Source organism: Xenopus laevis, chromosome 5L (assembly GCF_017654675.1).
Source record: "Xenopus laevis strain J_2021 chromosome 5L, Xenopus_laevis_v10.1, whole genome shotgun sequence".
Taxonomy (NCBI): Eukaryota; Metazoa; Chordata; class Amphibia; order Anura; family Pipidae; genus Xenopus; species Xenopus laevis.
In genome coordinates this window covers 109191084-109325378 of record NC_054379.1, presented here as the reverse complement: position 1 = coordinate 109325378, position 134295 = coordinate 109191084, and the positions used below count along the sequence as shown (strand labels likewise).

The following is a 134295-nucleotide window of genomic DNA, read 5'->3' as shown; positions in this document are numbered from 1 at the left end:
AAAAACTTAAAAAAAAATAAAATGAAGACCAAATGAAAAGTTGCTTAGAACACATCATATGTATGTTTCTCTATAACAGGTCAGTTTATTTTAATATCCCACTAGTAACCCTATGTAGATTTGCTGCTGTGTTTAACAGGACAGGTGGTCCTAAAAAGGTTCATTTGTTTCTCTTCTGAGCTGTCAACATAATCTATTGTTATTAACTAAATTTCAGATTACAGATTACAAATTTTGCTTTTATAATCACTACGTGTCAATCTTGCACTTTATTTTATATGAGCCCTAATCCATGCAAAGTACGTAACTCTAATAACAAGCTATACATTTTGTACATTGCGTGAGTGAGATACTGAACTTTGACAAGCTTGTTATCATTGACCATGAAACAGGTTGTGAAATTCTATCATCCAGGTAAAGAAAACTTTGTCAAGGAAACAATAACATTGTATTAAATGAAGCAAACATTGTGCTAAAATAAACTTTGAAGAGTTTCTTTCTCTGAGTTACCTGCGCACATTTAAAGGGGAACTATTGCAAAATGAAAATTAAATATAAGCTTCTTGTAAAAGAATGAGCTCTAAAACAAGGTGCACCCCCAAAGGCTGTAATAGACTTGACTGTCATTCAAAATCAGACTCCCGAGCGCTGCATGAAGACAGAATGAAGAGAAACAGATGCTGAGTGAGGGATAGTGAACATAAACATGATTATTTCAGGAACGGGTCAGAATTTGTAATTGATCATATTTAGAAAAAAAAGGACTAACACCTAAAAATGAGAATTCTTCATTTCACTTTACTGTTTAATTACATGCACATGTCTCTTTCAATCACCTGTTTATTTAGCCTTGTTGTTATAAGCTCTGTCATGTTCAGAGGCTTTTTGCCTGTTCTCTAAACAAGGCACGCCTGTTCTATTGTTTGCAGTGGAGAAGTGGAGCCCTAGATAATACGCAGTGGAGCCCTAGATAGTACGTATTGGGCCAGATTCAGTTCCATGATAAAACCTTAGTGTTTTGCTTAATCTCATAAAAAAACTTAGGGGTGAGCTTCAGTTTGAGGAGAGGAAACTTTTCTCCTAATTTAGGTCCATTTTTTGTCATGCTGTCGACTTGATAGAGACTTAATGCTACACTGGTTCCACCAATTGGGCAAATTCACTAAAGGAGGAATCTTCTTATCGATGATGTGTTTGCGGTGTGGACGGGGCCACAGGAGTCCCTACAGGGGTTTCATGAATATATGAACTCTGTTTCATTTAACATAAAATTTACTATGCATGCGGATTTGCACAAAGTATCCTTTTTGGATACCTTGGTGATCAAAGAGGGGAACCAATTAGTGACGGATCTGTTTGTAAAAACAACTGATAAAAATACCATTTTGCACTATAATTCGTTTCACCCTATTCAAACACGGAAGTCACTACCAAAATCCCAGTTTTTAAGGGTAAAAAGGATTGTGACAGACGATCAGAGACGATCTAAGCAATTAGATATTATGGAGGATAAGGTCTTACAGAGGGGGTATCCAAAACCCCTTCTGGAACAACAAAGAGCAGTGGTGGAGGCACAAGAAGGGAATCTACAAAAAACTCAAAAAGAGAAAACGCATCACCTTCGTGACAAAATTTACTTCTGTAAGTGGAGATGTTGCTAAAATTATAAGGAGACATTGGGGAGTTCTGAAAGATGGGTTACCAGAAATAGAGAGCTTTAGACAACCCCCAGTAATGTCATATAAAAGGAACAAAACACTCGGGTCCCAGCTAGTTAGATCTGACGTGGGTAGCGTATGCAGCAAACAACAATTTTTGAGGCCTAGAAAGAATGGATTATTCCCATGCCTTTCTTGCAATTGTTGTTCCAATTGCCTGAAGGGGGATACCATATATCACCCGAGAAAGGGAAACCCTATAAAAATAAATGGTTACTATACATGTGCATCTACATTTGTAATTTACATTATCAAATGTCCGTGTGGCCTGCTGTATGTGGGCCAGACCACGAGGATGGTTAAAGAAAGAATAAGAGAACATAAATCGGCAATCAAATTAAAAAAACTAGATCAGGCAGTCTCAGCTCATTTTACCGATAAGGCTCATGGGGTTCATCAATTAAAATTCCAAGTGATTGATCAAGTTCCTATGCCCCGTCGGGGAGGGAACAGGATAAAAGAATTATTGAGGAAAGAAGCCAAGTGGATCCGTACACTTGAGACTCTAGAACCCCATGGCCTTAACCGTGAATATGACTTACATCCTATTTTTAGATAATCTCTATACTTCTAAATCCGATGGAAATCACTAATTTTAATACAGTTGTAATTTTAATATTTGTATTTTTATATTTTTCAGAATATGGACTGATCTGTCAGGATCACCAGTATACCCAGATGTATAAAGAAAATTTAAGTCAGACAGATAATTCTAAAAGTTACAGAGAAAGATAAGTGAGACTATGTAAATGGTTAAAATTGTAATTTTTGTTGGAGCACTGAAACATTGTAGCCAAGAGATGGCGCTGTGACAATGAGTATAAATTGTAACCATCCAGTTGTATCAGTAATTTGAAAAATTGCTACAGGTGAGCCCGAAACGTCATGTTGTTGTAGATCTTTAAGCCATGTGTAAATAAAGGCTTTTTAGATTATTATCCTGATTGGAGCTGTGTCATATATTGGAATACTTGGTGAAGTCGGTTGGACAGTGGGCCACTGGACACGTGCACCGCCAGAATCATAAAGAGGTTAATAAGTGGGTGAGTGCTGACTAAACAAACCTATTCAAATTCACTAAAGGAGGAATCTTCGACAGCGACCGCCTCACCCCACGCTGCGTCACTTCGCCAGGCGCAAATTCAAATTCACTATGCCAATTCACTAAAATGCAAAGTTGCATCTCAGCAGCCAAACCCTGGAGAATTTTCACTAGCATTACTTCGGCTGGACGAGCATTTCATAGCGAATAATCATTAGCGCTCATTTCTGCCGAAACTACACTAATACTTAAAAGTCATATGGACGTCTTTACTAGTGATCTTGGTGCAAATGCTTGAAGTGGCCACTTTTTCAAACACATGTCCAATGAGTAACTTCACACTAATGAGTGTAATTAATTTAAACACGTGAATCATCTGCTGGATAATGTTCATTAAAGAACTAATACACTCTACAACCACTAGAGATGCAGGGAAAGTAAGGAACTTTTAAAGAGACCCTGAGACCTCCAAGCTATCCAGTTCAGACAAATTAGTAATTGAAAAGGTGTTTGCAAATAGTTTAAAACGTAACTTTTACTTTGGATAGGGTTAAAAACATACGCACAACCACACAAATCATTCCTAGTCTGACTCCATTAAACATATATGGAAGTCTGGGACCATGTCCCTAAAAACACCCATAAAAACAGGCATGAAATGGCACGGTGGGTAAAAAAGTGTTGCCAGCGTTTGAGTTGCAGCCTGACACCCACAGTCATAAAGCATTAGTCCAGCTTCATTAGCTTATCCCAGAACCCCCCTTCCATTCATTCCCCAGTGTCAAATTCCTGCCTGACTACGTAGGGAACAAGTGGGGGCTAATCACCCACCGTCCACCTATGCCACCAGCCCGACGCGTTTCGCCGTATATAACGGCTTCCTCAGGGGCATAAGTGGCGTGTGCGCGTCCAGAGGAGGTTTAAGTAGGCTTCTGATGTCCCCCGTGTCGGTTAGTGTTTGCGCGTCACTGCCGTCTTAGCATTTCCGGTTGCGCTCAGTAACTTCCGGTAGCGCTTCCGCGATCAATCCGCAGCGGCTTCAAAAAAACCCCTTCTGCAAAGAAAATAAGGGGCAACAATGGAGTGCAGAGGAACAACAAGCACTTTCTGATCTTTATTATCTCTTAGAGGATAATGAAGAGCATAGAACGGATATTACAGGTCCGTTTACCAAATTAAAACCCAAGAGCACTTACACACCTTTGGGCACAGTTGGGGCCAAAATAGATACATTCATTGAATGTTGCACTCAGGATTTCAAAAAGTTGCATACTAAAGCATTGAATAAAGATCGTAGAATGAACAATCTCCCTTTCAAAATCAGACAGGGAATTAAGGAACTAGAGAAAAATAATGACATCATAATCAAGCCCAGTGATAAGGGCGGCAACATTGTAGTCCAGGATAGGGAGAAATATGTACAGGAATGTCTACGACTTTTAAAAGACAAAAACTGCTATACAAGATTAAGCACCGATCCGACGAAAATCTTTCAAACTGAGTTACTGTCTATTTTAAAGAAAGGTAAAGAATCCAATCTCATCAGCAAGGAAGAACAGAGTTATATGACAGTTAGGTCACCTATTATTCCAACATTTTACACAATCCCCAAGATACATAAAAGTGCGTCCGCACCACCGGGACGTCCAATCGTGTCAGGGATAGGGAGTCTAACAGAACCAGCTAGCAACTATTTGGATACAATATTAAAACCTTTTGTTTGTTGTCTCCCGTCCTTCGTATTAGACACTATGGACACTCTAAGACACCTTGAGGGTGTCTCTTTAAGGGATGACCAGTTCCTGGCTAGCCTGGATGTAGAATCATTGTACACGAGTATACTACATGAAATAGGCCTCAAGGCAGTCCAAGAGACTTTGGAACAGAGGGGTCAACAATACAAAAAACATAACGCTTTTGTCTTAGAACTCCTGGAATTTATACTGAAACACAATTTTTTCACATTCAATGACCACTACTATCACCAGGTACGGGGCACAGCAATGGGAAGTACCTGTGCCCCAACATATGCCAACTTATACCTGGGATGGTGGGAACATAATTTTGTGTTTAATGATGATCTGGTAGAATACACTGACAACATCGCGTTATGGTTACGCTACATTGATGATGTAGTACTTATTTGGTCTGGTACTAAAGAAAAATTTGGGGAATTTGTTGAGAAATTAAATTGCAATAACATTAATTTGAAGGTGATGTCAGAAATCAATAAGGATGCAATTAACTTTTTGGATATCCGTATTTATAGAGATATCAATAATGATGTACAAACTACAGTGTTTAGAAAGGACACAGCAACCAATAATTTACTACATGCCAAAAGCCAGCATTCATCCAGTCTGATACAAGGCATACCAACTGGACAATATTTAAGGGTCAAAAGGATCTGTAGCACACAGATTGAATTCAAAAAAGAGGCTGATAAGCTATATCAGAGATTTAAACAGAGAGGATACAGCCACAATTCACTGAAGACAGCCTATAAAAGAGCCCTAGTGGCAGATAGAAATCAGCTCCTTATTCCTAATAAATTGAAGGAGACAAATAAGTCCAACAACATAATAAGATTTATAGGAAACTACAGTTCCGAACAAAAACAAATTCGACAGATATTAACTAAGCACTGGCAGATCCTGGAACAGGATAAAGACCTTTCCAAGGTAATAGGAATGAAACCCACAATCACGTTCAGACGTAGCAGGAATCTGCGTGACCAACTTGTACATAGTCATCTGAGCAAGAATGTCAAATCAACGTGGTTAGAGAATAGAACTAAGGGTTGTTACAAATGTGGCAGCTGCATGGCTTGCCCATTTATAGAAAAAAGCCTTGGCCTATCAAGGCAGAGAAGATAAACCCATCTATATTCTTGAACATTTTATGAACTGTAAAACATCAGGAGTGATATATGTGATGACCTGCAAATGTGGCATACGGTATGTGGGGAAAACAAAACGTGAATTCAGGAGAAGAATTCTCGAACATGTGGGTGATGTTAAACATAAGAGAAATACCTCAGTGGCAAGGCACATTAATGAGGTCCATAATGGTAGCCTTGAAATGTTAAGATTCACAGCAGTTGACTGGATCGAACCCACCATGCGTATAGGGGATATAGATAGAAAACTGTTGCAGCGAGAAGCACAGTGGATTTATTGGCTAAATACGAGAGTTCCGAATGGCCTAAATGAAGGCTTCACCTTCTCCCCCTTCTTATAAAAGAATTGTCTCCCAATAATTGTTGGGTTCAGACTATGATTTGTGATCACTTTCACATAATTAGCAAGGATGATCAAGATTTTGGGTTACATTATCCATAGGGAGGTTTGTTAGTTACACTTGTGCCCATGCGAAATTTGCCCACTAAATCCTCGGATGGGGAGCTATAGAACCTGATAATAACCAGTACCCTTAAACTAAGACATAGAATATAGAAGCACACATGCGCAGTTACTGTTGGCAATCCGAGAGGGTTAATGTTCTTAGCAGGCGTCGTCTTTGCGCACAAGTGAGGGCAGCGCATGCGCAGGGTTTTTTTTGAAGCCGCTGCGGATTGATCGCGGAAGCGCTACCGGAAGTTACTGAGCGCAACCGGAAATGCTAAGACGGCAGTGACGCGCAAACACTAACCGACACGGGGGACATCAGAAGCCTACTTAAACCTCCTCTGGACGCGCACACGCCACTTATGCCCCTGAGGAAGCCGTTATATACGGCGAAACGCGTCGGGCTGGTGGCATAGGTGGACGGTGGGTGATTAGCCCCCACTTGTTCCCTACGTAGTCAGGCAGGAATTTGACACTGGGGAATGAATGGAAGGGGGGTTCTGGGATAAGCTAATGAAGCTGGACTAATGCTTTATGACTGTGGGTGTCAGGCTGCAACTCAAACGCTGGCAACACTTTTTTACCCACCGTGCCATTTCATGCCTGTTTTTATGGGTGTTTTTAGGGACATGGTCCCAGACTTCCATATATGTTTAATGGAGTCAGACTAGGAATGATTTGTGTGGTTGTGCGTATGTTTTTAACCCTATCCAAAGTAAAAGTTACGTTTTAAACTATTTGCAAACACCTTTTCAATTACTAATTTGTCTGAACTGGATAGCTTGGAGGTCTCAGGGTCTCTTTAAAAGTTCCTTACTTTCCCTGCATCTCTAGTGGTTGTAGACATGTCCAATGAGCCAAAATAAAGACAAAAGAGATTCTCTAATGCCCTAGACATGAACCCACCCTTAAACAAATGTGATATGCCCCTGATTTTTTTCTTTCAAATGTTTAAATAAATAAGCTGTCAAATTCTTTTAAAATTAAAGTGTATTTGAAATAGAAAAAACTTCTAACATTACACAAATCTTAAATTTTAATTTAACCCATAAAAATGGTGCTGGCTATATATATATATATATATATATATATATATATATATATATATATATATATATATATATATATATATATATATATATATATATATATATATATATATATATATATATATATATATATATATCTACAGTGAGTATCCGCACTCCAAGGCACACTATTATGGCTTATATAGCCGGGGTGCAAGGTTTAGGATATATATAACATGATAATTGATTCAAGAGAACCAGCACTCCCATATATAAAAAAAATTTCATTTATTTCTGTTGCATCAATATCCAACGTTTCGGTCCCTGCTAGGACCTTTCTCGGCCAGGATTCGGCATTTTTCAGCAGGAAAACGGTCATTATGAACTGCAAAGTTGCTCCAATTACTCATGCACCCACTATCAAAATGTTTCTATATCTGTAGGACAAGCATTGTTTTTAAAGCCGCCTATTTGAAGGAGGAAGCGATACTTTAAAACGGTGATGTCTTAAGCTAAAATTTCCCTTTCATGTTGCAGGATCAGATAAAATCAGAAAGTCATCATGCAGAGCTACGAGAGACATCATCCAGAGAAGAATTCTCCAAAGCACTGTGTAAACAGGTGAACTAATAATGTTTGTCTGTAACTATTTCAGTTTTTCCTATACATATTACAGGGCTCGCTGTGGGATCTTGATTTATGTTTGCCATTATTTCATGTACATTAAGGAGCAGATTTATCAAGGGTCGAATTTCAAAGTAAAATGGTGTGTTCATTTCTGCCTATCGAAACTTCACTAATACCTAAAAGTCATATGGATATCTTTAATAGTGATGTTGGAGCAAATGCTTGAAGTGGCCACTTTTTCAAACACATGTCCAATAAGCCAAAATAAAGACAAAAGAGATTCTCTAATGCCCTAGACACGAACCCACCCTAAAACAAATGTGACATGCCCCTCAAATAAGTGAATAAAAATTGTTCACACATAAATCTTGATTAGTTTGGATTTTTGAAGGCAATCCCGCTTTAAAGAAATAAAAGTCGCCAGCAGTTTTTTACAACTTTAATGCATTTCCGGCATACAGGATATGATGTCACTGACATAAGACTGAGGAATATGTAGCTTCGTTTTATCAGTTCGCCTGGTCTGAGGTGGTGGAGTAAACTCTAGCGATAGAGGTAACGTTCAGCAAAACTTGCATCTTAGTGAATTTGTTCGTACGCGATAGGGTGCGTACCAACTCTAGCAACGGTCTCGTTCAGTAGTGGGTTGTCCTCTACTCCTGTTAGTAAATTGCCGATGTCCCTGCGTATGAGATAATTGTTGCTAGCGACGGCCACTTTGCTCCTTAGTGAATCTGCCTCATTATATAATGCAGAATGCATTTCCTTGAAATGTATCAAAATGTCTGATTTTTCTGATCTTTGTAACTACCAAGCAACCTCAGTAAAAGCAATCATGTAGAAACCTTCATCATTTTCTAACTGCTGCCCTTTTGTTTAATAAAGATCTCAAGTACATTGTGGAATTGCAGCCGGCACATGTCAGCGATAGGTTTACAACTAGAAAATGAAACATTTTTGTTAGTGTTTTGTGTTTTTGTTTGTGATTTTGACTTCAACAACAACAATAGCCCTCTATGTTTTTTAGCTGCTGCTGTATTCATGTGTGTCAGGAGCTCACAGGACATGACCAATGTTTGAGTGTAACATGAAAGCTACTGTATAACTGCAGCCCTTCTCCAATGAAACCTCATAGTTAATCCTGGGTATTGTGCTCTGTCTGCAGCAATAAAAAGCTTTCTGGCAGGCTATTGTTTACCCTACTCAATGTAACTGAAGGGGTTGCATTGAGACATGGATTTTTTTTTATTGAGTGCTGTTGTTATATCTACCAGGGAGCTGTTATCTTGTGCCAGGGAACTGTTATCTGGTTACCTTCCCATCAGTGTCTGACTGGCCCACCAGGATACCAGGAAAACTCCCGGTGGGCCCAGGTGTTAGTGGGGTCCTCTTGTTTCTAAACATTTTGCCTATTTCATGGTCATTCTCTATTTCTTTATGGGGAAAAATGCTTAATAATTGAAGAATATTGTAAGTATATATAAAAGACTAGGAGAATAAAGAGGTTGAGTAGAGGAGGAATAATAGTTGGAAAGGTTTTCTGGTGGGCTCACATTCTTAGGTTTTCTGGTGGGCTCACGGTTTTAGGTTTTCTGGTGGGCCCAAGGTCAAAAGGCTTTCTGGTGGGTCCCTGGTATCCCAGTCCGACACTACTGCTTCCCATTGTTCTGTTGTTAGGCTTGCGGGAGGGAGGGGGTGATATCACTCAAACTTGCAGTGCAGCAGTAAAGATTGACTGAAATTTATCAGAGCACATGTCACATGACTTGGGGCACCTGGAAAACTGACAATATGTCTAGACCCATGTCAGATTTCAAAATTAAATATAAAAAAATCAGTTTGCTCTTTTAAAAAATGGTTTTCAGTGCAGGAGTCTGCTGGAGCAGCACTATTAACTGATGAGTTTTGAAAGAACATGTTTTCCCATGACAGTATCCCTTTAAGGATGTATTTGTGCTAATAAACCAGTGGTACTAGGTGCATAGTTGGCCACATTCAAATTAATGAGAGACTTAGATATCTCTGAACATAACTCCCTTATAAGGTTTAAAACATCTTAGTTTGTTTTGCTATATCTATAGAATTCTATCTGTAGAATGAGGAATGTGATTACCGTATATACTCGAGTATAAGCAGACCCGAGTATAAGCCGAGGTACCTAATTTTACCTACGAAAACTGGGAAAACTTATTGACTCTAGTATAAGCCTAGACACAACTACAGCCCTGTCTCCCAGCAGCACACATTCTGCCAAAGCGACCCCCCCAGCGATCAACCGGACTTCTTTGCAAAGTTGATGGTGACAGAGAATTGCCAAACGGATTACTGTGTGCATTGTCCCACTGTCCCACTACCATGTGCAGAGGGTGCTGTGTGATATTGCCATCACTGTTAATCTTTCGTATAATCAACAGAGGGCGCTGTGTGATATTGCAGTCACTGTTATTCTTTCATATAACCAACAGAGGGTGCTGTGTGATATTGCAGACACTGTTATTCTTTCATATAACCAACAGAGGGCGCTGTGTGATATTGCAGTCACTGTTATTCTTTCATATAACCAATAGAGGGTGCTGTGTGATATTGCAGTCACTGTTATTCTTTCATATAACCAACAGAGGGTGCTGTGTGATATTGCAGTCACTGTTATTCTTTCATATAACCAACAGAGGGCGCACTGTTATTCTTTCATAGAACCAACAGAGGGTGCTGTGTGATATTGCAGTCACTGTTATTCTTTCATATAACCAACAGAGGGCGCACTGTTATTCTTTCATATAACCAACAGAGGGCATTGTGGGATATTGCAGTATCTCCCCAAGTGAACTGTTGGTATAGGAATGATTAAAAGTAACTGCAATCTCAGCTACTGCCCGCTGACCCGAGTATAAGCCGAGGTAGACTCGAGTATATACGGTACTCAGTGTTTGAAGAAATCGTTGGCTAAATGGGGCAAAGTAGAGAAGGTTTGAAGACATCAGGCTATTGAGAAGGTCATACAGCATGACCCTGATTTTACATTTTCCAGGAGACTGTGTAAAAAGTTTGTCAATTCGGGAAAATGTTAAACTCAGTTGGCCTGAATGGGACTGCAACAATACTGCATTAATTCTGGGAAAACCTAATACCCGGAACAAAAAATCATGATTCTATTGTACTTAATTAGGAGTTGTATATAGTGTTAGTAAACATTTGCATGGCTAATTTACTCACCTATAGAAAGATGGACAATTGAGGTGACTGTCTAGCCAGAGCTGCTCCAGGGAAGAATGAGAAGGTGAAAATTTAAACTTCAATATTGGAAAAACATTTAAATTTTGATTTGAGAAAAAACTGTCAAAGACAAAAAATAGAAAGACATTTTTAAAAAGTCTGTATTTTTGGTGCATTCTCTGAAAATACCAGGACTGGAAAAAAGTATTTGGAAAGTGAAAAACCCCTTTAAATGAGCAGAGCTGATAATCTTATTTGTGCCTTGTAATATTATGTACACTCTACTGTATATCCCTCTTAAAGATCATAATGTTCTGGTATGTAGTCATTGTTTCATAAAGAAACAGCCTCAGTCCGCATTTATTTGGATTCAGTCCATGTCCATTTAAAAATGTTTCCTCATTCCACAGAAAAACATGAAAACAAATTATTAGCTCGTAAATGTTGTACAAAGAGGGCAGCTAAAGATCACAAAATAATTATTATCCAATCTGATTCCCTCAATGTACAACCTTCTCAATAGCCTTCAAACCTTCTCTATTTTGCCCCACTTAGCCAACGATTTCTTCAAACAGAGTAATCACGTACCTCATTCTACAGATTTCTATAGATATAGCAAAACCAAACTAAGATATTTTAACCCTTATTAGGTAGTTATGTTCAGAGATATCTAAGATACTCATTTATGTGAATGTGGCCAACTATGCACCAAGTACCACTGGTTTAATAGCACAAATACATCCTTAAAGGGACACTGGAACTACCACCTCTCTGGATGTGATGGTATTACTGCTGCTATGTTTCCCACTACTCTCATAGACTTGACAATGAAAGGTCCCCAGTAATCAATGTTGAGAAGTCCACATTTTTAAAATTCCTTTATTCTCTAGATGCGTCACAGGCTGGTTTAGGAGCATTGTTTGGAGAGTCAGTCTTCAGTCACATGGAGTTAGGGCTTTCATTGCTGAAAGAAGCTGTTTTATTGTATAAACATCCTTGCTGTTTAGCTGAAGGAAAATTCTTTGTGTGATTTCAACTACACCCCTATTTCCGTGTTTATTAATTAATTTATTTTTAAAAGCTGTTATTTTTTTCAATTTTCAAAACAAAAGAATAACAAGGAAAAGGAAAGAAGGGAAAAAAAAGGAAAGGATAGATGAGGTGAACAGAAGAAGATGAGGCAAGGGTACAAATTATAGTGCAGTTAGGAAGGACTCAAATATTATGCAGATCCAGCCAGGTCCCCCATATGGCCTCACATTTCTCTGGACAGCTTCTTGCAAGATAGGTGAGTTTCTGACATGGGAGGGAATCATTAACTCATTTTTGTCAAAATTGTAAGGGAAGGGTTCAAGGGATTTTCGGCACATTAAAATATCATTTTTAGCATAGTACAACAACTGCAAGTATCAAATTCTAGAATAGGACTGTTGCTGTAGGTCTCCTGGGAAATGTAAAAGACAGAGTTCAGAGGAGCAGATATTTGGAAGAGCGAGCTTCTCATTCATGTACAGAGTCAGATTGGGGGGCCCAGGGCCCACCGGGCTTCTGCCTCTGGGCCCCCCTCTAGTTGTGAATCTGTAGTGAATCTGAGTTAAATACATACTGTTTAAAAACTTTTTTATTTATACATATCCCTATACATAAAGTGTTTGTTTGCCTGGGTGCACGATCAATATAATATCTCCATCCATCCAAAGAAGATCAGCACTCTCAGGGCTTAAAAATATGAAAAAGGGTTTATTGAAAATAACACAGCATAGGACTCTGTCCAAGAGAGAGAGAGAGACAGAGACAGAGACAGAGAGAGAGAGATGGATAGCTCTGGGTCTGATTTGAGAGTGTCAGTCTACATTTCCTCATCTATCTCAGGAATATCTCTAGCTCAGGAATATCTCTTTGCCATTTAATCCTACTGTTCTCTAAGGGTGAAGGGCCTGATGCAAATATAGAAGGGGGTTGAATCTCTTGTCGTATTACATCATAACTTTTGCATTCTCCACCAGAAATGTTATCTCCCAGCATTTCCCTACTGGGCCCATTTAGAAATATCTGGTATAGAATTAAAGTGAGCAACATAACTATTGCCCCATTCAGGGAGACCAAGCATTAGAGAAGCCCTGGACTAAAGTTCTCCATAGACGCAAAGACTTTTCTTGCCGAACGACTGATTTTACCGAAGTCTGACCAATCCTTCGAAATGATTGTGAAGTTAGTGGGATTCGAACGATCGTAAATCTTACGATTTTTGGCCGACATCTCAGAAAATTGATCTGCCAGGTTAAAAAATCTTTATCAGTCCCAGTGCAATCTATCTATGTTTGCAGGGCCAAGCAGGCAGCTACCCTTTTGTTTTCCTGGCAAATTGGTCTTTTTTGTTGATTGACAATTCGTACGATCATTCTGAGATAATCGTGGTCTCACGGTGACGATCAGATCTTTTAAAAATCTCAACATCTATGGCCTGCTTTATTTAAAGGGTTTAGGAAAAGCCTGTATCAGAGACCGAGGTCATAGCAGGAGTAGTAATATATTAAGAGGAAGCTCCTTGGTAGGGAAGTTTTGCGAGGGCTTCAAAGGAACCTACTACACCAGCTTCAAGGACCACACCAATGGTCATATACCAATTGAGCAGCAAGAAAGTCTGGGGTTGGGAAAGCCCGACCTCCCCCAGAGGCAGGTGTCTGGAGTACTTTAAGGTTTAACCATGGATGCCCCCCTGCCCACAAAAAAACCCTAACTATTTTTTCTATTCCGGTGAAGCACTGTGCCTGAGGAGTGATGGGGGAGGACATAAAGAAACTTTCGAAGAAAAATAGTTTTAAAAATATTAATCCTGCCTGATAGGTGCCTCACATTAATGCCAGTGACCTGAGACAGAATAAAGCCTGTCTGATCTGGGTGGATCAGCTCAGACATGACCATGAGCCTATTTGCCAGTATTTTAGCAAGTATCTTCACATACATACTAAGTAGATATATGGGACTATAGGGTTCACAATGATTTACACCAGGATTACCCACAATAAACCTTTTGAATAGGATTGCCAATCTTGGGGGCAGAAAATCAGTAAATTTTTTGTACCATTCTAGGAATCCCATCTGGCCAGGCAGTTTGCCAGGGGGGGTGCCTTAATTTCCTCTTCAGTCAAGAGCTGTGTAGCTAGATCTAAAGGTACCTCTGGGAAATCTATAGTGTCCAGGTACTCATTTAATCCCTCTAGCAAGGTGTCTAAGGGTAACTGGCACAGTATGTCAGCAAAAAAAATTTCTAAAGTGTTTGGTTATCTCAGCCTGGTCTGTGATCTCATATATCCATTACGTTACTGAGCAATAATTGTTGCACTCAGCATGTGTCTTTTAAAGCCAATACATGTCAAGAAAACCAGTATGTTTTATTGAGGTTTGGGCCCACAGTCCTTTCACATATACTGTATTGATTGATACCGCTAAAATGGAAAGTATGTCTCTTTAAATGTATTCTATGCCCCAATTAAATAAATTAAATGTTCTCTTTGACACAATATCTTTATGAGGATATCCATGAAATATAAGGCTCTCGTATTTCAGGTTTTTAGACTTTCACAAACAGTAATATGCTTGTCATTGTTATCCTTTAATCTCTTGGCAACAACAGTCTATCGCTATGACTCTAAACATGCCCGATAGGGTTTACAAAGAAGGTTATTTTTAAGCCTTGGCTTTTGTCACATGAAAAAGGGAATTTTCATGTAGGATTGATGGACGTGTATCATGCGTGTCACCGCGCACATAGATGCCAATCTGTTTTTAAACACCACCTGACAATCCCCTACTACAATATCTCTTTTAAAGTGTTATTCATATATAGATGTATAGATATATAGATAGATAGATAGATAGATGATCTCATCTTCAGTTCCTCCCTATACTTGATACTATTCTCACTTACTTTATTTTTTCAGGATCCGAGATAAGCCTATTTTTCAGATCATCAAATCTGGTCCATATTTTACATGTATTTTTCAAGTCACCAAAATTCCTCCTGATTGAGTTCTACTTCTCTTTTGCTTCCTTCTCTTTACCTCTATTTTGTCCCAAAGCTTCCTTTACTTGCTATGCCAGTTTATCCCAAGATTCTCTCCTGACTCACAATTTTTTACTGCTCCTTCTGTCACTCCCAGATGCCTATTTTCTTCAGCTCAGCTTTTCTCTATATCAGTGATCCCCAACCAGTAGCTCGTGACCAAAATGTTGCTCCCCAACCCCTTGGATGTTGCTCTCAGTGGCCTCAAAGCAGGTGCTAATTCCTGGCTTGAAGGCAAGTTTTGGTTGCATAAAAACCAGATGTACTGCCAAACAGAACCTCCTTGTCACGGTCGGCACCCAACACCAGAACAAACACCAGGCACCCTGGTCTCGGCTCGTGCTTCACCAGTAGTGTGACCGCCTTTGGGCCTCGGGAGGAGCCCTCGGCTTACTTGGATGCCACCTGGACTTAAACGAGAGGTGCAAGATGAGGGTTCTGGATAGGCAGAGGGGCACGACAGTAAAGCAAAGTCTTTTGGACAGAAGGTCGTAGTACAAGGCGTTTAGGCAAAAGAGTAGTCAGAACAGGCCGGGTCGAGGCAGGCAGAGAATAAAAGTTATCAGGCAGGCAAGGGTCAAACCAGGAAGTCAATCAGAGGGTTAATCAGAGGAGGTAGTCGGTAATCAGGCAAGGGTCAGAATCCAGAAGTCAGAATAGTCAAAATAGCCAGGCAGGGGTCAAAAACAGGGATCAAACAGGTTCAGAATATAGCACAAAGCTCAAAGCACCAGGAAACAATATCCTATCATGGGCAATGATAACTGTGGGAATGCCCCTTAAATACTTTTGAATTTGGCGCCTCTCCGCGCTGATGTCATTACGTCAGCGCGCATGCGCCTTTAAATCAGAAGTGCGCATGCGCGCGCGCACTAGAGAGCCGGCACAGTAAGAACAGCGCGGCGCGATGGGCGTCCCCGTCGAGGGGGCGGCAGGCGTCCCTGCCGTCCCCCCACTAGACCACCAGGACGAGGTATTTTTATTACACTCCTGTAGGCTGCCAGTCCACATAGGGGCTACCAATAGCCAATCACAGCCCTTATTTGGCACCACCCAGGAACATTTTCATGCTTGTGTTGCTCCCCAACTCTTTTTACATTTGAATGTTGCTCATGGGTGAAAAAGGTTGGGGACCCCTGCTCTATATGAATAGCATAACTATTCCTGAATTGCCCAGATGCAGTTTTTTACAAGTAACCATGATTCCCAGCCCTACCAATTCATTCTTCTAGATGTGGCAGATAAGGAGCTTCACTGCTCATACCATTATATCTAAACCCAATAAATGAATAGATGAAAAGTTTCACTGAGCTCTTTTGCAATTTACATTCATTTTCTGTTTTTAGTTTGCTTTTACTAGACTTTCAGCTTGGCAGCTCTCTTGAAGGTCAGCATTTATAAGTTTTTTAAAGCAAAGTTGTCTTTTACTTTTGTATTGGTTATCAGTTGTATTTGTGTATGTTATCTATACATCTGATGTATATATCCTTCTATTGTACAGTCATACAGAATATATTGTCACATGTACATATGGTTTATTAATACTACAATTAACCCTAACTTTTCCATTCACTTCCTGTACAGTCAATTAACCCTCTCTCTGACTTTATGAAAGATGCTGAACTAAAAGCCTGGTATAAACATGGTAATATCTCAGAAACCCCGATGCTTGGAGAAGCACTCTGAGTAAGTTTACAATTAATTTTTTTAGGTTTAGGTTTAAATTATTCCTTTTGACTTTCAAAATATGCGTACCTCATACAATGTATACATAGTAGTTCCTTGATAAGAATTACTTTCAGTATTACATGACCATCATAATAAATAGTAGCCTCTGGGTAATTGCTCAAAAATGCCTTCTTCCACATATTCGGGCAATTACACAAAATCACTGCATGTTATGTCTTAACATGCACCAGTTCAAATGAAAATAAATGGCTGGTATTGTGTGACAAGGCCCTTAAGTGCAGTTTTAGATCTTTACCTTGTGTAGAAATTGGAGAAATTGGAGATTTAACATTGAAGTGGATGGAGCTGATATACATTCATAAGAAAGTGGATGGAGCGGATATACAGTCATAAGCACACAACAGCTCTGTGCAAAGGAGTTCTTCATACAGAGGTGCTTTCAACATTCATCTATGAGCCCAACAAGCTCAGAAAACTGTTGCATTAAAGGGGTTGTTCACCTTCCAATACTTTTTTCTGTTTCAGATAGTTCACCAGAAGACATTTTTCAATTACTTTCTATTATCTATATTTTGGTTGTTTTTCTAATATTGAACTTTAAAGGGGAACTCCACAAAAAACATAACTTTTGAAAAGTAAACATCATTTCAAGCAACTTTGCAATATACATCAATTAAAAAATAGGCAGACTTTTCATAATTTGTCATGGTTTCTTACCGTTCCCTAAGCCCAGCCCCCTGCATCTTTGTGACTACTTTGCTGAGCTGTCTGACTACTGTTACTTTGTATCAACTGCCATCTGTCCTCAGCCTGCATCCTCCAAACCCCACAATTCATTGCACACTTGATTTCAATAAGGAATGGAACATCATAGGGCAATGCATTGTGGGGTATGTAGTTCCTGCATGCAGTCTGTAAGCTGTGGAGAAGTTGTTACAATTTGTAACATCAGTGTTTAGTTCCTTATTCCCTGCCAGGATTTCAAATGATGCAGAAAGAGAAGAACTGTTAAACAGCTGGATGGCTAACTGGGATGGGTATATTAGGGGTTTCTGTGTTATGTGGGCCTCTTTATCAAATTTTGGTTTGGAAACCGGAGTTCCCCTTTAAAGCTTTTATTTTTGATGTCCTTCTAAAGCAGCTCTGGGAAGGAGGGGTTTGACAACCCTGTAAACTGTTCTAAATTGATACATTTAGTTGATACATTTCTTATCTTTGTCCCTGCTGAGCAGAATCCCTAAGTTTCATTACAGGCAGCTGTTAGAGTTGATACAATAGTTACTAATACTCCAGAGATGCTGCTGAGAAATGTGTCAACTAAATGTAGCAAAATTGTAACAGTTCAGAATCTGCACCTGAATCACTGAGCTGCCAGACTCAACACCAGACACACGAACATTCAACTTTAAACTTAGATTTTACCTCTTTGCATTGTTCTGTGGGTAAATCTTATATTTCAAACAGAGTAGAAAAATGTATTCTCTATTGGCATGTATGGGATATTAGGGATACAGATATCAAAGGGCAAGCTCTTACTTTCACATTGTGATAAATCTGCCCCTATAAAATCCAATAAAACTGAATAGAAAGTGAGAACGTTCTCATCTGGGATGAGTTGTATTTTGATTTTTAAATAAATATACTCCAGTGGCCATGATCCTATCCTGCTGTCCAGAAGTTGTAACCTATTTATCAAAACTTAAAAAGTCTCAAAAATACTTGCACACCTGTTTCATATGTCCAGGTCTTTTGGTGTATTATTTAGGGAACTAGTGCAGTGCCTTTTAACCCTCTGACAATTATGCCCTATATGCCCTATATACTTACAATCTGTAAGTTCTGGCAAATGCCAGAGTGGCTGCTGTAAGATGCCATAAACAGACACTATTTAGTGGGCTTGTAGGGACTGATTGTGCCTCTGTTTACTTGAAATTCAAAGGCCTTTTTAGAATCCCAGTCCAGACCTGAATTGTCTATACAAACTGTAAGAGACGAAACCATCCGATAGATGGCACTAGAGTCTAATCCTCACCTTACTGCATACCCAGTTATTAGTTCATACAATAACAATACAAGGGCATTTGAAAATCCAGGGGCATTGCTTGTAACAAGTTGTTGAGTTGCACTAATTACAAACCTATTTGATGCAAAATTTTGCACTTGAGTGCAGTCCTTCCAGTTGGATTTTCAAGAAGAGTTTTTGTATACGGACTGTTGGGTAATAATTTTAAGCTCTTTAAAACACCCAAAATCACAAGGTGCTTGGCCACTTTAAAATATATTAAAAATGTATCTACAAGTTCTTAACAGCAACTATTCTTTGCCACACGTCACCTGAACCCTTTCCACATTACCCCGATTATGTTTCTTACATTTCAATTGTTTTAATATTGTGTTGTGTTTTTATACAGTATTTTTATACACTGCAAAAGTTAGAGATGAATGAGCTCTGTGTAGCATAGAAAAGTTGGGACCAATGTTCCCTCTAATTCCTTCTTGGCTATGTGCGCAAAAAAATGTATTTTGTGCACACATTGTAAACGTGTGTGCTCAGTTTTTTAAAACCGTGTGCTCAGGTCAGAATGAACGCAACATTTTGTGTTTTCACACAAAATTCTTTGTGCGCACCACAACTTGTTGTATGTGCTAGCTTCAGACATTGGAACATTGGATGGGACCCCCAGTATGTCAGGGGACCGCAAATTAAAGCCTTCTAAAGGTCCTTGAACTGTACAGAACTTTTAAAAAAAAGTACAAATACAGATATGGTATCTATTATTATCTGGAATTGCCCTGATAGGGAAGTACAAGGTTCTGTTTTATCATAACAGAAAAAAAGGAAATCATTTTTAAAATTATTAGCTTTAAATTGACTCTATGAGAGATTGTCTTCTCATAATGCAATTAGTTATGGAACAAATCCAGGGCAGCAAGCTCGACTGCAATATTCTTTATTGGGAAGCAGAGTTACACAACATGAAGACACTTGACAAAGGGCATTGCCTGAAAAATGTTGTGTAACTCTGCTTCCCAATAAAGAATATTGCAGTCGAGCTTGCTGCCCTGGATTTGTTCCACAACTAATTGCATTATTGATACATTGATTTGGGATATCGTACACAAGATAACCCGTGGAATTAAACCAACAAGGACTTTTGGTGAGCCGCACTTATTCCCTTAATTGTCTTCTCATAAATTGGAGCTTTCTGGAAGATACCGGAATACCGACCTTATGAATAAGTAGGGTTCCCACCTGTCTGGTTTTGAACTGGACAGTCTGTTGTTTATATGGGCTGTGTGGTTCAAAACTATCTTTGAAACATGGACAGAACTCAGTCTGGCTGATGCAATATTCAGCTAATCTCTGGATGCTGCAGCATAGCCATATACCTGAAGAAACCTAACAACCCAATGTATAAATTCCATCATTTAAAGCCCTTTACATGTAGTGCTAATTCATTTACTATGGCATCAGTTGCCTCTTTTGATCCTGAAAGGCTGCTGCAGGATTCTTATGACCCTATTGTGGTTTAACTCGATCTCTCTCACTGTAGGGATGTTTATAACTATAGGGCTAGAGTCTATTTTACTATTATTTTATCTAATAAATGCTAGATAAATGGTATAATACTGAACACACCTATTGGAGGCAAATAGACATTTAGATTTCATTATAAGACAATCTATTCATTAGGTGTGTCTAACTCTCATTTGGCTGCGTGTGTTTTTTTATATGAACCAATACAAAACCACTAAATCATGAACAACTATTAAAGAGATACTAATACTTTTTCAATTGATAAGTGCAATAATGTTGGAAATATATATAGCTGTTTAATGCGAATTGTTTTAAAGTGCTTGCAGCTTTGATATTTTTTGCTTTGGGGCAATGTTGCTTAACCTTGTTCTAAGCAATCCAATAAGTGAGAAAGCACAAGGATTTGTTGCCTCTTTGAACGTTTACCTGCCATTGGCTTCCATTATGTGGCCAGCAAATGCTTCAGTGAAATCGGTATGGCTGTTTGTTGGGCAAGATCATGTTTTGAGGAACATAGGTCTCTACCAATGCAGCCTATGCAAGTTAAATCAGTCTCTGGCTTGTATCAACCACTCATTCTTTTGTCACTTGTCATTGCATTGAGACAATTGAATTCCAGATAATGATTAGTTTGACATGTCCTGTGTGCTTAAAACAGGTTTGATAGCTATCACAACCCATGACCTTATGCTGGGGCATAAATTACTCAGAGAATGATCTGCATGGGAAAAATAAATATTTAGGAATGAAAAGAGTTTTCCCCTAGAAAAATGACTGTCTACTTCTGACCTTTTCTGACTTCTTGCCTTTTGCCTCGTTCGTTTTGTATTTGTGGCGTTGTTTCTGTTTCATTTTTTTTTCATCAATTAACTGAATACTATATTATAATTGTTTAGAACGCATCATATATAATACAAATATTTATACTTGACTACCAGAAAACAGCAATTAAACTTTATTACAAAAGCATAGGCTCAGAGGCTATGAGTAAGTGCTGTGTAGCATGAAATGCATAAGGCACAGATGCCAAATGGCCAAAAACTGCACAATTTCCAGTGCTGTCATGCTGGAACATTTGGTATGGTTTTTAATATTCCTGGCAATAAGGGATTAATACTTTCCTTTTTAGTGATCCTTATGGCAATGGCAAAGAAGGGTTTCCCTAGATTCTTTAAAGATGTGCCTCTTGTCAGCTTGCAAATCCTGCCTTGGGCTAAACCTTGGGAATCTCTATGCTTGCACCATTCCACACCTTTCTTGATCACCTTACACAGCTATCTTGTCAGTCCCAAAATCTCCTTACAAGAAAGTACCATAGTCTGGTTCCATCTAATATCTTTGGCCCACTGATTCAGATAGCAGATAAGATGGCAAAGAGCCTTCCTAAACTAATATCTTAGCATGTACAGAGAGACCATGAACCTATGATGGCAGAACTATTTCCTATGTGCTAAGCCAAGTATAGAGTGCTTTTAAAACAAAACTTCAAAGGCCATACCGGTTACTATGGTTTCTGTTTTATTTCTTAAAAAACAGGAACAATATCTGGACTAAATCAACAAGTAACATAACTCATAGACTAGAAAATACAGTATGTGCATGACTGGGTTCTCTTTGCTGCAAAACCAGCGTGTTATTTAGACAGACTTGACCTTTAAAATGGAAAAGAATGCGTTGCAGGGGGGGGGGGATTGTGTAGGGGAACAAAGTGTCCATTCTTGCTTTACAGACCTGTGCCTTTGTGTACCTAACTAAAAAAACAATGTTATTACTAATAGCTTTTCTCTGTGACAAGATTTTCTGGTGCTAGTTAAGGAGGCAAGAAAGAAAGCAAGAAAGAAAAAAGGAAGAAAGAGAAAGCACTTTATTCATTTCAGGTTTTCATTAAGATTAAAAGACAAGCCATCATATGTAATAAAAGGCACTGGGGCTCATTTATCAACACTGGGCAAATTTGCCCATGGGCAAGTTACCTATAGCAACCAATCAGTGGTTGGCTTTTTGAAGCCAGCTGCAAGTAGAACAATGAATGCAGCAATTTGATTGGTTGCCATGGGTTACTGCCCGTGGGCAAGTTTGCCCAGTGTTGATAAATAACCCCCAGTAAGTTTGCCCACGAGCAGTAACAGGTGACCAGTAAATTCTATCAGCTGATTGGTTGCTATAGGTTACTGCTCCTGGGCAAACTTAGGGCCTTTTATTACTTAACCCCCCTAAAGTTGTGGTTCACCTTTAAGTTAACTTTTAGTATGTTATAAAATGGCTAATTCTAAACAACTTTTCAAGTGGTCTTAATTTTTTCTTTTTAAGAGTTTTTGAATTATTTGCCTTCTTCTTTTGACCCTTTGCAGCTTTCAAATAGGGATCACTGACCCAATTGAAAAACAAATGCTCTGTAAGGCTCTGTAATGTATTGTTATAGTGACTTTTTATTACTCACCTTTCTATTCTAAATTACGGCATCCACAACCATAATGACTAAGGAAAAAAATAACCTTACATTTTACCAATGCAGGTGCTTATGTGTAAAATAGTATAAATATAACAAAAATGTGAAACAGCATTATATTCTGCATTTTCATATTAGAAATGTTTCAGGTTTGTGGAGGTAAACTTCACTTGCTTACAGAAGTTTAATGGGTTCACTTACCCAGACAGTCTAAGAGCACTAAGGGGCACAAAACAACACTTGTGTCCCAGGTCTGGCTGCACTACAGACTGCAAAGTACATATTTTGCCTTTTGCCCCCTGCACTGCACTTGATAATTGACCCCTTAAGATAGTAAATTGCTTTCCTATATGTGCTATGGTTGTGTATTTTGATCATACCTTGCTTTGTTTTACATAAAGTATTGGTATCTAAGCATACTGCAGTATTTGGACATCTTAAACAGAGGCAAAGGCAATAATTTTATGTACATTATACCATCAACAAACACCAACTGATTTATTTTATATATGTATTCACATTTATTTCTGTTTAACCATTGGGATGTGCCTAAGCCTGACCCACCCATTTTTAAAGCAGGTGAACAAGTTATTATCTGAGCATCTCATCAATGGTGTTGTCATCCATGAAAGCATTTGTATGGGTGTCCTTTATTTATATAATAAGCTCAGTCTAAACACCCTTTCTGTAGCAATGAAAATGTAGCTTATATTTATTTTATCTGGACATTTCATCTTGGGAATGGTAGGATAATGGTAGAGGTACCTGCAGACAGAGATAGTCACATGGTGGGCTAAAAGACTCCATATTCTGTTGCTGGGGGATAACAAAAAAGGACAAGTGTGGAAATGGTAGCAAGGTCTAATCTGAGAGATAAAGGACAGCAATGAATGTGGAATGTGGCTTTCTACCAAGACCATAGCCCAGGGTAGAATTTGTAAAGGGTTAACTTGATTGAGTCTACATTTGAAAAAAAAAAAAAACACAAATCAAAATACTCAACTTTCATTAGATTTAAAGTCATGAACACTGGTTACATTTTCTCTGTATGCATCCCCATTAAACTTACAACATGCAGGGGCAGATTCAAACTACAAAAACCAGGCTCTTAGCATTCATTTTTGCTGCAGACTTTTTGCAGACTCAAATTTTGAGTACAATAAGTAGTTTCACTACAGTAAGCCAAATGGAGCATTTGTGGGGAAAAAACCACAAACGGCCTGAAGATTTAAAGCAACGGAGATCTAATAGGGCCAGACTTCAGGATCGTGTGAATGGGGCTCTGCACATACTTCCAATATATTTGGCTGAGGTCCATGAATTTTTGGATAGTTTTGGTTTTATGTGAATTACAGTGTGTTGCTCATTGATACCATAGGAGACATCATTATTCTTTTCTTTAGCAATTCATCAACTGTTTGGTCCCACATACAGTATCTTGGGTTCAGTATACAGTATGTGTCATCCAGCAGTAGCATGAATACTATATGAACAAGGATCGGTATTAATTATGGGTATAAGACTATAATATAAACTGAAGATGAAGCAATGAACAATCATCTAAAAAGGTAATGAGACATAACTAATTGTTATTATAGTGGCAATCAGTGTAACAATTTACTTAGAAGAATATGTAGCATTGTTTAAAACAACATGATACATTTCTGCACATCAACGTTGTTTGTTTGTAATCAAACTTTATTATGGGGTATATTTATCAAAGAGGGAAGTTAGAGATCACCACAGTCCGCTAGAGTGAAATAGCGCCACTTTCCATTTCTATGGGATTTTTAGAGGCGTATTTATCACAGGGTGAAAGTGGAAGTTCACCCTTTGATAAAAACACCTTTAAAAATCCCATAGAAATGAATGGAGAGAGGCGCTATTTCACTATAGAAGACTGTGGTGACCTCTAACTTCACTCTCTGATAAATATACCCCAAAATGTCTTTAAGGACTAAAGCTGGCAATACAATGGTCAATATAAGTTGTTGACTCAGCCCCTTCAGACTGACCCTCTGGCGGGCCTGCCGTGCCTGACTGAGGCCTCCCAGGCCCAGTATGTGGATATCCACATTGGTCAGAGATCCACATGTTTGGAGACCATCATGTGAGTAGATCTTAAGGTGGCCATAGACAGGGAGATCCGCTTGTTTGCCGATGTCGCCAAATGAGTGGATCTCTCCCTGATATGCCTACCTTGAGGTGTTCGATATTCGGCTGATCCGATCGTGGGCCCTAGGGCTCAATGATTGGATCAGAATGTGGGCAATAAGGTCGACCGCGGGACCGCGTCAATGAACAGATTTTACCCTGCCTGATTGACATCTGGCCCACTTTCGGACAGATATTGATCGGAGAAGCCCGTCGGAGGGCCCCACACACGGGCCAATAAGCTGCCGACTCGGTCTGTCGGCAGCTTTTATCTGCTAGGGCAGGGATCCCCAACCTTTTGAACCCGTGAGCAACATTTAGAAGTAAAAGGAGTTGGGGAGCAACACAAGCATGAAAAATGTTCTTGTGGTGCCAAATAAGTGCTGTGATTGGCCATTTGGTAGCCCCTATGTGGATTGTCAAACTACATTGAGGCTCTGTTTGGTAGTAAACCTGGTTTTTATGAAACCAAAACTTGCCTCCAAATCAGGAATTCAAAAATAAGCACCTGCTTTGAGGCCACTGGGAGCAACATCCAAGAGGTTGGAGAGCAACATGTTGCTCACGTGCTACTGGTTGGGGATCACTGTGCTAGGGTATGGGGGCCTCTACATGCTATGTCAGACAACTACATTCAGCAACTTGTTATGGCAATCATGACTAGGCTATTTTAGTCTGAAATGCTAAAAGAAAAAATAGTTTATGCAATGCCGACTACTACTATTTCATTGGTATAACACCCACTGGAAAGTAACTAACGTCAATGGAGCAACCTAGTTAAATTTTTAGCACTCAAATATTACAAAATAATATGTTACACTGCCATGTTGCATGAGCCACATTTTGATGTTAATATATATGTATATATATATATATATATATATATATATATATATATATATATATATATATACATACCAAAACGGTCTGCACTCTCTGAATCTTCACAATCAATCTCTGGGTGCTGCATAAGATTGATAATACAATTGTTCACAAATAATGCGCACTCCAATCCTTCATGTTCTTTTATTCCATAGTATATGTCACATTAACGTTTCGGTTGTGGTCTACAACCTTTGTCCCTTTGGGAACATTTTGACAAAGGTTGTAGACCACAACCGAAGCGTTAATATATATATTTTAACGGGGGAATGTAATAAAAGTCGGTAACGGAAAAACTATTCGGAAGGCCGTTTGCAAATTTTATAGTTTGCGGCAACGCACAGTCAATGTAATAAACTTCTTACTGAAAAAGTTGTTATGTTTGCTCCAAAATATTACGACATCTTCAAGTACTTCTTAAGAGTACGCAATTAAATTTCGCAATGTGCAATTAAAATTCGCAATGCAATAACAGTTAAAGGAACAATATTACATTGCGAGATTTGGATTTTTATTCTTATTGGTGCGAATTGTTTTTCTCTTTGCGACTTTTATTACATTCCCCCGTAAGTCTTTAAATTCTCCACTTTTTGTGTTTTTGTCACAAATAAAAATAGAAGTGAAAATACCATAAAACCATATTAATCTTTTCTGGGTAACTTCTCATGTTGCTGAGTTAATTAAGAGGTTTAGTTAGCTGCAGCTGCACTTTTAATTAAGTTTCAAGTTTCTTAAAAGAAAGAAAACTTTAAGTTTACACTTATGGTGGTAACGTAAGCACCATGAGTAATTACATTTCAGTACATAGTCATTATCAGGCGCTACATGGAATAGGTATATATTCCTACACTTCTAGTGCGCAGAGGAGACAAACACCCAAGCAGGGCTGGATCTTTCTTCAGGGCACTCAGAGGCCAGCATCCTCCATTGAGTATCACCTGTCACCATACTGTTAACATGTTCGCCTATACGCTTCTTAATAGGTCTAACAGTCTTGCATTTATATTTCCAACCACAAACACAAGTGGCTTAATAGACCACAGAACTGATACTGCGGTTAGTATAGAATGATATTTAATATTCCTTACCACTGTTATTCCCTATAAACATCTTTACATTGATTTCATCCACATAGGATTCTTTGACAGATAGCCAATTAGTAGACCCCACAGAAACATTTTCCATAAACAGACATATGATCCCACACTTTTGTGTCTCCCTTAATGAAGTAACAAATAGGATCTTGCTAGCAAGTTACTACAGCACTGCCCCTTGTTTCTTAATCACCTTGACAACAGTTTTAGAATCCCAAGACTATGTAGTTATAAAACACCATGGCTGTCTGCTGCCAAAATGCTGTCCTGTTTGGCTCAAACTGCTTTATCATAGGCCACTTTTATTTTGACAGGATTATAGCTATGTTCCAAAATTCTGACCTATTGGGATTCCCGGCCTGAAGGACTTTAGATTTCCACTTTGGCATGGAGTAGAGTATTAGTGTTATTGGTTTCTTGTATAAATCTGATGATGTTACCTTTCGTCCAATCACTGTTCGTCAGTGGCAAAGAATGGGTACACCACATTCTGTATTGTACGTGGGTACAATGCACAAGGTGAAGCCTGCACTTTACAGGGCCTCATAATATGTTGCATTGTGGAAAAAACATCATTGCATCCGGTTTTACAACAAAAAAACTTCATATGTATTTCACCACCAATTAGTGACAATACAACTTTGTGGAAATCTGCCTGGCAATTGGTGTGTTTGGTGTGTGCCTAGTTCCGTAGGCGCAAATGCGCTGTGCCTATTGACAGAAGGATGGAAAGTAGGACGGACTGAGTGGTGCTGAGTACAGAGAGGTAAGTAAAAGAAGGGTAAAGAACACATTTGGTACAGTAAATATTGGGAAATACAATGCAAATGTGAAACCTCTGTCAAGAATATCTGAATATCTTACATAACTCTAACATTTATAGCATATATTTGGCTATATTTTGTCAAACCTATGCAGATTCAGATATACTATCTGAAGGAACTTCACCTAATTTAGTTTATTTTTGTTTGAAATTGTCGACATTTGGGCTACTATCCCATGCCAGGGATAGCATATCAGATATTCTACCAGGCATGAGCAGAAAGGCAGGGTATTGACCCAGAATAAAGCAGGCTTTTGCAAGTAATGCTCAATTATACTTTGGTTAATTTCCAGGGAGCCACCTGGAAATTACTCCTACACTGCATGGTGACATTGTGTGGTGTGAAAAAGCACATGTGGAAACCAAGTTATAGACAGCTGTCCCCCTCCACCACTTGTTTTAAGAATTTTATTCCAAATGAAGCCCATAGACAAGAATAATGAAGGCATTTCTGGGGACTAGGTCATAAGGAATAAGATACATCTGAAATATTTTTGTGTGACTGCTTTCATTGATGTAGTTGCCAGGAACACAAATACTGGACCCCAATCTCCAATGCTTTCCGGGAGTGGCTCTGGCTGCTTCAACCCATAAGGTCTGATTATTACCCACATCTTTATCTCTATCAGGTTCAGAGGAGAAGGAGTTCATAATAGATGTTCCCAAAGGTGTTAGTTACAAGTTTTTCCCTAAAGGTGGCCATACACAGAGAGATCTGCTCATTTGGCGATGTTGCCAAATGAGCCGATATCTCCCCGATATGCCCACCTTGGGGTGGGCGGTATCGGGCTGATCTGATCGTGGGCCCTAGGGAGCTTTTATGGGCGCGTTTATGGCCACCTTTAGACTTCAGTAAAGTTTTTAGATGATAAATAGTGAATTGCATCTGCAGCTGGTGTAGAGCAAAAGGAGCTGGGGCTCTAGGGTACTGTGCCTTACCTTGTTTAGGGAGAAAGAAACCCTGTTTAGACCCCTCAGAAGTGAGGGTCCTATTTTGATTAAATTGACGACGCTACAAAATGGACTCAACCTGCTTTGCAGATAATATAGAGTGGAGAAAATCTTGTTTAAACTGCAATTTGGTGTCTCCTCTTTGCCTTAACTTTATCAATATCAGTTTGAGCAAAGCCCTACAACATATACATATATAATAACAGAATGTGCTTTTGAGTGCATCCTACATTTTGCCTGTAAATAGTAATTATACCACCTATTGTAAAATACAAGGATATTACAAGTTAATTAGGAGTTCCACGATGATATAAAAGCACAAGGTCAAAGGTCAGGTGCTTTTATACAGGTCATGGAACTCTGCGGTGACTTCTAATATCCTCATATTTTACAACAGGGGACACACAAGTTCTGAGTCATATGACAGAACACATGCATGTAGCCCTGCAGAGGCAATTGGATTTTGCTGCCCTGTGTATAGTCAAACATTTGTCCAACACCAAATAACCTGGACCTTTATCATTTAGCAAACAGGTCTCAACAGTATAATTAAAGTTCTGTTTGGCAGTACACCTGGTTTTTATGCAACCAAAACTTGCCTCCAAGCCAGGAATTCAAAAAATAAGCACCAGCTTTGAGGCTTCTGGGAGTAATATCCAAGGAAATGGTGAGCTACATGCTGCTTGTCAGGCATTGGTTGAGGATCACTTCTCTCCATAATATCTGCCACAGAGCAAAACGTCCCGACGTCTCTTCAAAATATACAGCGCCACTGCCATTGTGCATACTCCTGCGATCTTCTGCAGTGATTCACGCTGGCAGAAACTGCAATACAAAATCACCAAAGTTCCGTACTTTGCATCTGAGCTGGCCCAGGGTAACAAATCAGTAATTATAGTCAATGGGGGTTGTCTAATTAATCGACACCCACCCTTCTGCAGTTTTTCCTTTCATTCTCCTTTCATTTTTACATCCATTGCACCTTATCATTTCTTTTCCTTGTTCTTAACCTGAGAAAGCATGCTGCTGCTTCTATTGGTCTTATGTGCTATAACACTACCAAAAAAATGCCTTAACCTTTAAACAAATTTAAACAAACCCTTTATTTGTCCTTCTATTGCAATATATTTAAGCTACGTCAAAGTCAACCCTGGTCTGGCCAGGAAAGGAAAGGAAGCAGCTAAAGACAAAAGAATGTTTATCTGTGGTTATGGTTCCCGCTTCTTGAGGCAGTAGTGGAATAAAGCATAATCTAATAAATAAAATGATCTATGTTGCATGCCTTTTATGATTGGCAGGTGTCACCCATTTATTTCTATCCAGTAAGAAAAATAACATTCTTTTCATATCTTACAGATCCAAAATCCCTTCCAGAGAGCCAAAACAGGAAACTGATTCCAATCAAAGGAAGTCATCTGATATCTGGTGCCCATAATGAGTAAAAAAATATTAAAATGCTTAGCTTTTTCTACTACACTCTAGTGTGAAAAGGAATACGTTAACAGTCTCAGAACTTTGTGAGAAAACCTGCTGTTTGCAATGTCTGAACCTAAAATCAATTAATAAACAATAGTTCCCTCTTTCATTGCATGTCTTTGTTTGCCTTAAAGTGCACCTGGGAAGACTATTTCTTGTAGTCTGCCTACCAAATACACAAATAAAGCACTTACTTGGCATCCCAGGAACTTTTTTTTTTCATGCTTTGCCCCTCAACTCTTTTTACATTGGAAAACTTCTCACAGGTTAATAAGACTGGGACCCCCTGATGCAGAGGGTGCTGTGGATACTTTCCAACTGCATGTGGATGATCACTGTATGTGGATGTCTGATTGCACATTATAAGGAAGCATAAGTTGTACCTGCAGTGTGCAATATGCTGTTACGTATAAACTAGGCAATTACACACACAGCCTGCCAGAAACACACACAGATACTGGATAATAAGAGCTATTTAACAGGTAAACTTGCTCCTGTGTCTCAGTGGAGAAGTCTACAGCCACCCACGGCATAGTCCAAATATCTAGACCGTTGCTCATAAGTGTGATGGAAACACAGACTTAACAAACATCCATTGCACATGCCTAAGCATGTATTTGTGTATACTATTGTGTACCGATACACAAATCCTCAATTGTGTCATGTATATAGTACTAATAAACTCACCCAAAAATGTATTTGTAGTAATAAATCCACATATTCATTGTTTCATGAAAACCTATGAATACTGCAGGTTTCTGCACTCCAAAACAGAGCTCAAGTTAAGGTATGCTAGTGGGCACAGACACAAATAAGCTCTATGGCAGGTGTTAAGGACAAGGCTCCCTCATATCTGCCAGCACAGTATCCTATAACATTAAAACCCCTTTTCTATGCTAATCAATTTTTAATGTCCTAACTCCTTTAAGGTTCTTCTTCAAAATGGAAAGTGAAAAAAAGAGACTAGCAGGAAACCATTAAAAAGGAGCATTTGACTCGTCTTCTGCAAAGAGTTATTTTAAATCGCAGTTAATCCTCTGTTTCACAAAGTCTATTCAACGTACTGGAAAGGATTTCTTCTTTCAAAACAGCCACAAAATTCTTCACAGGTTTTTGATGATCATATGTACACAGTGTATGATTGTTCTGACATTAGTTTATTCTGCAACAAGGTCTTTGGACAACAGCAACATAGCACTTTATTGTTTGCTAAAAAGCCACACATTTGCATTGCTGCCTTTATGTGAAGAACACATATAAATGCCAACACTGTGATGGTTGCCAGCTGTTTTGCATTCATACTAAAGGTAGTTTAACTAGTTGGAAATTTTACAATTTTGCTGCAGGAGCAACAGGTGGCTTTTGATTATGTAATGTACCAATGAATTCTGGGAGAGAAAGTACAGGGACTGCCATCTGGTTTGTAAAAAAATTACAGGACAAATGTCCTAGAGTGAAACTGGAGTTACTGGCAGGGCAGGACTGGGCCTGGTCCAATTCCCCTGCCATTACCCACCTACATTTGCATTTCGTTTTATCTAAGACACATAAGAGGAAAAACTCTACTGTGTTTAAGTGTAAAATTACCTATATCCTTTGAAAAAACATTATGCAGTATTTTCAGCCCCTAATAAAACATTTATGTTTTGATCTAAATTATATTGCTAAGTATAGAGGGCTCATTTACAATTTACGTATTATTGTGCAAAGTTTGACGCAGTCATTGCATGAAACAGTGGTAAAAGCAAACCTGTGCCTGAAGCATGGGGTGCAGATAGGGTTGCCACCTTTTCTGGAAGAAAATACCGGCCTTCCTATATAGTTATCTTTTTTTCCCTATTAATAACATTAACAACCATCATGTTTACCGGCCAGGCTGTTAAAATACCGGCCAGGTGGCAACCCTAGGTGCAGATGTCAGTGTCATGGTGAAAATGATGAAATCCGAACACCGAATATTTTCAGGACAGTTGTGTCAGATTTGTATCGAAGTTGTTTGTGTTTTAGTGCATTGACTACAATTGCAGCCATATTTATGCTGGAATTATGGGCAAAATGCTGCATTATGAGTAAAAATGCATTAAAAACCATATACAGTTATAAGATCCAGAAATACGTTATCCAGAAAGCTCTGAATTACGGGAAGGCCATGTCCCATAGAGTTCATTTTATCTAAATAATCCAAATTTTTAACATTTTCTCTGTAATAATAAAACAGTACCTTATACTAGATCCAAACTAGGTCTGAGTCCTGGAGAAATATCAGCACTCGGAACGTTTCTTTTTCCAAAGTTGCACGAAATTGTCTCACAAGGAAACTTTGGGCGACTTCAGAAAGCCAAAGCAAGAGCTGGCAGGAAGGAATTTAGGGGAGATTAGTCACCCAAAGAAGAGGCGATTTAACACCCCTTTAATAATCATCTTAATCATGTTTGTCATGTAAGTGCTGGTAGTATTTTCCTTAAACCCTGAACCTGACTATATTTGTTCTGTCTTTATCTTGCTCTATCTTCCTCCCTGCTACATTCCTCACACTCCTGCTCGCTCCTATACACTCTATAACTTTCTGAAAAATCTAGCCCCTCCAGCTACAACTTCACAGAAGCATTGCCATTCCTGACCCCTGCCACATACTGTCTACTTTCTTCACCTAACACTTCCTCCCTGCTCAAACTCATACTAGCTTCTGATCCATCTAATCTTATCTGCATTCCCACTCTCTCCTCTTCCTGTCTCCCCTTCCCATGTGCTTGTCTAATACCCACTCTTTAACTAACAAATCCACTTTAATCCATGATCTCTTCTGCTGTCTTTCAATCTCTTAGCCTTAAAGGGATACTGTCATGGGAAAAAATGTTTTTTTTACAAAATGCATCATTTAATAGAATGAAATGATTTGAGATGGCTGTCTACACACCAATATTACAACTTAAAAAAATACACTTGCTGGTTCAGGAATGAAATTTTATATGGTAGGGTGAATTGTTTGCAGTGTAATTTAGAAATACATCACAGAATCCCCTTAACTGAAACCTGGCTCTTTCAGAATGACAGTACCACTGAGGCAGCTCTCTTTCTTGGTGATCTCTCCTTCCCTCATATTCCCCAATCCACTGGTTGTGGGGGAAATTCTGATCTCCCCTCATTGTAACTTTATGGTAATTGCCTCCTTCTTTCTTGTTTCCTTTGTTTGAAGGGCATGCACATGGGGCTATTGTTTATAGACCTCCTTCTGACACATCCCCTGCTTCATTTCTTTCCAGATTCTTGTTCTGACAGCACTACAATTATATTAGGTATTAGGTAATTTCACTTGTCATATTGGTGAACCCTCTCAGATCTAGCAATCTCAATTTCTTCATGTAACATCCTCCTTTGACCCTTAAGAAGGTCATGCCCTTGATCTGTTATTTACCAAAAATGTATCCCTGTCAGCATTCAACATTGATAGTGATGGGCGAATTTGTCCCGAAAACACAAAACACATTGAAATCAATGGGCGTCAAAATTATTTTGACGCAAGTCAATTTCACCGCTTTATACGCGCACCTATTTTGTTCAAATGCATTAAAGTCAATGGGCAACCAAATAATTTTGACTTTCCTTTTCTATCTTCCTAGACTGCTATACCTATAACTAAGTTCTGTCTTCCACTATTAACATTCATGCCCTTCTGCAAGCACAGTGCAGTTGGATCCAGAATCTCCAGCACTTATTTAACTAACAGACACAATTCCTGCTCCCTTGCTCAAACTCCGCAGAGCGCATTTGGAGTAAATCCCATACAAAAGCAGACTTCCTCCATTATACATTTCTTAGGTCATACCTCAAATCTCTTCCAGGCCAAGCAAAGATTACTATAGCACACTTATAAATAATAACAAATCATACCCATAAAGCTTAGTTTTCCATATTCGACACCCTTCTTCATCCCCTCACAGATAAATTGTTTACACTTGTACACACCCCCAGGATTATGCAGACTTTTTCAAAAGCAAAGTAGATGCTTTCCATTTGCCTCCTCTACAGGAAATGAATCTCAACCTTAAAGCTGGCCATAGACGCAAAGATCCGATCATACGAATCATCGTACGATTGGACTTTCCCATCTCCTAACCATTCAGATCAAATAAAGTAGTAAAAGAACAGATCAGCCGATGTTCTGCCCCTGACAGCAATCGTACAAAAGTTATGTCCAACCAAAGCTAGTGACAGTCTCCCTCTGAAAATGCAGAGATATTATCGGCAGCCGAGATATACACGCAGAGATATTATCGGCAGCCGACAGAAATCTTTTAACCTGTCCAATCGACCAAACGACCGATCTCTGCAGGACGAAAAATGTCTGGACTCTACACACACGGTCCGAAAATCGTACGAATCATCGATTCGCACGATCAGATCTTTGCGTCTATGGCGAGCTTAAGTCTCCTCCATCTTTATCTCTTTCGATCTTGTTACCGAGTCTTAAGTTTCTCAGCTTCTTCTGTCCTCTCCACAACTTGCTCACTTGATCATACAGTATGTCTCTGCCCAAACCAGAATGAAAAGGAGATGAAAGAAAATACCCTGGACTGGTGCAGTTTTAAGGGACCAGGAGCAATGGCCCAGGGTATCAGGTAAGGCATTATAATTACTGGGGTGATTTTGGCACCCCCTATTAATTTAAACTTTAGTTATTCTTTAAGAACCATTGCCACCCAACTGGTTTGTTTGCTTTAAAAGTTCTAGTTCAGTAACATCCTTCCTTTACTAACTTAGCGAGGCTCCAACCCTGAGCATGCAAGATTTTCTGTAGGAAGTTTGCTGTGGGTTCAGGGATGCTATTCCAATGAGGAGTGTTGAAAAACAGTTAAATAGGTAAAACCACACACTAGGACACACACCAGCACACAACCTTCAAGGCTTGCACATACAAGTTGTAGAAGGGAGGCTTTGCAGCTTTATTTTGCCTTGTTGCACTGAAGAACACTTTGGTCTTGAATAATTAAATAGGGCTTCTGTAATGTTCAGAGGGAATCATTTTCAACATCAGGACTGTAGGAGGCCCAGGTAAAGTTAATGAGATTCCAACAACAGGTAAAGTTAATGCAACTCCAACAAGATGCTCTGCTAGGCTGTTTCATTATTGTACTATTATTACATGTTGGCACTAATACATTCACTTTCACTTTTATTTATATATGTTTCTATTAATTTGGTAGAATACAGTGTTGGTAATCACATATGCTGGTATAAAAGAGGAAAGCCCCACACTGTTTTGTACATTTTTTATGTGCTGAATATTAAATACAACTGAAATTAGTACAGGTATGAGATCAGTTATCCGCAAAAACCCAATATCCAAAACTCTCCTGATTACAGGAAGGACGTCTCCCAATTTCCTTTTTCCTCTGTAATAATAAAATATTACCTTGTACTTGATCCAAACTAAGTTATATTTAATCCTTATTGGAAGTAAAACCAGCCTGTTGTGTTTATTTAATGCTTCAATGATTTTCTAGTAGACTTAATTTAAATCCAAATTACTGTAAAATCCATTATCCAGATTATTCTGGATAACAGGTCCCGTACCTGCACATGAAATACACCAGCAGTAGTTTACATACAAGAGAGCAAGCAGGTGGCAAAAAAGCCAGATGTCTCAGTTATGAAGGCTTTCTCAAGAAAACACTGCTTTACAGTTGGTTGCTTTTTGCATGGTTGGTATTTCATAAAACAATGTTAATTCTTATTCTGAAGCATATTTGCTATATTGTGCAACAGCAACCTTTTCTCAAATCTGCATTCTGTTTTTGCAAGATAGTTATAATAAGGGACACTTCAGGAACCTGTAGTACAGATTAGTTGTTCTTTCAGTGATCAAATGACACAAATGGCCTTTAAGATGTTTGTACTACATATAATAATCCCTACAGACAGCAGAGGTGCTTCAATGAATACTTCAACCCAATGTAAAGAAAAATATTGCAGATGGAAATAGATACAGTAATAATATAGGACATATCAGATATGAAATACAACACTTATGATGTATGGGCATATTGAAAGGGATACCTATATATCAATTAAGGATGTTCAAAGCCCCTAAAAAGGATTGGTATCCGAAAAATTTGTGATTTCTTGTGTTATAATAGGCTTTTAAAAAAAAATCACAAATTTTTCGGAATTTATTAAGCCCTGAGGGCTAAAAAGCCAGAATATAAAAACACGGCATCTCAAACCTGTCGAGGTTGCATAAAAGTCAATGGGAACAGTCCCATTGATTTTTGGTTGTGTCGGGGGTTTTCGGGCAATTTCATGATGTTTTTGGAGCTTTCGGATGAAAACTCTGAAAAATTCTGAGTTTTGGGGGAAAATTCACAAAACAATTGTGAAAATCTGAGCTTTTCCCGCAGAAGGTAATTTTCGGGAAAATGTAATAATAAATAAGCGTTAAAAACCCGAGCTGCTTAGATCGGAGTTTGTAGCAGCCGATATTGAGATAAATTCGGACCTTGATAAATAACCCCCTTAGAGTTGCCCTCTGAGAACTTTTGCAGTGTATTAATTTTCTATTTTAAATGATTGCTGAGATATTAGCAGTTATAGGCACTGTTATATTTCTAGGCAGGTCAGAGACGTTCTATGTACTTCCTGTATGTGGTTAACACTATAACCTTTGATTCTTACCTGAGCTAAAACCCTGGTATTATATTAGCAAATAGAAATATCTCAGAAACCACTAACAATATAAAATGAATATAGATTGCAAAAGTGCACAGAGAAGCTCCCCAAGTAAGTAAATTTAGATCCCCTTTAATGTAAGAATATATATATACATATGTATTGTGCAACAAGGGAGTTGGCGATTAGAATCTTGAATTATGCAACTAAAATTCAACAACAGCTGTTTATAGAAACATGCCCTATTATAGGGTACAGATCACTAAGAAATGCCACAAATTCATGAGTCTTAATGTTAGACGTCATACAGTTTTGGGGATTTTGAGCAATATAAACAATGTAAACCAAAAGAAAGCTTAAAAGAAAACTAGTACACAGACTGTTGTATGTTGATATTACCTTTTATTTTTAAGAAAACACGATCACATTTAAAGGCATGGGGTGTGAAGGTTTCCTGGACTTTCCTGTATATCCTATTTTCTCAAGCTGTTGTACAAATAACATTCAAGATACCTACAGCAGAGTAATCATAAAAATACATATATATATAGTGAATAAAGTACCCCCTCTTGTAAAATATAAGGATATTATAAGTTACCAAGGAGTTTCATGACCATATAAAAACACGAGGCCGTAGGCCGAGTGTTTTTATACAGGTCATGGAACTCCGAGGTAACTTCTAATATCCTCATATTTTACAACAGGGGGTACTTTATTTATTATAATACACAAGTTTCAGTGAGTCATGTGACAGAAATGACATCAGAACTCACCGTTTATAACTGATGACATCAGAACTCACCGTTTATAAGGATATAATTTACAGGATATTCATGGCTTTTGTGTATTATATACATATATGTATGCAGTACACTTTGAGAAAGGCCTCGGAGGAGGTTGAAACGTCTCGCATTTTACAATAAAACTTTTTATTTTTTATTTAAGACCTGAGAGTACAGATCCTTTTTTGCTTGATATATATTTAAATTTTGATACTGCACCCAGGCAACTTAAACCATTTATAGGAGCTGTGTACACTTGTGTCTCTTCTGTATTGATTCTGTGTAAGGAGGGGGAGGAGCCCCACCCTCTGTGAGCTGACAGGAAGGAAGAGGGAGAGATAAAGTGCTGCTGGGAAAAAGAAAGTGCTGCTGGGAGAGAGAATGAGCAGAATACAAGTAAAGTGTACATACTCCCAGAGTTTGTGTGTGTGGGAAACTTAGTAGGGAACCCCAGTGGCAGAAAAGCTTGCTCTCTTTAGGGTGTGGAAGGAAAAGGGGTCCATGTCAGGGCTCTGAAGAACAAAGAGGGCTCTTCCCAGGGCACGGAAAGCCAAAGGGAGTCCTTCTCAGGACTTTGAAGCAGCTGCCACATAAGTGGAGATTCCCCTCAGCAGTCCAGAGATCATAAGCTGCATTTATTCAGTGAAGTTGCTCCTGGCTTGCAGGCTACCTGTATCACTGTAATTTAAAGGTATAGTGTCCTGCCAAATAAATCCATCAACCGTTCCACTGTGTATGTGTATTGCGCATCAGAGAAGTTCCCAGGGAGGGGTATTACAGTTCCGCCTGTCCTGACCTTGGGTGGAGGCACGCCATTTTAAAGCGTACCTGCTCTCCCATATAGCAGAGACACAGGACTCCTGTAGCGCCACACACAACTAAATGCGTGTGGTATGCTTTGGATCATGAGCTGTTTCACGCCTTCTCTGTACCTTTTTTTTGTCATCATTCTGGTAGAGGTTAATCTTGGTTTGTTTTTGTTTTTTTTTAGCAATGTCCAATCTAGCCTTTCTATTCTTGATGCTTATGAGTGGCTTGTACCTTGCAGTGCACTCTCTGTATTTACTTTCATGCAGTCTTCTCTTTATGGTAGACTTGAATATCGATACACCTACCTCCTGGAGAGTGTTGTTCACTTGTTTGGCTGTTGTGAAGGTGTTTCACCATGGAAATGATTCTGCGATCATCCACCCCTGTTGTCTTCCATGGACGTCCAGGTCTTTTTGCATTGCTGAGTTCAGCAGTGCTTTCTTTCTTTCTCAGGATGTACCAAACTGTAGATTTTGGCACTCCTAATATTGTAGCAATTTCTTTGATGTTTTTTTTTCTGTTTTTGCAGCTTAAGGGTGGCTTGTTTCACCTGCATGGAGAGCTCCTTTGACCGCATGTTGTCTGTTCATAGCAAAATCTTCCACATACAAGCACCCCCCCTCAAATCAACTCCAGGGCTTTTATCTGCTTCATTGATAATGAAATAACAAAGGAATTGCCCACACCCGCCCATGAAATAGCCTTTGAGTCAATTGTCCAATTGCTTTTGAGCCCCTGAAATTAAGTGTTAAAAAAGGCTTTGGTTCCTCACATTTTCCTGCAATCTTTTTGTTCAACCCACTGAATTAAAGCTGAAAGTCTGCAATTCAACTGCATCTGAGTTGTTTCATTTAAAATTCATTGTAGTAATGTACAGAACCAAAATTAGAAAAAAGTTGACTCTGGGCCTAACTGTAGCTCCCACACATCATTAGGTACCAATGTAAAATACCCTAAATATGATTGCCAGGAGTGAACAGTTTAATGCCCAATATGTATAGGTTTACCTAAGCATGTGACATATAGGGGCCAAAAATGTAGACACCCTATTTGAGCTATCAGTTCTGTAATTCCAGATACTGCAAAATCAACACATTTACATAATTTTGGGGTGGGGGTGGGGCAAAGGTTAAAAAAGTACGTTCACCCGAGAAAACCATATATTTTGGAAAGTACACAATCCCCCGAATCCAAATTGGGTATCCATGTCTTTCTACTCCAAACCACCAAGCCGCAGACCTTTTCTAAAGTTGGCAGTTTTGGTGACATTTCCAAAAATCACCTTAAAACTTCCAACCTGTAGCACCGTATTTCCCACATATTATCAGGTATCAAGATAAATCACCCAAAATATGAAAGCCTGGGGTCCTCTGAACAGTTTTATGCCACACTTGAAAAAGGGTATGTAAGACCTGAAACATGTCGTGTAGTAGTATTTAATAAATCACAGCATTTTGCTACTTTGGAGTGCTCTCCTCTTACTATATTAATTGGCTAATTGAAGCTGGGATAGCGGTAACCAAGAAGAGGATTTGATGCATTCACAGTGAATAGGCAGTGTGGAGAACTTTTTTGCTTAATCAGTTTTATGCCCAATATGTATAGGTTTACCTAAGCACGTGGCATGTAGGGCCACCAAAATGAAGATCCCCCATATGGTCTGTCATTTCAAGTACTGCAAAATCAACACATTTACATAGTTTTTGGGGGGCAAAGGTAGAAAAAAGTAAGTTCACCCCGGAAAACCATATATTATTGGAACATACACATTCCCCTGAATCCAAATTGGGTATGTATGTCTCTCTACTCCAAAGCACCAAGCTGCAAACTTTTCCTAAATTTGGCAGCTGTTTTTACATTTCTGAAAATTGGCTAAAAATATTGCAATTGGTCACATTTATCTCACTCAATTTCTTACATACAATTGTAAACCCCCCCAGATATTGTAGCCAAGGGTCTACTGAACAGTTTGATGCCCAATGTGCATAGATAAATCAAAGCAGCTGACATGTGTGAACCCCAAATAAAAATAGTGCATATGAATTTTTATTGGCTGCTGATTCGCCTTCTGTGAACAAAAGCCCCTGACTGGGTATTATGTGCCACATGACCGCCTAACAGCACAAAGATCCCCCAAAACCATATATTTTTGTAAAGTACACATTCTGATGAATCAAAAATAGGTAATTATGCCTTTCTACTTCATACTACCATACTGCAAAGCTATGCTAAAGGTAGCAGTTTATGACATTTCTGAAAATCACCTAAAAATATTGAAATTGGCCACATTTATCTCACCCAATTTCTTACAAACAATTGTAATACACCCTAAATATTGATGCCACAGGTCTACTGAACAATTTGATGTCTGATATGCATAGTTATACCAAAGCAGCTGACATGTGTGGACCCCAAATAAAAATAGTACATATTAATTTTCTTGGCTGCCAATTCACCTTCTGTGAACAAAGACCCTGACTGTGTATTATGTGCCCAAGACCCTCAAAAAGTACCAAAATTCCACCAAAACCATCTATTTCTGGAAAATACACATTCTGACTAATCAAAAATGGGCAATTAGGTCCTTTTACTCCAAACTACCATACTGCAAAGCTACGCTAAAGTCAGTGGTTATTATGACATTTTTGAAAATCGTCTAAAAATATTGAAATTGGCCACATTTTTCTCATCCAATTTCTTACATCCAATTGTAAAACACCCTAGATATTGATGCAAAGGGTTTACTGAACAGTTAGATGCCCAATATACATAGATAAACCAAAACAGCTGGCATGTCCAGACCCCAAGTAAAAATAGTGCATATGAATTTTCTCTGCAGCAGATTCGCCTTCTGTGAACAAAGCCCCCAGACCCCTCAAAACCATATATTTTTGTAAAGTACACATTCTGATGAATCCAAAATTGCTAAATGTTTGTACTCCAAATGATCAAAGTGCAAATGACTATAAAAAATACAATAAAAACAACAATGCAAGCATAAAACCACAATAAAATCATAAAAATCCAATACAATTAGGCAAATCAATATAGATAACAAAATAACTGATCCGACAGCGTGGTTAGGGGTTAGAATGCTTGATCCAATAATCACGCTGGGAAATCAACAGTTTTTAGGGGAATACCAAGAGGGAAACTGCTAAAACTAAGAACTAAATAAAAGTTAAAATATATATATCTATATATATATGTGCTCGTGGATGCATGTGTGTACAGCTCTAAAAAGTGTGTAAATGTCTGTTTATGTGTATGAAAGTGTGTAACTATGTGCAAAAGTATGTGAGTGAACATAAGACAAAAAAACCAACAAAAGCAAAAAAAAAATGTGTTTAAACCATTAAAGAAAGGCCACTTTCCATTTGTGGAAAGGAGGGGGGGAGTCCTTGGCAGCATTGGAGGGCCCAGGATCGCTCACAGGAAGTTAGTGGGCGGTGCTGGATCAGTGTCCTGTGATGTTCCTGCGACGTTCATGCAACATGTGAATAGGGCAGTCGGGTCCTGCGATGACTACGTCGGATGACCGAGGTGGCAGCCTCCTTGGCGGCAAAAGCCAGCAGTGCAGCGAGGGAGCCCTTGACTGTGCAGCAGGTAAGTACTACGTGCTTGGCAGTCAGAGCATTTTCCTGCCAGCACGTAGTACCTACGTGCTTGGCAGTTAAAGGGTTAATGACTCAGGGGAGGGTATTGTAAGTAATGTATCAGTGTTTGCAGATGACACAAAACAATTCAGCCCAATTAAGTCCATCCAGAATGGGGCATCCTTGAAACAGGATCTTGACAAACTGGCAATCTGGGCAGCTAAGTGGCAAATGAGATTCAATGTTGATAAATTTCATGCACCTGGAGTCCTTGTAGATAATAAACTTGGCTGTAGCAAGCAATGTCAGTGAGCAGCATCAAGGGCAAATAAGGTCTTGAGCTGTATTATAAGGAGCATTGATTCACGGCAGGAAGGGGTCATTCTTTCACTGTATAGAGCACTGATAAGGCCCATCAAGAATATGCCGTACAGTTTTGGTCTCCAGTGCTCAAAAAAAACATTATTGTATTAGAGAAGGTACAGAGAAGGGCAACTAAGCTGGTAAAAGGAAAATCATGGGGTTGTTCATGCTGAAGAAGAAACGCTTAAGGATTAAAATGATAACTATGTATAAATATATAAGGGGATCATATAAAAATCTCTCTAATGCTTTATTTACCAGTAGGTCTTTCCAGCTGATGTAAGGTCACCCATTCCGATTAGAAGAAAGGAGAAAGGGTTTTTTTACAGTGAGAGCTGTGAAGATGTGGAATTGTCTCCCTGAATCAGTTGTACTGGCTGATACATTAGATAGCTTTAAGAAGGGGTTGGATGGCTTTTTAGCAAGTGAGGGAATACAGGATTATGGAAGATAGCTCATAGTACAAGTTGATCTAGTCCGATCACCATTTTTTTTCCCCTCTGAGGCTAATTGGAGAGGCTTCAAATGGGTTTTTTTGCCTTCCTCTGGATCAACTAGCAGTTATGTAGGTTAAAATAGTTAAAAGATTGAACTTGATGGATATGTATCTGTTTTTTAATCCTAACTTATGTTACTATGTAAAAGACCCCTTATTTTTATCCAAATTGTTCTCAGGTCCTGAGCAATCTGGATAACAGGTCCCATACCTTTATCTGAAAGATAGAATGTACAAAGCTGTGCATTGTGTTAAATGTTCTTTTCTTGGCAATTTGTGCAACAGTGTCTCAACAGTATCTCAAGTAGAAATATACAAGGACTATTTGTAACAAGAGCTGGTTCATCTTGATATCAGTTCTGCACTACAAGCAGCAAATGTGCTTATTACCACTTCCTGCATTATAAATAAGTGTTTATAGTTCATCAAATCCAACATAAATAAAAATACACAATACCATCAAAAGCTGATTACACCTTTATTGAAAAGCTACAAGTATAGGATCAATTATCTGGAAACCTGCTATCCAGAAAGCTCCAAATTATAGGAATGCCATTTCCCATAGATTCCATTTTAATAAAACGATATTTTTTTTTAAAAATGATTTATTTTTTCTCAGTAATAATAAAACAGTACCTTGTACCTTGATCAATCATCCAAAACATTTTAGATCCCAAGCATTCTGGATAACAGGTCCCATAGTTCTGCATTACATGTTTCAGAGATAACCAGGTAAACCTTAATTCCCTATTTTTAAGTATATCCACTGGTAAAAAATAGGGTTCATTGGACTGTGTCCTTTGTAACGAAGCACACGAAAAGACAATGAGAAATCTAACATAAGCCCTGCAGATTTTGTGCCATTTTTAATGTTACATGTTGCTCAGTGGATAAGGCCAGTATGTGTATATACTATAGCTAACATAACACATAAGTTTTTTTTCATTTTCCTTAATGGTATATTCAGGGGACCAACTGGTTTTTATTAACAACAAGAAAATCCGTCAGCACAGACAAAACAAGACACACTATCTTTCCAGACAGGTTAGTGTTTGAGGTTGAATGCATTGTGCCTCACAGTATATACAACTTCACATTCCAGACATATATTGTTTTTAATACGCTGCTCATCTTTATGAGTGCACTGAAGGATTACAGATCCATATGATGGTGAGCGAATGTCCTGCATATGTACTTGTGGTTTGGGAGTGAAGGGGGCAGGAAAGTAGAATTTGCCCTGCTTCTCCTTTCAACTGTAGCTACTTTGAGACAGACATCATAAGACTTTTGGTTGTGTTTCAACGAGGACATCGTCCTCTAGAATAATGTTCGGACAGATGAACACTTACCATACAACAGAAAGAATGGGAAAAAACATCAGCTGGAATAAGGTTCTTTTCAGATTCTGGATTCTTTCTATAATTTTTAATTTAGGTAAGAGTGTTATTTCAACTTAGAACTTGACACATATGATGTTGGCAAATGCTGTTGATGGAGACCAAATAAATAGATACTGGTAGTAACTGGCAGATTATAGATGTTAAGTAGGGCATGCTATGGATTATTCTAAGCAGACAATACTTTCAGTGCATACCAATATATGCTTAAACATATTTGTAATGTATTTACTGGAGACTTGTTACCTCTTTTTATGGAACCCAGTGTTTATTGGTGGATGGGATTATTTAGAATATTCAGATGTGATCAATGCAAATATGCAGAGAGAATTATTCTTTTTGCTGTAGATAAAAGAAGGGAATAAAATATATTTTACGGATGGGCTAGCTAATTTGGCAAGGTATTGGGGCAGAAAAGCAAAATCCTCATTTATCACTGTAGAATACATCAGCTGAATAGCAATAAACTGGCAGCATTACTCAAAGCAATAAATCAATAAATGTATGATTGTTAGTAACCTAAATGGACCCTTTTATCTTGAAAGACATAAGGGTAGCATTGTAGTTTATAAAAGGGAAAATGATATTCAAATTGTTTTTTTTCACTAATCAGGAAAAGTCCCGCATGTTTACAGTTTGGATGAATACAAAGCTAATGAAATAGTCCCAGAGGCTGAATATTTTATCTAGCAATGTATGCAGGTTGAATTTCGAATTGAAAAAACTTCGAAATTCGAATTCAAAAACCGAAATTAAGTTGAAGTTTTTTTTTGGTCGAATAGGTCAGTTTTTGATCAAGTAGGTCCGTATTCGGCCGAATTTGAATCGTACGAATAGCGCATTCGATCGAATTTGATTCAACGTTTTTCCCCAAAAAAACGTTGATTTTTCTAAGTCCACCAATTGACTCCATATAGGTCAGAGGAGGTCCCCCATAGGCTAAAACAGCAATTCGCCAGGTTTTACATTGCTAATGGTCGAAGTCAAATTTTTTAATTTTTTTTCAAATTTCAATCGAATTTTGGACTAGTCGAAGCACACAAAAAATTAGCTCAAAATTAGATTTTTTTTCATTCGAAAATTCACCTCCACTGTTGATAAATCTGCCCTTAATGTATATTCTTTCACATTTTTGTGCACTGTGTATGAGTCACTAAGCTAATGGTCTTGTTCTTAGTCTTTCACTGTATCTTTTTCCTGGAGCCCAGTAGCATATCACCTAAGTGTCACTTGTTTCATTTATAGCATGAGGTTTTCTTATCTAACCTGCTTACTTATATCATAAGTGTGAATGCAATTCTGCATGATGTAGATTTTCAAAAAACAATTTTCAGTTACATAGTTACATAGTTAAATCGGGTTGAAAAAAGACAAAGTTCATCAAGTTCAGCCCCTCCAAATAAAAACCCAGCATCCATACACAAACCACTCCCTACTCTGACATAAATTATATATACCCATATCTATACTAACTAACTAGTTACTCCAAGAACTATTATTCTACCTTACTATGAGTAAATTGTGCAGAACTATAGGTTCCATGCAGGATGCTGCCACTTTGCAGAGTTATTTGTCTAAGTTGGGAAACTGGGCAGCAAACTGGAAAATGAGGTTCAATGTTGATAAATGCAAGGTTATGCACTTTGGTAAAAATAATATAAATGCAAGTTATACACTAAATGGCAGTGTGTTAGGAGTTTTCTCAAATGAAAATACACAAGGGGGGTTGTTTTCTCAAATGAGACAGATCTAGGGGTTTTTGTAGATAACAAGTTTAATTCTGTCTAATTCTGGGCAGTGTCATTCTGTGGCTACGAAAGCAAATAAAGTTCTGTCTTGCATAAAAAAGGGCATTAACTCAAGGGATGAAAACATAATTATGCCTCTTTATAGGTCCCTGGTGAGGCCTCATCTGGAGTATGCAGTGCAGTTTTGGACTCCAGTCCTTAAGAGGGATATAAATGAGCTGGAGAGAGTGCAGAGACGTGCAACTAAATTGGTTAGAGGGATGGAAGACTTAAATTATGAGGGTAGACTGTCAAGGTTGGGGTTGTTTTCTCTGGAAAAAATGCGCTTGCGAGGGGACATGATTACACTTTACAAGTACATTAGAGGACATTATAGACAAATAGCAGGGGACCTTTTTACCCATAAAGTGGATCACCGTACCAGAGGCCACGCCTTCAGACTAGAAGAAAACTTTCATTTGAAGCAACGTAGGGGGTTCTTCACAGTCAGGACAGTGAGGTTGTGGAATGCACTGCCGAGTGATGTTGTGATGGCTGATTCAGTTAATGCCTTTAAGAATGGCTTGGATGATTTTTTGGAAAGACATAATATCAAAGGCTATTGATATACTAAACTCTATAGTTAGTATAGGTATGGGTATATAGAATGTATGTGAAAGTATGGAGGGGTGTGTGTATGGATGCTGGGTTTTCATTTGGAGGGGGTGAACTTGATGGACTTTGTCTTTTGTCAACCCGATTTAACTAAGTAACTATGTAACTATGTAATATGGAAATCCATAGCAACTTTTATGTGTGCATTGTTTGTTTTCCCGAATTGCTCGATTTTTTTGGACTTTTTCCCGAAAAGCTAGAAATAGTCAGATTTTGGGGCTAATTCCAACGCAGACCACGGAAACTTCCAAATAGGATAGAGACCTCTCCCATTGACTTATGTGCAACCTCAGCAGGTCTGAGATGAAGGATTTTCCGATTCTGACTTTTTGCATCCTTAGGGTATAAAAAAATCTCGAAACATTTTAGGGTTTTTTCCACTAAAAATTCAGATTTTATAGTAAAAAAAAAACCTCGAATTTTTTAAGTTTTGGCATTCGGACTTTAATAAATAGCCCCCGAAGTATTTTCTACTGAGGCTATTTACACACAAATTACTTTATAGTGGTTGGTGCTTAAAGGGGAATACACAGAGGCTTTGCAGTTGATGTGGACAAATGTTTTTTGCATGTATCCAGACCACTTTTTCCCCATCAGAGGCTTCCAATGTATAACTATTTGTTAGAGAGTGGACAGATCATGGACAGTTGATAAGACATTCATGAAAATCAGAGAATTTGATTTCCAGGGCTCATGCTCACACCAATTAGATCATGTAGACAGAGCCAAATGCTATAGAGATTATTAGGGTTTATGGTGAAGGCTTGCAACTTCCAAAGGGGTGTTCTTATGCTCTGCCTTTAACCAATTCACGTCCAAGTGCATCAATCCTTATCCAGGGCACCGCTATCCCTTAAGTAATCTCAAATCCAATGATTAAGGAGAGCACTTCAAGCCAAACTGCTGTGATTCAATTTATTTGTGGACTACAATTCACACAACATGTTTCGGGCCTTTCGTGCCCTTTCTCAAGCGTGAAGGCTGAAGGCAATCCTCCTAGACTGGGGGCTATTAAGGCCTGGGCCACTGGGAGAACCTCTAGTGCTCTGACGGGCCAGTCTGACCCTTTTTACATATGTATGAGGCCTAATTGTCATATAAGTGTGTAAGTATCGGCTTGTGCAATCTCTTAATTACATCCAAGAACAGTCAAATATGTCACCTTTTATCACTTTATAATTATTGTCATTATCATTCTTTTTTTCGTTTGGGGAATCTGGCTATGGCTTTTCTGATTTCCACTTCCATGTCTTTGGTGCATATATTTAAATGATGTTTTTATGAATTGTAACCAATAAACTGAGGGCAGGTCACTTTAATATGTTTCTAATTTATGCTTTATGTAGAATTTTACAATATTGTGTGCAACGAGACTACAAGTGCATCAGACATAATTTCAGCTGCAGAAATATCACCTTCTCCTGAAATCAACTCCAGTGAAAGCCCAAGTGAACTGAGTAGCCAAAGTGCCTCAACAGAAGATAGTGGATATGTAACAGCACCCATTGCGGAAGGAAGTGGAAATGTAACAGCGTCCATTGTTTTGGAAGGAAGTGGAAATGTAACAGCATCCACTGTGGAAGGAAGTGAATATGTAACAGCATCCACAAATGAAATCTCTTTGGCTTACGTAAGCTCCAACGCCATACCAGCAGAAAGCAGTCCTGAATTATTATTAACCACTGGAAGGAGCATCGATGACATAACTGATAATTTTTCTACTGAAGTAAGTGCTATAGGTATGAACAATGCTAGTTCATTGCCTGACATAAGCACAAACATTGGTATATCAGATTCTGATGGCAGCTCCACAGTAACACCTGTAATGAACACTGAAATCAGCTATTCTGCTATAAGCATTGATAGTTCATCATCTGCAGTAAGTACAAATGAAGCTATTTCAGTTCCTGATGACACCTCCCCAGTAACACATTCATTAATTACTGAAGAAAGCAATACAGGGGTAAGCATTGCAAGTTCATCATCTGAATTAAGCACAATACAAGCTATATCTGCTCCTGATGGCAGCTTCTTAGCAACACAATTAATCTCCACTGGAGAAAGTCCTACAGGTATAAGCATTGCTAGTCCATCACATGAAGCTATTTCAGTTCCTGATGACATCTCCCCAGTAACACATTCATTAACTACTAGAGAAAGCCCTACAGGTATAAGCATTGCAAGTTCATCATCTGAATTAAGCACAATACAAGTTATATCTACTCCTGATGGCAGCTCCTTAGCTACTCATTTAATCCCCACTGCAGAAAGCTCTACAGGTATAAACATTACCACTTCATCACCTGAAGAAATTACAACAAAAGCAATATCAGTTCCTGTATCAGCTATTGATGGCATCTCCACAGCAACAATTTTCATCTCTACTGGAGAAAGCCCTACAGGTATAGGCATTGCTAGTCCATCACATGAAGGAAGTACAACTAAACTCATATCAGCTCCTGACGGCAGCTCATCAGCAACATATTTAATTCCCACAGGAGTGAGCACTACAGTTCCTAATGACACCTCCTCAGTTACACATTCATTAACTACTGGAGAAAGCCATACAGATATAAGCATTGCAAATTCATCACCTGAATTGAGCACAATACAAGTTATATCTGCTCCTGATAGCAGCTCCTTAGCAACACATTTGGTGTCCACTGCAGTAAGCCCTACAGATATAAGCATAGCTAGTCCATCACGTGAAGTAAGTACAACTAAAGCAATATCAGCCCCTAATAGCATCTCCTCAATAACACATGTAATCCTTACTGAACTAAGTCCTACAGATATAAGCATTGTAAGTCCATCACGTGAAGAAAGTACAACTAATGCAATATCAGTCCCCAATAGTACATTCTCAATAACACATTTAATCCCTTCTGCAGTAAGTGCTACAGATATAAGCATTTCTAGTCCATCACATGAAGAAAGTACAACTAAAGCAATATCAGTTCCTGTATCAGCTATTGATGGCATCTCCACAGCAACAATTTTCATCTCTACTGGAGAAAGCCCTACAGGTATAAGCATTGCTAGTCCATTACATGAAGGAAGTACAACTAAACTCATATCAGCTCCTGACGGCAGCTCATCAGCAACATATTTAATTCCCACAGGAGTGAGCACTACAGTTCCTAATGACACCTCCTCAGTTACACATTCATTAACTACTGGAGAAAGCCATACAGATATAAGCATTGCAAATTCATCACCTGAATTGAGCACAATACAAGTTATATCTGCTCCTGATAGCAGCTCCTTAGCAACACATTTGGTGTCCACTGCAGTAAGCCCTACAGATATAAGCATAGCTAGTCCATCACGTGAAGTAAGTACAACTAAAGCAATATTAGCCCCTAATAGCATCTCCTCAATAACACATGTAATCCTTACTGAACTAAGTCCTACAGATATAAGCATTGTTAGTCCATCACGTGAAGAAAGTACAACTAATGCAATATCAGTCCCCAATAGTACATTCTCAATAACACATTTAATCCCTTCTGCAGTAAGTGCTACAGATATAAGCATTGCTAGTCCATCACACGAAGAAAGTACAACTAAAGCAATATCAGCTCCAGATGCCATCTCCACAGCAACAAATTTAATCCCTACTGGAGTAAGCACTACTGGTATGAGTATTGCCAGTGCATTGCCTGAATTAAGAACAACAAATATTTCTCCAGTTGATTCAAGATCCACTCTGGCAAATATAACGGAAAAAACATCAACTGCAATAAACGCTAGTGCATTACCGAATCTCATCACAGGTCCCATCAGCACAAGTGTGCCACCTAAAATAACCACAACAGATGTTCAAAACACTTCCCCCGTGATCTTGAGTCCGTTACCTAATCTAAGCACAGCTCATAGCACTTCTACTGCTGACTTGAGCTCTAGTGCAGCGGCAGATTTACACACAACTTTAGGGATATCAGTTCCCATTAATAGTTCAAATGTGGCATTATCTTTAGTTGCTGTGACGAGCTCAAGTAAACTGCCTAATTTAAGTACAGCAAATGACATACCTACATCTCCTCATATTACATCTGAAGTAAGATATACTAATACAACCTTTTCTAGTATAGCACCTGGACTTAGTTCAACTGTAGAGGGATTGCTCAGTCCAGCAACAACCATTTCAGTGACTTTGGTTCAATCTGTGAAACCTATAAGTGCTATAAACACAACGGTTGCCCTAGAAAATACTACTAATGGAACAGCAAAATACACTTCAGTTTCTTCAGTTCTGCCTCCAGTAATTTCTACAGTGAACATTTTCACAAGCATAACAACCCCTGCCAAGACTTCACTCAGAAATACAAGTAAGTATGCTATATATTTGCATTGATTCTTTTTGATATTATTAAACTAAGTACCTGTTTAAATCACTCTCAATTGAATTGTGCATTGTCATAATGTATTGCAAGTTCTGGCTGAGATGTTGCCCATTAATTAAAGGGGACCCATCACCCAAATAAAAACATTCCAAATCCTATTTTATCACATTAGTCAAGCAAAATGAACTTTAATTACACTATATAAATTATTTGGATCTTGTTTCCTTCAGTCTGGGAATTCATAATTATAGCAAGCAGGAAGCAGCCATTTTGTGGACAGTTTTATTAAGAGAAGTCTTGTATCATCTCAGAATCTTGTTTGTGCACCAGAATGGGGGACCTGATGTCCATCCCCATGCCCTGGCTACACAATTAAACAGTAAAGAGAACGGGGGAATGTGTGGAGAGCAGTGACATCTAGGAAGTGCTGAATGGAAAGTGAAAGTAATTGTCTGCCCCGCCTCTATGCCACTGGCATAGAGGAGGGACAGACAATATTTTATTGACAGCTGAGCTTTTTAAATGAGCTTACAACAGCTATGAATGCTTTAATAAAAAATAGAAATTGGATCTCATGTTTAATTTGAAAAGTACTTTTATTATACAGATTTTTGTGTCTGGATGACAGGTCCACTTTAAAGTCATGCGGGGCTTTATTTTATGCTGAGAAGTCAAACCCTCTAAAGATAATTTTCAATTCCAATAATATATTTTGACAGTAAATATATAAACACCATTTCAAGTTTTTATTTGGGTGGTTTTGTGATTTTGCATAGGCGTTTAATACATGAGCCATTTCAAAAGTGGGCAAAGAAAAGTCTTAACCTTAGCTTAAGAAAAATGAGTGGGTGTAGTCTTATTTTGTCTTATTTTGGTCTGCACATCAAATAAAGGTATCATACTTTGCAATGGGTAAACCTTATTTAGAAAAAATATACTTCTTGCTTTTCAGTGTGTGTAGCAGTCAAGTTTCTTATGAGAAACTTGAATCGTTTTTATGAAAAAGTCAATATTGTAGAGACACAATGACAACCACATCTCATTATTACTATATTCTTTCAGCATCTACTGTAGTCTGTAGCCGGCCTTGTCTCAATGGCTACTGCACCATTATGTCTGGTACCTCCAATCCCATCTGCATGTGCAATAATGGTTTTGGTCTGGACCAATCTCAGATGATGTGCACAGGTAAGTCACATATGTATCCAGCATAGATTTAAAAACACTCTACTGCATGTGCTTGTTTTTTGAATTTTTTTTGTATTATGAGTTCAAAGAGAGACTACAGTATAAGCATACATATTCCACTGTGAGTGAAATATTTTAGACTATACAAAAAACAGCTTTATCAGTTCAATGCATTAAAACTTGCTTGCTTTAAGATCTTTTTTATGTTCTATATATTTAGTTTTGCAGAACAGGAGACAAACATAAAATGCATACATATTTAATCAATACAGGTTAATGGAATTAAGTACTTTTGTTATGTAAAATCATATGTCAAATGTTTCTACCTCAAGAGTTTGCAGTTACTAAGGAAAGGAGTAATACATTGCACATATGCTATGCTTGTAGCTTTTTTTTCTTAAACAACAGCTTAAAGCAAACCACAAATACCACCAGGTTGACAATTGAGTTAAAATTAAATAATTTAATAAAAATAAAATAATGGAATATTTAATATGATACTAAAATATATATTTGTGTAACATAATGGATTTAATGATAGAGCCCATAAAATACAGTACTCTCTTGCACACTTTTTATTTACTAGCAAAGTGGTATGATTGATCAGAATATGGAGTCCCAATAATAGAAAGAAATGCTCACAAAGCAGTCTTTATTGGCACATTATGACCCAGTGGTGCATTATAAACTACTCTGAGAAAGGGGCTACGGTTTGCTCCTGATACTTCCAATTTCATGGAATAAACTATAGACTGAAGAGCCAAATTGTCCTTGGGGTTATGCAAGTAGATGTTGCACATACTAATAATGCTTCCCAAAACATTAAAGGAGAAGGAAAGCTATGGAGGCATGTTATTGCCAATAGTTTAGGTGCAATAGTGTAAGTTAGAATACCATATTTATTCAATATAATGTTTTACCATACCTGAGTAAAAAGCTCTATATTAGCTTGGTGTGACATCATGTCCTGCCTTAGTCTCTCCCTGCTCACTCATAGCTCTGGGCTCAGATTACAGCAGGGAGGGGTGAAGGGAGGGGATGAGGAGCAAACTGAGCATGCTCAAGCCCTAGCCCTGGAGGTTTAAGCTGAAAACAGGAAGTCTGATACAGAAGCCCACGTTTGCACAATAGAAGGAAAGAAATGCAGTGTTTCTTTTGACAGGGGACTCAGAGCAGCACTAATTTGAGGGTTTACTTGTATATTTAATTAGACCTTTCTGATAAGGCTTACATAGTTTTAACCTTTCCTTCTCCTTTAAGTATAGTCATTCAGTAAATGTCTATTATGTGCTTTAAATGGAAATCATGAATGCTGTTAATTGATTTCTAGATTCTAGTTCTGAATTCCAGTTTTCTGTTCTTGTCCCTTCTCTGAATTTATCTAGTCTTACCACTGGATTCCAACTGTATCCTGTACTTTAATTGCATATATACATACTATACAGTAGCTTGGTATGATTGCAATATCAACAAATTCTGCTCATTACAGATATCGATGAGTGTGCACTGAAGCAAAGCAACTGCCAGCAACTCTGCTCAAACACTTTTGGTTCTTTCAGCTGCTCATGCCAAGACGGTTATGAGAAAAACATTAGTAATCCACAGAATTGTGTTGGTAAGAGAAGATGTAAACATGTATGAAAATTCTAAAGTTCATTTATTTAAATAGTTATTTTTTAAGACTATGTTAGATAAAATCTAATGGCTTGGGGCATTGTTATCCCTGTGCTGCCCTTCTCTGCCAGTAGTCGCTTTGATGATGAATGGGAAATATTTTACCCTATGACACAATGTATTGGTTAGGGAGGCTGACTCCCATAAGCATAAATAATTTGATTTAAAGAAGAACTAAACCCATAAAAATGAATAGTGAAAATGCCATATTTTATATATTGAACTTATTGCATCAGCCTAAAGTTTAATCTTGTCAATAGCAGCAATGATCCAGGACTTCAAACTTGGAAAGTATCTGCAACTCCCACATGCTCAGTGAGCTCTGAACAGCTGTTGAGAAGCTAAGCTTAGGGGCTGTCACAAATTAGCACAAACAGAATATGAGGTTGGACTGTAATATAAGCTGACGCTACAAGGCTGATTATTAAATTCTGATGCTAGTTGCACTGATTTCTGAGCTGCCATGTAGTAATTATCTGTAGGGATGTAGCGAACTGTTCGCCGGCGAACTAGTTCGCGCGAACTTCGACTGTTCGCGTCCGCCGAATGTTCGCGAACGTCGCGCGACGTTCGCCAATATGAGTTCGCGTTCGATTCGAACAAAAATCGTTCGACCATTCGACCATTCGATTCCTTCGACCGCTAAAATCGAAGGATTTTCGTTCGAATCGAACGATCGAAGCCATTCGATTGAATGAAATCATTCGATAGAATGGCTTCGATCGTTCGATTCGAATGAAAATCGTTCGATCGAACGATTAAAATCCTTCGATCGTTCGAATCGAACGATTTTGCGGGTGTTCGAAGTTCGCGAACTGTTCGCGAACTGTTCGCATTTTTTGCCGGTGTTCGCGAACGGCGTTCGCGAACACATAAACGGCAGTTCGCTACATCCCTAATTATCTGTATTAATTACCAATCAGCCTTATATTGGTTGCCTTTGGGCTGGTATAGAAGCCAAATACCTAATGTGCAACATTTCTAGCCTACATCTTTAGTTAAGCTTTAATTCTACTATAAGTAAACCCAACTAAAGTAAGAGGTCTTATTTTAATCTTCCTCTTTTTACTGCAGCTATTAACCACTGTCAAAACACTCCCTGCAAAAATGGCCTGTGCCAAAATGGTTTGTATGGTTATACATGCAGCTGCAGCATGGGATGGAGTGGAACAAACTGTGACAAAGGTAATACATGAACAAGAGTCAGTTTAAAGATAACTTGTTTCACTATAACTTGGGAAGCCTGATTATAGAACTGTCTTCATTATGTGCAAATGTTAGTTCTAAAAAGCCTTGGAAAATACACGCTTCATATCTAAAAAGTATAAAAGGACCGAAAATTGAATTTGGACTCACCATTTACTATGATATTTATGGATTTTTTCCCCCCAAATATATAGTGAATAAAGTACCCCCTCTTGTAAAATATAAGGATATTATAAGTTACCGAGGAGTTACATGACCATATAAAAACACGAGGCCGAAGGCCGAGTGCTTTTTATACAGGTCATGGAACTCCGAGGTAACTTCTAATATCCTCATATTTTGCAACTGGGGGTACTTTATTTATTATAATACACAAATTTAAGTGAGTCATGTGACAGAAATGACATCAGAACTCACTGTTTATAACTGATGACATCAGAACTCACCGTTTATAAGAATATAATTTACAGGATATTCATGGCTTTTGTGTATTATATATATATATATATATACTGACCGAAACGTTAAGCAAATAGACCTTTGGAAGATTGATTCAGCAAGTCCTGTGTGTGCCATTCTTCTGCATTGCTTAAATATATACATAAATGTCCTGTTCTAAAGTTTTCATTAATAGGTAAGCAAGGTGAGGTCAAAGTAAAACAGGATATCAAATCAGCAGCAACATTACTATCAAGATGCAAGATTAACAATGAAAAAAATACTACTCTTTCTAGATATAGGGGTTCTGGTGTGATCTATTAAAGGGGTGGTTCACCTTTAAGTTAACTTTTAGTATGGAATGGTCCATTCTAAGCAACTTTTTAATCATTTTTTAAAATTATTTGGCTTTTTTCTTCTGACTCATTCCAGCTTTCAAATGGGGGTCACTGACTGATCTAAAAAACAAATGCTTTGTAAGTAGAGTTGCCACCTTTTGAAACGATGGAGACCGGGCAGGGGGGTGGGGCAGTGACATCAGGGGGTAGGGCCATGACATAGATGGGAGTTGTTATTGCTACTTTTTATTACTTTTTATTCAGGCCCTCTCCTATTCATATTCCAGTCTCTTATTCAAATCACTGCATGGTTGCTAGGGTATTTTGGACTCTAGCAACCAGATTTTTTCTTACATTTGCAGTGTCTTCCCGGTAAGTTGGGTCCTATAAGCGTGTCCAAAATTGTTTTATAACTGGGCAGGTCCAGAGACAATGTTCCAGATTTGTGGCAGTTGTATGGCACCTTAAACAGGTGTCTACAGCCTGAATGCCTATTCTATATAATTTAAAAGGTGTTAAATAAGAAGGTTAGCAGTAGCTTGGTATGTTTATGAAGTTGAAGTATGTCATGTGTTGTCGTTTGTAAGGGCATATTGGGCTATTTAGCTAAAGTCTTGTCTGTTTTCTCTACAAACAATTGTAGTTCTAAGTATCTGATACATTTGAGAAGTGGATTTCACTGTGGTACTGTCTTTCCACTGTGCAAGATGTAAGATGAGTGAGCTGGAGAACAGAGAGCGGGTGTTGAGTTTTAAATGGAATTGTAGTCTGAAGAGTGGCATGGGAAAAAAATCAAATGTAGGTCTCCGGTTGTGCGAGCTGTTTAATAGGTGGCATTGCCCATCCATAATTGTATACTGAATGGCAACTCATATCATGGTACAATAGGTCAAGTTACCAATGTTTTGGGGTCCCAAACTGAGTTTGTTGTGGGGCCCAGTAACATCTAGTTACGCCACTGCTGATGTGAAGGGAAATTATAGGGATTATAAGATATTTTTTTGTCATTGAATTGAATCTGGCCTTCTGTTACACACATTGAAGGCATTTTGATTTATAGGTGTCACTGGCCCTTTGATTGGATAACAATTTTTGTAACCATAAATGGTGTTTTAAAAATTTCATATATTTTTTTATTTAGATGTTAATGAATGTGCAGGATCTAATGCATGCAGCTCAAAGAGTACCTGCGAGAACACAGACGGCTCCTATAACTGTCAGTGTCGAAAAGGCTGGTCAGGAGCAACTTGTACACAAGGTAACACAATAAAATAAGCACGGTCTAGAAAACCAATGTTTGACCATTTGGCTGCTCAGAATACATTGAAACGCATACAAGAAATCCAAACATACTTCCCTGACATATAAAAATGCACATTATCTACAGTTAAATCACATCCTGGTGTTCCAGTGACTGCCATACACCTTCATCTGTTCATGGTGCATTGCTAGTGCATTCTAGCTTTCAAGTGTTAACTACAGCATTCTGGATCACAAGTGAGTCTTCTACTTACAATAAAATCTGACACAGAAGTAAGAGGAAGCTCACTGTGAGGGGTCAGGGTAATTATGTCCCAGAACATCATGACGCAAAGAAAACGATCATCCAGGGATATGTACAGCAGTAGGTGGTCATGAAACCCATAATCAGGCCAAGGAAGGAAAAGCGAAGTTTTTTACAGGAGTCTATTAACTGTGATATTTATATAACATTTCAATTTTTTATTTTGTCTGTGGCATTGTTAGTGTTACACTGACCTGTGCGTGTCTTTTACATCTGAACATATTTTCATGTTTCAGATGTAGATGAATGTCTTTACCTTCCATGTAAAAATGGTGGGTCATGTTTCAATACCGATGGAAGTTACACCTGCTTCTGCCAACCTGGGTATAGTGGTTTAAACTGTAGTCAAGGTAAGAGGAAAATGTTGTGACCTTTGGTATACAAGGGGTTATGTGCATGAAATTTGCCACATTACACTGGCAACCATTCAGTTCTTTCCCTTCATGACTAACTATACTAGGCCAGATCATGGAACTACTATTTCATTGCCAGTTCAGGTAACTATTATTTTGCAATGGCTTACTGGATTGCAACAAAATGTCATCTTTTTTTTTTTTTTTTTGCATAACACCCATTTATTGTTACATTATGTTTTAGTTTAAATGGTAGTTATGATACATTATCACATTCTTTTTTGAATTCTCAGTGCTATCTCAGTATAGACTTTTTTAGTGTTCGATATCTTTGAAATAACACTAATATAATTAAACACAAGAATGTAAGGAAGGATGAATCGAGCCTCTCACACATGTAGGCACACAAACATTTCTCAAACACAAGAAGCACTGTCTTTTTCATGAAGCAGTTATTCCACAGTTTACAGAAAGAAAGCAACTTTTTTTTTTTTTATATACAAATCTATTTGTTCTAAAATTTATGATACTAAAAGGCTAACTTGTAAAGCTAGGGTCTAAATTGCATAGTTGCCAATTACTCGAACCAACCAATCAGCAATTAATTTCAGTCAAACTACTGCAAGTTAGAAAGCAAAGTTCTGATTGTCTGCTATGGGCATACATACTGTAGGGGTGCTACTACAAGAAGGGAGCTTGCATGAAGCATAAGGGAGATGGAAGGAAATTTTGTATGTAATGTGAGTCTCTTCTACCTCCAGCTGTGAATAGCAGGCCTGTGACTAGATTAAATCCTCCTGGCAAAGCTCTGGATTTTCACAATATCTTCTTTAGTGCATCATGTGCATATGCAATCAAATAACTTTCCTATATTTCCTCCTATTCTTAGAAATAAATGAGTGTCAAAGTAACCCTTGCCAAAATGGAGCTACCTGCAATGATTTGGCCAATGCGTTTAACTGTACTTGTAACCATGGTTACACAGGAAGATTCTGTGAAGTTGGTGAGTAATCAGAACCCCTGGTGTTCCTAGCTTACACATTCTGAATGACTTACAAACTAGAGCGATGACCATGGAAGCCAATATGCCATCTGTCTCCTGCCCTCCCGGTGACATATAAAAATATTTGTACTCACATTATTGTGTACTGCAAAACTGCTCACTACAAAGATGATATCTGTGCTGAGAACATTTTATGACCATGGAATAAACTGTATACAAATGGCACCCCATAGAAAATGCAAAGGACATGTGGATAACCCTTTTAACTAACCAACAGTATTACACTATAATGTATCTTTATTAGCACATCCTTACTGCTGAAGCGACTTGCCTTTATAGAATTCAAGTATACAAGAAATGTACTAACTAAACATTTGAAAAAGTTTGCAGACCTTTTTTTTTTGAAGTGGTAGGCTATATGAACATCATTATGTACTATCCTCTAACTGATTTTTAAAAATACTGCCTTTTTATTACAGATATTGATGACTGCATTAATACCCCATGCCAAAATGGTGGAATTTGTATTGACAGAGTCAATGGCTTTAATTGTCGTTGTCTGGTGGCTTGGAATGGAACAATCTGCGATATTGGTACACATTTATAATATAAGGGTGTGTATTTTATTACTATAAATTATAGGTTGGACAGCTAGTGCTTAACGTATGTATTCTGTTTTTCAGATGTGGATGAGTGTGCAAGCCAGCTTCATAAGTGCAATGCCAATGCTAACTGTACAAACATTGCAGGATCGTATACATGTGCATGTAAAGATGGATACAGGGGCGATGGATTTACCTGCAGAGGTAATATAAACTGCTTAATTTACTGTATTATTGTCCAGAACAAAACTGTAACAGCATCAGAAGGTATGAGTATATATATATATATATATATACATATATATATATATCTATAGATAGATAGATAGATAGATAGATAGATAGAGAGAGAGAGAGAGAGAGAGAGAGAGAGAGAGAGAGAGAGAGAGAGAGAGAGAGAGAGAGAGAGAGAGAGAGAGAGAGAGAGAGAGAGTTTTAATTGAGAGAGAATTTAGGGAAGGCCATGACTGTTGGGAGTTTTGATGTAATTTAGGACAACTGGTTCAGCTAGTGTGTGATTAAAAAGACAAAAAAAAAAAGTAGCAATACAGTTTTCTTATATTTACTATATGCTATGTTCTGGTAAAGAGAGTACTCACCATTCGAGTAAAGAATCAGGTTTTTGGTATCAGAGACACGAGAATCAATCCTTGTTCCCTACTTTCATTGCCTTAGTAATCTGAGATCCCTTTCCCCTCACCCCAAGCATAACTCTCGGTTTCCTGTTGTTCCAGAGATTCGCCTGTTTAACTACAATGAGGATATTAGAATAACCCAACGGTTAAAGGACTATACATCTCCATTAATCAATGTTCCTATGCGCTTCCCATTTGGCTCCTCATTTTACAGCAATTTATATGTAAGTAGTCCTGGTAACAAGTGCATAATGCAGAGCAACAAGAGTGTAAAAATAAGCTTGACATGAAAAAAGAGAAACTTTGAGGATGATTTAGAAACATTAGTGCTGAATGTCAATGGCACTAAATTATGAACAGTCTACTAGAAATTAGAAAATGAAAGCAAAGACTTAACTGGTTGCTACTGGCAACTGCATCTGCGCTATTTGGCACCTATCTTGGTAAATTAGTCCCATTAATTCTTATTAGTGGTTTTATGCTAAGTGGATTCATAAGGATTTTGTTATTGCTAATAATAAATTCAAACAAATTTTATTATATCAGAGCAAATAATTCTAAATCAGAATGATTGGCTATGAAAGTATGCATGCACTTAAATTCAAACAAATTCTCTCAGTATCTCAGACCAGCTATGTTTTTTGGGGGGAGTCTGAGATATTGTATCCCTGGTAGGCTCAGACAATATTAACTATTGATTTGATTAATTCAAATTGGCCTATAAATGCTGTAGATGGAATTACTGGGAATCTTGCAGGTAACTTTCCCAGTTTGATTTTTAATACGTTTTACCGGATTTTATAAGCAAAAAAAAAAAAAAAATCAGTGACAACCGATGTATTTGTAGAAGTTAAGTGTTTTATTTAATGTACAACCAAACTATTTTTAACTGTTTCTTTTTTTTTGCAGTTCACAGATGATGGGGTCATAATGTTTCAGCGTGTTTTCTATGAACCCATGTACACATTCAACTATCCCAGTAGTTTTAATAAATATAATGCCTACTTGCCTCCCATGATTGCTGTTTTTTGGGCAGATGCTGATATGCGTCAATCAGGGGAATTATATTATCAGGTAAAAAACAATGAAATGGAATATTCTATGGGATTTGTTCTACAGGCTACTTTAAATGAAGGAACAAATATAAATTAACAGTAACAGATTAATTCTTGTACATGTGGCTATATATAATACACCAGTACAAATATGTTCTAACATACTGTACATGTAACTCCCAGTTGTTTATAAGGAGGCAGCATGATCTAGGAAAGTGAACAAAGGCATTTTCATTATCATCTATAGATTTCTGGTACAGTTTTTCTAAACATCATATTTTCAGATGTTTTGTGACAGCTCCCACTTTGGACTAACATGGGGACAAGGGTAGTGATAGAAGGGTCAGATATTTTTTATCACAAAATTCACCATTACCCTCTACTTCCCATTCCACATCCAATTTAGCCCAAAGTCCTTTTGTACTGTACACTATGTCACAAACCTATCACAACTCCCCTCTGATGACTTATTTATGGGTGAGATCAACTTACATGGGAGGGATAAGCACTATGACATCACCAAAGATGGCATGATTTGAAGTTTGAGCCACCACCTATTTGAACCCACATCTGTGCTCACCTTCTTGGCCCAATCTCACCCAAATGCATGGGTTCCACACGATTCAAGTCAACCTGCTCATCACTAGTCAGGAGCTCCTTTACTTCAAGATCAGCAAAATAAAAAAAAATAAATGAGTGAGTTTGGCATGTATATCTGTGTAAATGTATGTTGCACTGATAATATTTCAACGGATTTAAGATATTTCAGTGAAAGACACAGGTAGATTTTATAGTCAATCATACACAAGCCTTCTGAGGGTCTTACTGACTACTCAAATCTTTTTCCCACTGGTTATTCACTGGATATTGGATTAATTACAATTGCTAGAAAGTAAAACTAGGCAGCAGTACTAAGGCTCTTCTGAACCTTCAGGTTGATGGAACCCAGAGCAGATGGATCTGTCACCTTGATGCCTTCTTTGCATGTACATAGTGCCATATGATTTATAGACAAATGCGCCATGGAAAAACTGCTAAAAGTTTTGTATGCAGTAGAAAAACATTGCTATTTTAATATTATTCACTCTTTTTCTCCTAGACGTATGACTTCCAAATGTCACCAAATTCCAATATTCCGTTTAAAATACAACTTGAGAATGAGATACACAAATATTTCACTCTGAATATTACAGTCCTCTGGGCAATCAAAATCACGTGGGAGCAGGTTCTGCCTTTTCCAGCTTACTACTTTAAACCAGACCAAGTAAGTTTTCATACAGTATAAAAATGTTTTCCTTCCGAAAAATACATTGGGGACATAGATATAGTTCTGTGAATACTGGTTCACTTCCATTCTACTAAAGTTCCCAGCTATGTATATCTGTTCTGTTCAGGTTCTAAAAACTGTCAGGACTTCCGAACTGAGCTGTTCTGAGTTCAGACCTTACTAGAATATTGTAAGATTTATTGGTGTGTCTCTGGTATATATATTATATATAAGGGGTTATGTAATAAAAGGCACTACGTTTGCCCAGGAGCAGTAACACATAGCAACCAATCAGCAGGTAGATTTTACTGATCACGTGTTTAAAAGCAATCATCTTATTGGTTGGTACGAGTTTCCACTATTGGGCAAACTTAGTGCCTTTTATTACATATGGGAGTATGTAAAGAATTGAGGGGGATTATTTTACAGAGGAGCCCACTGGGGCCTAGGCCTATTGTGAGATTCTCTGGAATAGTAACAGTCCAGTCTGTCCCTGCTACATTTAGGGGTATACTCTATTTATTAAACGTATTAAATTATTATAAATATTTATTAAAATATACATTCACCATTTATCTGACACAGTTTTTTACACATTTTTTTTGTGAATTTTGTTTTACACAACATAATGAATATGTGTACAAATTTGTAAAAAGCTGTATCAAATAAATGGCAAATGTATCAAGGTGTGTTTTATTTTATGCCATGAGAATTCCAGATTTTCCTCCGTTACTTTAGATTGCTTCAGACCTTTGAAATTAAGTTCTGGCGGAAGTCACAAAGTGTAAAAGAATTAGACCATTTTTTTACACTATATTATACTATTTTATACGTGTGGCGAATTATCCTGCCATTTTTTACACCACATGATAAATCTACACCATTGTAGTCCACTATTCACAACATATGTTCTTTTTGGGGGTTTATTGGGAGACTGGATGTCATTAGCAATTCAGTGTGAAGAGAATGAAAGCAATGGAGCATAGCCTCCCAGGTATTGACGCGCAATACAGAATTGCTTTAATTTTTACAGTGTATATTTTTTACTGATTCCATGAATGAAGGAGCAAAGTGGAGCTCTTCCACTCACCAAATCAACTCAAAGTACATTAACAATGATTAAGATGTGCATAGTGTCGGACTGGGACACCAGGGGCCCACCCCAAAACCTTGGACCAGGGGCCCACCAAAGAACCATAGACCAGGGGCCCACTCTCAGTACTATTATTTTTATTCTCCTCACTCACCTCTATTCTCCTAATCTCTATTTTTACATACCGTACTATAATGTATTATTCCAGCTATTTAGCCTCTTTATTCTCAAAGAAATAGGAAATGGCCATTAGATAGGCCAAATCTTTAGCAGCACAAGGGCCCCCAAACACCTGGGCCCACCGGGAGTTTTCCTGGTATCCCGGTGGGTCAGTCCGACACTGGATGTGCTATTAGTTTATATTATTTTAAAGGAGCTAAAATATTTAAACTGTACATTTTAATTCATCTTTGCAAAAAAAAAAAAAAAGCAAATTCACATTGATCAAGGCTTATATGTCTTCTTAAAACTATGCTGTTTTTTTTACAGTCTAATACATATCAGGCTGTGTTAGTCACCAATGGAGTATATTCTTTCTGCCTAATGCGCTTTGATGATGGAGGAATGAACTGGAGATATGATGAACTACCTACAAACTATCTTCCAAAAATGGGATATTTGAGGTATTTTGTTCTATGATATAGATGTTGCAAATGCAGTGAAATTTATAGGAAAACACTATAATATTACTTTTTACTGTAGTGAGTACTTAATAAAACAATTCTACTTAAGTAGATCAAATACTAGACTATAATATAAACCATTAATAATATAATATATTATTAAGGATGCACCGAATCCAGGATTCAGTTCGGGATTCTGCCTTTTTCAGCAGGATTCGGCCGAATCCTTCTGCCCAGCTGAACCGAATCCGAATACTAATTTGCATATGTAAATTAGGGGCGGGAGGGAAATCAAATGACTTTTTGTCACAAAACAAGGAAAAAAAAAATCTCCTTCACACCCTTAATTTGCATATGCAAATTAGGATTTGGTTCGGTATTCGGCCGAATCTTTTGCGAATGATTCGGGGTTCGGCCAAATCCAAAATAGTGGATTTCCTAATATTTATAGTAAATAGCCACAAATTACTCTCATATAAAGTGAAGTGATGAATTAAGCACAGAGAAGCAGGACTAAGCTGATAAAGGGTGTGGAAAGTGGTTGTTTTGAAAAATGGACAAGCTTGCATACTATCCGTTTGAAATGAGATGCTTAAGGTAATGGTACACAGTGTGATTATAAGTGATTTTTCGCCCAGGCTTTTGTTGCTCCATTGGCAGGGGACAAAATGCTCAAAAAAATGCCATAAATGTATGCCAGTTGAATCAGGTGTTTGCCATTCAAACCAAATGAAAGCAGATTGCAAGAATTTTACTCCAGAGGAAATGATCTGTGAAAATACAAGACACCAATAAAATATACTCTTGGATGCCTTATCCACTATTAGAAGTGTTTAGCAGATGCAAGGGCATCTCTTGAGAGAAGAAAAGGGAAGATTCTATCATACTTACCGTGATCTTCCTTTCCCTGGTCCTCTCCATGTCCACACCTTTCGGGATAGCCCCTCCCTCTCCTCATTAAGAACCCAACCCCCTAACTAATAAATTAGGCGGTCGCCCTTCCCCTGGTGTCTTGTACAAAGTTAAATTGATCTAATAAAATCCAAGGGAGGGAAACTGGACATGGAGAGGACCAGGGAAAGGAAGATCACGGTAAGTATGATAGAATCTTCCCTTTTCCCTGGCCCTCTCCATGTCCACACCTTTCGGGACTTACAAAGCAGTCCGTCATTGGGTGGGACAAAGAGACTTTAAGTCAAGATTGCAAAGATATTATTTAATAGAACTGGCCGATTTCAGAATGCTGGAACCAAATTGTGCATGTTCTGAAGATCTGACGTCCAGCTTGTAGTGAGAAATGAAAGTGCTCGGAGAAGACCAGGATGCTGATTTGCAAATTACTTCCAAAGAGATGCCTGCTTCTGCTGCCCAAGATGCTGCCTGACCTCTGGTTGAGTGCGCTTTGATCTTACTTGGTATACTCTGGTTTGCTTGAAAGTAGGCTTTCTTTATTACCGTACATATCCATCTCGAGATTGTGGGAGTTGCAGCAGCTTCGCCTTTTCTTGCCCCCCCAGGCAAGATAAAAAGCTTGTCTGATTTTCTGATTGCTCTAGTTGCTTCGCAATACATCTTAACATGTTCCGCTACATCTAATTCTTTCAATTCTGGATCCGAATCTTGATGTGCGAATGTAGGGACTACAATTTCATCCTTTAAGTGGAATGGAGAAACCACCTTAGGCTTGAACGAAGGACAAAATTTCAACACCAATCTGTCTGGAAAGATAGTTGGGCTATGATCATTGAATATGATGGCCTGCAGTTCTCCTACCCTCTTGGCTGAGGTGATGGCCACCAAAAATACTACTTTGAGAGTTAGATCCCAAAGTGACATCTGATTGTTGAATGAAAATGGACCTGAAGATAGCATGCGTAGTACTAAAGATAAGTCCCAACTTGGGCAGGTGGACCGTCTTGCCGGAAGAATTCTTATGGCTGCTTTAAAGAAGCGTACAATTAAAGGATGGTTAGCCCATGTAGTGTTTGATATTGCGGATATTGCCGAAACTTGTGTTTTCAGTGTACTTACGCTCAGGCCTCTATCGAGACCTGATTGAAGAAACTCCAATATATTAGATGCTGAGATTGATTCTGTGGACCCTATGTTGGAATGGACTCTAAACCTTTCCCACACTTTGGCATATCTATTACTGGTCGACGGTTTCCTGGATTGCAATAGGGTGTGAATAACTCTGTTGGAAAGTCCATGGTTTTCTAAACCTTGCCTCTCAGCCTCCATGCCGTCAGAGCCAGGGATCCTGGATCTGGGTGTACGTATGGACCCTGGGTCAACATGTGGTCTGATGTTGGAAGCCTCCATGGTTGGTCTATTGACAGATGGATTAGGTCTGTAAACCAAGGCCTTCGTGGCCATGCTGGAGTGATGCAGATCACATCTACCTGATCCTCTCTTATCTTCTGTATCACTTTCGGAATCAGAGGAAGAGGAGGAAATATGTAACCTAAATGGAATCTCCATGACTGTGTCAGAGCATCCACTGCCAGTGCTTTCGGATCCTGAATCCATGAGAAAAACCGAGGACACTTGGTGTTGTTGGATGATGCCATCAGGTCGATCGATGGTTGTCCCCATCTCTGTACCAATGACCTGAATATTTCTTGGCTTAGAGACCACTCGTGCCTTTCTGCAAACTTTCTGCTTAGCAGGTCTGCCACTTTGTTTAATTTGCCTGGAACATACACTGCTGTAAAATCCACTAAGAAGTCTTCTGCCCATTGAAAGATGGGCTGTACTTCTTCTAAAAGATCCAGGCTTCTTGTGCCCCCCTGCCTTCTTAGAAAGGCTACGGCTGTGATGTTGTCTGATTTTATTTTTAATCGTGTACCTCTTAATTGTTCCTGAAAGAAGAGGCAGGCTTGTCGTATTGCCCTTAGCTCCAGTATGTTTGATGTGACGTCTGGTAATGGGTACTGCCAGCGATCTTGAGCTACTCTGGATCCTAGCTCTGCTCCCCATCCTAGCCCTGAGGCATCTGTGGACATTATTAACCATGGTTCTGGGAACAACTCGGTGCCCTTGTTTAGGTGTGTTTGTTCTCCCCACCAAAGAAGAGATGTTCTTAACTGTGACGATATCTGTATTATCTGATGTTGAGATTCCCCATCCCATTGTTGTAGGAACGACATTTTGAGCGGCCTCATTCTCCAATGGGCCCATGGTACAAGTCCGATCGTGGAAGCCATCATGCCCAAGATCTTTAGGAATACTAATGCCAGATCTTCTGGTGTTGTCAATAATCGTTTGACTGCTGTCGAGAGAGACATTTGCCTCCCCTCTGATAATGTCAGTTTCCCTGACACTGTGTCTATTATGGCTCCCAGATAAGTGATCCTCTGGGATGGAATGAGATGACTTTTCGTTGCATTGATTAGCCAACCATGGGCTGTCAATGTCTCCAGACATAAATCTCTTTGTCTGATTGCCTGCTCTCTTGATGAGGCTACTAGAATCAGGTCGTCCAGGTAATGGAATAAGCGTATCTTTTTCCATCTTAGATAAGCCACCAAGGAGACTAGAACCTTTGAGAATACCCTTGGGGCAGTTGCCAGACCAAAGGGTAGACACCTGTATTGGAAATGATGGTCTCCAATTGCAAAGCGAAGAAACTTTTGGTGTGCTTCTGCTATAGGAATGTGATGATAGGCATCCTTGATATCCATGGTGCACATCCAAGCCCCTGGAGAAATGGACGATTTTACCGATTCGATGGATTCCATCTTGAAATGTTGGACTTTCAATACCTTGTTGATCCTTGCCAGATCTAGTATTGGTCTCCAAGAGCCTGAGGACTTTCGGACTATGAAGAAGCGAGAGTAGACCCCTGTTCCTTTTTGGTCCAATGGAATGTGACATATAACTTGTTGTTCCTCTAACTTGGCCAGACAAGCCCATAAGGCAGCCCTTTTTGTCAGGTCTGTTGGTAATGGGGATGTGAGAAAACCCTGAACCGGCGGGCCGGAATTGAATTCTAGACTGTAGCCTAGTTTTACAATCCCTAGAACCCATCTGTCTTCTATGGATCGTTCCCAGGCGGCCTGAAAGGATTGTATTCTCCCTCCTAGAGCAGGCCCCTGGGTTGCACCACCTTCATGACTGTTTGCGGGTATTATCTCCTGCCTTATTCTTGGGAAGACGAAAGAAGCCTGATTGGCCTGCTTTCCAACTGTCCTGTCTTGATGTATCCCTTCCAGAACGAAAGGACCGACTATTATATGGCATAAATCTGACTCTGCCCGATGACCTTCCTCGTGCCGGTTGTTTCCATGGTTGTTGTTTCTTTCTCTGAGGTAATAACTGACTCTTGCCTCCAGAAGCCTTTGAGATGAGTTCTTCCAGCCTTTTCCCAAATAATACTTGGCCTTGGAAGGGTAATGAACAGAGAGCCGTCTTGGAAGCGGAGTCCGCTTCCCACGCCCGAAGCCATAAGGCTCTTCTTCCTGAAATTGATAGTGCCAATGATCTAGATGCCAACCTTATCTGATCCACTGAAGAGTTGACCAAGAAAGCTGAAGCTAATTTCAGTTCTTTGAGGCCTTCTAAAATCTCAGATGTCTCTCGACCTTCCTTTAAGGCTGTATCTAGATTTGATAGCCATACCTCCAGGGATTTGGCTACTGAAAGGTTAGCGATGGCCGGTTTAAGGCTTTCTCCAACCGTGGTAAACACTCTTTTCAAGTCTGCATCCAGTCTTTTATCCATTGCATCCTTCATAACAGCATGTTCCTCTATGGGTAGAACCGTGTTCTTAGATATACTCCAAATTGGGGCATCTACTTTCGGTATGGTGCAGAAATCCTTGACTTCTTCATCCTTAAAAGGATATAGCCTGTTGCATCTAGATTGCATGGAGCTACGTTTTGATGGAATGTCCCATTCTGTTTTAATGAGATCCATAACCTCTTGATGTAATGGGAAAGTTTGTCCCTTGGGTTTAGAGCATGGTAAAAATGATGATGTAGATGATGCTTGATCCACATCTTCCAAGGCTAGTGATGCCCTTACCGCTCTAATTAGTGGTTGTATGAGTGAAAAATCAAAGGAAGATTGGACTTCCTCTTCTTCCTCTGATGATAATGAAGACTGATCTTCTGATATTCTTGTCGCAAATGTGTCATTGAAATCTAGATCCAATTCCACCTGAGGACCCTTTGACGTAGAAGCTGTTACGATAGATACTTCTTTGGCCACTGCCTCCTTAATCCAAGCCATTATACCTGCACTTGAGCCTGGTTCTAAGCCTGAGGCTGCAGTAAGGCACGACTGACATAATTTCTTGTCTGGTAAAGAAGGGGCCGTACATCCAAGACATATAGGAGATGTAGCAAGCTGTGTCTCCTCTGTCTCTTCTGAGATCTCTCTAGGTCTCTCCTTAGATCTGTGTGGTCTCATGATGGCACTGCAACCAGAATTAACATTGGTAAGAGTGTCAATTAACATCCCCCCTTTTATTTATTTATTATATTTTTTTTTTTTTTTTTTTTTTTTTTTGGGGTGGCAGCTGGAATAATACAGGGGCCCAAGAAAAGGAAAATCTGCCATAAAAAACAAAATCATTCCAAAACCCAAAGAGTTCATATGCAGATACCCCTAACATTATTCCTCTATGAACTTACCGAGCACTGAATAGCACTGAGCAGGAGTTTCCAGAGGAAGCGTCAGCCACGAGGACGCCAAGAAGAGGAAATACCTAAATAGGCGTTATGCCCCTCCCCCTATGGTGCGTTCCACCGAATTGGATTGGCTGGATAGCTATAGAGAGCCTCACGCTCTGTGCGCTGACGCGCACAGCTGTTGTGCGAGCGGCTGTCATTTCCTGTGTGCTCGGCGGGTCCTAAGAGTTGCGGAGAGATCCGCCTTGCGTCGAGTGAGCCCTACACTGCTGCCAAACCCCTCCTGTACCTAAAACTGATGCGGGCATGGGGGAGACCCGATATCGCCGCTGGACGCCCTTGGTGAGGCAGGCCAGTAGAGGCAAGAATACAGGGAGACGCAGCCATAGTGCCCCAATGGGAGCGCCGAAATGAGGTAAGCTGCTAAGGGAAAACCATATAGGCAAAACCCTTGTCTCTGGGACGCTACGCAAGCCCCTGCTCCTTCTCTGAAAAATAAAAATACTCCTGTGAATTGGAGTGAGAAGAGAAAAGAACCCAAAAAAAGACACCAGGGGAAGGGCGACCGCCTAATTTATTAGTTAGGGGGTTGGGTTCTTAATGAGGAGAGGGAGGGGCTATCCCGAAAGGTGTGGACATGGAGAGGGCCAGGGAAAACAGGTTTCAAGTATCCAAATATACATTAATGGGCTTATTTATCAAAATATATAACAATATAAAAAAAACTTGGTTTGCTTATTAATTTCAAAATCTGAATATAAAAAACTCAATTGTATACAAATATGGTAACAAACTCGAAAGAAGCTCAGAAATCTCAAAAATCTTGAATTTAAAAAAATTTCTTGAATTTTGCCTAGGGCAACTCCCATTGACTTCTATATGAACTTACAAGCTATTAGAATTTTATATTCGAGTTTTTAATAAATACCAAACAAGTTTCTGAAAATATCATTAGAACGTATGAGTTTTTGTGCAAAAATATTTCAAATCATGGCAAAATTTTAATTTCAATAGTTGATAAATCATCCCCTAAATAATGAGATAATGAGAAAATGCAAGGTAACTGATAAACTCTTGGTCACTGATATTAACACTGAATGGCTTATTTGCAAACTTAAGCAAAAGGGAAAAATGCAAATGTGTGATAGATTTCTTCTATCCAAGTGCTATTCTCAAAGGTGTTCTCACAAAATGGCAGTTTCTTTTAATTCGACATAAGGTGCAAAGTACAAGGTACAAGCATGCGACCTGTTATCGAGAAAGCTTTGGCCATGGGGCTTTCTGGATTACAGATCTTTCCGCAATTTGGATCTTCATACCTTAAGTCTACTAGAAAATTATGTAAACATTAAATAAACCCAATAGGCTGATTTTGCTTTCAATAAGGATTAATTATATCTTAGTTTGAATCAAGTACCAGGTACTGTTTTATTATTACAGAGAGAAATTAAATAAAAAGGATTATTTGGATAAAATGGAGTCTATCGGAGACAGCCATTCCATAATTCAGAGCTTTCTGGATAATGGGTTTCCTGATAACGGATCCCATACTTGTAGTGGAAACATGAGCTCTGTCATTAACACCAACTTTGAGGAAGTTTTACTTATAGGAATTCCTTTGTATGTTGCTTGCTTCTAATGAATCTCCCAGTTTACCAAGATAGAACATAGACATGGTAATCCATCTTAAAATGTATCACTATTTAAGATATCTCGGCACAATGAGACTTGTTAGAGCAAGAGTCTAAACCCCATATGTATTAAAAAGCACTAAGTTTGCCCAGGAGCAGTAACCCATAGTAACCAATAAGATGCTTGCTTTGAAACAGATGACCAGTAAATGCTACCGGCTGATTGCTGGTTGCTATGGGTTACTGCTCCTGGGCAAACTTTTATTACAATACCCCCAATAATCTTCTGCTTATGCTTATATCCAAAAGTGGGTGCTCCTGATGTGCCTTCACAATTCCATTTTCAGTTAAAAAGTATCAGTACATTTATGCTGGCCATTCCCTAAAAAATAGGGCTAACCCAGCTAAACCATCGGATCACAATCACTGGGACGAGTCAAGGCAGTCCTCACCACAACAGGATTTTTATACAGGCCTGATCAATATCTGGATGATCTTCCACCATATGGGAGGGGTGTCTAGGGGCCACATATACGAGCAACAACATTGTTGACCTGGTCTAAATGTGCCAAATCAGCAAATTAAATTGACAGAGTTAATTGGAGGCTATTTGGTACAAAATATAGTATAAGGCTGGCAGAAAAAAAATTGGCTTTCTGTCAACCTAAAACTGTTGGGTGCTTGCAGTAAAGTGAAACAAAGAACCTTCAATTTACAAAGCCAGGCAGTTGTCTAATTGCTTTATTACTCTTTTTAATAAATATAAAATTTTTCATGTGTGCCCAGTGCTTGTGGTTTGGCTTTCTTATTCAGTTGACAATTGTAAAAAAGTTGCCATATCATTTTTGCCTATCATTGAAACAAAAGGATGATAATGATTTGCATTTTTTTTCTTTCTATCTGGTTTTTTTTAAATGGTCCATGGGGCTCTCCAACATTTAGCAATATTGCAGCATTTAATGACCCTCAGACAAAATATTCAGGTGATCTACAGATGATTTACACTCCTGATCAATATAAAGGATTTAACACAAGTAAGTAGAATATAATGTAGTGTAAGTGTACATTCTTTGCCATAAAGCTTTCTAAAATGGTTTACAGTTCCTTTAAAATCTGTTTCATGATTTTGTTTACTTTACAGGTAGACTTGGCTATTGGGCTTATCAACTTGACACTAATACAGCAAACACCAAAAATTCCTGGCAGCAGTGTCTCAGCTGGTATTATAGTGAACCACCAAATCTATACTGGTCCGACTATACTCCTCCTTGTCCCTGCTCTTGGTTTCAGGCCATCTTTGATTCATCTTTCATCTCTTCCTCCATTCTGAAGTTATATGGGTTTAAAAGGAAAAGCTCAGGTCAGTTACTTTCTAAATTCTTATGGTAGTGTTGGGCTAGGTTGGATGTTTGGGTGGATATTTGTTTTAGCGTATCCAAAAATTGCTTTCTTACAGTGCGTGATGGCTTAATGTTCATTACACTAAATAGCACAATAATTAATAATAATAATGAACATTATACCAGCCACAGATATCGAAGATATGACCTAAAATTCTTTTAATCAAAAAGCAGTGCAGCAAGTTTCACTCGGACACTAACAAACTCCAAACAGGAGAATGAAGATGTTATGGCGGTCATAACAAAAGGATTACATTTGGTAATAGGCTCACTGAAGTTGTGCAGCAATGGCACATGGAAAATGTTGTTCTTGGATGCTGGGGATTCAAGTTGCTTTGTTTAATTTGTGTGATTACAGCTTTACCAATTAAGCATCATTTTCAACTTCATGAAAGTGTCTTTTGTTTGCACAGATAACTTTATGACATTCCAGAGCTCATTTCCTAGTATATACGACGGAGGAACAAGATGTTACTACTATTCATCTGGATCACTTATATATGGAGAAAAAGAGAAATTCTTGCCAATCCCATGGATAAGAACAGCACAATTAGGAAATCAGTATCAAGGTATTGATTCAACAATCTCCAATCATTATCTTTATTATTAATAAATAACATTGTGGCAATGTTAAATCACATAGAAAAATTTAGGGACTGTTTCATTTGAAATCAAACTGGGGAAGCTAGAAGGATTGCCAGCACGGCAATATTTTCCCAATTTAACAAAACTTTCCTCACTGCCGGAACAAATTTCTGATAAAAAGTGCATTATCTCTAATATAAACACATGGAGGTGAGGCCTTTATAGAAATATTAAAAATAACCTCCTTGTATTTATGAGGCATGTAAAAGTTTGCTAGTTTTTGTTTACCTAAATCCTTGCTATTTTTGTATTGTTTTGTTTGCAGTGAATGAGGTCGATCCTTATGAAAACTGTTGCAATTCCGGTTCTTACTATCTTTGCTCTCTGTATTTGTTAAAAAGACCCCGGGATTTCTGCTATGGATACATCCCACCACAAATAGGTACATTTTAAATTAAATATGCCAAATGAAACATGCTACTCTGTAACAACATGCTATATCAATATCCGGAAAACAATGGCCTTTTCTTGTTTCTTCTTTAAGGATTTTTCTTTGGGGACCCTCATATTAACACACTGGATGGAGTGAAATATACCTTCAATGGTTTAGGTGAATTTACATTGGTCAATGTTAAGGACGATAATGGTACAGTTTTCAAGCTGCAGGGACGCACAGCCAGAGCTGGGATTAATGGAACATCCCAAGCAACCAATTTTGTGGCACTGGCAGCAGAAATAAATAATGAAACGGTAATGTCTTAGTGATGGGTGATTACTATATGAATCAGCATATGAAGTTTACTTCACACTCTGTGGTATTAAATCACATTAAATCTAACAGCATATTCAAGCCACTTAGCACATGCTTCCTCGTCGACCGCAAGAACTCTCCTTTAAAGAAACAATAACATCAAAAAATGAAAGCGTTTTTAAGTAATGTATAAATAATTTAGTCTTGCCCTGCACTGGTAAAACTGGTGTGTTTGCTTCAGAAAGACTACTGTAGTTTATATAAACAAACTGTTGTGTAGTCATGGGGGCAGCCATTCAAGCACAAGACAAATAGTAGATAACAGATAAGCTATGAAGAATCAAATTGTATACTACAGGGCTTATCTGTTATCAGCTGTGCGCCTTTTCTCCTTTTTCCAGCAGTTTGAATGGCTGCCCCCACAGCTACCCAGCAGCTTGTTTATACAAACTATAGTAGTTTCTGAAGCAAACAAACCAGTTTTACTAGTGCAGTCCATTATAATTTAATTAATTTAGTACACTTTCATTTGTTGGTGTTTCTGTTCCTTTAACTCATAAACTGCCTAATATTGAAACAAGCAGCATATTGCAGTATATGATTATAGAACACCCTGCAGTCACACTCCTTAATGTGCAGCTCCCAAAAATGCTGTGTAAACTGCTTTAAATACTGTTAGGCAAATCATCTCTTATTTTTTCAGATTGAATGGCAACTGTTTGGTGAGAATACGACAATTGTTAAGACTAATGGAACTGAACTCCCATTGTCTGCTGGTAAGTCATATATTTGCTCTGGTTCTCTTGAAGATCACCAACAGCAGTCAAGCCCATACATCAAAATAAAAATCTTCAAAAGGTTCACTGTCTAGGGTCCTTGGAAAGAGATCTGTGGCGGCTTATTTATCAGCAGACTCATTTTCATGGTTTTAATTTTTTTTGAAACCATGACTAAACTCACAAACTCTAAGGGGGTTATATACTAAAACTCCAAGTTATCTTTTTATTAAACCAAACTCGACCAAACTCCCATCCACGATTGTATCTTATTTATCAATAAAATAACTAGAATGGGAACAGGATGGGAACAGACTTGATAAAATTGGGCAAAATCTTAAATGATATGATTTTTTTGTATGCGATGCTTGATTCGCTCAATTTTTCAGACTTATTGGCCGAAAAAATCTTGACCAGAAAAAAAATTGAGGCTTAGTAAATAACCCCCTTAAACTACCAATATCATGAGATTTATTAAAAAATGTGAATAAAAAAAGTACAAACTGAAAATTACGCTGAACTCTGTGCTAAAAAATACGAATAGCTAAAAATATGAATTTTTTTGGACAATTCCTAGCGAAAAAAATACGAAAACCTCTAAAATTCCGAATTGATTTAGAGCGGCCCAAAAACATCAGCACAGCTACCAATGACTTCTATATGATCACAGCAACTTTTACCTGGCAAAGTTTTTTTTTTTTTAGCATTTTTACACTAAGGGGCACATTTACTTAGCTCAAGTGAAGGAATAGAATAAAAAATACTTAGAATTTCGAAAAAATTTTTTTGGCTACTTCGACCATCGAATTGGCTACTTCGACCTTCGACTACGACTTCGACTTTGAATCGAACAATTCGAACTAAAAATCGTTCTATATTCGACCATTCGATAGTCAAAGTACTGTCTCTTTAAAAAAAACTTTCGACCACTTACTTCGCCACCTAAAACCTACCAAACATCAATGTTAGCCTATGGGGAAGATCCCCATAGGCTTTCTAGCAAATTTCTGATCGAAGGAATTTCGTTCGATGGATGGATTAAAATCCTTCGAATCGTTCGATTCGAAGGATTTAATCATCCGATTGAACGATTATTCCAACAATCGTTTGATCGAACGAATAGCGGTAAATCCTTCGACTTCGATAATCGAAGTCGAAGGATTTAACTTCGATAGTTGAATATCGAGGGTTAATTAATCCTCGATATTCGACCAATAGTAAATGTGCCCCCTAATAAAACTTGAATTTTTAAGACTTTTTAAAATAATGAGAAAACCATACATTTTTAGAGATTCATGGACAAAATCAAAATCCGATTGTTATATATAACATAATAACCCCCTTAGTGTCAGCTATACTGATCACATTACATTTCTTGCGCTTTTCAAGACACTGTATAAAAAACAACAATATTTAAGAAACCCACAGTGGCTTTTTTTATCTGTCTGCTCTGTTTCCCTCCCCTTCTTCAAAAACATACCGTATATGCTTTCTATTGCAGATAATGATGAATGCTAAGCCCTATAGTTGTGGGGATTAATTTTAGCATGCAGTTGATAAAAGACAATACAGGACTAATTGGTCCCTTTCATTATGTGCACAGGGTATTCATTTGCTGTAATATGGATCTCTGCTGACAGTGTTAAGACCATGTATTCATTTTCTGGCCATACATAAAGAAACATTTTAGAAATTATTATGTAAAGCACAGGGCATTTATTCATTATTATGTATTCATTATTTATTTGAATATATTGCCAATTTAATATTTGCTTTTTTTTGTTTTTTGGTAAAGGAAATGTCACAGCACTCAGCAAGGTCACGCTAGAAATTACATCCGAGGGTAAAATCAAAGCAAGCTTTGAAGGTGGCATCTCTCTGTCAGTATCTGCTACACTTGGAGCTTTGAACTTTGTTACAACATTGGCTGCTTCATTTAAAAACAAAACAGAAGGACTTCTGGGTAAGCCTGTTCTGTAAGGCTACAAATTTATAGTTATTGGTACTTTTTATTACTCATCTTCCTATTAAGGCCTCTCCTATTCATATTCCAATCTCTTAGTCATATCAATGCATGGTTCAATAGCATGCATGCATGCTGTCAATATATAAGCCATGTTTAACATACGTCAATCACTTACCGTACATTTCTGGCCTCACGGGCTGATCAGTAGCTCTCTGGTAATTTAATCTGCAAGCCAAACATAAAGATTAATGGAGTGATTCAGTTGCACCGAGTAATTATGTTCATGGCCAAGCAGAGAAAAGAGGATAAATAGGACATCTCAAATATCAGCACAACACTGGTTTACTTTGTTATCTCACTAGGTAGTTTCGAAATTGTCCTTTAATTCAACAGATATTATTAGTCAGTTACATGGCATGCTTACTTGTATACTTACTAGTTTTCCCCTTTTAGGTGTCTTCAATGGAGATGTGACAGATGACTTAAAGTATTCCAATGGAACACTTCTGAACTACGATGGAGTGAAACTCCCCAATGAATCCAAGATTTTTGACATGGGAATAACATGTATGTGTCTATTTATGTTTTCTAATATTGCTTGATTGCCTGATTGTATGTTTACATTTAAATTAGTTTGAGCCTATGGATTACTAAACAAAACAAAATTAATGCTTTTAAAATAATTGAAAAAGAACATGTTGCTATATCTGCATGAATGCCTGTAATTGTTCGTAAAAAACAGAGCATGAAAGTAACCCTGAAATATTGTATCTTCACCCAGTTTCTGATGCCTATGACAAGATTATTAATATACTGTACTTTGCATTCTTTTTACTTCCCCAGGGAAAATCACTCCACAAGACAGCATCTTTACCTATAACTCTACAAATAATGAATCTTGGTACACCTACAACAATAATAGTTTTTTGCCTCTGTTTTATGACGAGCTACTTAGGACTACAAACCAAAGCGTAATTGACAGTGCAAATGCAACCTGTAAAGGAAATGATGAATGCATTTTTGACATCCTGAGTACGGGCAATGATGCCGTGGGACAAGCCACTCTTGGCACTCTAAATGCAGCCACAGAACAAAGCAGCAACATGAGTAAGATGATTTGTTCTGATCACTTATACTGTAATAGGACTTCCAATACAATGTAATCTATTTAGTAACTGATTGGCTTATTGGTTTAAACTCATACATCCATAAGGTGCATGATTCATGCAAGTGGTGGCCTTTTAGGGCAAAGATACACTGGCAGATTCGGGGGGGGGGGGGGTTAGTCACCCAGCGACAAATCTCCTATTCTTCGGGACGACTAATCTCCCCGAACTGCCTTTCCCTGCCTTCCACCGGCTAGAATGAAAATTGCTGGTGGAAAGTCACTCAGAGCACTTCATTTTCTGAAGTCGCCCAAAGTTTCCTTGTGAGGCAACCTTGGGCGACTTTAGTAAACAAAGCGCTCCGAGTATAGCCAGGGTAGGGGTTGATTCTCAGCTTGTGTTTTTCCACAAACCTTGTGGCATTAGCCTTAGGAATTTTAATTTAACCTGATTTAATTTTGAATATATAGACAAATACAAGAGGTCCTCTGCACTCAACCCATTATCAATATATTTAAGACATTGAGACATTTTGTGCATACATCTACTAAAAATGGCTTACCCTTAGTTTGCTGTAGTCTATATATATATGTCCCTTCCCCACCCAAAATCCAACTTCCTATATTCAAAAATAAATCAGATTCAATTAAAATTCCTAAGGCTAATGCCACAAGGTTTGTGGAAAAAACAGGATGAGAATCCAGATGAGTGTGGATTTTGGCACTGAAAACCAGAGTGAGCTTGAACCCAGGCCAACTCAGTGGTTCTGGGGTCCAAATACAGCAGTTTTTCAGACATAAACATCTGCAATGAGATGTCTCGCTTCATATCCAAAGAGATATGTTTGTATGAAATGAATATTGTGGCATGTTCTGCAATGGTAAGCAAAATCAGAAAAAAATAAACACTAAATCCACTCTAAGCTGTTATCGGGACAGTTCCAACTCAGTAGTGCTTATTCAAAGATGATATCAGAGTCAAGTTTAAAACGAAGATTAGTACTCAGTACTTAGGGAAAGGAAGCCATACTCCTTGAACCGCAACATGACTCTGCTTTCTGTTATGGCGCAAGGAAACCTGCAGCTGTCCCGGTAAATATAATGTTGTCTGCAGTCAGCATGGGGGGTTTTGAGTTGAGAGGGTGGCACTTAAAAGTTGCAGCTCCTGCCCCAACCCATTGTCAATCAGACAGACAGAGGCCACAATGGGGACCTGTCCTTATCTCCATCTGTTGCTGGATTTTTCTTTCCAGAGCAAGGTTTGGATCTCAGCCAGGCCCAGGGCAGAAGCACTCTCTGCTCACTGTTGCACTTCTACCCTGGATCTTTGTAAACTACCCCTATCTATTTGTTGTATATAAATCAATATATGTAACAACAATTGTAAATTATTATAGTATAACGAGTGCAATAGTTCCAGCTATTGCCGATATTTAAACTGTTCCTGAGTATATAAATAGTACATTATATAGGTTTGCCACATTGTGCATTAGCCTAAGCACTTTTTCATTTTGATTTCAATATGACAATATGACAGGCCCCTTTTGAGGTATTTTGGATGTGCATTAATTAATATATAATTGTTGATGAAAAGTGATTGCATTTTGTTGGTACTTTTGCACTTAATTTTCTCATTGTATCTTTGCCTGGGTTGTATTACTAAATACATCTAAACACAAGTAAGAATTTACCATGCTCATGTTTTGTTCTAGATACAATTCAATGAGAAAAACTTATCTCATGCTTTATCACATGAAAACAGAAATGTATGGGAAAATTTGGAATTCAATTATGAGAACTGTTTTTCTTTTATTTGCAATTCTGTGTTTCCTTGCAAAACTACGTATATATGCACTGATATGGCTAATATTGTTCTCCTTAGATAACTTTCCTCCAAATATAACTGGGCCAAGCACAATTAATGCCACTCTGAACACGCTAGTGACAGTGAACTACACAGCAACAGATCAGAACAACGACCCCGTGGTGTTCTCAGTACTGACAGATTCCAAGGATGTCAATATCACATGTAAGAAACTCCTATAAATTGTAACTTTACTATATATTTAATAGTGCCCTTTTCATGATACTAAAAGAGAAATATCTATATCATTTTAATGTTCACTGTGTACCTTAAAATCTGCTTTGTCTGTAGGTACATGTACAGTACATACTTTTTATGCATATTTCTTGGATTTGGATAAATGCTGATTCCTCCATAAAGATTCTGAACCCCATTTTTCATATTCAAATTTAAGAAAAAGGCAAAAATAGTATGAACATAAAATTGTTACATTTAGTTGTTCAGAGGCCATGACAATTTTGGCATTCAAATGACTGACCAGTAAATATGACCTGCTGATTGCTTGCTTTGGGTTACTAGTAGTAGACCCTTTTCTTAATGTGTTCAGTTGAACTGAATCAGAACCTTAAAGACTGTGCCTAATCTGAATCCTGCAAAAAGTGCTGACATTCAGCTGAATTCCAAACTGGATTTGGTGCTTATCTACATGACATTTCCACAACAGGCAGAAAGTCAATAAATCCAATGATCAGTAAAAGCTATTACAGATTATTTATTTATTTGTCTTCATTGTTTTACTGCATAGCTAATGGTCGGCTAACGTGGAATCCAAACAGCTCAGACCCAATTAACATCACTATCCGAGCAAATGATTCTAAAGCAGTCACTGATTTAGTCCTGACACTTGTGCTGTGTAACTGCTCAAACAACGGCAGCTGTCTCTATGACCAGACAATTACTCTATCAAATTACACGAATTTCAAGGTAAGTAGGGCTCACACAATGTTTCCATTTTAAAACAGTACCAACTAAACTTGTTAGAGATGCTAATACTGCAGGTCACATTTGCTAAAATCCATATTTGAAACACAGTAGGGGCTATTTACTTACTGCACTACGGTTGAGCTTGGTTGCAGTGAGTAGCATTAAAAAACATGATTCACTAAAGGTGCAGGAATGTGATCTGTTATCTGAAAACCTATTATCCAGAAAGCTTTGAATTATGGAAAGACTATCTCCCATAGACTCCATTTTGATCAAATAATTCAAATTTTTTAAAATAATTTCCTTTTTCTCTGTAATAATAAAATAGAACCTTGTATATGATCAAAACTAAGATATAATTAAGCCTCACTTGGTTTATTTAATGTTTCCATGTATGCAACAAATTACAGAAAGATCTGTTATCCGGAAAACCCAAGCATTCTAAATAGCAGGTCCCATACTTGAATCATTTTGTAGTCCATGCCATATAGGTGCTTTAAACGTTGCTGCATTCTGCCTCCTGATATTAATTCCACATAGTTGCACCTTTTGATGAAGAGGAAACCAGGAATCTAGAGCCACCTTCGAACAAGATGTTAGCTCCAGGGTTCCCTGCATCAATTGCTCAGTTATCCTGAAAGAATAGGGAGAATGTGTCACTTGCACACCAAACACCAGAAATTATGTCAACCAGACATAGCAAGTTTTTAGGAGAGACCATAATAATGCTGGAATTATGGGAAAAAAAATGGCAACTGCACTCATTATTGCACGTGGTCTGTTGCACTTGATTTGTAAATAACCCCTAAAGTTTTTGTGGAATAAAATGGCTCAACAGTTGTATAGAGTAAATAATAAGGATGCTATTTGCATTTTAGAAATTCTACAAAATTCACCAAAAGAATACTCCACAATTCTATTAATTTCACGTCGATTTTGGTATATTTCTTAGAGAAATACCTTATTGTCTCCTTTAAATGCAAAAATGTTTTTCTCTGTTTTAGATGGCTGGATGTAACTGCTCTGCTGCATGGACTGGAATGTATTGCAATGAAGATTTTAATGGCTGCATAGAAAATAAATGTTATGTGAACAATAGCTGTAATGATACAAAAGCTCCTGGTGTAGGATTTTCATGTGCTGCATGCCCTGAAGGCATGACTGGAGATGGAATACAATGTTCTGGTGAGGACACAGAATTTTTGAATATATTGTATAATAATAATAATATAAAACTTTCAAGCCTGCTCATCTGACACAGTGGAAAATTTGCAATACACATTAAAGTCTATGGGCGACTTTTTTCACTGCAAAATATATTAGGTTCTATGGGTGACTTTTTTTTGTTGCTGTGACTTTTTTGTAGCAAAATATAGTCTATGGGCGACTATTTTTCTCATTCAAATTGCATTAAAGTCAATGGGAGGTTTTTTTCTCAAGTTTTTTCTCACTCCAAATACATTGTCAAAGGGTGTTTTTTTCTCACTCCAAATACATTAAAGTCAATGGGCGTTTTTCGCTGCAGTTTTGCAAAAAAATCAGCCAATGGTGAAAAGCAGAATTATGCTACGAATCTATGCGTGCTGAAAAAAAATTGCTCATCACTAGTTATTATTATCATCACTATTTTACAAAGTGACAAAAGTTGAAAAACACACATATTCAGATCCTCCTTGGATAATGTTACCTTTAAAGGACCAGTAACTCTGCTTGCGCTCCTCTTCAGAAAAGGCGATCCGGCAATCCATCGTGTGGCACTTGATTTCTCCTCCCTGCCTTCCTTATAGGCGATAGCCAGGAGAAATCGAACGCCGCACAATGGATCGTAGCCTTGTTGCCTTTTCTGAAGAGGAGCGCGAGTGTAGTTTTAGTAAGTAATTTCTTAATATCTTTTTTTAAATATTTGATGTTACTGGTCCTTTAAATGCAGACTGTGATATTCTAACACAATTTGCAATTGTTCCTCATCATATATTTTTTAGGGTTTTTGAGTAATGCAGCTCTGCAAATGTCAGAGACTGGCAGATGAATGGGAGAGAGTCTGAATGGAACAATTATTAATCGGAATAACAATAAAAATTTGGTTTATGTTATATTAGTGACTGTTCCCCAGTAAAACACTTCAAGATCTAGAAAATGATCAGTGTAATACACATTGCATGTCGATGCCTGCATAAATAGTTTGTGTTAAAACTGTTTTTTATTTCAGATATTGATGAATGTTATTACAACATGTCAAATTGTGAGCAACTATGTAACAATACTGCCCCTGGATACAACTGCAGCTGTAGGGAAGGTTATACAGTGAGTGAACAAAACCATTCCAGGTGTGAAGGTAAATTTCTTTCCTCTCTCAGAACAGACACAATAATCTGCAGCCAGGGGACATTCTTGCTTGGCTGTATGGTAAAGATATAGTGTTTACATGCCACTCATTCTAAATAACTGTATTTGTGCTGCCACAACACTTTTGCTTAGGAATCTAATTTTACATAGTCTCAACTTGGGCTTTGCTGGGGGTTTTCCATGCCTTGATCTGTACAAATTACTCTCATCCTTGGGTAAATAACAAGAAACAGAATTAGTGTCATGCTCTTTCTTATACACACCTCATCATGCCTGTTGCACAAAACACTTGTAGACAGGATCTACTTAGCAAAGTGGACTATGCCTAAATAGATTTCTTACCCAGCTATCTCTCTGGTGGGTACTTGCCTACTTTATTATATCAGTACACGGATATGTACAATGTAAGCTGGATAACGAAAACGTGAAAACAAGCTTGAATTGATTTTTTAAATTATTACATATTAATGCAACATTTAAAATATTTTTACTAATGAATTTGTTTGGACCATTTTATGCCTCATTTTGCAAAGCATTAAGTCAAATCTATATTGTCTTGATTCCAATCAGATATTGATGAATGCAGTAATTCTATTAATTATCCTTGTGGTAACAATAGCACAAGGATAATGTGTACCAATGGCCCTGGAAACTACTCATGCGAGTGTAAGAAAGGGTATAAAGGAAACTCTTCTATACTATGTGTTGGTAAGTACTATAATTCACTGGTTCTCCCTTCTCCTTACATTGATTCTCCCTCATTTTCTCAATTTCATTGTTTCCAAAAAGAGATGTTAAAATGAGCTGAACTTTTATCATTGCAGACATCAATGAATGCACAAATTTGTCTATTTGTCCAAACACGTCCACTTGTAGCAACACAGATGGCTCATACTCCTGCAACTGTCTGCCGGGATATAATGGGACAAATTGTACAGGTAAGATGTAGCCACACCAGTAACTGTATAATTTATAAAATCATTTTGGACCTCAGGAAAAAATTTGGGTTTAAAATATTAAGTGGGTTATATACTAAACTCCGAATGCAAAAATCACGAAAAATTTGTGATTTTTTTTTATTATAAAATCGGAATTTTAAAGAATTACACATTTTTTGGAATTATTAAACCCCGAGGATGGAAAAGTCGGAATCAGAAAATCCAGCATCTCAAACCTGTCAAGGTTGCATATAAGGCAATGGGAGAAGTCCCAATGATTTTTTGATGTGCACTGGGTTTCGTGCAATACCCCGTTTTCTAAGTTTTTGGGCAAATATCTGAGTTTATGGGTGAAAAATCCGAAAAAATTGTGAAAATCAGTTTTTTTCCCTGCAAAGCAAATTTTCGTGAAAATTTAATAATAAATAAGTGTAAAGAACCTGAGCAGATTTGATTGGAGTTTGTAGGAGAAAATATTGAGATAAATTCAGACTTTGATAAATAACCCCGTAACTGTATAATTTATTATATTATTCTGGACCTCAGGTAAAATCAAGAATCATGATTAGATGGGCTGTGTGATGTGGCTGACAGGCTATTACTCTACAGTTGGAACATTCTATATTATAATATGATTGCAGGTTAAGTGCTTGGGTAACAAATAGATTACAAAGATTTCTCAATTTAGGTATAGAATCTATTATTTGGCATGCTTGGCTGTGAGGTTTTCCAGATAAGGGTTCTTTCTGTAATTTGGATCACCATAAATTGTCTACAAAAAATAATTTGAACATCCACTATGTTTTGCCACCAATATGGATTCATGCAGCATAATTGCCATCAATTACAAGGTACTGAATTATTAATACAAAGAAAAGGGAAATCATTTTTAAAAATTAGAATAATTTGCTTAAAATGGACATAGAACAAGACCTTCTCGTAATTCAGAGCTTTCTGTATAAAGGGTTTGTGGATAAGGGATATATATGGCATACCTAATGGTTTCTTGTTCTAGTCTTAAATCTCATCTCTGATCTAGTAATTTCTACATTGAGGAAAGCTATTTTCTGTTTATCAAACTGAAAAAAGTTTAATTTGCAGCTTTGTGGAAGACAGTGAAAGAATCCATATTACCCTTCCAGAAGAGGAATACATCACTGATGAACTCCCACCATTCCACACAATTCATAGTTAAGAGTACAGTTCAATAGATGTAGTCCTCTTCAAAGCAACTAATAAAAGAGTTGGCATAGGTGGGGTGATGTTGGATTCCATGACAAAAAAATATTGTTCCTTCAAGAAAAAATTATTTCTATTCAGAATAAAATTGAACAATGAAGAAATCAAATATCGTTCTCGTTATATTTACCACAGTTAGCTAACATGGCCCAGCAGCAATCTACCCTTAATCCCCCAAAGTTCGTGAGTTTACCTGTAGCTCTAGAAAAATATGTTTTTTCTTCCAATACAGATCTTTATTAGATCAAGTATAAAGTACAGTTTTATTATTACAGAGAAAAAGAAAATAATTAAAATTAAAAATTTGGAGTTTGGATAAAAGTCTATGGGAGACTGCCTTTCCATAGTTCAGAGCCTTCTGGATAAGAGGGTTACCATATAGCGGATCCCCTACCTGTATATGTTCCTTAGTACTAAAGAATGTGCTTAATCTACCTTTCATTTGTTCCAGATATAAATGAATGTGAGACAAACAACGCATGTCCCATGAATTCGACCTGTAATAACACTATTGGATCATACATCTGTAATTGTAAAACAGGCTACAGTGGAGTCAATTGTACAGATATTGATGAATGTGCAGATTCATTGAATAACTGTGGTTCATATTCTCAGTGCAACAATACTATTGGGTCGTACAATTGCTCATGTTTGCCCGGATACACTGGCAATGGGCTACAGTGTGAAGGCAAGTTTTGTTACAACTTTTTATAAATATGTGTGCTTGTTCCTGGTTTAACAACTTGATGAAATGTTCATGCTATGACGTGCCAAATTGTTTTTCCCAAATACATCTGGATATCCATCCATAAATTTCTCTTCAAGGAACCTATTCTCATCCCCTTAAGACTAATGCCAAACCTACCTGTTCAAGAGCTAACACAATATCTCATTCAATGTTGACACTTACCAGCCAAAGCCCCAAGCATAATGAACAGCTGCATTTTCTGTTTCTATTAAGGTATCCACTAACTTATTGCAAAGATTAGCAGACAAAAAAATCCTTGCCACTCAATGACTTTGTAGATATTTATTTTTTATTTACTTAACCTTTGTTTTCAATATTGCCATTGCTAATCTATTTGAATAAATATGCAACATTTCACAAGAAACCTTATGTAAATGACAATATTCAGATATTAAATAGTCACACTAATGTAAAGCACTGTACATAAAATAACCGTTGTCCTTTTATCCACTGAATGTGTAACAGTTAATTCTGCTTCTTTACAGATATTGATGAGTGCAAGAATAACAGTACTAACTGCACTGCAAACAGCACCTGTATGAACACCAATGGCAGTTTTTCTTGTGAATGCAATAATGGATTTACAAAAGTTGGTGGATTGTGTGAAGGTATGTACAGTTTTGTGTTCCCATCTCCAAAAAAGTGCAATCAACATTTTTTTTGTAGTTGATGTCTAATATAATGCATTTTGGCTGATATTTGTCTTAAACTTAAAATGTTCACAATTAATTTCCTGCTAACCACAACTGCTTTTTTATCATCAAATTGAACCTTTTGGTATTTTTTTATATCTTTTACATTACTACATTTTCTTTTTATATGATATCCAAGCGGTCTTTACTATCATGAAGGCAGTGTGGAAATTGCCAAAAAACAGGCACAATGTACAGCACCCTTTTCTTCCATTTTACATTTCTTATATAAAGAATTGCCGCAGGTCTCTGTGGTCTGTTTTGGAGATGACTCCTATGGCTACCCCCATGCAAATTGTTTATAGCATTGCTGTATTTATGAGAAATGGCCATGGAGAGATCTTAAATCTCACACTTAGGGGCCTAAATACTAAAACTTTGTTTAATCTCATTTTTTCTTTAAAGAAAGTCAACCAAACTCCCTTCCACGAATTTAACTCATTTATCAATAATTTATCTCAAAAAAAGTTGGAGAAACAAACTCTACAAAAAAACAAGCATCAATTTTATAGTTTTATAGAGTTTTCGCTGCGAAAACTCTAATTATTCTGATTAACAGACAAAAACCCGGATATCGAATTATCCAGCACAGATCACGATGTCAAGAATCAATTTCAGGGGCATCTGCCATTGACTTCAACATGACCTCAACAAGTTTGAGATGGAGTATTGTCGCTGCTTTGGGGTTTAATAAATGTCTAATGTTTATTTTTCCATGAAAATTTTGAGTTTTCCCCCCTAAAAAAGTGACCAGAAATAAAGATGAGGTTTAATAAATAGGCCCCTAAGTAGCAGATTATCTAGAACAACGAATAAGTGCTGACCCCAAAATGCTTCATCCACTTTTTCTTCCAACCCCATAGTTTGGGCCTCTGTTCTAACTCTAACTTTAAAACAGACTGCAGTGCATAGGTATTAAACAACTTTCATTATTTAGTAGTACAACAGCAAGACTCAACTCATATATTGATTTATATGGGCTGTGTTCCATGCCACCCTTCCCAGTTCCACAGCACAGGAAAAAGAAGGGATAATGCCCTTATTAAAATTGCATTTCAGATATTGATTAATGTTATCTTAACATGTCAAATAACATGTCAAATTGTGAGCTCATTCATTTTTGAACACTACATCTTTTATTTTCCTTGTTAATATACAGTATATATATATATATATATATATATATATATATATATATATCTTCTTTTTTTTTATTCATGTAAGCATAGTTTTGCTAAGAAATGACAGCACTGTTATTATTGTGCATTTATGACCAATAGAGACTAATAGGTGACTGCATTTTTATTTTGCAGATATCAATGAATGTAATAATACTTCACTATATTGCACGGGTCCAGGACAAATATGTCAAAATACTCCGGGCAATTTTACATGTGGTTGCTTACAAGGGTACAATAATACAGCAAACAACATCTGCCAAGGTAAGGAGATTATGTACCAATATCTATATGATAGCTAAACAGTATAGTAGTGAGGGTTATAATCAAATTATTTACCGTATATACTCTAGTATAAGCTGAGTTTTTCAGCATCCAAAATGTGCTGAAAAAGTCTACCTCGGCTTATACTCGGGTCAGCGGGCAGTAGCTGAGATTGCAGTCACTTTTAATCATTCCTATACCAACAGTTCACTTGGGGAGAGACTGCAATATCCCACAATGCCCTCTGTTGGTTATATGAAAGAATAACAGTGCGCCCTCTGTTGGTTATATGAAAGATTAACAGTGACTGCAATATCACACAGCGCCCTCTGTTGGTTATATGAAAGAATAACAGTGCGCCCTCTGTTGGTTATATGAAAGAATAACAGTGACTGCAATATCACACAGCGCCCTCTGTTGGTTATATGAAGGATTAACAGTGATGGCAATATCACACAGCACCCTCTGTTGGTTATATGAAAGAATAACAGTGCGCCCTCTTTTGGTTATATGAAAGAATAACAGTGACTGCAATATCACACAGCGCCCTCTGTTGGTTATATGAAGGATTAACAGTGATGGCAATATCACACAGCACCCTCTGCACATGGTAGTGGGACAGTGGGGCAATGCACACAGTAATCCGTTTGGCAATTCTCTGTCACCATCAACTTTGCAAAGAAGTCCGGTTGATCGCTGGGGGGTCGCTTTGGCAGAATGTGCGCTGCTGGGAGACAGGGCTGTAGTTGTGTCTAGGCTTATACTAGAGTCAATAAGTTTTCCCAGTTTTCGTAGGTAAAATTAGGTACCTCGGCTTATACTCGGGTCGGCTTCTCGGGTATGGTTTCTGTTGACTATAAGTGAATTTAGCAGATTATCCAAAACTCCCTGTAACATAAAGCTTTGATTAAACTGCGTACAGTAAACTTAAGCAACCCTCTGTACCCAAGTATTTAGCCTATATATATAGCCTATAAAGTGTAACTCTATAGATATGGTTGCTACAACTCTATGGTACATTAAACAAATGCTATTCTTCTTGCACATCCCAACTTCCCTTATAATGTGAAGGAAGAGAGTACCTCAAGCCAGTCGATCTATAATTTCTCCACTTGGTTGTCCACCTTGAGACACATTACAAATAACATAAAATTACAAATTGGGTTTCTTGGTTTTTCCGCACCTTATAACCACCCATCACTACTGTTTAGAAGTCCTTTAATCTTAGACGTGCCAACGGCTCTTAAAAATGAACATGAATTTGTACCAGAAAGAAAGGAACTGCAAAGAAGAGCTAACGAGGTCGCACAGCCTTGTTGATAAATATAATTAGATTGTGTGTGTAACTTGGAAACCATGAAAGGAATAATTATTGCCTTAAAAATTTTTTTTTGATGAGTGCATATAAATTCATTCAAAATAAGATCATTGTGTCCACACTTTGATGTATTGTCATTATTATATATTGTGATAAACAATTAAGAGTCAATAAAGTACAATAGTGTACGGAGTGCTAATTACGTAAGCAACAGTTCGCATTCCATTAGTCTGTAGAAGAAGGAATCACCCAATAAAACATAACATTTAATAGTTCATTTCAAATCAAAAGAGGGAATTAATGAAATATAAAAACACTGAGGGGCAGATTTACATAGGGTCGAATATCGAGGGTTAATTAACCCTCGATATTCGACTGCCGAATGTAAATCCTTCGACTTTGAATATCAAAGTCGAAGGATTTACCGCAAATAGTTTGATCGAATGAAAAATCGTTTGATCGAATGATTAAATCCTTCGAATCGTTCGAATCGAAGGATTTTAATCCATCGATCAAACGATTTTTCTTCGACCTAAAAATTGATAGAAAGCCTATGGGGACCTTCCCCATATGCTAACATGGCACATCGGTAGGTTTTAGGTGGCGTAGTACTTCGACTATGGAATGGTCGAAAAGTCGTAGTCGAAGGTCGAAGTAGCCAATTCGATGGTCGAAGTAGCCAAAAAAATCATTTGAAATTCGAAGTTTTTTTTATTCTATTCCTTCACTCGAGCTAAGTAAATGGGGCCCTTAAAATTATGATGTATCCCGATCTGGTTTCACTGTTGTGACTATTGCAGTATATCTGAGTAATGAAAATACTGGTCCCACCTAGATCATTACATCAGCCTATATGCCCTCTAATAGTAGTATGAGTTGGGGTGGGGACCCTGAAAAACGCCTAGGTTTTGCTCTACCAATCTATCTATATATCTAGGCGTTTGCTCTGTCGAGCGTTCTAAGGATGGGGAGAAGGCACTCCGGAGGGTGGGCTGAATGGTGGCAGCAGTTTCCTTCCAATAACGGAGATAGCGTTGGACAGACCGGTGATGTTGTTACCAGCACTCGCACAGACTTAATTTTGGGCTTTGCCCGTTTCCAATTTTCGGTGTTGCATTTGCACTAGCGATAGGGAATCGGCCACACTTACTTAGGTGCCTCTGAGAGGACAAAGTGCCAGTTACTCTATGCACACCGTATTGGAAACATACATGTCTGTATAATACTGCAAGGTACAGTACACTGGGTTTGTCCTCCATTTGTATGCACTACCTTTGGTTATTTAACCTATTGTGTTCATGTCTAAACTTGTGGTGTTGCTTTAACACAAGAGATAGGGAATAGGCCATACGTACTTAGGTGCCTCTGAGAGGACAAAGTGTCATTCTACTCTCCTTGCACACCATTTTGGAATTAATACTTGTGCGATACTTCAGTGTCCAGCATACAGGGTGTTGGTTTGTCCATTGTTTTTCCCACAATGGGAGCTACCTAATTTCTTTTACAATAGACAGTCTCCTGCTCTCCATCCCAACTCATACTACTATTAAAGGGCATATAGGCTGATGTAATGATCTAGGTGGGACCAGTATTTTCATTACTCAGATATACTGCAATCCTTACAACAGTGAAACCAGATCGGGATACATCATAATTTTAAGTGTTTTTATATTTCATTAATTCCCTCTTTTGATTTGAAATACACTATTAAATGTTATGTTTTATTGATTGATGCCTTCTTCTACAGACTAATGGAATGCGAACTGTTGCTGCATAATTATCGCTCCTTACACAATTGCATTTTATTAACTCTTAATTGTTTATCACAAGATATAATAATAATAATAAATCAAAGTGTGGACACAATGATCTTATTTTGAATGAATTTATTTGCACTCATCCAAAAAAATAAAAATTATATTTATCAACAAGGTTGTGCAACCTCGTTAGCTCTTCTTTGCAGTTCCTTTCTCTGGTACAAATTCAAATAACATAAAATATTGTAGGATGTAAACATCTGTTCCATGTTCTTTAATCATATTAAGTTTGATCAAGTTTTTATAGAAATGATACCAATTCTTAAGCACCCAGTATATCAAATGATGTTGCAGTTGTCAATTCATTTTTGTAGACTGCTGACAGGCAGTTCACTCTTTTAAGAGACAAGGGTACATTTGCTACTATAATAATGTTTCTCATATTTTTTAATTTCTTGCTAAGTATAAATATAGATAATAATAATAACAAGCATATGTGTTTATAAATATGATCTCTATTTCAGATATTGATGAATGTGCTTCAAATACGACCAATAACTGCTCAATTGATGCAATCTGCTCCAATATAGATGGTTCTTTCAAATGTCAGTGTAAGAGCAACTATACAGGAGATGGTGTTAATTGTACAGGTATTGTATATGAAACCTCAGGAAACCCATATATCCTATGGAGAAAAATTAAATAATGTAACTATTGTATAAAATGTCTTGATTATGTCCTTTTTTATGGTCTCTTATAAGTATATTCTAAATATAGCCGTGGTAATCCGTTATACTTTGAATTATTTGCCTTTCTATTGAATAAAATGCTCTTCTCTGTTTTGGATTGGGAAAATATTTCTGCATATGAAATGTTTAAAAAGAGTTTTTTGACTCCCTCAAGAATATATTTTTTTTACTACAGTAGTACATTAGCCTTTGCTTGTCCTTTAACATATTCATTGGTGCAGTACTATGAACAAAAATCTTTATGGATTTTCCCTCATACGCAAGTGTGAGGCCTTCTGACCCACACACTGAACAAGCAATAACTATTTTACAAATCAAACAAATCTGGTCCAGCTGATGCATCATCTGTCTCAACATGCCAACATTTTAAAGACTTTTTGATGTTATGTCTTAAAATATATAAGAGGATATTTTTCTATGACCCTCAACAGAAATGCAAGAGCATTCAAGGGCACAAAAAGTGCCCTTTTGTGCTTGTTTAAACTATACTTCTGTTCATGGTCTGGTGGAACTGGCTGAATTGAATGATTCCCAAGTTTTCCTAACCTGGGCACCATCAGTTCAGCCAGTTCCACCAGACCATGAACTTGGGCACCATCAGTTCAGCCAGTTCCACCAGACCATGAACTTGGGCACCATCATTTCAGCCAGTTCCACCAGACCATGAACTTGGGCACTATCAGTTCAGCCAGTTCCACCAGATCATGAACTTGGGCACCATCATTTCAGCCAGTTCCACCAGACCATGAACTTGGGCACCATCAGTTCAGCCAGTTCCACCAGACCATGAACTTGGGCACCATCAGTTCAGCCAGTTCCACCAGACCATGAACTTGGGCACCATCAGTTCAGCCAGTTCCACCAGACCATGAACAGAAGTATATTTTAATACAGCACTATAAAACAGAACCATGTTTATCTGGAGAACACAGGTCTCTGCACTTTGTTTTGGAGCTCAAAGACCAGTTGAAATTTTACTATGTCCAAGGCAGGGTGCAGAGTGCAAAAACAAGATGGATTGCACCCATTTTTTTGCACTTTTACGCTCCCTACTAAGTTTACTGAAGTACAACAAACTCATAGCAACCAATCAGCAAGTAGTCTTTACTGGTCACCAGTCTGAAAACAAGTATCTTAGTGATATACCTAGCTTTTTTACTAATAAATAAGGTAAAATCGGGTATTGGAGTTTGGTCATAGTTTTTTTGTTTAAAAAATTAGATAAATTAGAATTTTCGTAAATAACAATCTAAATGTCTTGTTTGTTATTTGCTGTTAAAATGTATATTGCCTTTTATTTCCAGCAATAGAAACTACTACAAGTGAGATTCCGCTTATCAATGCAACCAGTTTTACTACTCCATTGCCACAACCTCAGAGTACAATAAATCAAACATTTGTATATAATACGACAACAACATCTGGAAATGTAACCAATGGGACAAGTGAGATTCCCCTTATCAACTCTACCAGTTTTACTAGTCCACTGCCACAATCTCAGAGTACAATAAATCAAACAACATTTGTATATAATACAACAACAACATCTGGAAATGTAACCAATGGGACAAGTGAGATTCCCCATATCAACTCTACCAGTTTTACTAGTCCACTGCCACAATCTCAAAGTACAATAAATCAAACAACATTTGTATATAATACAACAACAACATCTGGAAATGTAACCAATGGGACAAGTGAGATTCCCCTTATCAACTCTACCAGTTTTACTACTCCATTGCCACAACCTCAGAGTACAATAAATCAAACAACATTTGTATATAATATGACAACACCATCTGGAAATGTAACCAATGGGACAAGTGAGATTCCCCATATCAACTCTACCAGTTTTACTACTCCATTGCCACAACCTCAGAGTACAATAAATCAGACAACATTTGTATATAATATGACAACAACATCTGGAAATGTAACCAATGGGACAAGTGAGATTCCCCTTATCAACTCTACCAGTTTTACTAGTCCACTGCCACAAGCTCAAAGTACAATAAATCAAACAGCATTTGTATATAATACAACAACTTTAGCTCTAAGCACAAGTAAGATCACATTTGCAGTCACAACAGCAGCAGTGACTTCATCTACTATCAAACCTACTACTGCAGCAACAACTACTACTACTACTACTACTACTACAGCATCAACAATATCAACAACCACTGCAACTACTACCAAAACATCTGCTGCAAGTGGTAGTGTGATTAAACGTAAGTAATAAAAATTAAGTAGTCACATGAAAGAGAAAATTTACTAAAGGTGGTACAACATGCAAAGCCTCTGTATAGTTATGCCTTTTCAAAGATGTGAAGGCATGTTATGAAAAAGCTGTTGCCAAGCATCTGGTATCTGGTACCGTACTAGACTAATGTATAAGGTACTAAATCAGAGGGGCAGCTAATTTGCCCATGGAATCCCTTGTTACAGCTGTGACACTGCTTGTCCAATACACAACATAGAGCAGGATGGTTCACTTGCATGTAGAATTCACAGCAAATATAAAGTGCCTTGTGGCTTGTATTATGTACTAAGCCTTACATTTAATTCATAACTTAGTCCGGTTATCTGCACAAAAGGCCCTTAAATCTAATCAATAAACAAATGTCTGGACAGTTTTTAGCTGTGACTGTTCTCCTTTAAAGGGAGAACCCAAAGGTTGAAAAATGGACTAAGATTCTTTTATGGAAATCAGTCACTAGTGTTTTTACATTTGTGAGCTTAATGAACACATTTTAGCCATTCTCCTACTAGATAGGAAATGGCAAAGAAATATTAATGCACCCAAACTGTAATGGTGTCCCCCAGCACTTCCACAAGGGAAAACAATGTATGTGTTAGCTTCAGAAACACTGTTATTGTATATATAAACAAACTGCTGTATAGCAATGGGGACAATTGAAATAGGGCTAAATGGCACTGTTTAAATACCAGATAACAACTCAGCTCTGTAGAACACCATTATATTCTATAGAGTTTATCTGCTATGTAGCCTGAGCCTTTCCTCATTTAAATGGCTGCCCAATAGTTACACAGTAGCTACATTAATTATATATAAACTGTAGTACTGTTTCTGAAGCTAACAATGCATTATATTTAATTTAAATACTTACATTTTTTGGGGTTAATGTTCCTTTAACACCATCATGTTGGTGGGTCATGCAATGACACCCTCAGTTACATCATTGAGAGATTATATGCCAAACACACAATAGGATCCCAGGTGCTAACCACCTGATCAAGGCATTAGGTATAGGTTATTAGTTGCACTTGGGGGCACATTTACTTAGTTCGAGTGAAGGAATAGAATAAAAAAAACTTTGAATTTCGAATGATTATTTTGGCTACTTCGACTATCGAATTGGCTACTTAGACTACAACTTCGACTCCAAATCGAACGATTCGAACTAAAAATCGTTTGACTATTCGACCATTCGATCTTCGAAGTCAAAGGATTTAACTTTGACAGTCGAATATCGAGGGTTAATAACCTTCGATATTCGACCCTTAGTAAATGTGCCCCTTGGTGTTCTTGGTGTGCTGACTCTTGTTCAAGTGAAATGAAGCTAGAATCACATTACTGGAATATTGTAGCCTTTATATACCAGGAATAGTGATGGGTGAATTTGGGGCGTTTCGCCGAAAAATTCACGAAACGGCGCTGGTGTCTCGTTGACGCTGGTGCAAATTCAAGGCGAAAATGCGCCGTTGTCCAAAAAAAACGGACGCCGGCGAATTTTCACGGCGGTTTCGCAAATTTATTCGCCATCGGCGAATCGTGGGAATTCGCTGCGGATTTGCGCCTGGCAAATAAATTCGCCCATCACTAACCAGGAATTATACAAGCAGAAAGCAAGGTGCAGACCACAGCCAGTGGGAACGTAACGATAGAGGAAGCAGACCCTGCTGCTGCAGTGGGACCCAGGATGTATAGGGGCATCATGAGGTCCTAATTCATATACAATTTAAATAAATGTTGGTAAAACTGGTCAACCTGGGGCCTGAAAAATAATTTGCTGTGGGGCCCAGTAATATCTAGTTATACCACTGGCAGCCTGACCATAGATACAGGATAAGTTCTTGCTGAAAAGGGAGCACTCTAGCACTGCTTCCCAGTCTTTTTAAATGACCTCTTTACTTTAATTTTAATACATTAATTTATTGATTCAAAAAGCACACAATGCATCTGTCACTGTCATACTGGCAGCCATACAGTATCTTTACTAAAATACAACAGTTAACTATGGATTCATGCAGCTTATTTACCAGCTTAAGTACAAAGGTAGTGATTTTTATGATGCAGAGAAAATGAAAATGTATTTAAGAATGGACTATGGTCTTCTCTTCTATTCAGATCTTAAAGGTTTCTCGATAAGGGGCCCCGTACCTGTAAATTCAAAGCAAAAATTGTTCTCACAGAGATAGCATTGTTCCTCTATGCCTATTTTTCCCATTAACATTGTCTATTAAATTTTTCCAAAAGGTGAATCTTTCTCTCACAGTATTTCCTTATTTGTGTTTCAGCTGTCACCCTCTTTAACTACAGTGCAGTATATGGTGACACACAGTTTGTTGTCCGAAGCACAGATTTTACTTCCCCTCTGTTTCAGCCACAAATGGGCTTTCCCTTTGGGGGCACCCTGCATGATTATATATATGTAAGTATGTAATATAGCTATACTTGTTATTTCTTACTCAAACAACCTTAAATGCTGATTTTTTTTTTCTTGTAGTACACAGACAATGGTCAGATCATTTTCCCGACATCTCAAAATGATGTCTTCGTCTACACTAACCCACCAACCGGTGGATTTACTTCCAACTATCCAGTATCCATGATCGCTGTATTTTGGGATGATGCTGATTTTTCTAAAAATATTGGAACAACATATTATCAGGTTAGATTCCATGGGATGGCTGATTACTCTTTTCTAAATTGCTGTTTAATTTTAAAATGTACATACTAAAATGGATGGGACTTTCCCATACGTTAGGAAAGTATTGGGCAAAGATCCTACTGGAAAGAAAAATAGAAAAATTGCCAATCAGCCTGCCTTAGCAATTCCTATGGCGTATGCTGCTGGTTAGGACAGATGTAAGAGGGCTCCTTTATTAATAGGGCATGGTATAAGTGCAAAAAAGAAAAAAAAGAAGAAGCAAATTCTATGTTCTGCCTGCAAAGCCCCTGGCCCCCAAATCTTTGTGCCTCCACAGAAGAACACAAAGAACATGCAAATGCACATTGTTTTAGTCTCAGCTAGTACAAGGAAGCAGAGCATAGGATAGAATTCTGCATAAATTATATGCATATTGCACTGTTGGATTTAATTTGGTGCCCATTAGACTACACTGTACTGTGATCATTATGGACAACTCATTTTCTGTATGAATGATAAATATGAGTCCTGGATATCAACATATTTTAAGAAAATTCCACATACAATGCCCATAAGTGTAACCCAGACCAATATTTGTAAAAGTGCTTGATGATTCCATGAAAGATGGCAAGTTTTGCATAGAGAATAGTAAATCAGCTTCTGGCTGGTAGAAAGGAAAATTTGTAGCTACAGAATCAGATTAGCAGTAATAGAGTCCATTTACTTATGATTGACATGAGATCTCTACTAATTGGTTTTATGGTTTTATCATATCAAAACAAGGTATATACAAAGAATAGTGCTAGCACTAATAGCATCAATGTATTCCAAGATGTGGAGAGCATGGTGAGAAAGTATGTGAACAGCACATATGCTGCTGAATGGACCTTGAAGATTACATGGGAAAAAGCCCCTGCCTACCCAGCAAAAACAAATGATACTCAGGTGAGCTGTAACAGTTCCAGTTTAGCAGCAGAATGAATGTGACTGGTTCATGTGAAATAGTACTCATACACTTTTCTATTAAATTTAGACAAATACATACCAAGCTGTACTCACAACTGATGGTTATGTATCATATGTCCTAATGCTATACAAAGATGGAGAAATGAACTGGGATGTAAACTCTCACTTACCCAACCTTGTCATTGGATATTCCAGGTAACCTATGCAAACTCAGATGCATTCTTTGCTTTCCTTCCTAAAATTCTTAAGTTCAGTACTTAAGGGTATTGATTTTGGCAGTATATTTTACACTAAATACACAGAACAGAAATTGTTATCAATTAAATTGATATTAAATCAGTACTGTTCTCAATGTATTCCCTTAAGAATTAAATGTAAGAGCATTAAATTAAAGGAACAGTTCAGTGTAAAAATAAAAACTGGGTAAATAGATAGGATGTGCAAAATAAAAAATGTTTTCTAATATTATTTATTAATTAATAATTAATATTATTAATGTTACTAATAATAGTTAGTCAAAAATGTAATGTATAAAGGCTGGAGTGAGTGGATGTCAGTTCTCTAACTCTGAGTTAGTCAGTGAATTTAAGGGGGGCCACATGGGACATAACTGTTCAGTGACTTTGCAATTGATCCTTAGCATTCAACTCAGATTCAAAAGAAAACAGAAAATTTGCCGGATCAAAAAACGGCCGTCGGCGTCAAAAACAGGAAATTCACTAATTTTTCTGTGAAAAACCCCAACTTCACCCATCACTAGTTATGACCCATGTGCCCCCCCCTCAAGTCACTGATTGGTTACTATCTGGTAACCACTAAGAGGAAACCAAGAGAGTTGAAAAGCAGTAGTGAAAAAGTTGTGTTCTGGCTATTATGTTAGCCATCCAGTCACTCCAGCCTTTATACATTACATTTTTGCCTAACTAACTTTATTTAAAACATTTTAGTAATGTTGTTTATACATGGATAGGAAACTGGCTACAGGATCGGGTACAGAGGGTGGTTAATGGTACATTCTCTGCTTGGAGTAAGGTGGGCCCTGCGGTTTTCTCTATTGGGTCCACTTTTATTTACCTTGTTCATTAATGATTTAGAGGAGGGTGTTGTAAGAAAAGTATCAGTGTTTGCAGATGACACAATATATGCAGCACAATTAATTCCACCCAGGATGGGGCACCCTTGCAGCAGGATCTTGACAAACCGGGCAGCTAAGTGGCAAATGAGATTCAATGTTGATAAATGTAAAATCGTGCACTTGGGATGTAAAAATATGAAATGCACTTATACCCTGAATTTGACTGTGTTAAGCAAAATCATAATGGAGAAGGACCTTGGGGTCCTGGTAGATAAACTTGACTGTAGCAAGCAATGCCACACAATCACTGCAAGAGCAAACAAGGCTTTGATCTGTATTAAACTAGGCAGAGATTTACAGGCGGAGGCTCATTGTTCAACTGTACAAAGCCCTAGTAAGGTTCAAATTGGGAATTATTGAATTAGAGAGGATCCAGAGAAGGGCAACTAATCTGGTAAAGGGTATGGAAAGTCTCAGATATGAGGAAAGAATGGCCAAGTTGGTGTTGTTTACACTGGAGAAGAGTCTCTTAAGGGGCAATATTGTAGCTATGTATAAATATATAGGGGACCATGTAACAAATACTCTAAAGCTTTATTTACCAGTAGTCCTTCCAACAGGAAATTAAATATTTGTTAACAGTAAAAGTAATTGAGATAGCTTTAATAAGGGGTTGAATGGCTTATTTGCAAATTAGAAAAAACTGTTTTATCAAAAATAGCTCTTAGGACCAAATTGATCCAGGGACTGGTCTGGTTGCCATCTTGCAGTCAGGGAGAAATCCCCCCATATTTTTGCCTTCCTCTGGATCAACTAGTAGTTAGGCAGATTTTAAATAGACATAAAACATTTGTCATTCCTCCCTCTATTTAGTGGAAATTTCTTCAAAAATGATGACCTGATGAGTCGCCCAGTTTCTGAGAAGTATCGACCATACAAGTTTCAAGGACAGACTGCAGGTACAGTCTAGAGAATTACTACAGTCACTGCCTATAATCACTTTCTTCCTTTCTTTCTGTTTGTATTTATCTAATGCATATATTAGACTGTTCAGAGTAAAAGTATTATGCCTTTCGTTTACCTCACAGTTATTGGAGAGTGGTAAAAAGGATGTGACAGTATTCAAAGTACTCACTACTCACTGCAACTGTTGTTCTAGGTAGAGGGTATTTTGATATCCACTTCAACATGATAAAATACCTTAGATCAGACTAAAATGTAATTGTTTCTACAGCCTTCCCCATCACCTAAATTAGCCTTCATGTGGTGTTATAATCACATTAGCAATGCTAACATTGTAGAGCAGTTCAGAAGGCATGGAATAATGTCAGTGTGGGAATGACTGGATCTGGGCCAACAATGAATTGCCATGTGTATAACATTAATCGAAAGAGAAGATACTCTTGATACTAATTTTATCGCTTCAGTCGATAGAGAGGTCTGATTCAATCAGTGCAATTTATAATTTATAAAATTATAATTTAAAATTTATAAAAAAAAGAAAAGAAAGAACCCCTCTTCTGACTTATAATTCAATGGTTCACTTCTAAAAATCAAATTCAAAATTCATCCACTTGCTGGATAATTGTAATTAATTATATGATGCGTGCTCTTTAAAAATATAAATAGTGAATAACAATTATAATCTAGTAACTATATGAGTTACTAGATTATAATTGTTAGGTTAAAAGTGCTACTTCTGTGCTAATTCATTAACTTATTATGAAAGGCAGACTACATCAAATCAATTCTGCCATTATTTCATTCCTTTACAATTAATCCACTGCCTAAAGTGCATAGGTGTTGAACGATAAATTAATTTAAATTTTAAAGTGGAAGTGCATTAGTCGAACCAGAGACTTAAAAAACTGTGAAAAATAATTATTGAACCAAATTAATTAGCGATAAATCGATTACCCAGCAACTCAATGTGTATAACATTAGCACTAGTAGAGCTAATATCATAAATGTTCATATAGCTTGATAATGTCATAAAATTGTGGTATAACAGAATAGCTTATCCTCTGTACTCTGAACAATTCACAAGGAAGCATTAAGGTATAGCAGCCTTTCCAACTTAAATATTACTATTACTGTGAGAAATCTAGGATCAAGAGAACATAGTACATAGTAGTAACATAGTAACATAGTAAGTAAGGTTGAAAAAAGACACATGTCCATCGAGTTCAACCTTTTTTTTTTTTTTTATTAACTACCTATCTGCCAGTTGATCCAGAGGAAGGCAAAAAACCCATCTGAAGCCTCTTCAATTTGCGTTAGAGGGGGGAAAATTCCTTCCTGACTCCAAAATGGCAATCGGACTAGTCCCTGGATCAACTTGGACTATGAGCTATTTCCCATAACCCGGTGTTCCCTTCTTAAAGCTATCTAATGTATCAGCCTGTACAACTGATTCAGGGAGAGAATTCCACATCTTCACAGCTCTCACTGTAAAAAACCCCTTCCGAATATTTAGGCGGAACCTCTTTTCTTCTAATCGGAATGGGTGACCTTGTGTCAGCTGGAAAGACTTACTGGTAAATAAAGCATTAGAGAGATTATTATATGATCCCCTTATATATTTATACATAGTCATCATATCACCCCTTAAGCTCCTCTTCTCCAGCGTGAACATCCCCAATTTGGCCAGTCTTTCCTCATAGCTAAGATTTTCCATACCTTTTACCAGCTTAGTCGCCCTTCTCTGTACCCTCTCTAATACAATAATGTCCTGTTTGAGTGATGGAGACCAAAACTGTACAGCATATTCTAGAACGCTAAAAGATAAAGTAAATTTTAATAAAATTATTCAGATTTTTAAATATTATTTATTTTTTTAAAACAGTACTTTGTACTTGATCCCAACCACAATTGTATTAATCCATCTTGGTGGTGAAACATTCCTATTAGGTTTATATAATGTTATTATTTTTTTTATTAGACTTAAAGGGGACCTGCACCCAGACAACAAAAGTCCTTTTCAAATGAAACATAAAACCCAAATATTTTTTATATATTTATATATTGCTTGCCCCTCCCCTATGCTTTAGGCATAGAGGCGGGGCAGGTAATTATTTTCACTTTCCATTTAGCATTTCCTAGATGTGACTCCTCACATTCCCCCTCCCTCCTCACCTTCTAATTGTGTAGCCAGCACATGGGCACGGGTATTAGGTTCCCCATTTTGGCACATAAACAAGATTTTGTCATGTTGCAAAGCTTTCCTCAACGACAGTGTCCACAAAATGGTGCCCGTATCCTTGCTGTGATTGTGAATTCCTAGACTGAAATATGCAAATGATTTTATAGAGTAAGTTAAGTTTATTTTGCTTAAGTAACATCATAACATATGATTTGGAATTATTTCTTAAGGTGATAGGTCCCCTTTAAGGTATGGAGATCCAAATAAGAGCCCTAACCCAAAAAAACCCAGGTTCCAATCATTCTGGATAATAGACCCCAGGACTGATGTAAAACAGCAGATAATGATTTGTTAGCTTTGGCTTCTATTCGAGCAATCTTTGCAGGGTTTTATTTTTTCCTATCAGAGTGGCTCATAATATATAGACGTCTATACAGAACCAGCTACTACTGAAAGGCCAATATTTCCATCTTCTTTAATTTTTGTGCATTTTATGTGCATAGACATTGTTCTTTGAATAAGTGTTCTGTATTCCTTTTAGATGACGTTCGAGGACTCTGGATATATCCCCTAAACGATAAATCTGTGGATAACAATCGCATGATGTGCTTAAAATGGGTCACCTCTCAACCTGATCCCTCACAGTGGAATTCTGGCTTACTATCCTGTCCCTGTTTATACCAACAGGGACTCTCTGATTTTAGATTCAGACAAACGAAAGCAGGTAGGAAACTGTTCTTTAAACTTCTTTTCCACAGTAAGTTGAAGTTAATAATTGCATCACTAATAGTCAAACTGTCTGAAGTATTAAGGGTAGTCACAATAAAACCTATATATCACTAGTAACAAGCCCCACACTGTATGATATTTAATTTAGTTTCCAGACAACAACTCCCCCAAGCTAATTTATAACCTACTTCTTCTGAGCACCTTCAACCATATGCCCCCCTCCCCATTATTGGAGCACCATTCCACATTCCTAGAAGAGGGTCTTTATGGCGCACAGTGCAGCTGGATATAGCCATCTACTTAAGACAGGTGTTAAAGGGGTTGTTCACCTTTAAATGAACTGTTATTATGATGTATAGAGTGATATTCTGAGAAAATTTGCAATTGGTTTTAATTTTTTATTATTTGTGGTTTTTGAGTTATTTAGCTTTTTATTCAGCAGCTCTCCGGTTTGCAGTTTCATCCATCTGGTTGCTAGGATCCAAATTACCCTAGCGACCATGCAGTGATTTGAATAAGAGACTAGAATATGAATAGGAGAGGCCTGAACAGAAAGAGGAGTAATAAAAAGTAGCAATAACAATACTGTATATTTGTAGCCTTACAGAGCATTTGTTTTTTAGATGTTTTTTTCAGTGACCCCCATTTGAAAGCTGGAAAGAGTCAGAAGAAACCTGCAAATATTTAAAAAACTATAAAAAATAAATAGTAAAGATTATTTGAAAAGGTGTTTAGAATTAGCCAATCTATAATTTAGTAAACGTTAATTTAAAGGTAAACCACCCCCAAATTGAAGAGCTGCTAAATAAAAAGCTAAATAACTCAAAAACCACAAATAATGAAAACAAATTGCAAATTGTCTCAGAATATCACTCTCATACTAAAAGTTATCTCAAAGGTAATCAACCCCTTTAAGGGCTACCTTGTGCTACAGACTGTCTCCCACCTTGCACCAGATATGGTAGCACAAATACAAAAGGTCCAAGGACACAGATCACTCTTGCAATGCGTAAGGGTTGGTGCAAGTGCAAGGGGGTTATATTTGCAACTATGAGCCCTTGGCTGTCTGTGGATGCTGGATGTTTTGAATGGCTAGGGCTACAGAATTCCTTGTGTACTTTAAAGTGGAGAATTATCTTTAAAAGATGTCCACCATATCATATTGCTAACTTAATTTCAGTGTAAACACCTTATTCCTAAAATTCATGAAAAAGTGTTTTAACTATGGGTTGTTATATGTGAAATATTTTATAGAAACCTGCAGGGTATACTTTACCTTCATAAGGCACAGTGACCTAGAACAGTAAATGGCCTAGTAATTTAGAGACTTCTAGAAACTGATATTTAAGCTGGAACTACACGGTGCACGATCTTCAGATCCGACGCGATGAGGAAGCCCAGGCGTCACATCGGATGCGCCATATATAATATAAGTAATAGAACTATCATACCTACAAAGTGCTGGCATCCAACACGACGCGACTGTTGGATGTAAACACCGCACGTTGCGTCTTTGTCCCACAGTCGTGTCGTGTTGGATGCAATCAGTTTGTAGGTGCAATAGTTCTATTACTTACATTATATTCGGCGCATCCAACGTGACGCCTGCACTTGCTCTCATCGTGGCAGATCTGAAGAACACGCACCGTGTAGTTCCAGTCTAAAAGGCACAGTGACTTCCAGCATTAAAAGTCACAGGCCACCACCGCATAAAAAGGCAGTGACCCACAGCTTTAAATAAGATACAGTATGAAAAAAGCACAGCAATTCACAACATTAACATTATTTATTAAAGGTCAAGCTGTGTATTATTGAAAAAATTTGAGTTTTTCGAGGGTAGTTTCACTAAAAACTTTTTCAAGATTTATTATGCCCCAAAGCTGCAAACACACCGAATCCGAAAATACCATTTGAAGATGATTTTTGCCTTCATGATTTACAGGTTTTTTACGTTGGTTTGGTTTGTGCTTGAAAACTCGATTAATTCAAGGTATTCAAGGTTTTTCCCCCAGTTAAATTCAATCGAGTTTTTTTTCGAGGTGGAAAAAACCTCACAAACTCAACCTTTGATAAATAACCCCCTAAATGACAAACAGAGCTCTAGCATGAAAAAATAAAGTGACCACCTGCATTGAATGAGACACCTACCCAAACCTGGCTGGTAGACAGAGAGGTGTGTAGGAAGACAGGATCTGCCCTTGCTGTCGGTGTTGGATAAGCTGCTCTCCCACTGGAGAAAATAATAGATGGACCAAATTGGAGTGCATCACAGTTATTTCAAAGAGAACCATGCTAAGTGTATAGCAACTGACAGGTAAAAACCTATTTTAATAAATGATGAGAATGATTGACTTCCTCTGTTACACCTGCACATCATTCAAATGAATCGATAAAGGGTGTGGCAATGTGCAAGAAGTGGCTCCTTATATAAATATAGCAGTTACTTTCTGAAGAGAAAGGTTCATAAGAATATGCCCAATATGCAAACAATGTATCAGCAATGCAAGTAAACACATTTTTACTTTATAAATGAATGTATCTTTGTATAGGGGTATACTGAATGAAGTAATTGAGTTTCTGTTTTTTTACAGGTCAGTCTGGTAGCATCACAATGCTCCGTACTTCCTTCCCTAGTTGGTCTTATGCTGGTATAAGGTGTTTATATTACAGAAAAAATCAATTTATAGAAGGCTTCCAGGAAAGGAACTGGATTTTCAAATCATCGGGGACAGGTAAGGCATACACTTTGTAGTACCGTTTAGACGTAGACAACACATGCTGGTAAAGGAAATCATTTTTAAAAACTTATTTGAATAAAATGGAGTCTATGGGAGACAGCCTTTCCGTAATTCAGAACTTTCTGGATAACAGCTTTCAAGATAACGGATCTCATACCTGCTTAAATATCCACAATCAACTCTTATCTTTATTAAATGACAAAATCATTTCACTCACCACCTACTATGCAATAATTCTCTGGTTCTCCCTATAAAAGGGATTGGATTACTTTAATCAGCACACTATAGCTACTATATCTATTCCCTGCAGTTTCTCCAGCACTTCAGAATGTAATATTCATTAATAACACTGAGCACATTTCCCCCAGTGCAGTTACCAATACTGATAAATAAAAAGCAGTAAATGTACAGGTAGGTGAATGTAAAGGTAGGTAAATGTAAAGGTAGAAGCGTGAATCTTGCGATATCTTACTGAGCTGGAGAAAATTTGCCCAGACTTAGTATATGGGCAAAACGTAGTGGGTAGGGTACATGTTAACACTTTACTTCCCCTATATACTGTAAATATTGATGGTGGGTACTTTACAATTCACTGTTAAAATACAGAAACATTTTTGGTCACTTAACACAACATATATGTAAACCTAACCATGAATGTCTTTATAGACCAGGAGCTCGGAGCTTATGACACTTGCTGCAATCAGTTGGATGATCCACAGTTCTGTTTAATGTATATGCAGAAGAGACCACTTATCAGTTGCAGGACTTATAGGCCTCTAGTCCCTGGTGAGTTGCATTTTCAATTCCTTTTATTAACATTGCACTGACCACTGCATACAGTGTGTATATTTTCAGTAGGGGTGTGTGTTGTTGTTTCTTCATCCTTCAAAACAGCATCTCTAGGATTGTTGTTGATATTATGTTTCCAGTTTATCTCAGAACCTTGATCTTAACCACCCCAAAAAATCTCATCTAAATGGTTAAAAGTGACCTTTGTATTTGCATTTGTGAAAACCTAGACAGCTGTCCCTTTAACTAATATTAAAGGGGTGGTTCGCCTTTCAGTTTTCATTTAGTATGTTATAAAATGGCTAATTCTGAGCAACGTTCTGGCTTTCTGGCCTTCATTGTTTCTTTTTTTTAGTTTTCGTTTTGCCGCCTTCTTTTTCTGCTCTTTCCAGCTTTCAAATGGGGGGGTCACTGACCCCTTATAAAAAAACAAATGCTCTGTAAGGCTACAAATGTATTGTTTTATTACTCATTTTTCTATTCAGGGCCTCTCCTATTCATATTCCAGGCTTTAATTCAAATCAATGCATAGTTGTTGAACATTAATCTGAACAGTAGCCACCAGATTGCTGAAATTGCAAACTGGAGGGCTGCTGAATAAAAAGCTAAATATCTCAAAAACCACAAAAAATACAAGATGAAAAACATTTTCAAATTGTCTCAGGATATCCCTCTCAATGTCATACTAAAATTTAAGTAAAGGTGAACAAATGCTTTAAGTAACAGTTTTCCCCTAATTCAATAGCTTGGATGTTTGGAGATCCACACATATCAACTCTGGATGGATTCAGCTACACCTTCAATGGACTGGGAGACTTCATCCTGCTAAATGCTACAGACTCCAGCACCTCTCTTATTCTTCAGGGACGGACAGAGCAGACTGGCAGTGCCAAGGCCACTAACTTTAAAGCATTTGCTGTACAATATACATCAGTCAATACCACTGTTACAGTAAGTGGTGACACTTTATGAAAGCATTGTACCAATATTTTAATACAACTAATAATGATACTAATGCATTAAACATAATAGATTCATCTGAAATAATAACTGATATTCTCTGACTGTTGTGCAGGCTGAGTGGTACCTTCAAACGGATGGTAACATCACAACTTACGTGAACAATCAGGTTGTCTCATTCAGCTTTTCTGATGGTAAGTGGTCTACAATGACGTAATGAAATCAGGGTAATAAGATTACTTAAGAACTCAAGGGACACATCTAGAAAATCCAACTAGAAGGGCTGCCACTTAATTGCATTAAAAAAATTTTTATTGGAAAGTTGCTTTGAATTATATTATCTTTAAATAGGCAAAACATTAAATACCTTTTAAGTGCTGGGGAAAATGTGAGTAGTTAAAGGGAATCTAAACTCAAAAATCGAATAAATGAAACATATTTATATTGGTTCTTAAAGGGAATTGCAATTTACAGTAATTTCCTAGAAGTAATTGTTTCTGAGATATTAGCAGTTTTATATTGATAATAACAGGCGTTTGGCTAAACAGCCCTCTTTGAAATGACTTGTTCTGGCAATTATGTTAGACATTTTGTCACTCCACTTACTGTCAATGGGAAAGGTCCAGTGACCCCTGGCTTACAAGATGTTAATAGCCTTCCTGACATTCAAGCTTTTTTTGGAGAAAAAACTCTATTCGAGTTTAGTCTAATTCGATTCTAATTTTATTCGAGTTTCGGATCAGTAATATTCATTCGAGTTTTAGATATTCGATTTTTTTATTAAATAACCTCCCAATCGAATTTCGAGTTTATTAGAGTTAAAAAAAAAAAAGTCACATGAATTCAAAATTCGACCTTTGATAAATGGGCCTCAAAGCATATTTTGCAACAAAAGATTCAACGAAACTCCAGGGCAGGTGTTAACGCTAACCTTTGCTAAGCGATAATGAGTTATGTAATGTTCGACAGTGAATGATTTTACATTGCGAGCAGCGTTAAACATTCGCTAAAACACAATTTTAAACATTGCTCGTAATTTTCAATTACATACCCCCTTTGATGTCTTAGGAAGGCAGCACTGGTTGGTACTGGCCTCACCATTACAATCTGATTATATCTACAGAGATTATGGGGGCTTGTGCATCTCAACTTGTTTTGTACAATGACCTTGCATTGATCTTTACCTTAAAGCAAACTAGTATAATTTAAATTTTGCATCTGGCAGAGTCCTCTTTTGAGAATTCAGTTTTAGAAAATGCCTCTTAACGTTTTCCTATTTAAATTGTAGATATGGAAACATGGATGAATGATTCCTACACAAATGCTTTGTTGGTGAAGAATGATTCTATTACAGCAACGTTCGGAGGTCTGATTTCTGTGTCAGTTTCAGCCTACTCTGGAATCATGAATGCCATAACCAGTCTTCCATTGCAATTCAGTGGGAAAACCCAAGGCTTATTGGGTGGGTAACTAATTTACGAGATACAAGATTAAAGCATTTCCCCATTTGTATTTCTAAATCCTGAATGAATATTTGGTTTTGATTGGTTATATCTTTAAACCAGCACTTTTTGACATCTCTCCTTTACAGGAGTCTGGAACTCAAATACAACTGATGATTTGCAAATGCCGAATGGAACCATTATCAGCACAAACAGCTCTGAAGAAGAGATCTACAACTTTGGATTGACATGTAGGTTTAATATCATATGGACTGATATGGGAGAAAACTTTGAAGAGCAACAATGTGTTCTATTATATAATTATATATATATTTAATTATCATAAAGTAATGCTCATCATTTGTGTACTTGTGCTCAAAAAATATGTCACGGAAGGTGTTCATTGTAGAGTCAGATCAGATCATTAGCTAAAATTCTGAGACTATTATAGACAGGTTTGTGTTGGAATAGAGAAATGATTCAAGAAGCCTCCAGCAGGTCATTGTACATATCAGCAGATGACTATATCCTCCCAAGGGTTGTTTTATCAGTTTCAACATCCATCTTTGAAGGGTTTCCTGCTGCAACCCCTAGCTACAAAGTTGCAGTATTTCAAATGCTGCATGTGCCACAGAGTGATGGGAGTAAGATAAGTAAGTAAGATAAGTAGTGATATATTTAATTTTATATTGAGTTAAATAAAACTCCACCAAAAACTAAATGAAGATGTTAAAATAGTATTACAGGATGAGAGTGTTTCTTTAAGTGTTATTTTTAACTTTGTTTAATGTTTTATTTATGTGCCACATCAAATCATATACTCTTTATTCATTACTCAGTCTTTAATTATAACTTCTTACGCCTACATATATTATTTCTTTTTTTCTCTTCTGAACAGGGACAGCCAGTGGAGTGAACCTATTCTCCCAATCGAGGGCACTGCAAAGAACTGCATTCAAACCCACCTTCTTGAGTGACTTGCAAAAGCAGAATATGAGCAGATACACTGAACTGTTGAGCCTGTGCAATGGCAATACAGAATGTGTCTATGATGGGCTGACTACTAACAATACTAAATTAGCTTTATTAACTCAGAAAGCCTCTGTTCAATACCAGGACACCAAAACTATCTTAAGTAAGTGCTTTTGCTGTGCAATCTATAAGCAACACTGAATCTTATGAATCTCTGAATACAACATTTTCACCTTACTGTTTAGCAACCAGGTGATGGTTTAAAGGACAAACAAGTAGATTCATTTTCTAAATTATTTAGTAAAATATTCTTTACTGTTTCTAAAATAATAAAGTTACTTCTCACTATCCCCTCTTAGCAATATGCCTTCAATTTCTGAACCATTTTCTTTGAAAGACAAGATCAAATACACTATCATTGTCCATCAAAATTGCTCCAAGACGATAGGGGTCATTTACGAATGGAAAGGCAGTGTGCACATGTTGGATGCTATTTTCCATGGTTTTTACCCATAATGCATAGGTTTTTGCAACAATTCCAGCATCATTGTGGCCTGGCAGTGTATCAAAATGCACACTATTGGGCTTGTGCTAAAAATTGCATCAAAAAGACATTTGTTTGTTATAAGTCCCCTGCATGTATCAAGGCTGGATCTAGTGGGAACTATAGAATTACCGGCAGCTTGAAAGTAGAGGTAGCTTTCAGCTTCATCAATAGGCGCATGACTGCATCATTTAGAACTGGTGGCAGAATGAAGGTGCTGATGTAAAGTGCAAGTATAAGGAAGTAAAAGGAGTATCTTTTAATGCAAGCGCTGTTAATAAATGGAATCAATACTGAAAACAACGCCATCCATTATTTTGTGACTGCAACTGGCTCTAATGCCTAAATGTAGAGATAAAGCTTGGTTGTGGCTAAGCCTTGGTGACCCCATGAACATTTAGAATGTCACAAGCTTTGCCTTTATTCTGCCACTTTCATACCCTTTGTATTTCAGATGCCGAACCACCTTTTATTAATGGCAGTGATACCATCCAGGCATTCATGAAACAAACGGTGACTGTACAATACACTTCCAATGGCACAGGAGTCACTTTTGCTGCAGATGTCCCATATACGGATGTAACCATAAGCTGTAAGTGTCTGATACAAATATACAACAGATAATTATAGAAGTTACTGTATTTAAGAATTAATGATTTTCACATATCAATTGTACTGAACGTTGTGATCAGTTAGAAAAATGTAAATGTGTAATTTAGTTAAAGGGGTGTTTCAGTTAACTTTTAGTATGTTATAGAATGGCTAATTCTAGGCAACCTTTCAATTCGTCTTCCTTTTTTTTTCATGTTGTCGGTTTTGAGTTATGTGCCTCCTTCTTCTGACTCTTTCCAGCTTTCAAATGGGGGTCACTGACCCCATCTTAAAAACAAATGCTCTGTAAGTCTACACATTTAGGGGCATATTTATCAAAGGTCGAATTTCGAAGTGAAATATACTTTGAAATTCGACCATCGAATGGATATACTTTGACTTAGAATATCGAAGTAAAGTAGGTCGAAGTAAAATCGTTCGATCGAGCGATTTCAGCGATCGATCGAACGATTTTACTTTGACTACAAAAAACTTGCACTTGAAAAATGCATTCATGGTCCCCATAGGCTAACATAGCACTTCGGCAGGTTTAATTTGACGAACTATTGACAACGTTTTTTTAAAGAGACAGTAGTTTGATTATTGAATGGTTGAATATTCGAACGATTTTACTACGAAACGAAGTTGAAGTCGTAGTAGCCTATTCGATGGTTGAAGTACCCAAAAATTTACTTCGAAGTTCAAAAAGTTTCACTTGAATCCACTTCGACCCTTGATAAATCTGCCCTTATTGTTAGTGCTACTTTTTATTACTCATCTTTCTTTTCAGACCCTCTCCTATTCATATTCCAGTCTCTTATTCAAATCAATGCATGTTTGCTAGGGTAATTTGGACCCTAGCAACCAGATTGCTGAAATTGCAAACTGGAGAGCTGCTGAATAAAAAGCTAAATAACTCAAAAACCACAAATACAAAAATGAAAACGATTGCAAATTTACTCAGAATATCACGCTCTACATCATTCTAAAAGTTAATTTAAAGGTGAACAACCCCTTTAAGCCTGTTCTTATTGTCATATTTATTTCCATATAGCTAATGGGCTTCTGAGCTGGACTCCAACAAGCATCCAAGGCTTCAGCTTACAGCTTACAGCTACCGATTCAAAAAACTACTCCTCTGCTTTGAAGCTTAAGTTTGTTGTCTGTAGTTGCCGTGTGGCCAGTGAATGCAACTACACCCAGACAACTATAGTTAATGCCACGTCTCTCTCTGTAAGTAGGATGACTTGGTAAAAAAACCCAAAAAACAAACATAATAACATACATGAAGATTAATTTTGTTTTTTTTATTGTTTGTTTTGTAAATAGACAGCAAGCTGCAGTTGCACCAACAATTACACTGGGTCTTTCTGCACAACTCCACCCAACCTCTGTGTTCAGGGTTGTTACCCTGGAGTGTCATGTAACAACATTACTGGCTGTGGGTCGTGTCCTGCTGGACTCACTGGAGATGGATTGCACTGCAATGGTAAATAAGTAAAAGGGGCATTAAGAAAGGTGGCCATGCACATAAGTTGGTGCAAATATGGGTACACATTTTTTGATGCTGAGCTCTATTGTTCTTTAGCTTGTGCATATATTGTGGCATTGTCCATATTGGGTGAGTGTCTCCCCAAAGTAGGTGTATATATATTTTCAGCCAACCAGCACATGAACCAAGACTCCTTGTGATTCACCAGTTCTACTAGGGGCAGATTTATCAAGGGTTGAAGTGAAAATTTGAATTTGAATTTTGAAATTTGAATTTTTGAAGTTCTTTGAGGAATTCAACTAGGGAATAGTTAAAATTTGATTTGAGTTTTTAAAAAAAATCAAATTAGATTTTCAAATTGTATCATGAACTGGCCCTTTAAGAATTTGAATTCAACTATTCGCCCCCTTAAACCTGCCAAATTGCTGTTTTAGTTTGCGGGTCGATCCCATTCACCCGAGTTTGAAAAATTAAAATTTTTTGATAAATTACAATTGGTCATTTTTTATTTGAATTTTCGAGTTCATGGGAGTTTATGGGAGTTTTACAAACTCCCATGAACTCTAAATTCGACCCTTGATAACTCTGACCCTAGGTACAACTATTAATCAGTCCCCCTGTAAAATTGTGCATTGTTCAAAATTGGAATTTCAAACTATATTTTTGCTGACTTGTATTTTATCTACTTTATTAGATATAAATGAATGCTTGCAAAGTGGCACCTGCTCTGTTAATGCAATATGTACAAATACACCACAGAGCTATAACTGCACCTGCAATGCAGGCTTTTCTGGTAAGTCGTCTATAGCACCATAGCCTACTAATCTCAGGATCTCCACTAGAATGGATTGTATTGTAGTTTAATCATTGATTGACTGTAACACTGTATAAACAACAAACCAGGGTCAATTGGGCTGATTGGGTGCAATCAGGTCCAAAACTATTCATTTTTAAGGGCCAGGAAATGTAAGAAAATAAAAGTGCCCTAAAATAACTTAAACTTGAAACATTCACTTAGGGGGTTATTTACTAAAACTCTAATTGATCTCATATTTTTATTAAACCAAGCTTGAACAAACTCCCATCCACAATTTTATCTTATTTATCAATAAATTAAGATTTTACTTTACGAGCGATACATTTTTTCGGGTTATCTCCCGAAAACCCTGATTTTTTTTTTGTAATCGGCCTAAACCCAGCGCAGACCACTAGTGATGAGCGAATGAATTTGCCAGGCATGTTTTCCAAGGCTAATGTCACATGTCATGAAACATTAGACTAAAAGAGCTTTTGTGGCAGTTCATACATATAAATTATCCAAGGCTCCATGAAACACAATGGTAAAGGTAGGACTTTGTTTAGAAAACAGATAAAAGTGACTGAACGCCGCTGATGGCAAATGCACCACAATAAAAGCCATGCCTTAAACTTTAAAGAAAACATTTTTACCAGTATGGCAGGTCAAATAAGCAACTTAAATTTCTGTTGCCTCCAATCCTGTTTATCAGAGAGATAAATAAAATAAAATAAAATGTATCTCAGAACATGTTACTTGCTCAATTATATTATCTATGCCTGATGCAATTCCCAACACATTATTGTAAATCATTTATGCTTGTACGTATGATTGGAATTAGGCAATGGAACCTCCTGTGCCGATATCAACGAGTGTAGTACTTCTTCTCCATGTGATACTAATGGTGTGTGCACCAACATCCCAGGCAGTTACATATGCACATGCAAGAGTGGATTTACAGGTAAGTCATATGAAAGATAAATCCTGAATACATACTAACAAACATGCATGGCTGTATATCAGGATTTTAAATTAATGTAGATCGTAAATTCTAGAAAAAATGGATGTCATGACATGTCATCAGCTCAGGTATGGGAACCGCTATCCGGAAACCCTTTATCCAGAAAGCTCCGAATTATGAAAGGCTCAATTTTATCCAAATAATCCAACTTTTTAAAAATGATTTCCTTTTCCTCTATAATAATAAAGCAGGTTTATTTAATGCTCACATGATTTTCTAGTAAACTAAGATATGAAGATCCAAATTACGGAACTATCAGTTATCTAGAATACCCCACATCCCGAACATTCTGGATAACAGGTCCAATACCTGTATTTTCAATGTCTAATCTATTGCCATGTATGATTATATTTAGGCAATGGAACATCCTGTACTGATATCAATGAGTGTAATACTTCTCCATGTGATACTAATGCTGTATGCAACAACAGTCAAGGAAGTTACACTTGTACCTGTAAGAATGGATTTACAGGTAAGTGGTATGCCTACAAACTGACAATTTAGCATGGTTATATACATGTTATGTGGTATTATAATTATGTAGATGTTAAATTCTAGAGAAATGTATGTGATGTAGTGATGGGCGAAACGGCGCCGGCGTCTCATTTTTGAATTCGCCGCAAATTCGCAGCTGGCGAATAAATTCGCCCATCACTAATGTAATGTATGTGTTTCGCTTCGCCACAAATTGGCAAAACGGCTAAAATTTGTCGAAATGCATTGGAGTCTATAGGCATTATTTTCACAGCAAAACATGGCGAAAAATTTCGCTCATCACTAATGACAATTTTAGGTCAAATATATTTTCAATGCCAGATCCAATTTTCCTCAAGTCATTTTCATGTATGCTTGCAATTAGGCAATGGAATCTCCTGTACGGATATTAACGAGTGTAACACTCCTCTGTGTGATACTAATGCTGTGTGCAACAACACCCAAGGAAGTTATACGTGTAAATGTAAGACTGGATTTACAGGTAAGTGATGGGAAAGATATATTTTCACTACAAACTAACAAGCTGGCAAATAATCCAACTTTTTAAAAATGATTTCCTTTTCCTCTATAATAATAAAGCAGGTTTATTTAATGCTCACATGATTTTCTAGTAAACTAAGATATGAAGATCCAAATTACGGAACTATCAGTTATCTAGAATACCCCACATCCCGAACATTCTGGATAACAGGTCCAATACCTGTATTTTCAATGTCTAATCTATTGCCATGTATGATTATATTTAGGCAATGGAACATCCTGTACTGATATCAATGAGTGTAATACTTCTCCATGTGATACTAATGCTGTATGCAACAACAGTCAAGGAAGTTACACTTGTACCTGTAAGAATGGATTTACAGGTAAGTGGTATGCCTACAAACTGACAATTTAGCATGGCTATATACATGTTATGTGGTATTATAATTATGTAAATGTTAAATTCTAGAGAAATGTATGTGATGTAGTGATGGGCGAAACGGCGCCGGCGTCTCATTTCTGAATTCGCGGCAAATTCGCAGCTGGCGAATAAATTCGCCCATCACTAATGTAATGTATGTGTTTCGCTTCGCCACAAATTGGCAAAACGGCTAAAATTTGCCGAAATGCATTGGAGTCTATAGGCATTATTTTCACAGCAAAACATGGCGAAAAATTTCGCTCATCACTAATGACAATTTTAGGTCAAATATATTTTCAATGCCAGATCCAATTTTCCTCAAGTCATTTTCATGTATGCTTGCAATTAGGCAATGGAATCTCCTGTACCGATATTAACGAGTGCAACACTCCTCTGTGTGATACTAATGCTGTGTGCAACAACACCCAAGGAAGTTACACGTGTAAATGTAAGACTGGATTTACAGGTAAGTGATGGGAACGATATATTTTCACTACAAACTAACAAGCTGGCATAGCTGTGTTCTGATTAGGTGACTGGTTCGTCAGGCTAATGGCATATATGCATAAAAACCCAATGCACTCCAAACAACTACTGACAAGAATTGCCTCCACCTGTCCGTACGCACTGTTGGGTTTCAGACAAAAGAATGAAAACTTGAACTGAAATAAATATCTAATTCAAGTTGGATTGCGGTCTTCTCCATGGCTGTTTTTCTACCAGTATTTGCCATTAGCCCAAGTATCAGGTTTCTAAATTAATTTTGATAGTAAATTCTAAAGAAAATGTATGTCATGATGTGTTATCAACTCAAATTTATTTTTAATGCCTGACCAAATTCTCAATATTTTATTGTCATGTATGATTGGAATTAGGCAATGGAACCTCCTGTACTGATATCAACGAGTGTAATACTTCTCCCTGTGATACTAATGCCGTGTGTGCCAACACCCTAGGAAGTTACACATGTACCTGTAATAGTGGATTTACAGGTGAGTGATATGAAAGACATATTCTGACTATAAACCAACATGACTTACACTGTAAGTTGTGCTTAAACCTCTTGCCTGCCAGGCATCATAAACTCTACAGTGTTAGATGCTGATGCCACAAAATTCAGATCTATGTGTTGTTCAAAAATATGTGGTGGGTATAAAAGACTACTTAGCAACTGTTCTACTGTACTTGCACCTGGCGCTAAAAGAGCCAAAATTCTGATTAAACAATGTAATTCCAGCTCTTCCAAGATACAAGGAATTACTTTTTCCTGCCCCTGGTAACCTGCGGGGCTCTGCCGTCTCAGGCAAGATTCTCATCTTGCATCCCTGGGTTGGTAGGAAGAACATTAATGATGCTGGGTGGACTGCAGGCAGCGTTAAACAGTGGGTATATGAAAGAGGAATTCTCATGCATAACAAAGGCCCAGTGGAGTGTCCAGGTTTTATGTTATGGAACCAAGACATTTACCTGCAATTCGACATGCAATACTTTGCCTAGGAATGACTAGCATGGGAGAACAAAGAAATAAAGTAGCTTAGGATAATATGCACAGAAATAGCTAAATGCCGTTAACAAAAGTCTTGCTACATGAGAGGTTCAATCCTATCTAGGATCTATGTTAATGCGTTTGCAATGATTGCACAAAATGGAACCGAGTTATACATATACAGTAGACCAGTAAATATTGTGTCCTTTTAGGGTGCCATGCTTTACAAGACTAGGGACAATTTTTTGTATCTTATAATAGTTTCCTGTGAATCATGTACAATTTGCAGGTACTTGCCTCAACAAAAACTAAGGAGGAGATGCTTTTCTATTGATTAACCTGTTTACCAACCATATGACAGAAGTGCATTTCCTAATGTCAATGGCACACTAGAAGGTTTGCTGTTTTTCAGGGAAAAATGCTACTTCCCATTCATTGAGAAGACAAATGCATTGGCTATTGTGGGGGCAGGCCCGGACTGGCAATCTGTGGGTTCTGGCAAATGCCAGAGGGGCTGCTATAAGGTGCCATAGAAAGTCAGTATTTAGTGGGCTGTTGGGGGCTGTTTGGGCCTCAGTGTAGGCTGATTGGGCCTCTGTGTACCTGAAATTCCAAGGACCATTTTAATTCGCAGTTCGGACCTGAGTGGGGGTCTCTGCTTGACATTGCCAGTCCCTGTTTTACATAGCATATCACGTATTACATAGATTAGCATTCTGCTGAATGGGAAGTCAAGTCAGGCAACAGTGTTTAGACCACCACTCTTCTCCCAGAAGTCAATGATATGATCAAACCTTCAGCCGAAGGGTTTCTAGCTACAAGGACTCCCTGAAGAATTTGCCTTAAGGAGGTTAAAATGTAGTGAGACATTTAGGGATTTTGGCATATTTGTCACAGATTTTTACTTTATTTTTTGTTTCTTATTTTTGTTACTTTATGAATACAATTTTAGACATTTGCAGAGTAAAAATCCCTGTGTTTGTTGATTCTTTTAGGAAATGGCACGCAGTGTAGCTCATGTGGTTCTTGCGCATCAGATTACTGCTACAATTTTGGAAACTGCACATGGGTAGGAAGTAGCTGTGCCCAGACATGCACATGCAATCCATCATTCAGTGGAGACAGATGTCAAAACACTAGAAACACTTTTACTGCACAGTTAAGCTCAAGTAAGTGCAAAACATCTGTCTAAATCTCTTTATACAGTTGACCATTGTCCTCCCCAGCAGTACCAGCTGATAGCATAATAGAAAAAAGGCAACATAATCATAATGTTAGAACTGCACTTACGTTTTAATTAAAAAGCAGCAATGATTTCATCATTAGATAAGTGCTCATTGTCTGGCCTCCTGGAATCTTCAAGTCTGCATGCGACACAGGTAAATTAAAGTATGTTGCAATATTCTAAAGCTGGTACTGTATACAGCATTATTTAACAGCAAAATATAATTCATATCTGTAAGAATTCATATTTATACCAAACATATGTTTTGCATGCAGGTGTGCCAAAGAGAACCATTTATATATTATTTAACCCTGGTGGATCCACCAATGAGTCCATAGCTTTTAATGAGGTATGTACAATATTTTTTTTTTGCTTTCAGGAGTTTGTGTGCATGTTTAAATACTTTGTGCATAGTCTGAAGTTTAGTACAGAAGCCCATAGGGGCAAGTAACAGCTTTTGAATGTATCCATTTACCAGGCTGTTTTTCTTTTGTTCTACTGTACAATTTGTACTTGTAATGCTTGGCAACTCTATTAATCTTCCATTCTTTCAAACTGCGTCCTGGTTGCTAGGAAAATTAAGGGGCCAGATAGCAGGTAAAACAACAAGCCTAAATGCAAAACAAAAACTTCCAAAGTTGCACAAAATAAAAAAATGAAGACACGTTTTTGGTACCTTAGAATCCCACTTTCTACACCACACCATATTTAAAGGCTGACTAACCCTTTAAAAGAGAAAGCTGTGTTTGCCACAAACACAAAACTCTGGGGGTGCCAAAATATTAAGCCCCCTTTAGTAATTATAGTTGCTTACCTGATATCCTAAAAACTGCACCGACCTAATGTACTTCTATAGAAGATCCTCATCTTTTTCTGTCAATTTTCCATTCAGGTCTGGGCATGTGTATGTTCAGTAGGTGAATGCACAGTAGAGTGTTCCAATGCAAAGAGCAAGAGCTATTGGAACAGGGAAAATTCTTTATACGATGATGCACCATGATAACATGGTGCAATGGCAGATGACATTTTCAAACCTGCCTGATTTCCAAACAGACCAATATCTATAGTACATACCGTAGTACATATTGGTCAGGATCAGGGGGCCACACTTACCAACAGTCGCATAAAACTTTGTTTTGTACATTGTTATTGGTACGGATATGGCCAGCTTAAGAGTTTATTTTGATTGTTATCTTTATTTGTAGAATATATTTTCCTTTTCCCATCCCTTTCTATTCATCTTCAATTCCCAACTGCTGCCTGGTTGCTGTTAAATGATTAGGTTAAAATTGCATGCCCGATCTGCAGAACAAACATGTAAATAAGCTTTAAAAAAAAACAAACTACAAGTTGTCTTAGAATAATGATATCTACATCATACCAACGATCTAATTTAAGGTGACACACCCCTTTAACATTGATATGTATATATTTTTTCTTTTAGGTTGGCCTTTTGATAAACAAAAGCTCTTTTTCACAGTTCAGCCGCTTGTCTAATTTCAATGCCACGTAAGTACCATCATTGCTGCCTTCTCTGTTGTTATAGTTTCTGTAGGAACTGGCAGGAAACAAAGTGCGAATGAAAACCTTACACTTTTCTTTGCAGTTGACTTATATAAAAAACGGAAGCAGCAATGCTTACATAGTTACATAGTTAAATTGGGTTGAAAAAAGACAAAGTCCATCAAGTTCAACCCCTCCAAATGAAAATCCAGTATCCATACACACACCCCTCTCTACTTTTAATTAAAATTCTATATACCCATACCTATACTAACTATAGAGCTTAGTATCACAATAGCCTTTGATATTATGTCTGTCCAAAAGTCATCCAAGTCATACTATTGACTATTGACTTGGATTTGCCTTTTACCTTAATGGGCATTTGTACTTGCTTATTGTTCTCTCTTATTGTTGTGATAGATGTTGAGATGTGCCAGTGATTTGCTACAACTGCACATATTTTACAATGAGTGTTTTATTAGCTACTTATACACGTTAACTAGTATTTGGCTGATTTTAAAATCACTTTATATCACTTTTTATATATATATATATATATACTCTACTTTTCCCTTTACAGAAACAATTCTCTGGCAAGTCTCACAGCTGAGTTTAACTACGCTGCAAACACAACAATAATTAATCAACTGAATAACGACTTAATAAATAATGTGAAGAAAACACTTGGTATTAATAAAGGGACAAGCCGGGCAGGTGCAGGATACATATATCAGGATGTCCAAAATGGAGCCAGTTGTAAGTAATTTTTTTCTCATCAATTTTAGATGTTCCACTCTAAAGCCCATATATTTCTAATCAATGTTTTGAGAATTCCACCCAATGACACATTATTTAAGATAACTTTGGCTATATAGTGTATCTTAAATTTCTTCTATAAATATCTTGGCCCGTCTAGCAAACAGCAAAATTAACAATGTTAATCTGTACAGGTATGGAATATGTTATCTGTAAACCTGTTATCCAGAAAGCTCCAAATTACATGGAAGGTCATCTCCCATAGACTCCATTTTTAGCAAATAATTCCGACTTTTAAAAATGATTTCCTTTATCTCTGTAATAATAAAACAGCACCTTGTACTTAATCCCAGCTAAGATATAATTAATCATAGTTGGGGGCCTAACAATCCTATTGGGTTTATTGTGTTTAATGTTCAAATGATTTTTAGTAGACATAAGGCACAGAGATCTAAATTATGGAAAGATCCATTATCTGTAAAAACAGCCAGTTCCCAAGAATTCAGAATAACAGGTCCCATACCTATACAGGTATGGGATCCATTGTCCAAAACCCTCTTATCCAGAAATTTCTGAATTATGTAAAGGTCATCTCCCATAGACTCCATTTTATCCAAATAATCCAAATTTTTAAAACCAATTTGCTTTTTCTCTTCAATGCATTCATAATTTTCTAGTAGACTTAAGATATGAAGATCCAAATTACGGAAAGATCCGTTATCCGGAAAGCCCCAGTTCCCAAGCATTCTGGATAACAGGTCCCGTGCCTGTACTACATTTTGGTTTTGCCAGTGAAAGAGGCCATAGTACTGTTTTTTCAAAAAGGAAACTGTTTAAGAATTGCTAAATAATTGATACCTCTATTTTCAGTGACTGCAGACCAATTGATGAAATATGCAAGCTGTAATGTTCCTGGATACAGTTCTAATTCCTACAAATTGGATGACAGCTTTGGCTGTGTGTCAAAGTGTGTTGGTTATTGCCAGAATGATGGAGTGTGTACACTGCTGCCTAATCAAACCATTTGCAGGTAAGGGGTTACTCACTGTCATTAATATCATCCTATGAAAAATATATACAAACAATTATGATCAGTGCAGACAGAAAAGAAGGCTCCACATCTTCATGGCTGCTAGAAAGTTGTTTCCATTCAGGACTTTTGCAGGGACACAGATTAGTAACATGTTGTAGAAAGATCTTTCAAAAACATGTACAAACAAGTAGTGATGGGCGAATCTGTACAGTTCCACTTCTACGGAAAAATTCACAAATTTACCGCAAAATTTGCGAAACGCATTGAATTCAATGGGCGATGAAATAAATTTGAAGCACGTTAATTTTTATGCGCACGCCAATTTTCACACGCATCAATTTCTTTTTGATGTGCCAGGTTCTTCGCTGTTGATTTGTCAACACAGTTTCATGAATTAATTTGCTTGCGGTGAAACATGGAAATTCCCTGCGAATTCATGTCTGGCAAATTTATTCGCACATTGCTACAAACAATCACAGAGCAGCATACTGCACAACGAGAAGAGGGGAAGTTATATTTTCCATGTGACATCTTAGTTACCCAGTCATTAATAGGGATGCATTGTGACAGTGTTATTCTTTATGCAAATAAACTTTCCAGTAAGAAGTTTTATTACATATATAACGAGCAATGGTGCAAACTATAAAATGGACTACCGTCTCAAGGAGCCGCTAAATGTTGTGTTCATACTTTTATTATATTTCACCCTTATTTACTAATGAATAGATAGAACAGGGCATTTTCAATGGGTTTGCTTGCTCCCCGTAAAGGATGGAAGCAATTGGTTTTACAGATTATGATCAAGTAAGAAAAGTAGTTTGCACGTGTAAATGAGCTTTAAACTGTATGCATCTGAGTGTTTGTGTTTACATGTATATGTGTGACTGTGCATCATGGGAATCTGTGCCAGAGTCTATAAGGACGTCTGTGTGTATATTATTGAGGATGAATAAGTTGGAGGACTATCAACAGTCTCATTGTAATGGTTTTAGAGGTCTTTGAAACCACAAATTTCATGAAATTTATTAAAAGATCCAAATATAAAAGTGCGAACTGAAAATAATGCTGAAAGATCTGAAAAAAATACAAATACGTCTAAAACATTTGAGTCTATCTGACAATTCCTAGGGAAAAAAAAACAAATTCTCTAGAGCATTTTTGCCATGAAGAAATGATAAGTGTGGAAAATTAGCATAGAAAAGGTGATGCTCATAATGAGATTCAAAAGTGTCTGCTCTACCTTTATAATGGTATTTCGTCAGCCTGATCCTGGAGAAATACTAACTTCATCAAAGTTCACCTTTATTTCCCAGTTGTATTTTCACAAAACATCTCAAATTTACTAAAAATAATAAAATACAAAAAATTGTAAGTACATTTTTTCAAATGTGGTGAATTTTCTCCTGGTATAAATTCTCTGTGAAAATTATAAGTATATTTTCCCCATAAATTTGCAGTGTGGAAAATTCTAGAGAAAGTTCCCTAGAGAATTTTCTCCATGCAGAAATTACGTATATGGAAAATTAGCTTGGAGGGGGTGATGTAGATAATGACATTTAAAAGTGGCTACTTTATAATGGTAGTTTGCCAGCCTGGAAAAAGTTCTCTTGGTAAAAATTAGTTCTTGTGCTCATAGTAAAGAGAATATTCCCTGGAAAAATTTCACCTGGAGAAGAGATAGGAATTTGCGCCAATGGAAAGAGAATTTTCACCATTGTGAATTAATACTCCAAAACTTGTTGTATTCTTCTTTTAGTAAATTGGCAATTTTGAGGGGAATCTTCATTTTTTGAGTTACTTATCAAAGGTTGAACTTTAGAGTTTTTAAGAAAAAACAACTCAAAATCAGTGTGTTTGGGGTTATCAACCTGAAGACTCGAACTGATCAGGTTTTCAGTTGGAAAAATCTAAAATCATTCAAATTGATTGAGTTTTTGGGCAAAATTCTCCAAAAAAACCCTCAGACATCATGAAGGCTATTAACATGTTCAAATAGTTGAAGGGACCTCTGCCATTGACTCCTACATGACCTTGACAATTTTTAGATGGTGTATCTTCAGATTTGAGATATATCCAGGGTCTGGGTATAATGTCTAGAAAAATTTGACGTTTTTAAAAAAATCTCCAAAAATTGTTTTTTAAAAAAAAAATCTGAATACAGTTTGACAAAAAAAACCTTGAAAACTTGAATTTTAGTGGAAAACACAACTCAAATCTTAATAAATCTTCCCCTACATGTATCTTGCTTTTGATTTTTACAGCTGTACATCATATAGCATATACACTGTCTCTGGGGATCAGTGTGAACATCTCTCCATGAACCTGAATGCTTTCTTTGGTATATTATTTGGAGCTTTGGCATTCCTTTTCCTCTTAATGCTGGGCATTGGACTGGCTATCTACTTCTGTAACAGGAAAGAAGATTACGATGACACCGAAAGGTAATTAAAAAATCTCATGTTCACCAAACTTTTGGTATAAAAACAATGCCCAGCATCTGATTTTTGTTTTTGGCTCTGTATGGCAAGTGCATAGTAACAATAGATTATATAAGGATTAATGTAACCTGACTGTAAATTATGGTGATAATATACATAATAATGTACAGTATAGGGATCTTAGAAATCACAGAAGTTCTATGACAATATAAAAGCATGAGGCAGCAGTCTGGTCATGGAACTCCACATTTTTCACAGAAGATTGTACATTATTTTTCTAAGGTTGTGCATGTCGTGACATAAATGATGTCAATAACCTTATCGCCAGTTCTGTAGATTCAGTGTTTCCAATTTCCTCTGGAAACATATAGCATGGCAATATTGTTGTTTTTTTCTTTTCCAATCATGTTGTAAGAGCAAAATCAACAAAATATTGACTTACAATAATGCCCATCAGTGTACATAATTATTTTTATATTTTAAAGGTACTGATTAATTGAAAACGAAAACAAGAAAAGAATAATGCTGGACACACTGCATTTAATGTACTGTAGCAGCTAAGCAATGTTTATTTAATTTATATAATTAACAACTGAGGCATTTAGAAATTGTCCACATCAAGTCCCATTCTAGTGATTTTGTTACTGTAGATCAGAGTAGAGCAGAAGGCAACGCCATAACTCAATTTTCATGGGACAGTCCCAATTTTGACAGCTCAGTGTGGAGTCCTGGAATCTTAAATATCTTTGTGAATGTTTTTGACAATCTTTACATTTTTGTAATATTCGGAGGTATGTGACACTCCTTATGCTCAGTGTTCATGAGGTGGCTATAGACTGGCTAAGCTTTCTGTAGGGATTGTTGAAAATCTTCAAACACAAATTAAAAACATTAACAAAATGTGAGGTTATATGTGTCCAAAAAGATGATACCACAGTGCTGCTTATAAATATGTGATACCATCTGAACTTGAATCTAATATAAGTGGACTTGCTGAGTAATTATTGAAGATGTTTCACTACTCATCCGAGCAGCTTCTTCAGTTCAACTGACTGGTGTGGGAAATTCCCGGCATTTAAATTCTTCCACTAATCCAATCACAATGGCACATTGTAACTCTTCAAAGAGATGACATCTGAAATTTACAGAGGTGTTTATTCTGCATAGTTACTGTGATAAGATTAACAATGTGTCATACAACTCCTAGAAACAGGTGTTAATTGTGAGAGTTGCATGAATAGATGTGTTACATGTTCTGAAACCGCCGGGGTACAGATGTTAGAACAGCATTAGCAGACATGGCGGTGTCGAAGGCCTCTGTCACGCCTTGTTCAAACCAGCGGTCTTCTTTATCCAAGATTTGGACATTGCTATATTCAAAGGAGTGTCCCTTGTCTTTTAAGTGTAAAAAGACAGCTGAGTTTTGCCCTGTAGAGTTCGCCCTCCTGTGCTGAGCCATTCGCTTGGTGAGCAGTTGTTTTGTCTCCCCAATGTATAGATCTGTGCACTCCTCAATACACTGGACCACCTATACCACATTGCTTTGTTTTTGTTTTGGTGTTGGATCCCTTGGGTTTGTCTCAGTGTTTTGCTAGGTTTGAAAAACACAGGGCATGGTGTTTGATGAAAATCCTCCTGATATCTGAACTTATGTTCTACTCAGACAAACTTTCCAGTAAGAAGTTTTATTACATATAAGGAGTATTACATTCTACCCTTACATAATAATGCAAATAGGCATTTATTATATTTGTTTGGGTGCTGCATGTAATTTGACATGCAGTTAAACCCCCCTGCACTCCAATAAATGAAACCTAGTGAAGTATGTGGAATTTTACTGGATGATTATGCAGAAGAGAGGTTAAACAGCAATGTCACCATGAGGGAGAAGATAGAACTGGGTGTGCTCCTTCCACCATACGAAATGGAGTCTGAAGGCATTGTGCACAGTCACATGACCAGAGGATGGTAGCCAGATAGGTTCAAATGTAATATTGTGAATGGCCAAATGGAGGAGCTTGATAGATACATAAAATGGCCAGCAGAGGGAGTTCACTACAAATGACAAGATGATGAAAGTCTATTCTGGATATATATGGATTAAAAATTATTGAGTTGCCAGATCATTCATTTAAATCCTTTACTGCTGATGTGACAGTCATGAGATTGTGTGTTGAAATGTGCAGTCCTCTCTTTGACTAGAATTGAACCTCTCTTTGGCTCTTTGACACATGATCTTTAAAATTATCATACCAATTCTCTCCTCTAACCTACTGTCCCACCAGCCGCTGTGCTTGTTCTCCTGCTTTGATAGAGAATGCACTGGGTGTGCAGTTTTAATAGGGCCAGAGGGGAGGCAGAAACGGAGATGAGCCGCAAATTCTCTTTCTTTTGTAGGGCCAGCAGTGGGGGTCTGTGCCCCGCCAGGGTTTTTACCTGGTCTAAGGCATATCTCCCCCATCTGCTGCACCCAAGGTCTCTTCTTTGCCTCTGCATCAAAACATAAAGGATTCTAAAAAGTTTTATAAATATTAACACTTTCAGGGAAATGTTTATCCACAGGAAATGTTCTAGCTGTGTCAATTCATCCGACTATCGTCAACTCAACGGCACCATGTAGTGCACAGTTCTGCTTTTCTGCTCTCCCACACAAATCCTGACTCCTATATGTCATTTTGTTGGTATCATTCACAATGAGTTGGAGAAAGTATATTGGCCCAACGGTGCCATGAATGTAGTTGTTTTATTTTATTGCAATAAAGTGAACATTTCTGAAATGTAAATTATACTTTTGTCTTTATTTTCAAACTACAGGATATTCCCAACCAAGATAACAGTGAAACGATCCCCACTGTCCAGTAAGTAGTGGCACACTTCCTTTTTCTGCATTCTGCACCCCTTGTTTTTAGTACCATTTTATGTTGCAGCAAAAGATTGGGAATACCTCAGTTCATTTATATTGCTTTGGCCTATGTCAAATCTGCTATTCCTGGGAGGAAAAATATTTATGGCCACACATAATAAATATTCATACATTTTGGAAGGCAATGGAAAGGTTTTTTTTTTTTATTCTTTAGCTTTTAAAGGTTGCTTCCTGTATACACACCATGAATCTATCTTATTAATAAAGTCACATTTTCTGTTTATCACAGGTTTATCTACTGTAAAAGAATCTATATTACCAACAGCCTCAAAGAAGGAAAATGAACCTCACCTTGTAAGCTGGAGATCTCATCAAGAGAAAATACACAACTTGTATGAGGTATAACTGATTTGAAAACACTGAAGGCCATGCGTTTTGTTTCACTGGCAAAAAAAATGTGTTTTATTTTGGGCTGGAAAATAACTCCCATTGACTCCAATACATTTGGTGAAATTTCACTGAAATTTTACCATTTGTGATTTTGGTGAAACAGGATCGTTTTGTTCATTACTATACGGCCCAATACTGTATATCTCTCCAGCCTTGTCATCCCCTTTGGTCTAGGAAACCAAAGTATCAACTATTCTGAGACCATTGCTAGTGCTCAGCCATGAAAAAAACACATTAGTAAAGAAAAAAGCAAAAGCAAAGAAATTGGTTTTCTACAACAATGCAGCCACCACTGTCACAATGACTCTTTGTTGACCCTTATATCACATTACAACAGCACCAAAATGCTAAATTTATATAGGGGGCAAACACAATGTTAACACCCACACATTCTTATGTTAAAATCACTCAGTGACAGTTATTTGGAAAATCAAAAAAAACAGCAGAGCAGACTTTTTAAGGCAGTGTAAGGGTTGGTATAATCCAATTGCCTGGTAACCAGAGGCAACATCCCTGTGTTGTGGCAATATGCAAAGATGGAATACCTTAGCATCCACAAACAGAAAGTACGCTATTTGTATGCTAAACAGACATGTGGCCCTTCTCAAGCCTAAATGGAAAAGTCAACTCAAAAGTATCTAAGCCTAACACCACCATCTACATTTATATACATCATTTATACTGCAAGTACAAACAAAATCTCATCTGATCCCCTCCGAATCCAATGATGAGTTGGTAAGCAGTAACAATTTTTAATATAATGTGTGCCAAAAAAAAGTACATACTCAAGCCAAGCCAGACAGAACTTTCTAGCTTCTTTTCACAGTAGAAAAAGTGCTGCAGTTGCCCCAATTTGCCATGACTCTAAAGAGTAAAAAGTACAAAGTCAGAGGAGCAGGAATTGTGACCATGGCCTGCTGCCAATGCTCAGCATTTTTGTGTGACATGGTAGTGGTGCAAACATGGGAAACTCCCCAGCATTCTAAGAATTCTCTTCAAATAAGAAACCATTGTGAATACTCATTCTGCCTCAAGATATGAAAGGCATTCAGTATTTCAGCCTAAAGTACTTTCTCAGGCTAATCTTGCTGGAGTAGTTCAGAGTCCAATATTTAACAGGGGTTTTTTTTTTGCAAGGATTTAAATCCACAATATGAAAATAAGAAAGGGTCACTAGTGTTAACTCACCAAGTATATGAAGAGATTCAGGTGCACTGCCCTGAACCTTCAGCTGAGGGGGCAGATCAAAACCATATTTGCAGTTGTGCAGGCACTCAGGAACCAGTCATCCACACAGATATATAAATAAAACCAGTGTTTTATTCTGTATTCATCGCATCTCCTTATATGTTTTGTATCTCAATCGGCACTAATAATAGGCTTATGATCAGCATATGATTAGAGGTGGCCATAGACGCACAGATAAAAGCCAAACAAATTTTCGTACAATATTCGGTGCATATATGATGGGAAAAGAGCTGACCAATATCGGCAGAAGACTTGGATATTGGTCAGCTCATCAATTGGGCAGGACGGAAAATTTTGAGTAGGTGCCCAAAAATTGGCCATTGTTAGTGCTGAATCGTCAGGTACAATCCTATTGTTTCTACCTGTATATCAGACGATTCAGCTCAACACGTGTGTATTGAAATGAACGATCTTTCTTGGAAAGATCTTTTCCAAAAAAGATCGTAATTGTTACGTCTATGGCCACCCAGGGCCGGATTTACATAGTTCGCTGGCCCTGTCCCCTCCCCTTTATTCGTGCAAATTTCCATCATCGGGACTAGAGCAAATTAAAAAAAAAATGATTCTATCTCCTGTGCATCCCCAGTGCTTACAAACCAATGCAGGTGTGGTTGAGCAGCATGCCGCCCCCTAAAATCCTGCCACCCTAGGCACAGGCCTTGGTGGCCTTTCCAAAAAATGCAGGCCTGTGGCCACCTTAAGGGACGATGGAGATAAGAAACATGCAAGGCTATGCGATACAAATAAGGTTTTAAATCCATCTGACAAATACTCTGAGGCCTCAATTTTCTTGAATTGTAATCCAGGACACTGGAAAGGCCTGGCGCTTGGCCACATTTACCCATCCCTCTGCACGGCTACTCTTACTTGTACCCACTGCCCACACAGTCACTCTTGCCTGGCCCCTTGCCCACTCACTCCCCACCTGCCAGTAAGAGAGTGGCTGGGGAGGGGAATTTCCTTACTATATTCATTAATTTCTTAATAATAGAGGAAGCAGACCCTGCAGTCCAGGCCCCTCGGCGACTGCTGTTCTGCTTCCTCTATAGTTATGCCAGTAGCCTCTCATCACTCAGATCTTGTGTTCATTTCCAATGTGGGCACTATGTGCAAGATGTTCTCCTTGTCTGCTTGGGTTTCTTCTGGGTACTATGGTTTCCTTCAAAACTGTACATGCAGGTTATATGGCTCCTGATAATGCTGCTCCCACTGTGTGTGTGAATGTGATAGGGGCCTTAGATTGTAATCTTCATTGGGGCAGGGATTGATGTAAATGATGTATAATCTCTGTAAAGTTCTAAGAAATATGCCTGAGCTATATAAATACCAGGAAATAAAGAAATAAAATGCCAGCATAATAGTTATTTTTAGCATTATTTCAGCCATTTCTTATAACCTGCTACGCACCTTGGGGATTTCTGTTGGCAAATGTCCACTCTAAAGAATAGTTTATATAACAATTATTACACATTTATTTAATAAATTGAATTATGGCCAAGTAATATCAGTAATTGCTAATTTTCAGATAATTCATTATTATCATTGAATTCACTAATCTATATTTAATATAGATTTGACTTCCCACAGTTCATTTGTCAAGTTAAAAACCCAATATCACATCTCACATACTATAGGATTTATGCATTTATTTCACAAAATGATTATATGTCTCTATGATAATTCTGGGACTAAACAGTGTAAAACAATGTATGCATCAATAAGTTAAAACATACATGGGCCATAAAAAAATCCTATGTTCTGATGGATTTCCTTTTAGTAAGTGGGATACATTATGTTACAACAGATATGGGACCAGTTATGCAGAATGCTCTGGGCCTGTATATGGGATCTTTCTGTAATTAGGAACTCCATACATTAGTCTACTAAAAAAATATTTAATCATTAATTAAACCCAATAGTGTTCTTCAGAACATTGCTAAAGATGAAATACATTGCAACCAGAAACAGTTGAAGAGAGCTTAGTCATCCAGTGACATTCTACAGACTTTCAATACTCCTGCTAGGAGAGCACAGCTGTTGTGTTTTAGGGCAGGCATTAAATGCTTGTTGGTCATAAAAGAAGGTCAGCTACTACTTAATGTATATTTCACTGTGGCCTGTGAGATTGTTGGTTGTAAACTGGTTGGACCCTACTAGGAGTCTTTACTGTGGCTGAGAAGATTAAACTCCACTCATTCTAGAGCAAGTATCATCACTGACCTACACTGCATAGGAAGTATTTCTTTATACTTTAAAATGACTTGACTTGACTTATTTGACTAGACTGAGTATTTAATTGCTACTATAAAGCCACATGACTTGCTAGCAAGGCGAGTCAATAGACAATACCTATTACAATAGTTCTGTGTTTAGGCAAAAAAATGTATTCATTGATTTATTTATTTTTTGCAGGTGAGAAAACCAGAACTGAAACCTGAACTGAATGACAAATGAAAAGAGAACTATTTTCTTCAATGACGTTTTAGCTGGCTTCCTAAAACTGAGAGATAATATGACAGTTAAAATATTTTTTCCCCTGGTTCAATTTAATCTCTTTTTCAGAAGTATAAGTGACTGCATCTTTACTATAGGATAAAGCTATTTATTGATGATATGTTATGTCCTTGTTTATCACACACCTATTGGGGGATGAATCCTATCTTGCATCATTTCTTTTTTACATTTGTTTACATGAGGGCCACTAGGCATGTGCAGCTGAAATCAGTCTCTATTTTAAAAAAAAAATGCCTAGAATTGAGTGTCACTTTCTGTGAGCAACATTGAAATAGCACGTCTCATTGTCACTAATATTTCTTCCCACATCATTTGCAAGTTTACATTAATGAACAAATGCAATTAGTTCTTCAACTCAACATGCTAATTTATATAGATTTCTATGTACCAATGTTTTTTCCTATTTTTTTAATTAGGAAGAAAATATATTTTATTTCACTCTGTGATAGTAATTGATTTTGGGGATCTATTTTTATCATTAATAGTGTATTAATTTATCTAGTGCAAATATTAGACAACGCAATTGAGATCTGAGATATATTTGTGATTGTAAAAAATACTCATGGCATATTTAATCATATTTATTATATTCCATTAAATTTTAATTAAATCAGTTGTATTAGCTTAATCTATGTTAATGTTTTAATTGTTACCTGTGCCGATTTGCAACATCATTGTCCGACATGCGTATGAGTTTTTATACGGGAGGTCTAGGGCAGAGGTTGTCAAACCTTTTGGGGTCACGTCTCATTTCCTTTTCAAGAATTTGTTGGGCCTCTAAGTAAATTTTTCTGGCAGGCATGGATTTGTGGCAAAACTCTGCATTTCACAGTCTGCAAATTTTTCTACGAAACTACAGCAGGAAGGAGTCATTCACATCAATGCATTGGAAAGAGAAAAACGATTTTAGAGGTTTTTGAAACCGTGACTAAACTTGCAATCCACAAACTCTAAGTGGCCCATTTATTAAACCTCAAATTTATCTGGTTGAGTTTTTAAAGGGGAAAACTCAAATTTTGAGGGGAAAAAAACTAGTATTTTTAGAGATTAGATATATGCCCCAAATCTGCTAAAAATCCGAATCCCATGTAGAAATTAATGTCAAAGTCTGGGGTTTCGTCCGATAAAGTCGAGTTTTTGCGGCAACGAGTCGTTAAAGTCAAGTTTTCGAAGTGTAAATTGTATGATTTGAATTGAAGCTTGATTTTATCGCTCTTTAAAGGAGAATTATTGATAAATTAGTTCAATTGGTGGATGGGAGTATGGTCAACTTTGTTTTAATAAAAAATGGAGATGAACTCAAGTTTTAGTAAATAACCCCCTTAAGCTATAAATGTCAAGACATTTATTAAAAGATCTGATAAAAAAAAATACGAAAGGAAAATAATGCACTAAAAAATACAAATACTTCAAAAACCCTCTAACAATTTTACTTTTTCAGACAATTCCTAGTGAAAAAAAGTCATATTATACTCTAAAATCAAAGAATTTTGCTTGGTAAAAGTTTCTAAAAGAGAAAAAATGTCAAGAAATAGCTCACATTGGGCAAAACTGGCTGACTTATTACTTTTAATACGGTAGTTTCAATTTACTAATGAGTGATATACTAAACCAATGCAACCAATCTGCAGGAGGCTCTGCATGTGGGTCTCCAAAGTTACTAGGTGCAAAAATAAGCTAAAGGATTGCACCCTCAATTTCAAAGAAACAAAAAAAATATTACATCAAAAGAAAAAGGTAAAAAAAGTACAGAAAATGAAAAAAAAAGTTGTGAGCCCAATGTATTTCGACCATGGTGGTCTTCCTCAAAGGAAAAAGGCAGAACTTGTCCTATTGTCCAAGCAGGTTTTATACCCATTTCAGTACTGCTCCCTGTCCTTGACGATTGTTGCTGGGCGTCTGACTTCACATGCGCTTTGGGTTGTGATTATGAAACGCACATGTAATCTACTGGAACAAATAATAAAGTCATTGTGGCAATTAAGTTGTTCAAAGTAGCGGCATACTGATCACCTTTTAGCTTAAGTGCTTCCTTTCCTTCATAGTTACTACAAGACATCTGATGTCACATCCACTTCCCCCATCTATTGCAGGAGCTGAATGATCTACTCTGGATGTTGATTATGGAACACAAGTGCATTCCACCATGCCGTGGCTCAAATACCAACTCACCGTGGCAATTACGCACTCCCAGACTATGTCGGCAATGCCTCCTAATACAAATAAATATTTCAGCCTCACGTTCCGTGTGCCAGCCACTTGCCAAATTTATTGATTCTTTTTTACAGACTCATGTGACAGCAATCCCCTCCTTCATTTAGGACTCACTTGGTTTTCTGATAAAACTTGAAACGATTAAAATAGATCCACAGTTACAATCACATATTTTATTAGTCATTTTGGACATCTACAGTTTATATACAAATATTCCACATGACTTGGGGAGATCAACAATCCAATAATTGCTAATGGAAAAACATGATAATCTGACTATTAACCTCTTTTATTCTTTAATTATGTTTTATTTTGGATCATAATTATTTCAGTTTTGAAAATACATTTTACAGGCAAAAATAAGAGACAGCGATGGGAAATAATGTTGCTCCATCGTATGCTAATTTATTTATGGCTGATTAGGAGGACAAACATATATATATATATATATATATCTATATATCTATATATATATATAATATCAAAACAGGGGGGTTGTGGGAGCACTCTAAAGGCTTTAAAGTATATATAAGTATAATAAATGCTATTGCATATGTACCCAAAACAGGGGTTATTTTGTTACAAAGTTATGATCATAAAATTGATAAGCCACCATACCACGTCAAGGTAAACCCCGAATGGCGGAACTTGTTTTATATTTTATGTGCATTTTAGCATTACCTGTAATCAATGTCCATTGAACGCTGTTTTTTCACTAAGGGCTAAATCCTCCCCAGCCAGCAATCAGGCTTTTAAAGGAGAGATATTCCCAAAACAAACGCCCAATTTTAAAAGCATAGGAACACCACTAGTTTAAAGGGGGGTATGGGGTGCTACAACCACTGAAGCTATGCCACAGCTCCTGGCTAAATATACAATATCAAAACAGGGGGGTTGTGGGAGCACTCTAAAGGCTTTAAAGTATATATAAGTATAATAAATGCTATTGCATATGTACCCAAAACAGGGGTTATTTTGTTACAAAGTTATGATCATAAAATTGATAAGCCACCATACCACGTCAAGGTAAACCCCGAATGGCGGAACTTGTTTTATATTTTATGTGCATTTTAGCATTACCTGTAATCAATGTCCATTGAACGCTGTTTTTTCACTAAGGGCTAAATCCTCCCCAGCCAGCAATCAGGCTTTTAAAGGA

General features: G+C 37.5%; 1 protein-coding gene across 1 annotated transcript; it reads left to right on the top strand.

Moving 5' to 3' along the window:
- Positions 1-50479: 50479 nt before the first annotated feature.
- On the top strand, positions 50480-131535 carry LOC108716196. The gene is made up of 65 exons (XM_041563248.1): positions 50480-50940; positions 52018-52143; positions 53633-53758; positions 54892-55002; positions 56941-57057; positions 57600-57713; positions 58606-58719; positions 59199-59312; positions 59403-59525; positions 60056-60180; positions 60866-61030; positions 62111-62275; positions 63861-63994; positions 72201-72292; positions 72400-72618; positions 73072-73227; positions 73569-73685; positions 73788-73993; positions 74698-74770; positions 76566-76733; positions 77190-77303; positions 77580-77843; positions 79724-79870; positions 80451-80629; positions 81634-81814; positions 82839-82964; positions 83546-83683; positions 83800-83913; positions 85604-85840; positions 86386-86508; positions 87906-88034; positions 91634-91759; positions 93163-94089; positions 96401-96534; positions 96610-96774; positions 97537-97698; positions 97787-97914; positions 99668-99753; positions 102478-102660; positions 105257-105397; positions 106070-106189; positions 106938-107143; positions 107268-107346; positions 108441-108614; positions 108744-108845; positions 109493-109729; positions 110565-110702; positions 111756-111934; positions 112031-112190; positions 112888-112986; positions 113831-113950; positions 114366-114482; positions 114870-114986; positions 115252-115368; positions 115756-115872; positions 116282-116398; positions 117888-118061; positions 118393-118466; positions 119562-119626; positions 120201-120376; positions 121247-121406; positions 123671-123850; positions 126662-126705; positions 127000-127109; positions 130821-131535. The coding sequence occupies exons 2-65, from the start codon at positions 52068-52070 to the stop codon at positions 130860-130862; spliced, it is 9543 nt and encodes a 3180-aa protein (XP_041419182.1). The 5' UTR covers positions 50480-50940; positions 52018-52067; the 3' UTR covers positions 130863-131535.
- The last annotated feature ends 2760 nt before the right edge of the window (positions 131536-134295 follow it).

What these genes read in the sequence shown, in the direction of transcription:
- LOC108716196 (XM_041563248.1), top strand. Translation starts at nt 52,068, where the DNA reads ATGTCTGGTACCTCCAATCCCATCTGCATGTGCAATAATGGTTTTGGT. An exon ending in GAAAACCCAAGGCTTATTGG is followed by an intron (nt 108,615 to 108,743) that starts GTGGGTAACTAA and finishes TCTCCTTTACAG; the next exon opens with GAGTCTGGAACTCAAATACA. An exon ending in TGTCCAAAATGGAGCCAGTT is followed by an intron (nt 120,377 to 121,246) that starts GTAAGTAATTTT and finishes CTCTATTTTCAG; the next exon opens with TGACTGCAGACCAATTGATG.